Genomic DNA, 127,503 nt, shown 5'->3' with positions numbered 1-127,503 from the left:
GTTTTTCATTTTTCCCAGTAACGTAAAGGTCATGATTGAAACCACCGGTGGCTGGAAGGGCCTGCAATACTTGATCCATTATACTTTCTGAGACAGCGCTGGCGCTGAAGCAACACCAAATGTCAGCCGGGTATACTGGTAAAGTCCTCTTTGTGTATTGATAGTAACATACTTTCGGGATTCCTCATCTAACAGAACCTGATGATAAGCATGAAATACATCCAGGTTAGTGAATTGCTTCACCTCCATTCATGTTGTTCAGCAAATCTTCTGGTAGAGGGAGAGGATAGTTAGGAACTTCCAAACCTTGACAGACTGTCAGCTTATAGTCTCCACAGATTCGAACGGCTCTTGGAGGTTTCAGAACAGGTACAATTGGTGCAGCCTACTCAGAATAGTCTACCTTTTCAATGGAACCAAGTTTTTTTTCTAGTCGGCCTAACTCATCACCAACCTGTTCCTGTAATGAGTAGGGAACTGGTCTAGGTTTGTAGAACTTGGGTTTTGCGTCTGGCTTACCAGCAAGATGAAGTTGTACTCCCTTCTCAGTACCCAGACTTCCATCAAATAGTGAAGAATACTTTGTCATCAGCTCTTTATTTTTCTCACTAACAGGGTCCATTTCTGATGCATTGATCCTCTCGATTGAAAACCAGTCAATCTGTATTTTGGAAAACCAATTTCTACCCAACAAAGGTGGTCCGTTCCCCTCAACAACATGTAACGGAAGAGTAACAGTTTGAGAGTTGTAATCAACATCTACATTTATTGTTCCACGCACTGGTAGCTTCTCATTTGTGTATGTTTCCAGATGAGGGAGAGGTGAAGGTTTGATCGACACGTGTTTGTACAGATCTTCAGAAATGAGTGAAACTTCAGCACCGGTATCCAAGTCCATGGCAGTTTCGTTTCATTCTCCTGATATCGGAATGGCAATGGGTTTGTCACCTTTCATGGCTTTTACGAAGAGCACTGTGTCTGGGAAAATGTCACTATTACTGTCACTATCCGAACACAATCCGTTGTCAACCGTTTCAATGTGCTTCACCTAAGATGTTTTTTTCTTCAATGTCTCAGGTTTGTATGACTTCGAGACTGTGGATTTAGTCTTATCTGGACACTTCCGACTCAGATGCCCATACTTACCACATGAGTGACACTTCGACGACTTGTGAAAGAAGTCATCACTTTGATGGTTTGATCTACCACATCTCCAACATTCACGCACAGGATATGAATTATGATTACCCTGTTTTCTGTTGCCCTTTTGTGAGTACTTCTTATCTGTATGTCTGGTCAACGCATTAATTTTGTGACTAAATTCATTTGTTTCCTTATTAGCAGCGTCCATACTCAAAGCAATTTCAGTGGCTTTCTTTAAGATTCTTTTCAGCCAACCATTTTTCTTTGCATAGCCGATTGGGTGAGCCCAGATACAAACATGTCTCTCAATGCATCATCAAGAAAGTTTCCCAACTTACCGTACTCACTCAGTCGAGTGACAGGCTCTGACAGGAATGCATTCACACTTTCACCATGGCGTTGTTTCCGTTGGTAAAACTTAAATCTCTCAGCCATTACCACTGGTTTGGGATTTATGTGGTTCCTCACAATACCACACAGGTCAGTGTAGAACTTTTCAGAAGGTTTTGCAGGTGAAACTAAAGTTCTCATTAGAGACTATGTCTCCCGTCCTACCACAGTAAGCAGAATAGCCTTCTTTTTATCAGAATCTGTAAAGTCATTAGCCACGAAATATTGATTCGGTCTTTCAATATACTCAATCCAATCTCCACTTTTGGATAAGGTCTCAGTCTCACCTTAACACAGAAGAATGTTCGTTGTTATTATTACGTTCTGAGCGAATCTCATCCACGTCGCCAGTCTGTAGTGTTTTCATTCATCTAACTTTACCAACACGGGACACAACACCTTGAAGCTTTAGTCGTTTATTATCAGCCACAACACGTGGCTACCCGAATACACACGCGAGCGGTGGCCAGGCAAAACAAAACATGGTTGACAGCAGACAGATATAAAACAAACAAAAGGTGTTTTCTATACATGGCCCGTGATGTGTGAACATAGTCTGAGATATGCTATCATGGCCTTTGATGTGTGAATAAGCCCTTTGATATGTGAGCATCGCTTGTGATATGTGAACATGGCCTGTGATATGTGCACATGACCCGTGATGTGTGAACATGACCCGTCATGTGTGAACATGGCCTGTGAAGTTGTGAACATGACCCGTGATTTGTGAGCACATCATTAGAAGGGTTGCCATGACTTTAAGTAATGGCCACCAGATGAGACATGGCATGAGACAACTGTCTTGAATGTAGGCAAAGTGTCCTGGGTAGAACAGGAAGTGACGAGTCATCATGTAACGAAAATCAGTAATCGTTCTACTGGCACAAAACGTAATTAACCGCACAGAAAGGAAGATGAGATTCTGTCACTATATTACATCATTTTAAAAGTGATGGACATACATCAATGATGAAATATTGTCCGATATTATGAATGTAATGTCGCCTTGGGCCTATTCTATAAGATCCTGCAAAGTGGACACATGGAATGTTGAGCATTTAACATTGAACGCTTCAAGTACTTCCTCAACATTAAAAATACATGGCTTCAATTACTCATTCTCCCCAGGTATCACCAAATAAAGTCTAATGTGTATGACAACTGTTCCGCCATATCAATAAATCATAAATTAATTGTACATTTATATTACATGTTAATATCAAATCTAAAGCTTTTATAATTTCGTTATGTAACTCCAACAGAGTATGTTTGTCTTTAATTATTCTAGAGAAGCTGTTCTCTACAAGGCTTAATTGTAAAAATATATTGTCAGTGATGCAGGAAGTATGTTTCTTGATAGACTTGTAGAAGGTAACGTATCAGCTAAACTTTCAAAGCGACATAAACAGTCTGTATTTTGAAGAAAACACTCTTTTATTTTCCACGTTGTGTCAAGACATGTGCTCAGTTAACAAAGCGGAAAATGATTCTTCACTTACACAACAGTCATTCTTTTCAAACAAATATTCACTTTAGGATATATTTGCTTTAAAAAATCAGCTTCGAATATCTGTTAGTAGTTTCATGCTTTGATAGCAAGTCAACCAATTTAATATTAAATGGTGTTGTCAAATAACGGAACTAATAATACTTTTATTGTCATAAACAAAGTATGCTTCTTATGTAGCTTCGGCAAAATCAATACACATATATTATTTCTTTCCGAAACGTCATTTTTGTGTGAACAGCTTCAGCGCCAAAAGGCGGCAATTTTAACTTTCCCCCTTGTTTTAGAAGCGTTTAAAGAAATATTCACCAAAACGTCACCAAGAAGGCATGTAAAAGGAAACTGCTCGTACAAGCTAGCGGAAAAGCTTGTGGTATGGATCACTGTAAAAAGGCAAGCGTTGTGCTTAATTGTGTCATTTGGCTTTACCAGGAGTTTCGGAAATCATCATGCCATGACTGAATGCCACCAAAAGAAACATCTTCCAAACAAGTTGAAGCTGGTGAGTCGCATTCTGCAGTTGCCCGACATTTCTCCGTTCATTAGAGCACCATACCTCGCCTTTGGGGTCGTTCCTGAAGATCTAATTCCGCCCAAGATCACCCGGCGGCCGTCCAAGAGTTACCATCCAAGCCCAGGACCGCTACATAGGGGTTGTTCACTTGCGTCATCGTCTAGAATGATTTTTCATTGCACTGGATAGTATGATTGATGGCGAATATTGGACTTTGGCGTTGAACAATTTCTGTAAATGCATTGCACAATCGACATTTTACGTAAATATCTTCTTCAAGAACAGAAAGAGGGCATTAAAACGATGTCTTCTGCTTCATTTTAAAGACCATCACTGGAGTGGTTTGGGTTGATACTCTGTAAAAGATAGATATCCGTGAAACGAAATACAAGCCATGAGGTTTGCTGGTGATAAAGGTCAAATGATTGTATGGAGCTGTGCAGGTCTCGGATAGTGGCAATGACATGTGATTGTGTCGATGAGATGAGATGAGTGGCTGTGTGACAGTCGGTATGGCAAGAAAGTTGTCTCAGTGATCACAGGATAGGTTATGTGATCATGCGGTAAGGAAAGTAACCGGAAGGTAAAATGTGGAGAAATGTCTGGAGGTGTGGTGGGATAGTGGTCAACAGGTTTTAGGTAAGATAGTGGCCATGAGTGAGTGAGTTTAGTTTTATATTCCAACTATAAGGCGGCAGTATGTAATTAATGGAATGTGGACCACATAATCCAGTGATCAACAATATGACCATTGATCTGCGCAATTGGGAACCGATGACATGTACCAACCAAGTCAGCGAGCCTGACCACCCGATCCCCTTAGTCGCCTCTTTCAACAAGCAGAGTCACCTTGTATGGCAAGCGTGGCTTGCTGAAGGCATATTCTACCCCGGGACCTTCACGGGTCTAGTGGACATGAAGTGACCATGAGCGCAATGAGATGAAGTAGTGATCACATGGTTTGAACATTTGTCATTTCCTGGATAATGACAAAGACTGAATGATGAATTATGTCATCTATAGGTGGGTAAGTTTGTATGAAGTGAGATGTGTGGTGTATTTGGAGATAGTGGACATGAAATGAGTGAGATATGTGGTCAAAAGGTGGGTTAGTGGACATGAAGTGGGATATGTGATCAATACCGGGATAATGGACATGAAGTGAGATGTGTGATCAATAGGTGGGATAGTGGACATGAAGTGAGATATGTGATCAAAAGGTGGGTAAGTGGACATGAAGTGAGATGTAAGGTCAATAGGTGGGATAGTGGACAAGAAGTGAGATATGTGATCAAAAGGTGTGTGAGTGGGCATAACTTGAGATATGTGATCAAAAGGTGTGTGAGTGGACATGAAGATATATATATATGTGATCAAAAGCTGGGTTAGTGGACATGAAGTGAGATGTGTGATCAATAGGTGGGATGTTGGACATGAAGTGAGATATGTGATCAATACTGGGATAATGAACATGAAGTGAGATATGTGATCAAAATGTGGATAAGTGGGTATGAAGTAAGATATAAGGTCAATAGGCGGGATAGTGGACATGGAGTGAGACATGTGATCAATACTGGGATAGTGGACATAAAGTGAGATATGTGATCAAAAGGTGGGTAAGTGGCCTGAAGGTGGGAGAGTGGACATGAAGTGACATATATAATGAATGAATGGGATAGTTGGCGTGAAGTGAGATATGTGGTCAGTGGTTGGGATAGTGGCCCTTGGAAATGAGGTTTTGAATAGAATTGTGTCGAATTGCTATTGATTGAATTAATTTGAGGTTTCTTTTTTTTACACTGTTTTTTTTTTAATTTTAGCACAGATAATTTGAAAATATCGAGAAGCCCAAATATACGAAGAACATGCTACAAACACTATCAATGTTTATATTGTGGTTAACAGATTAAATATGGTCTGTAGCAAAGAAAGGGTCTCTGTCACAGGCAAGCTGGTAAGGCTCACCGTCATCTCAGGTACTACGTCGACACGCAATCGAGACCTCTCGGGAAGTGCTGTCCTTCCTGTGAAGAACCGGGACACTCTACTGATCTGCACCAAGAGATCAGGAGATACCAAACCAAGGGAAGAAGTAGTAAACTGGCGGATCTCTACATTAACCTATGTTCAACCATGCACTATGCACCTTTGTACAATTTATGTATCAGTCTCAGATATCTGTGGATTTTAACAAACCCATGCTGGGTGTAAATATTAACACATTAAACGTATTATCAACCAGAAGGCTCATCCAAGGAAATGGCAGGACAAGTGAGAACAAATGGAAGTGATTTGCGTAGATCCACTGCTCACAATGGGCTGGACTCCTCTGCGTATATCAGTGCTCTCATCAAAATTGCAACAAGGACTTTATATCTTCCAATTTCAATCATAGAGTTTAGTAGGTACAATAGTATGAGATACTTAATATGCAAACCGTCTCAAGCTTGAAAATCAACATGAAGATGTGATATTCACCATGTGCTTCATTCTTTAAAAATGGGCTGAGGTTTGCGAGTATTTTACTGAAATGTTTAAACTGATCAATAGAGAGCAGCCTGGCAAGTTTGTGATAGATTCGAAACATTTCAGTATCCCATTGCTCCACCAAACTTTCCACTGCCTATATTAAATCGTGAGGATGATTTAATAAGTAACTCGGAATCACCATGACGATGTTCCACAGAAGACTCTTCTTTGTTCTCCTGGTTGCTCTCGCTCCATGCCTGAGGTGTGCCCCCAACTCTACTGATCTTCCAGACAAGCTGAAAGCGTTCCTGCTACAACTGCAAGCAATTGATCCTGACATCGAATGTATCATTGACATCATCAGGGAGCAATGCCCATGTCGGAGTTTAAACACAATTGATGATGATCTTTCTTCAGTCCATATTCATAACATTTTTCGAATATCTGTGCAAAGATTTTTTTACGCTTCCGATCATTTGTAACTACTCGTGTCATTATGGCAAGCCGGATGGCGCGTCGTACCCCTGTCGTGGCCATGTTTACGACTGGGTCCTGTCTAAGTGCACACGGGCATAAAAACAATCTAGTACGATTATAAAGGAAAGATTACTCTGAATTTCCAAACATGGTTCTAAGAATATCCTACATCCCGTGGGTAAAACAGCAGTACGGCCATTCCCTTTGAAAATATGTTTCACTGTTGAATGCTGTTCATCCCTTAGCTCAAAGTGTATGTTTGAATTGTGCTTGGCATAGTTTAGCGAAGCTGCCAAGTTCAACGGTTCTGCCATTTTCATGTTTTGAAATGCGTTGTACTACGCGCGATATGATTGGTTTGCCACGAATCTTGGCAATAATGGCGTACGAGTCCTCTTGTAGGTCACTGAAAGAGACGAGTAGTTACGAATGACTTCCGATCTGTTGGACGAAAGCTTTAACTTAAAGGTCACATGCAACCAAAAAATCAAACATAATTAACACATACACCGTTATCACTTATTCAGGACATATAAAATGTATTGCTGACTAAAAAAAAAACAAAGAAAGAAAGTTATAAGCGTATAATCGTAAATCAAAAGTGAAATATTTTGTACTTGGGTTTACATTCCTCGAAACGAAGCAGCCGCGATACCGAACCCCAGTCAGAGCCAGTGGATGTGCACTCAAGTGTAACGAAGCTTTTTCAATGGCCACTGATTCATTTGCTGATACGCTGTTTGTTTATAGCTTATAAGCCCGATCGGTGACAATTGCATGTGGTCAGTGATTGAAGTTGTGCATTGCATATTGTCATTAGCAGTGAGTGAGTGAGTTTAGTTTTACGCCGCCCTCAGCAATATTCCAGCTATATGGTGGCGTTCTGTAAATAAACGAGTCTGGACCAGACAATCCAGTGATCAACAACATGAGCATCCATCTACGGAATTGGGAACCGATGGCATGTGCCAACCAAGTCAGCGAGCCTGACCACCCGATCCCGTTAGTCGCCTCTTACGACATGCATAGTCGTCTTTTAAGGCAAGCGTGGGTTGCTGAAGGCCTATTCTACTCCGGTACCTTCGCGGGTATTGTCATTAGTAGACAGGCAAGCAGACATATAAGTGTTGATAAACCAGTATGCGCACAAATCACGGTATCCAGCCTCTTTAAGCAGTAACATTAAAAGCTGGTAAATAGCCATGTATAGTAGCTTCAAAAACAATAGATAAACATCATACCAGCTCAGACGTAAAAGTCTTACCGCCATGTGTCCACACTAGAATTTATCTCATTTCTCTATTTAAGAATGACATAGAGTTTGACAACAGTAAGGAGTTAATAGTGAGCATGAATTTCGGTATGACACTTAATAAAGTCGGATTTATGGTTGGTTATAGTGGAATAGCGAGGTGTTAGAAATGAAAAATGATTGTAGGAACCCGTCGAAAACACGATGTTCTTTGCACGATCCGAGCTACATGCTTTATGATCAGGTGCCTTTGGAGAATTGAAGTTTATTCAGTATAAAGGCCACACCCAACATTACACAACAAATAATAGAGAAATACATAGTGATGATGGTTCGAAAGCTGTACAGATGAAGGGTGTAGTAATATAACAGTGAGGAACTTATAGATAATGGCATATTTGAAATACAATGGAAGCTGTAAAAACCGGCATCTGTCCAATCCGGCAAGTTGTCAAAACTGGCATAAAATCTCAGACCCAACAGTGGCTTGTACATTTATCATGAGCTCCACAATCCAGCACATTGTCTAAACCTGATTATTTCTTCAGTCCCAATGAGACAGATTCTACTGTACTTAATTAAGGGCAATGCATTTTCAGAAATGGTTCAGACATAAGCGTGTCTGTTGTTTTGTACTGTTTTTTAAATGTTCTCTGTAAATTCATAAGAAATAGGATATTTAAATTTTTGTTACCTCACACATAAAAGCACCAGTACAATGCCATTTTTTGTCAATTAAGGATTGACTGTGTATTTCTTTCGTTGCATTAAGTAGCGGATTCTAACAAAAGTTTGCACATTGGTTTTTAGTTACATACTTCAATGCAACGAAAGAAATACACAGTCAATCATTATAATTAAATTCAATAACAAATACTATAGGCTTTCAACAATATATTCTTGAAACATAATCAAATTCATCGAAACATGTCTTTGTTACCACCGATTAACATTTTCGGTGTAAGAATTCGGTAATGGAGTGACATGACTCAGGTGACTCATTTACATAAAACGACACGCCTACGAAACCATTAGCCAATCAGAATAGAGTACCCCCAAACAGATGTCAATCAACCAAGCTAACATCGGGTGGCGGAACAACACAACGTGACGCGTTCCGGTAATGGCAAAGTTTCAAGTTCAAACATTTGAATTATTACCAGCGAACTGAAAGACAGTTTGATAAGTACAAATTGGAAATGAAGCCCGATGACATGAAGACGTGGCTTATGTTTTGTAGATTCATTGGGAAATGAAACCATTGGGAATGTTCCCAGTTAACCAATCAGATTGCCAGAATTTTAATGAACACAATACAAATTTAATTATTCTGCCATAAATATAAAATCATTTAACATGAAAAGAACTATATGTGTGCTAAGTGCTAAGTGATGCCGTCGCCAAAGGAGCTAAGGCATGCTCTGGCATCCGTGCTGCCTGCATTGGTCAAAGGTATACTGAACCGAAACGCAATACCCCAAAAGCAGTATGAACCGAGAAAACTATGCAGTTAACCTGGAGACTACACATGTAACTGAGAAAACTACATGGATAAACAATACAGTTAACCGAGAATCAGCTCATACATGAATAAGGTGTGAAACCAACAAACAGTAGAGAAATGTGATGTATAGTATTCCCAGAAATTATTGAGAATCATGTTGCGTCATGTAACTCATTACGTTTATTAACTTCTGGCGTTTTACTTACATAAACATGTTAAAACATCATCCTTTTACAGTCTCAGTCTTGTTTTAGTACTTTGTTAGACCTCCTCGCTCAGCAATGCATGCCTGAATACGCTTGGGCACACTACCCATCAAAGTTTGTAGGTAATCGTGTGACAGGGTATCCCAATATTGGACCACCTCGGCCTTCATATCTTCAATATTTCTCGGTCCCTTTTGGTTTATTCCGTCCTTCATGACTCCCCACACATTCTCAATTGGGTTTAGGTCTGGGCTGTAACTGGGCCAGCCTAAAACTTGAACATTTTCGCCCGACAACCACTGTTTTGTGTAGCGCGCAGTGTGTTTTGGATCATTATCATGCTGGAAAATCCAATCATCTTCATACAATGTTTGTGCTGTCGGAAGAAGGTGACCATTTAGAATGTCAACGTATCTTTTTTTGGTCAAGTTTCCCGTGAAAACACACAATGGCGTCACTCCGCGAGCCGATATGCCACCCCACATGTGAAACTTCGGGCTATGTTTTGGTCGCTGGTAGATAGGTTTGACAGTATCTTTGGTCCAAATGTTCACACAATTAGGGAAAAGCCAAACAGAACTTTCATCCGAAAAGAAAACATTATCCCAATCTTGATTTTCATGAGCCCGACACCAGTTTAAACGTTTTTTCTTTTGTGCATCTTTCATCAACGGCGAGGGAATTCCACGTTTTTTCACCCAAATAAGTCTCTGTAATTCCTGCCTAACTGTTTCATTGCATACCTGAGGACTTCCTCTGCTAATCATTTCATTTCTGATGTTCTCAACACTTTTCAATTTGCCCCTACTCACAATCTGCCCAAGTCTTCGGCGATCCACAACACTGAATTTCCTAGGCCGACCTGCCCCTGCTTTGTGCTCTATCCCGGTTCCTGTTTGAATATTCTTCAAAGTTCTGTATACTGTAGACAGAGGAATACCATGTCTACAAGCTAACACTTTAGCATCAGCCTCATCCCTTTCAAAATCATCTAGAATGAGCTTTCTTTTCTCTTGCTATAAATTCTGCCATGTCAACACAGGAAGCCGTCTGCTCAGACAAGGGAGATAACTCTTGACGTAATGAGCTGCCTTCTAAGCCTTCAAGAGTTGTCTCCTTTATTTAGTATGCTTAGTGCATAGTGAAAGCCCTTTTTCCAATCTTAGCATCATTAGAAAAAAAACCAAAGATTTTCTCAACAATCTCTGGGAACACTGTAATTAACAGTTATCTTCTAAAACTGAGAAACGTCACGAAATCAGTACAAATCACCATGGCAAGACAAAGTGGCAGTACTTGTTCAAAGGTATTAAATAACAAAAAAGTGCTAAGTGATGCCGTCGCCAAAGGAGCTAAGGCATGCTCTGGCATCCGTGCTGCCTGCATTGGTCAAAGGTATACTGAACCGAAACGCAATACCCCAAAAGCAGTATGAACCGAGAAAACTATGCAGTTAACCTGGAGACTACACATGTAACTGAGAAAACTACATGGATAAACAATACAGTTAACCGAGAATCAGCTCATACATGAATAAGGTGTGAAACCAACAAACAGTAGAGAAATGTGATGTATAGTATTCCCAGAAATTATTGAGAATCATGTTGCGTCATGTAACTCATTACGTTTATTAACTTCTGGCGTTTTACTTACATAAACATGTTAAAACATCATCCTTTTACAGTCTCAGTCTTGTTTTAGTACTTTGTTAGACCTCCCCACTCAGCAATGCATGCCTGAATACGCTTGGGCACACTACCCATCAAAGTTTGTAGGTAATCGTGTGACAGGGTATCCCAATATTGGACCACCTCGGCCTTCATATCTTCAATATTTCTCGGTCCCTTTTGGTTTATTCCGTCCTTCATGACTTCCCACACATTCCCAGCCTCACCCCTTTCAAAATCATCTAGAATGAGCTTTCTTTTCTCTCTTGCTGTAAATTCTGCCATGTCAACACAAAAAGCCGTCTGCTCAGACAAGGGAGATAACTCTTGACGTAATGAGTTGCCTTGTAAACCTTCAAGAGTTGTCTCCTTTATTTAGTATGCTTAGTGCATAGTGAAAGCCCTTTTTCCAATCTTAGCATCAATTTCTGGGAACACTGTAATTAACAGTTATCTTCTAAAACTGAGAAACTTCACGAAATCAGTACAAATCACCATGGCAAGACAAAGTGGCAGTACTTGTTCAAAGGTATTAAATAACAAAAAAGTGCTAAGTGATGCCGTCGCCAAAGGAGCTAAGGCATGCTCTGGCATCCGTGCTGCCTGCATTGGTCAAAGGTATACTGAACCGAAACGCAATACCCCAAAAGCAGTATGGTTCAAAGGTATTAAATAACAAAAAAACTGAGATTGAAACTTTGAGTTTCGCTTTAACTAAACAAGTAGCTGATGTGCAGATGTAACAGACATGTACGTGCAACTGCTATACCAATATTCAAAGATTAATTATACACTTTCAGCCTCACTGACTGCACGGTGTTTACACTTGGTGTTCGTGTTTGAAAAGCATTTCATAGATACATGTTCTCTTTGAAGGTGAAGAGGCATGTGTGATGTTGAAGTTGTTGCAAAGGCTCCTGTGCAGATTCTAAAAGCTTTAGAATAAATAGAGTCAAACTTTTTGAGATGACATTTAAATGCAGGGATGAACTAGTCAGCCATAATAAAGTCTATAAACAATAGCATAGTTGACTCATCAGCACACCACTTCGTTTTTGAAATAGAGTTTTCAGAGACTGATGTGATAGATCTTGGTACAGTTAGATTATTATTATGATGGTGTTTTTGAGAGTGACCCGTGGGGCGCGTTGTGGGGTGCATGTTTTTGGAGGTATGGCGTGGCATGCGTGCCGCCGTCCCGTTTTTCAGTCTGTTGAGGTGGGCTTTTTCAGATTGTGTTTTTGAGAGTGACCCGTGGGGCGCGTTGTGGGATGCATGTTTTTGGAGGTATGGCGTGACGGGCGTGCCGCCGTCCCGTTTTTCAGTCCGTTGAGGTGCGCTTTTTTGGATTGTGTTTTTGAGAGTGACCTGTGGGGTGCATGTTTTTGGAGGTATGGTGTGGCATGCGTGCCGCCGTCCCGTTTTTCAGTCCGTTGAGGTGGGCTTTTTCAGATTGTGTTTTTGAGAGTAACCTGTGGGGCGCGTTGTGGGATGCATGTTTTTGGAGGTATGGCATGACGGGCGTGCCGCCGTCCCGTTTTTCAGTCCTTTGAGGTGGACTTTTTTAGATTGTGCTTTTGAGAGTGACCTGTGGGGCGCGTTGTGGGATGCATGTTTTTGGAGGTATGGCGTGACGGGCGTGCCGCCGTCCCGTTTTTCAGTCCGTTGAGGTGCGCTTTTTCAGATTGTGTTTTTGAGAGTGACCTGTGGGACGCGTTGTGGGATGCATGTTTTTTGGAGGTATGGCGTGACGGGCGTGCCGCCGTCCCCTGTTTTGCAGTCCTTTGGGGGTGCGCCTTTTTAGATTGTGTTTTGTGGGAGTGACCTGTGGGGCGCGTTGTGGGACGTGCTCCCGTGTTGGCTTTGTGTGTCGCCCCGTTGCCGCAAGCAACCCTTTTCGGCTTCGATTTGAGTTTGGACTTGCGGGGTGCGACGGGAGGCTTGGCACGGTGCTCCGTCCGTGCGATGATGTTGTCGGCGGTGCCCCGCCAGCTTACCGTTCGCGCTGCCGCACTTTCGTCGTTGGTGGGTTGCCCTGAGCGGCGTCGACGTTTGGTCTGCGTTGGCGTTGTTTGTCTGTGATGATTTTGGTGCGTGGTGGTGACGTGGGCGTTTGACTTTGTAGGGGAATCGCGGACATGGGTTGTTGTGGCGGGGAATTCGCGGAGTGTTGGAATGAAAGACAATGGTTCTGGGTCGGCAATTGTAAATGCGAATGCGCCTGACTGTGCCCTGTAGGTCTTACAAGGTCTGACAAGGTCTTACATCGCGGACATGTATTTTTTAACGATGGCGGACGGAGTGTTTTCTTGTGTGGGAATGAAAGACAATGTTTTCCTAGCCACCTGTAAGTGAAATGAAGCCTGCCGGAATGGCGGACGTGTACTTATGTGCCGGGGCACGGACGCACTTGCGGCATTGGGTGTTGTGTTTGAATTAAAGACAGTGGTTTCCCTAGCCACCTGTAAGTAAAATTAAACCTGCCGGAATGGCGGACGTGTATTTTTGTCACGGCGGACGGAGCGTTTTCTTGTGTAGGAAGTAAAGACAATGTTTTCCTAACCACCTGTAAGTGAAATGAAGCCTGCCGGAATGGCGGACGTGTAGTTTCGTGACGGCGGACGGAGTGTTTTCTTGCGTTGGAATGAAAGACGATTGTTTTCCTAGCCAGACATAAGTCAACTTGAACCTGCCCGTATCTCTTGGTCAAGGGACCGTGGTGTCTCACTACTTACTTTGTAGGGGAATCGAGGACATGTGTTTTTGTAAGGGGGGAATTCACTTAGTGTTGGAATGAAAGACAATGGTGTGGGGGTAGGCAGTTGTAAATACGAATAAGCCTGACTGTGCCCTGTAGGTCTTACAAGGTCTTGCAAGGTCTTTCATCGCGGACATGTATTTTTAATGATGGCGGACGGAGCGTTTTCTTGTGTAGGAATGAAAGACAGTGTTTTCCTAGCCACCTGTAAGTGAAATGAAGCCTGCCGGAATGGCGGACGTGTATTTTTGTGACGGCGGACGGAGTGTTTTCTTGTGTAGGAAGTAAAGACAATGTTTTCCTAGCCACCTGTAAGTGAAATTAAACCTGCCGGAATGGCGGACGTGTATTTTTGTGACGGCGGACGGAGTGTTTTCTGGCGTTGGAATTAAAGACAATGGTTTCCAGAACCATTTGGAAATAAAGTTCGACTTGTCTCAGCCTTTTGGTCAAGGGACTCTGTCTTACTTCTGCACGCACTCCCGACTTGGCTGCAGTTTCTCTGCGTTTCGCTTATTCTTCGCAACTCGGCGAAGCGTTCTAAAACGCCTCACTCACTCACTCGAAGGTGAGTGAAAGAAGCGCTCGTAAGTGACTCACTCACTCACTCTGCACTTGGAAACGACTGCCTGTCCGAATTGAAGACAAACATTGCGGTCTCGACTTGTAATTGTAGACAATAATAGTCCGGTACACCGAAAGAAATGAGCAATCCACCTCGTAAGAAGAGTTAGAGTTTCAGTCTAAGTCCGACGTGTAAAAGTCAGCAACTCTAACTTTGAAAATAATAAGATAGAAAAAATACACAAGTCGCGAACGTGTCCGTCTCTTAGGTCTTACCGGAACCAGCCAGGCGGCCGGACGGCCGGCGTCGACTGCGGACAAATCCACGGGTCTCGGGCTAAGTCTCAATAGATCGCAGTGTGGTGGCTGCTCTACTACTCACGACACCCGGACCGAAAAACGGGTCGTCTACCGGCGATTTCACGCCCAAGCCTTGCTTTTGAAGAGTCTTCGACCTCTTCGACCAGCCAGCCGGCGATAACGGCGTGGCAGTGCGGTCGTCTGCCGTGGCTTGACACTCGAGCTTGCGCGCTTGCGCGCTTATCGTCAGCCTCAACAACGCGCGGGCGCAAGATATCGTTGCGGCTCTGGACGGGATTCTGACTTAGAGGCGTTAAGTCATAAGCCCGCAAAGGGTAGCTTCGCACCACTGGCAGCTCCACCAAGCACGTGAACCAAATGTCTGAACCTGCGGTTCCTCTCGTACTGAGCAGGATTACCATTGCAACGACCGAAAAACGTCATCGATAGGGTAAAACTAACCTGTCCTAACATGGACTAACCTACGGTTAAGGTACATTTTGGAAGCTGGTGTAAGATTGGTGATCTTTAGATCTCCGATTTAATCTCAAGCCAACGAATAAATTACCAAATTCACCATTTTCGTTAGATCTGTGGTCATGCCTGTTAATATAACTACGTACAATTCAATGAATACATCCTCCCATTCGTCTCCTACCTGTAGTGTTCAGTCCCTGGATCGGTCTGAAAAGGTCGACGACAGACTGGTGAACATGACAACGGTCAGATATTTGATAACGCACGTTGCGCGAGAGCTGCGAGAGCTCACCGTTGATATCTCCTTGTTTATGTATGCGGGTCACCCGTGCTGCATGTCAGTGGGCGTTGTTGTCCTCATTTGCACCTGTGAATGTGGTATTCGCCCAACAATATGTAATACTTATAGTTAAATAGCTGTTTAGTTACTTTCGGTGTTTACAGAGACGTTTATGCAATATCTGTGATACGTGAGAGAGTGAGTTTAGTTTTAGGCTGCAGTCAGCAATATTACGGCAAACTGTAAATAAGTGAGTCTGGACCAGACAATCCAGTGATCACCAAGCGGAGCATTGGTCTGCGCAGTTGGGAACCGATAGCATGTATCAACCAGGTCATCGAGCCTGATCAGCCGATCCCGTAAGTCAGCTCTTACGGCAAACAGAGTCACCCTTTGTGACAAGCATGGGTTGCTGAACACGTTTTCACACCGGATCTTGACGTGTCATGTAATATCTGCAATAAAACTGAAATAAACTAGGATGTACACTCAGACCCAACTGTGCGTGTGTGTTGGTGTAAGTGTGAGTGACTGAATGATTGAATATTGTTTAACGCGGTTTTGTGCGTTATGTTGTTGTTATGTCCCGGCATATCAGCTTATGTGGGCGGAAAACCGGAGGTGATTTCTCACGAGGCTACCACTTTGGTGAATCCTTGGAGGACAGACATGCTGTCGATAAACCAAGAAATACAGGCAAACTCGATACTTTGTTTCGGAATTACCCAAAGGACGAAACTCTGAACAGCGAATTGCAGCACCTTAAACCTGGCATCCACGGCCACTTAATATTCTGTTACATTCTGTGGGAATATCATATTATAGGCCCAACAAATGAACAACGTTTTTTGTCACAAACACATACAGTCTAAGTACACTTAGCTTCAGCATTATTCGTTACACTCCTATACTGAGACTAACAAACGTAGGCCGAATCGGGCAACCTCTGACATTGTCCAATCAAAGCACAGCTTACCGAATGGCGAAAGCTGACATTCGCACATATCTTTTGAACTTTTTCTTCGAAAAGGTTGGTACCCGAACGATTCCGAATGCTATTTCCGTTCGATCGCTTACGGGTGATGCACATGGAGCACACCGCAACAGTGAGCAAACTGAAAATACCTGTTTGGCAATATTCAAGGATGTCAGCTTGCACAAATATTACCTAATGGTAATCATGTCAACAGAAACCCCAACGTGTATATACTGCAGGTCAAATACCGTACCGAAATACGAGTCTCATTAACATTTTCAGACATTGATCTATTTTTTGCCCGATCCGAATTTTTTCGTGTGAAAGTGAAAACAGACATCAACAACCCTGGTTACACGAAATTCCAATTTCTTGTTTCACAGGAAAATGGTTTATACAAACGAATTTTGATTTTAAACTTTAATAACACCGTACTGCTATATTTAATGACGAGGCGTAGGCAGCATGACCTTTGCTGAGACGTCACAGACTGTCCCTGTTTGATGAGGTCGTAACATGATTCACAATGCATCTGGCTTACTCGTTACACCTACTGTGTTCTTTTCACGTTCACTCAGTGTAGCTCTGTAACGCACAATGAGATTAATATAATATCAGTTCCGTACCAGACCGCCAAATGTTTCTAGACTCGTTTTGAGATTTCCACGATTTCCACGACAGACCTCGCTACGGGACGTGTTTGCAAGGATTAGAAGGAACGTAGTGTGTCACAGATTTATTAAATCATACTGATCAATATTAATGTATCCAGTTAAATGAATTAGTCTAAAACAATGAACTGGTTATTGCATTACGTTGCGCAATAGGACGGAACCCAGTCAACAGCAAACTGGGCAGTTGTGTAGCCAATGTTTTGACTAGTGTGTTTAATATGGATTTTGGTTTGTTGAGAGAACAATGTCAGTGACCAGGGAATTTCGTATGTCCCACCGAACCTTTAACAACAGCTGTTGTGTGATTGGTCCAATCCATTCGACCGTCTAGCATTTGCTTGGGCGGTCATAGGTCGCTCAAAGATTACCTGACGCGGCTTTCTACTAGGTTTTTTTTTGTTAGACTCAGTGTAGGACCGTAACAGGCTAAGTTTACTTAGGCTGAAACACAAACTAACATACTCGAGTGCCCCACGCTGGTCTCGAAATCCCACCAGTTCGACTAGTTTACTCACGTGGGCCTAGATTTTCGAAGCTCTCTTAGCGCTAAGATAGTCGTAGCATAATGCTAATGCATGGCACTTACGACTATCTTAGCGCTAAGAGAGTTTCGAAAATCTAGGCCCTGGCTATATATCCCACCAAATCACCAGTGACGGAGGAAATACGGCGTGTATCCCCTATTTATGTATGGTTAGCATTCTTCTGTTGCTTTTCACGCTCAAACACAAATCTATTGCTGACATTGAAGTGATCCTTCTCTTCTCATACACAACAGTTATTGAACTGTGATGAACTCACGCAAGTTTTGCTGCGGTTAATAAATAGCCATAAATTCACAGCCTATTATAATAGAGAAATAAAAAATAAAACGGACGACTGAAAATATGATAGAAATACGGTATAATAATGTTGACATGATTGAGGTTTCAGAAATCACTAAAACTGTCAATTCTGATAGAACAATTCACTCTCTCCCTCACATTTAACTTTCAGAATCATTAAATCATCGTGATCCCCATATTACTATTTTAACGTTGAACGGACTCTCGTTCCCTATGTATTTGTCTAAGGTTAAGAGAGACCTATGTTTCAGTGGGTATTTCCAACATGCATGAAATCAAAGGGTTTGATGCCGAAAAAACATGAAACTCAGATTCGACAGAAACACCCATTAACGCATACCCTACAACATAGTGGCAAAAGCACCAGAATCTGTACTTTACTGAGAAAGTGTAATCTCAAATATAACGTTTCACGACCCAGAATCCACAATCAGATTGACGGTTGTTACATTGATATCAACATCTAACCTCTGATCTTATTATAGTACCGCTTCTGCATTAACGGAAAACATCCTGCAGTAGCTTAACAGAACAAACTGCAGTCGAGGACGTCCCGAGAAGTCAGTCTGGTCGTAATGTAAGTGTGTGCTTATAAATATAATATTTTTTACACAGAATGGGGCACGACGGATCATACAATGTGCCATGGTATTGTCATTGTCTGGTACAACGAGCGAGTTCACACTTCATTTGTATGGATGACAATGCCCGTCCATGGATGACAATGCCCGTCCATGGCTGATAATGCCCGTCGATGGATGATACTGCCCGTCCATGGATGACAATGCCCGTCCATGGATGACAATGTCCGAGAAAGAGGACAGTCAGGTGCATGTGCACAAGTGCCGACAAAGTAACTGATTCAATAACCTGTGCTCTGCCATCAATATTCTCTCTCACACACCTGGCTGTTCCTTTCTTTGAATTCCTGCCTCGTAACAAATAGTGAACTGTGTCGATATTTTAATAGTAGTATTTTAGACAACTTTATAATCTTTATAAAAAAAGCCTCACAGACATGGTATGGTGTTTCGATTATGATCAGCGTTTCAGTGAGTATTTTCTGCTTATTAGTTTTCTAGTTGCAATTCATCGGTACGCTTTTGAGCCAAACGGGCTATAGCCTGTGCTAGAATATGAAGATGGCACCCCAAGAGAGCCAAACCCAAGAGAGCCAAATATCTTTTGTCAAGATCACATGCACCCTAGTTGTGCAAACGTACTGCTTGCAAAGTATTAGATGAGCCACGACCTGACAAATGACCCCAATTTGCATATATGGGAACGGCCTTCAGAACCTCCCAAAAAGTTCAATCTCCTTGTGCAGACTGCGTCGTGATGGTGTCTTGCTGAACTAAATCGCTCTACGAGCCACGTGTTAAACAGTAGCGGTATTGATTACTTGCCCCGCCTGCTTGTCACAAACGCGTTCACTGCGCTGGCTCATCTAAAACTTGTCAAACAGAAAGTCCGACGTATTCCCTGTAACGTACCCTCCGTGAACTGGATGCTTCAGTTTATGTAAAGGATATAACACGAGCCGGAGGTTTGGGTTGAAAATGTAAACATGGGGGCGAGGGAAAAACCGAGGGAGAATATTATATCTGTCAAATAAATCGAAGGAAAAGATGGCAAAATCGGTCAAATAAACCACCAATGATAGACAATTAGATGATCAAGCAAAGACGACACAGTAACCGAAGCGGTAGTAAAATCTATGTAATTACAGAATACTTCTTCTTTTCATGATCTGACAGATACGGCTAGTATCCAGAGGAAAACAGTTGTAGTGTCAATTTGATCTTTGACGACATTATTCAGTTGATTTCAAACACTTGAACACTTGTTGATGTTGGAAGAATTCATTCAGTGCAAATCTACTCTCAGGTCCAACTTTGGAGTATTGTATAGGATGTCCTAGGGATATTCTATATGACCCTGAAAGGAGGTTTACCCGCGAAAAAAAATCTCCCAAACGATGCAATGATGACATCTGAGGTTTATATGTACATACCGTTCCTTAAAATGTAGATGCACGTCTTGTGCTCTCCATCCTGGATTATGTGCTATCGACGCCATTTTGAAAAAAAACTATAAATGATGGCACACGGTCAACACTGCTATCCCAAATGAAAACAAATGGAATTGTCCTTGATAAAGGGAGATAGCACATGACAAGGGAGATAACGCCTGTAGATGACAATGTTAAATAGACAACGATTTTTATTTTTAAAAGCAGTATTCGACCCCAATATCATGTATGGGTCTTTGCAACGAGCAGTTTTAGATTTTGTCTTATTATCTGATCTGTGCGCGGGCGCGTGTGTGCGTGTGCGTGCGCGCGCGCGCGCCTGGATATGAGTGTTTGATGATGTTTTTCTATGGGGAAACAGGTACAATTTGAATGACCCCTAGACTGTTTTCACAACGTAAGTGCCCATCCTGCCCATAAAATATTTAACGGCCAGTCATGTTTGTGTTAGTCATGTTTGAAGATTCTAATAGTAATGTTTCAGTGTTGAAGGACTGTTACATTCTTTCTGAATACCCTCTCCCCAAATCCCCCAACACACACCCACACACACGCACACGCACACGCACACGCACACCCACACAGACACAAACACACACGTACACACGCACACACCAAAATCTAATGCTTCTGTTTCGACTCATCTGTAGTTAGTGTGTTTTAGTGTGCTGTTTGGGTTCCGGTATATTTTCAGTATCTACAATCCATAGGGCCTGTACGTGTCCACGTAAGTGGAGTAAGTGTCCAGAGCTTTTTCAGGCCGTAAGCTGGTTCCCGGCTTCCTTTGCACGTACCAGCTTGCGATGTACGAGACGAACCCCAGCTTACAGCCGATACGAGACAAGTGTACATTCAAAGAACAATTCTGGTGACAAATTGCGCTACCGCCAAGTATGACTTTATTGGACCGAATCAAGTATACAACCACACTTGGCTGTCACACCTGTAATAGTTGCATGATTTGTTAATGGTTAGATCGGAATTAGTTACTCCGGAAAGGATTATGGGTTCCCTGTCAAATGACATCCACGAGCCTGTTGGAAAAGGTATGAAATGGTGTTTGTCACCGGAAGTACTAAACAGCGAGTCTCCGGAAGTAGTGCCGTGACCTACATACGGCCGTTTTGGAGACCAGTTCATCAATTTCTTTATTGCTCTACAGGCACCACCCATCAATAAATTTAACATGGATTTCCTAAATTACTTTACTTTACTTTACTTTACTTTACTTTACTTTACTTTACTTTACTTTACTTTACTTTACTTTACTTTACTTTACTTTACTTTACTTTACTTTACTTTACTTTACTTTACCCATGCCTGGCGACACAATATCAAATATACCCATTGTTTACAAATATTCTCAATCTACCCTTCTGCCATTTAAGACATCTGTTATGGAACATTTACATTTTCATGAGTGAGTGAGTGAGTGAGTTAGAATTTAACGTCACGTCGGCAATATCTCAGCCATATCGTGACGAGAACACTTGAATGAACACTTAAATGAAATATATGCATATTGTAAAGATCTGTCAACGAAGGACAGTAAAACAATTGTAATTAAAACTAGTATGGAAAGTTAAAACTAATAGCACTATTTAGACAATACAATATAAAAACAGACTATAGATCGCCAACAACTGAAGGTAAATCACCACACTAGGGACCATGGGGACTTACAGTACCTTTGCTACCTACATGGACCCTAGTTGGATTTACATCATCCCCTCAGCTGCTGGCGATTGTACGAAAGGTTAGCCAAAATTAAAACAACAAGAATACTACAATTAAAAACCTGGTAGATTTAAATTTACTGTGAATGTTTTTGGACTTACGTACCCTCTCAGGAGGACAATAATTTTACAATACTTCAACCTCCCTTGAGGGTACAGCCACTAACAATTCAAGTTACTAATATAAACTACCAATCATTAAAATACATCTATTTACAGCACATACTAATCATAATTCAACCAAGAAATCAATTTCTTTTAAAAAACCAATGATTAAATGAGAATTAACAGTGTTAAAAAGATCCTTGACAGTTTTGACATTGAAATATTTATCCCTTGTGATGGAGAATTCAATGCAGTCAAGCAGGATATGCTTGACCGTGATTCTCTCATCACAAGGGATACAAAACGGAGGATCCTCACCTTTTAACAAGTATACATGAGTATATCGTGTATGGCCAATACGACATTGTCTTAAAATAACCTCTTCAAATCTGGATTGACAACCCAAGTAGGTGTAACCAATATATGGTTTGATTTCATGCAATTTATTTATACCTACTTGGGTGTCCCACTTCTTCTGCATCAGATCACGGATGTAAGTTCTAATGCTAGCTTTGTAATCACTGTAAGGAATAGGCAGTGGTGTCACAGATTTGTTGAGTGCTGCTTTAGCAGCAAGGTCAGCCAATGTGTTACCAGAGATCCCTACATGGCTGGGTAATCAACAGAAGACGATGTCGTATTGGCCAGTTGCAAGATCATTATACAATTCAATAATTTCAATTAAAAGTGGATGTTTACAAGACATATTTTTAATAGCCTGAAGGCACGAAAGAGAGTCGGAATATATTATATACTGTTTACGTTTCGGGTGTCTTTGAATATATTTGAGGGCTGTTAATATGGCATTAGCTTCAGCTGTAAAAATAGAACTATTGTCTGGTAATCTAGAAGATATTGTTCTGGATCCAACGACAGTGGCACAAGCCACTGCGCCACCGTCCTTGGACCCATCTGTAAATAAGGATTTATAATTGCTATATTTATGTTTTAATTGATTATATTCTTGTTTGAATTGTAATTCATTGGTTTCTGATTTCTTAAATGTGGTCAATGTTAGGTCCACTTGGGGCCTGACCAACTGCCAGGGAGGAGAAGAAAGAAGACGGGAGGGAGCTATGTTTTCCAGCTCAATGCCGGCAGCAGAAAGAAAGGTTTTAATTCTATGTCCTAGTGGCGGGACAAGAGAAGACTTTTTGTTGTATAATTCCTCATAAAGGGGATTGAAAACACAATTATATGCAGGGTTAGATTCATTAGAGTATAATTTAGTAGTGTACTGTAAAGCTAACTTTATACGGCGCTGCTCAAGAGATGGTTCATCAGCCTCAACATAGAGACTGTCAACAGGCGAAGCTCCACCATAGACGATGGAGCCATAATCAAGTTTAGAACGCACGAGAGATCGATATAGATGGAGAAGGGTAGCTTGATCCCCTCCCCATTTACAATTTGAAACCACTTTCAATAAGTCAAGTGCTTTCAGGCATTTAGTTTTAAGGGATTTAATATGGGGTAAAAAGGTTAACTGTGAATCAAAGATTAGACCCAAGAACTTAGCTTCCTTAACAACTTTAATTGGCGTGCCATCAAGAGATAGTTCAGGGTCTTTATGTGGTTTATATTTACGACAAAAATGTATGCAGTTAGTTTTCGATTTAGAAAATTTAAAGCCGTTTTCAAGACACCATTTATTAATCTTGTTTAAACACAACTGCAATTGCCGTTCAATGGTATGCATATTTTTACCACGACAAGAAATATTAAAATCATCCACAAATAACGATCCATCAATTGAATCGCTTAAAAGCTTCGATAAACTGTTTATCTTTATACTAAAAAGTGTGACAGACAAAATACTGCCTTGTGGAACACCCTGGTCCTGATTGTAATGGTCAGACAGGGTAGAACCCACACGGACTTGAAATTGTCTGTTATTTAAAAATTTGGCTATGAATTCAGGCAAACGACCTCGCAAACCAAAATCATGTAAATCTCTCAGAATGCCATACTTCCAGGTTGTGTCATATGCCTTCTCAAGATCAAAAAAGATAGACACAGCATGTTGTTTATTGATCAGCGCGTTTTTCACAAATGATTCTAAACGCACTAAGTGATCAATGGTACTTCTGTTTTTACGGAAACCACATTGTATATCTGTGATAAGGTTATTTGTTTCCAAGTACCAAACAAGTCGATTATTTATCATGCGTTCCATGGTCTTGCAAACACAGCTAGTTAATGAAATCGGACGATAACTGGATGGATCCGTATGATCACGTCCAGGTTTAGGTATTGGTACTACTATAGCATCACGCCATGAAGAAGGAATTTCCCGGAAGTCCAAATATCATCAAAAATTGATAAGAGCGTCTCTAAACAGGATTCTGGTAAATGCTTCAAGGGTTGATAGTGTATGTTATCAGCTCCTGTAGCAGTGTCATGAGCTTGATCAAGAGCAGTATGGAGCTCATGAATAGAAAATGTTTCATTATAATCTTCCCCATTATCAGAATTGAAATTAATAATTTTCTTTTCTTGCTGTTTTTGATATTGCTGAAATTTAGGTGTATAATTAGAAGAGGAAGAATGTTTAGCGAGAGTTTCGCCCAGTTTATTAGCAATATCTGATTTATCAGTAAGTAATTGATCTCCATGTTTAAGATGATGGACAGCAGATTTAGTACCTTTACCTTTAATTTTCTGCACCATGTTCCATACCTTGGACATGGGTGTCCGAGAATTTATTTTGGATACATAATTTTGCCAAGATTGGCGTTTACTCTGTTTAAATGTACGCCGTGCTTTAGCATTTAAAATTTTAAATTTATTTAAATTAAGCACCATAGGATGGCGACGGAAATAATGTTCTGCTTTTTTCCTTGCCTTCCTAGCTTGTTTGCATTCATGGTTAAACCATGGTTTCCGGATATGTGGAACTGCAGAGGACTTTGGCATACAGTCATCAGCTATGTAATTCAGTTCATCAGAAAAACATTTGATAGCATCAGGAACATCAATAAAAAGTTCAGGTTTAAGTTTGTCAAGACACAATTTCTCATATAAATGCCAGTTAGCCTTTTTAAAATTCCATCTTGAACATGGAGGAACATCAGATGGAGTTACAGATTTCAAAAAAGTAGGAAAATGGTCACTTCCACAAAAATCATCGTGGACTGACCATTCAAATTCATTTAGTACGTTGGAGTCAGTTATTGACAAATCAAGAGCTGAAGATGTTCCTGTACCAGGATGTAAATACGTGTCTGTACCATCATTGAATATACATAATTCATTACTTACAATAAAATCCTCTAGAATTTTACCTTTTGTGTTTGTGGTTGCACTCCCCCAGAGTGGGTTGTGGCCATTCAAATCACCCACGAGTGCACATGGTTTTGGTAGTTCATCATAGAGAGATTGAAGATCAGCCAAAAGGAGAGTCGATGATGGCGGAATGTACGATGAACACAGAGTAAGTGTAATGTTCAAAGTAAGGCGCACTGCAACTGCTTGGAGATTTGTTTTGAGCATCACAGGGCTGTGGATAACGCCATGTCTTACAAGAATGGAGGATCCACCAGTGGCTTTATCACCTGGGGGAGAATAACAATGATATGTGTTGAACTGACGTAAGTTTATAGAATCTGTTTGCCTCAGATACGTTTCTTGTAAACAGATCGCAGATGGTTGAATATCCTGGTCTAGTAGATGAAGTTCATGAATGTTATTTTTAAGGCCTCTGCAGTTCCACTGTAGAATGGTTGAAGAAACTATTTTTTCGGAAGATTTATTGGGGACCTACCCCTTGCCTTTCTAGAGGGCGACAAGCGATGTGCCCTGTGGGGGATGTTTTCGGACACATCCATGTCCTCCAACGATCCATATTTGTTGAACAGCTGGATTTTATTTGTTGAACCTTTCGAGGCTCTGCCACTCTGACATTTTTGTGAAGATACATTTCTTGATTTCACTGGCTGCTTTGCAATGTCTTTCACATTTGGTTCAGAATCAAATTTAGAATGTGACTGGGATTTAGATGCCTTAGATATAGATGCATCCTGAATACGGGATGGCTCTGGAAGTACTTCCGCAGTCTGAGTGGATATTTCGGGTGACAGAATCTGAGGGGAATCGGTATTTATCCATGTCTAGTGAGTATGACAGCTTATAGACATTTTGGTTATTTTGGCTGTATCAGATGGTGACCGAGATACGGAAGCATACGTTTCCTTGAGTTCAGATTTTTGGACTTGTTTTGTGGCTTCAGCAAAACTAATGTCTTGTGTAAATTTTATTTTGTTGATTTCCATTTGCTGTTTCCAAATGGGACACTCCTTTGAGAAAGATGAGTGATTTCCTTCACAATTGGTACATTTTTTTAAAGTGCTGGTGCAGTCATCCGTCGTGTGAGTTTTCTCACTACAGTGAGCACATGTAACCGATGATTTACATGTATTGACACCATGGCCGTATCTTTGGCATCTAAAGCATCTTAAAGGATTGGGAATGTAAGTATCCACATTGATTTTACAGTAGCCAGCCTTTATTGATTTTGGAGCAATCGGACACGAAAAGGAAAACAGGTATGTGTTTGTTTGTACGGTTTCATTATTTCTACGACTTTGGAATCGCTTAACATAAGTGACTCCTTGATCCTTCATTTCTGACACGATATCAAATTCTGTCATGTCAGCAAACAAGTGGTCACGGTCTCGCACTATTCCTTTACTGGTGTTCAAGGTTCTGTGTGCTGAGACCAACACGGGAATGTTCACAAACGATTCAATCGCCATCAGGTTCGTGGCTTGCTGCCGTTTACTGCATTCAACAAGTAAAGCACCTGAACGCAAGCGTCTGATGTTTTTTACTTCACCTGCAATTCCTTGTATTCCCTTAGATACCGCAAAAGGGTTCAGTTTCAATGGTGTCTTATCCAGAGTCTCAATTACGGCAAAGCGCGGCCAGTTGTCAATTGATTTAGTGGATCTGTGTGCAGTATTATCAGAATCAATGTCAAGTGGACGTTTTGTCTTTTTGGTAGGGGTTTGGTATTCCAAAGAAGTATTTACACAAGACATTAGTTTTGCTGAAGCCACAAAACAAGTCCAAAAATCTGAACTCAAGGAAACGTATGCTTCCGTATCTCGGTCACCATCTGATACAGCCAAAATAACCAAAATGTCTATAAGCTGTCAAACTCACTAGACATGGATAAATACCGATTCCCCTCAGATTCTGTCACCCGAAATATCCACTCAGACTGCGGAAGTACTTCCAGAGCCATCCCGTATTCAGGATGCATCTATATCTAAGGCATCTAAATCCCAGTCACATTCTAAATTTGATTCTGAACCAAATGTGAAAGACATTGCAAAGCAGCCAGTGAAATCAAGAAATGTATCTTCACAAAAATGTCAGAGTGGCAGAGCCTCGAAGGGTTCAACAAATAAAATCCAGCTGTTCAACAAATATGGATCGTTGGAGGACATGGATGTGTCCGAAAACATCCCCCACAGGGCACATCGCTTGTCGCCCTCTAGAAAGGCAAGGGGTAGGTCCCCAATAAATCTTCCGAAAAAATAGTTTCTTCAACCATTCTACAGTGGAACTGCAGAGGCCTTAAAAATAACATTCATGAACTTCATCTACTAGACCAGGATATTCAACCATCTGCGATCTGTTTACAAGAAACGTATCTGAGGCAAACAGATTCTATAAACTTACGTCAGTTCAACACATATCATTGTTATTCTCCCCCAGGTGATAAAGCCACTGGTGGATCCTCCATTCTTGTAAGACATGGCGTTATCCACAGCCCTGTGATGCTCAAAACAAATCTCCAAGCAGTTGCAGTGCGCCTTACTTTGAACATTACACTTACTCTGTGTTCATTGTACATTCCGCCATCATCGACTCTCCTTTTGGCTGATCTTCAATCTCTCTATGATGAACTACCAAAACCATGTGCACTCGTGGGTGATTTGAATGGCCACAACCCACTCTGGGGGAGTGCAACCACAAACACAAAAGGTAAAATTCTAGAGGATTTTATTGTAAGTAATGAATTATGTATATTCAATGATGGTACAGACACGTATTTACATCCTGGTACAGGAACATCTTCAGCTCTTGATTTGTCAATAACTGACTCCAACGTACTAAATGAATTTGAATGGTCAGTCCACGATGATTTTTGTGGAAGTGACCATTTTCCTACTTTTTTGAAATCTGTAACTCCATCTGATGTTCCTCCATGTTCAAGATGGAATTTTAAAAAGGCTAACTGGCATTTATATGAGAAATTGTGTCTTGACAAACTTAAACCTGAACTTTTTATTGATGTTCCTGATGCTATCAAATGTTTTTCTGATGAACTGAATTACATAGCTGATGACTGTATGCCAAAGTCCTCTGCAGTTCCACATATCCGGAAACCATGGTTTAACCATGAATGCAAACAAGCTAGGAAGGCAAGGAAAAAAGCAGAACATTATTTCCGTCGCCATCCTATGGTGCTCAATTTAAATAAATTTAAAATTTTAAATGCTAAAGCACGGCGTACATTTAAACAGAGTAAACGCCAATCTTGGCAAAATTATGTATCCAAAATAAATTCTCGGACACCCATGTCCAAGGTATGGAACATGGTGCAGAAAATTAAAGGTAAAGGTACTAAATCTGCTGTCCATCATCTTAAACATGGAGATCAATTACTTACTGATAAATCAGATATTGCTAATAAACTGGGCGAAACTCTCGCTAAACATTCTTCCTCTTCTAATTATACACCTAAATTTCAGCAATATCAAAAACAGCAAGAAAAGAAAATTATTAATTTCAATTCTGATAATGGGGAAGATTATAATGAAACATTTTCTATTCATGAGCTCCATACTGCTCTTGATCAAGCTCATGACACTGCTACAGGAGCTGATAACATACACTATCAACTCTTGAAGCATTTACCAGAATCCTGTTTAGAGACGCTCTTATCAATTTTTGATGATATTTGGACTTCCGGGAAATTCCTTCTTCATGGCGTGATGCTATAGTAGTACCAATACCTAAACCTGGACGTGATCATACGGATCCATCCAGTTATCGTCCGATTTCATTAACTAGCTGTGTTTGCAAGACCATGGAACGCATGATAAATAATCGACTTGTTTGGTACTTGGAAACAAATAACCTTATCACAGATATACAATGTGGTTTCCGTAAAAACAGAAGTACCATTGATCACTTAGTGCGTTTAGAATCATTTGTGAAAAACGCGCTGATCAATAAACAACATGCTGTGTCTATCTTTTTTGATCTTGAGAAGGCATATGACACAACCAGGAAGTATGGCATTCTGAGAGATTTACATGATTTTGGTTTGCGAGGTCGTTTGCCTGAATTCATAGCCAAATTTTTAAATAACAGACAATTTCAAGTCCGTGTGGGTTCTACCCTGTCTGACCATTACAATCAGGACCAGGGTGTTCCACAAGGCAGTATTTTGTCTGTCACACTTTTTAGTATAAAGATAAACAGTTTATCGAAGCTTTTAAGCGATTCAATTGATGGATCGTTATTTGTGGATGATTTTAATATTTCTTGTCGTGGTAAAAATATGCATACCATTGAACGGCAATTGCAGTTGTGTTTAAACAAGATTAATAAATGGTGTCTTGAAAACGGCTTTAAATTTTCTAAATCGAAAACTAACTGCATACATTTTTGTCGTAAATATAAACCACATAAAGACCCTGAACTATCTCTTGATGGCACGCCAATTAAAGTTGTTAAGGAAGCTAAGTTCTTGGGTCTAATCTTTGATTCACAGTTAACCTTTTTACCCCATATTAAATCCCTTAAAACTAAATGCCTGAAAGCACTTGACTTATTGAAAGTGGTTTCAAATTGTAAATGGGGAGGGGATCAAGCTACCCTTCTCCATCTATATCGATCTCTCGTGCGTTCTAAACTTGATTATGGCTCCATCGTCTATGGTGGAGCTTCGCCTGTTGACAGTCTCTATGTTGAGGCTGATGAACCATCTCTTGAGCAGCGCCGTATAAAGTTAGCTTTACAGTACACTACTAAATTATACTCTAATGAATCTAACCCTGCATATAATTGTGTTTTCAATCCCCTTTATGAGGAATTATACAACAAAAAGTCTTCTCTTGTCCCGCCACTAGGACATAGAATTAAAACCTTTCTTTCTGCTGCCGGCATTGAGCTGGAAAACATAGCTCCCTCCCGTCTTCTTTCTTCTCCTCCCTGGCAGTTGGTCAGGCCCCAAGTGGACCTAACATTGACCACATTTAAGAAATCAGAAACCAATGAATTACAATTCAAACAAGAATATAATCAATTAAAACATAAATATAGCAATTATAAATCCTTATTTACAGATGGGTCCAAGGACGGTGGCGCAGTGGCTTGTGCCACTGTCGTTGGATCCAGAACAATATCTTCTAGATTACCAGACAATAGTTCTATTTTTACAGCTGAAGCTAATGCCATATTAACAGCCCTCAAATATATTCAAAGACACCCGAAACGTAAACAGTATATAATATATTCCGACTCTCTTTCGTGCCTTCAGGCTATTAAAAATATGTCTTGTAAACATCCACTTTTAATTGAAATTATTGAATTGTATAATGATCTTGCAACTGGCCAATACGACATCGTCTTCTGTTGGTTACCCAGCCATGTAGGGATCTCTGGTAACACATTGGCTGACCTTGCTGCTAAAGCAGCACTCAACAAATCTGTGACACCACTGCCTATTCCTTACAGTGATTACAAAGCTAGCATTAGAACTTACATCCGTGATCTGATGCAGAAGAAGTGGGACACCCAAGTAGGTATAAATAAATTGCATGAAATCAAACCATATATTGGTTACACCTACTTGGGTTGTCAATCCAGATTTGAAGAGGTTATTTTAAGACAATGTCGTATTGGCCATACACGATATACTCATGTATACTTGTTAAAAGGTGAGGATCCTCCGTTTTGTATCCCTTGTGATGAGAGAATCACGGTCAAGCATATCCTGCTTGACTGCATTGAATTCTCCATCACAAGGGATAAATATTTCAATGTCAAAACTGTCAAGGATCTTTTTAACACTGTTAATTCTCATTTAATCATTGGTTTTTTAAAAGAAATTGATTTCTTGGTTGAATTATGATTAGTATGTGCTGTAAATAGATGTATTTTAATGATTGGTAGTTTATATTAGTAACTTGAATTGTTAGTGGCTGTACCCTCAAGGGAGGTTGAAGTATTGTAAAATTATTGTCCTCCTGAGAGGGTACGTAAGTCCAAAAACATTCACAGTAAATTTAAATCTACCAGGTTTTTAATTGTAGTATTCTTGTTGTTTTAATTTTGGCTAACCTTTCGTACAATCGCCAGCAGCTGAGGGGATGATGTAAATCCAACTAGGGTCCATGTAGGTAGCAAAGGTACTGTAAGTCCCCATGGTCCCTAGTGTGGTGATTTACCTTCAGTTGTTGGCGATCTATAGTCTGTTTTTATATTGTATTGTCTAAATAGTGCTATTAGTTTTAACTTTCCATACTAGTTTTAATTACAATTGTTTTACTGTCCTTCGTTGACAGATCTTTACAATATGCACATATTTCATTTAAGTGTTCATTCAAGTGTTCTCGTCACGATATGGCTGAGATATTGCCGACGTGACGTTAAATTCTAACTCACTCACTCACTCACTCATGAAAATGTAAATGTTCCATAACAGATGTCTTAAATGGCAGAAGGGTAGATTGAGAATATTTGTAAACAATGGGTATATTTGATATTGTGTCGCCAGGCATGGGTAAAGTAAAGTAAAGTAAAGTAAAGTAAAGTAAAGTAAAGTAAAGTAAAGTAAAGTAAAGTAAAGTAAAGTAAAGTAAAGTAAAGTAAAGTAAAGTAATTTAGGAAATCCATGTTAAATTTATTGATGGGTGGTGCCTGTAGAGCAATAAAGAAATTGATGAACTGGTCTCCAAAACGGCCGTATGTAGGTCACGGCACTACTTCCGGAGACTCGCTGTTTAGTACTTCCGGTGACAAACACCATTTCATACCTTTTCCAACAGGCTCGTGGATGTCATTTGACAGGGAACCCATAATCCTTTCCGGAGTAACTAATTCCGATCTAACCATTAACAAATCATGCAACTATTACAGGTGTGACAGCCAAGTGTGGTTGTATACTTGATTCGGTCCAATAAAGTCATACTTGGCGGTAGCGCAATTTGTCACCAGAATTGTTCTTTGAATGTACACTTGTCTCGTATCGGCTGTAAGCTGGGGTTCGTCTCGTACATCGCAAGCTGGTACGTGCAAAGGAAGCCGGGAACCAGCTTACGGCCTGAAAAAGCTCTGGACACTTACTCCACTTACGTGGACACGTACAGGCCCTATGGATTGTAGATACTGAAAATATACCGGAACCCAAACAGCACACTAAAACACACTAACTACAGATGAGTCGAAACAGAAGCATTAGATTTTGGTGTGTGCGTGTGTACGTGTGTGTTTGTGTCTGTGTGGGTGTGCGTGTGCGTGTGCGTGTGCGTGTGTGTGGGTGTGTGTTGGGGGATTTGGGGAGAGGGTATTCAGAAAGAATGTAACAGTCCTTCAACACTGAAACATTACTATTAGAATCTTCAAACATGACTAACACAAACATGACTGGCCGTTAAATATTTTATGGGCAGGATGGGCACTTACGTTGTGAAAACAGTCTAGGGGTCATTCAAATTGTACCTGTTTCCCCATAGAAAAACATCATCAAACACTCATATCCAGGCGCGCGCGCGCGCACGCACACGCACACACGCGCCCGCGCACAGTTCAGATGATAAGACAAAATCTAAAACTGCTCGTTGCAAAGACCCATACATGATATTGGGGTCGAATACTGCTTTTAAAAATAAAAATCGTTGTCTATTTAACATTGTCATCTACAGGCGTTATCTCCCTTGTCATGTGCTATCTCCCTTTATCAAGGACAATTCCATTTGTTTTCATTTGGGATAGCAGTGTTGACCGTGTGCCATCATTTATAGTTTTATTTCAAAATGGCGTCGATAGCACATAATCCAGGATGGAGAGCACAAGACGTGCATCTACATTTTAAGGAACGGTATGTACATATAAACCTCAGATGTCATCATTGCATCGTTTGGGAGATTTTTTTTCGCGGGTAAACCTCCTTTCAGGGTCATATAGAATATCCCTAGGACATCCTATACAATACTCCAAAGTTGGACCTGAGTGTAGATTTGCACTGAATGAATTCTTCCAACATCAACAAGTGTTCAAGTGTTTGAAATCAACTGAATAATGTCGTCAAAGATCAAATTGACACTACAACTGTTTTCCTCTGGATACTAGCCGTATCTGTCAGATCATGAAAAGAAGAAGTATTCTGTAATTACATAGATTTTACTACCGCTTCGGTTACTGTGTCGTCTTTGCTTGATCATCTAATTGTCTATCATTGGTGGTTTATTTGACCGATTTTGCCATCTTTTCCTTCGATTTATTTGACAGATATAATATTCTCCCTCGGTTTTCCCCTCGCCCCCATTTTTACATTTTCAACCCAAACCTCCGGCTCGTGTTATATCCTTTACATAAACTGAAGCATCCAGTTCACGGAGGGTACGTTACAGGGAATACGTCGGACTTTCTGTTTGACAAGTTTTAGATGAGCCAGCGCAGTGAACGCGTTTGTGACAAGCAGGCGGGGCAAGTAATCAATACCGCTACTGTTTAACACGTGGCTCGTAGAGCGATTTAGTTCAGCAAGACACCATCACGACGCAGTCTGCACAAGGAGATTGAACTTTTTGGAAGGTTCTGAAGGCCGTTCCCATATATGCAAATTGGGGTCATTTGTCAGGTCGTGGCTCATCTAATACTTTGCAAGCAGTACGTTTGCACAACTAGGGTCCATGTGATCTTGACAAAAGATATTTGGCTCTCTTGGGTTTGGCTCTCTTGGGGTGCCATCTTCATATTCTAGCACAGGCTATAGCCCGTTTGGCTCAAAAGCGTACCGATGAATTGCAACTAGAAAACTAATAAGCAGAAAATACTCACTGAAACGCTGATCATAATCGAAACACCATACCATGTCTGTATACCATGTCTGTGAGGCTTTTTTTTGTAAAGATTATAAAGTTGTCTAAAATACTACTATTAAAATATCGACACAGTTCACTATTTGTTACGAGGCAGGAATTCAAAGAAAGGAACAGCCAGGTGTGTGAGAGAGAATAGCGATGGCAGAGCACAGGTAATTGAATCAGTTACTTTGTCGGCACTTGTGCACATGCACCTGACTGTCCTCTTTCTCGGACATTGTCATCCATGGACGGGCATTGTCATCCATGGACGGGCAGTATCATCCATGGACGGGCATTGTCATCCATACAAATGAAGTGTGAACTCGCTCGTTGTACCAGACAATGACAATACCATGGCACATTGTATGATCCGTCGTGCCCCATTCTGTGTAAAAAATATTATATTTATTAGCACACACTTACATTACGACCGGACTGACTTCTCGGGACGTCCTCGACTGCAGTTTGTTCTGTTAAGCTACTGCAGGATGTTTTCCGTTAATGCAGAAGCGGTACTATAATAAGATCAGAGGTTAGATGTTGATATCAATGTAACAACCGTCAATCTGATTGTGGATTCTGGGTCGTGAAACGTTATATTTGAGATTACACTTTCTCAGTAAAGTACAGATTCTGGTGCTTTTGCCACTATGTTGTAGGGTATGCGTTAATGGGTGTTTCTGTCGAATCTGAGTTTCATGTTTTTTCGGCATCAAACCCTTTGATTTCATGCATGTTGTAAATACCCACTGAAACATAGGTCTCTCTTAACCTTAGACAAATACATAGGGAACGAGAGTCCGTTCAACGTTAAAGTAGTAATATGGGGATCACGATGATTTAATGATTCTGAAAGTTAAATGTGAGGGAGAGAGTAAATTGTTCTATCAGAATTGACAGTTTTAGTGATTTCTGAAACCTCAATCATGTCAACATTATTATACCGTATTTCTATCATATTTTCAGTCGTCCGTTTTATTTTTTATTTCTCTATTATAATAGGCTGTGAATTTATGGCTATTTATTAACAGCAGCAAAACTGAGTTCATCACAGTTCAATAACTGTTGTGTATGAGAAGAGAAGGATCACTTCAATGTCAGCATAGATTTGTGTTTGAGCGTGAAAAGCAACAGAAGAATGCTAACCATACATAAATAGGGGATACACGCCGTATTTCCTCCGTCACTGGTGATTTGGTGGGATATATAGCCAGGGCCTAGATTTTCGAAACTCTCTTCGCGCTAAGATAGTCGTAAGTGCCATGCATTAGCATTATGCTACGACTATCTTAGCGCTAAGAGAGCTTCGAAAATCTAGGCCCACGTGAGTAAACTAGTCGAACTGGTGGGATTTCGAGACCAGCGTGGGGCACTCGAGTATGTTAGTTTGTGTTTCAGCCTAAGTAAACTTAGCCTGTTACGGTCCTACACTGAGTCTAACAAAAAACCTAGTAGAAAGCCGCGTCAGGCAATCTTTGAGCGACCTATGACCGCCCAAGCAAATGCTAGACGGTCGAATGGATTGGACCAATCACACAACAGCTGTTGTTAAAGGTTCGGTGGGACTTACGAAATTCCCTGGTCACTGACATTGTTCTCTCAACAAACCAAAATCCATATTAAACACACTAGTCAAAACATTGGCTACACAACTGCCCAGTTTGCTGTTGACTGGGTTCCGTCCTATTGCGCAACGCAATGCAATAACCAGTTCATTGTTTTAGACTAATTCATTTAACTGGATACATTAATATTGATCAGTATGATTTAATAAATCTGTGACACACTACGTTCCTTCTAATCCTTGCAAACACGTCCCGTAGCGAGGTCTGTCGTGGAAATCGTGGAAATCTCAAAACGAGTCTAGAAACATTTGGCGGTCTGGTACGGAACTGATATTATATTAATCTCATTGTGCGTTACAGAGCTACACTGAGTAAACGTGAAAAGAACATAGTAGGTGTAACGAGTAAGCCAGATGCATTGTGAATCATGTTACAACCTCATCAAACAGGGACAGTCTGTGACGTCTCAGCAAAGGTCATGCTGCCTACGCCTCGTCATAAAATATGGCAGTACGGTGTTATTAAAGTTTAAAATCAAAATTCGTTTGTATAAACCATTTTCCTGTGAAACAAGAAATTGGAATTTCGTGTAACCAGGGTTGTTGATGTCTGTTTTCACTTTCACACGAAAATATTCGGATCGGGCAAAAAATAGATCAATGTCTGAAAATGTTCATGAGACTCATATTTCGGTACGGTATTTGACCTGCAGTATATACACGTTGGGGTTTCTGTTGACATGATTACCATTAGGTAATATTTGTGCAAGCTGACATCCTTGAATATTGCCAAACAGGTATTTTCAGTTTGCTCACTGTTGCGGTGTGCTCCATGTGCATCACCCGTAAGCGATCGAACGGAAATAGCATTCGGAATCGTTCGGGTACCAACCTTTTCGAAGAAAAAGTTCAAAAGATATGTGCGAATGTCAGCTTTCGCCATTCGGTAAGCTGTGCTTTGATTGGACAATGTCAGAGGTTGCCCGATTCGGCCTACGTTTGTTAGTCTCAGTATAGGAGTGTAACGAATAATGCTGAAACTAAGTGTACTTAGACTGTTTGTGTTTGTGACAAAAAACGTTGTTCATTTGTTGGGCCTATAATATGATATTCCCACAGAATGTAACAGAATATTAAGTGGCCGTGGATGCCAGGTTTAAGGTGCTGCAATTCGCTGTTCAGAGTTTCGTCCTTTGGGTAATTCCGAAACAAAGTATCGAGTTTGCCTGTATTTCTTTGTTTATTGACATCATGTCTGTGCTCCAAGGATTCACCAAAGTGGTAGCCTCGTGAGAAATCACCTCCGGCTTTCCGCCCACATAAGCTGACATGCCGGGACATAACAACAACATAACGCACAAAACCGCGTTAAACAATATTCAATCATTCAGTCACTCACACTTACACCAACACACACGCACAGTTGGGTCTGAGTGTACATCCTAGTTTATTTCTGTTTTATTGCAGATATTACATGACACGTCAAGATCCGGTGTGAAAACGTGTTCAGCAACCCATGCTTGCCACAAAGGGTGACTCTGCCGTAAGAGCTGACTTACGGGATCGGCTGATCAGGCTCGATGACCTGGTTGACACATGCCATCGGTTCCCAACTGCGCAGACCAATGCTCCGCCTGGTGATCACTGGGTTGTCTGGTCCAGACTCGATTATTTACAGATCGCCGTCATATTGTTGTAATATTGCTGACTGCGGCCTAAAACTAAACTCACTCTCTCACTTATCACAGATATTGCACAAACATGTCTGTAAACACCGAAATGAGGGTGCAAATGAGGACAACAACGCCCACTGACATGCAGCACAGGTGACCCGCATGCATAAACAAGGAGATATCAACGGTGAGCTCTCGCAGCTCTCGCGCAACGTGCGTTATCAAATATCTGACCGTTGTCATGTTCACCAGTCTGTCGTCGACCTTTTCAGACCGATCCAGGGACTGAACACTACAGGTAGGAGACGAATGGGAGGATGCATTCATTGAATTGTACTTAGTTATATTGACAGGCATGACCATAGATCTAACGAAAATGGTGAATTTGGGAATGTATTCGTTGGCTTGAGATTAAATCGGAGATCTAAAGATCACTAACCTTACACCAGCTTCCAAAATGTACCTTAACCTTATGTTAGTACATCGTGAGGTTCAATCCTACAGGGGCTGTTTAAGAAGGGGAAATTGAAAAGGGGTATTATTTTGAAAGCTGTATCTGTTGTGAATATTGACTGTTGTATGTTGCTTCTTGAGGCCATGACAAGGCAGTATTTCGTGGGTAGTGATGCAAGTATTCCACTGCGGTGATAATATGCATAGCTGGCGAGGGTAGCTGTAGCTGATTACGGGCTTGTGTTGTTTTTTTTCTGTTTTTTTTTATTTAGTGCCTGTTGTTTAAAGCTGTGTTCTGTTGTACCTTCGGTGGGGATTTTCAGATAGCTGTCAATGGAGATTTGATATAGATTGTTCTCTCACAGACTGCAATGAATGTTTTAAATAAATGCTTGCTGATTCACTGACCTTGATTCACTGACCTTGATCCGTTCATTCACTTATTCATCCTTCAATCGTCTGTCTCTGTTTGTTTGGGGTGTTTTTGCTATTGTGTGAGTGCGCGTGTGTGAGCGTGTGCGAGAAAGAGTGAGTGCCTTTTCGTTTGGTGTAACCCCACTCTCACCCAGCGTTCAAAATACTAGTAACCGCCGACCCGGTGGCCCAGCGGAGGTTGTCATTATGTCGGTCCGGCAGTTTCAGATAACTTCAGGCCCTTGTGGCCTTAAGCAAATTACTTGTCTTCCTTGCAGCGAGAATCTTTCAACTGTTTTTTCCCTTTATTAAAGTTCGCGAGTGATCCATGATTCATTATGTTGCGATAACTTAGTTTCACTTCATGCCATTTCAGCGCTTTGCGCAAAGGACTATCTTTAACCAGTTTTTAACAAATAATAACATCTCACGGCGCCATAGGGTTTGCTAACTGATTTTGTAGAAACAGTGTGAAACTGTGTACAGGGTCGTCTGTTTTGCTCTTATTGGTTTGACAAAATGTGCCTGCATATTTTATGCACAACTTGTAGATTTCAAAGCCTGCAGTCGCCAGCAATCCTCGATGGCCAACTGGCAAATTAAAGTATTGCAAACATTGCTTTCACCCCAAACCTCCACACATCCAAGAGAAAACAAGAGAAAGAGACAACAGACGATTGTTGTTTACTAGACTTTTCTGCCCTGACAATGGAAAGTGAAAGTAACCTAAGACGGGAAATATGGCTAATTGCCGGTTGAAACAATGTTCGACTTTATTTCAGTTCGACTGCTTGTTGTTTGCATTTCGTGTTCAGTGTTACAAAGGTTTTTTTGGTTATTCCTGCTCGTGTATTCTTAAAATTGACGATCTTTTATCAATGTTCCACCGAAGTATTACCAGTAAAACAGTTTCTCATGCCCCGGAGAACATCTGCCTAATCGCTATCACATTGTTATTAATCTTCTCTTAAAATATCATATCATTATATCATACCATTTCTTTACCTACGAGGTCGAAAATATCGGGGTTCATATTATTCTTACGAAGCACAAATGAAATATCACTATGTCATGGTGACGTGACGTCATGCAGCGGCTGCTGGGAGCCAGTCTTTTTGAAAGAAAGTTTTGGATTTCTTTTCCTCAGTTGGGCCACTTCGGCAATAAATAGAATATTATAATCACGCCCATATCAAACTATGTTTACGACACTTGTGCCTAAATATCGGCACATCCTTCGCTCTCGCTGGAGAAATGCCAACATTTAGGCACTCGTGTCGTAGACATGGTATGACATGGGCACTCGTAAAATATCCCGTATGTAGTTTGGCAGCACACATGAACACTGAGACACTTTATACATTCGCTATATATATATAGCTATATTTGACAACATTGCGTTGCAGGTTTTTTGGCAACTGCTTTTCCCTGACGTCATCATGCCGATGTGTGTGTTGTACACCAACCTGAAGGACTCCGACATCCCCCCACAACTGGAGACCAGACTCGCAGAGCTGATTGCTAAAGTCCTGGACAGGCCCATGGAGGTACGACATAGGTTCACGAACTAGAATCGATGGTCGTGTTCTGTTTTATAGCAGGACTGCAACCAATATGTGTAATATGGAAGCCATATCTTTTTGCAGTTTATGGTTGAAAGTCGAACGAAATAATGGAAATTTACTGCTTTGTTGAACTTTTGCACGTGCGATGAAGCCCTTTGTGTCAAAACTGTAGTAAGGAAGTACGTATGTCGTTACTTAAAACCAGAACTACCTCTAAATTTCAGAGAGGTCAAGTAGCATACTTTCTGTTATATTCCACAAAGGTTGACACAATATCCGTGCAAGGAACCGAACCCGATTTATTGGTATGTCAAGAGATCGCTTTACCATGGCTACCCAATATTCTGTACGGTCTGATCGGGCGGTTGCGAAATTACCTGCTGTAAATCTTCAAAGGATTCACCTTCAACACCATAACACATTATCTCATCTGGACAGTAGAGTAGCCTAGTGGTTAAAGTGTTCGTTCATCACGCTGAAGACCGTGGTTCGATTACCCACATGGGCACAATGTATGAAGCTCATTTCTGGCGCCGCCGTCCGTAGTATTGCTTGAATATTGCTAAAACTAAACTCACTCACTGATTATCTCCACAGAGGAAACGAAAGCATGAACGAATCGAGTTCCACATCTACTGTATTGTATATGTGGGCATATTTTACAACCTATCAATGTTTGGTATCGACGATAGTCATTCGAAAGCTCGCAAACAGCGAAGATCAATGCTAATTTGACCGGCACATAGTTCTGTCAGAGCATTATTGAACGAGTAATTGGACATCGTGCAATAGTGACAAATACATGTCGCAGAGTGAAAGCTAAGTAAACAACAACGCTGCTTGGTGTAGGATTCCTACTTTTTGTCAGCACTCTGTAAATGGTGTATATAGAGACACAGGAACATCGATCACATTCATCCCTATTTGGGTTAATGGTCATAAGCGACTGTCACCATGGTTACATCGTCCTGTCACAATTAGATAATTCCAGGACAAATATTTCCATGTGATTTTATAACAAGGAAAAGTGTTCATCCAGAGGAAACATTAACCGTTAACCTACTAACTCAGAATTACCCGTCCCTCGGTAATAAGAATGATGTGTCAAGGAACTTCATCTGGACGTTGAATGTTGGTGGTGTCCTTACGCGGGCTAAAGAGACTTGATCCAATATTTGGAACCATTACTGATCTTTGGACACCAACTATACTGTTAACAACAGCTCGACGGTTATATTTCATGCTTAAACTTAAAACAAATTCAACAACCTTTGGGGGTGGGGGTGGGGGTGGGGGGGAGGGGTGGTGGTGGTTTGCGTAGGACTAAACGCGTGGCGATCTGTTTTAGAATTGATCTTCAGCAACCACCACTTGACGTAAGAGGCGACTAACGGGATCGAGTGGTAGGTTCAATGGTTCGTTGACACGTCATCCAAATTCCGTAGATCGATGAAATGCGTAGGTGTTCTCCAAAACTAAACTCTAGCTGTCATCCCTCAGTATACTGCAGGTGTTCTCCCACAATAAACGGTATGTGTTCCTCCCACAATAAACTTAAGGTGTCATTCCGCAATAAACTGTAGGTGTCCTCCCACAATAAACTGAAGGTGTCCTCCCATAACATGCTGTAGGGGTGTCCTTGCTACAGCTTTACGTCATGTTGCCGTCACGGTAGACCCATAAGTCTCAGAGGCCGGAAGTCGATCTGCAGAATTGCGCCCCTTTGATGTGTCAGTATCCGTAGATATGGATTTCGGGCTGTCATTTTTGTCAGCATCATATGCATGTATTCGTTGTATGCGTGGTTGATGTGTTCCAGTATCTGAACGTGGTGGTCCTGCCAGGAATGCGGCAGTTCCGTCTGCATAACACCGACCCTGCCTGCTTCCTCCAGATCACCTGCATCGACGCCTTCGACAAGGACAGGAACCCGACCTACACACCCCCAATACTGGACTTCCTGAAGACCAACCTCAAGCTTCAGGCTGAAAGGTCAGTGGTTATTCATCACTATCTTTGATCTTGTCTGACCATAATATCACTTTGTTAAAGGAGGACTCGCATCCTCATAGGCCCATGTATTGCTTAGAAACAAACTTACTTAAGGCTTAGTTTATTTTCGGAAGCAACACCAGATTCAACTTAAATATCGCATTGTCATAGCGCCAAATGTAACGGTCTGACATTTGAATAAAAAAAGAAAACTCAATGAATTCGGTGATATGTAAAATATTTTACACGAAGTTTATAGAGTGTTTCGGTGTAATCAAAGGGTAAAATAAATGCCTTCTACAATCTACTTGTGTAATATTCTGACATAATTGTGTGCGTGTTATTTTTACGTATAATCTTATGTCATATTAGTTGACAGGTTATCAACAAGTGTTTGAATATCAGAAAGGAGAAATCTCTGTGTCCACTCACTCATAGTAACCGAACCGCTTTGAGCGGAATTCCTAACCTATAAAGGCAAGGGAAAACTTCACACACTAAATCCCAGGGCCTAGATTTTGGAAGCTATCTTATCTTTGAGATAATCGTAAGTACCAAACATTTACTTACGACTATCTTAGCGCTAAGAGAGCTTCGAAAATCTAGGTTCAGGTGGGGAATCGAACCTGGGCCTCAGGTAACCCTGTATAAACAATCCATAACAAGACCCTCAAAATCACCAGAGTCGGAAATACACACTTAAAGTCAGTGTATGAAATAAGCCCAAACCCTTATGACACCAGTGATGAATTGCGCAAGAGTACAAGGAACCTCAAAATGTTACCAAACCAAAACTGATTTAACCAAACCAGACACCAAGATATGGTGAATTTACTCAGATGTATGGAACACCAAAACTTTTTACCAAATCATCAATCTGGCTAGCTGTGAATTTTGACCGGCGCAGAAGTCTAGCACGTCTCGGGCGGTCGGACGGGTCTGATTTCATACACTGAACACAAAGACTTGCTACTCCTTAGAGTCAAGTCATTTGCGTTTTATATATTAAAGAGGTTGGATACCGTGGTTTGTGCGCATACCGTGTGCGACGGGATGTGGCACTATGAACGAGTATTTCTGTTAAACAGCTATTTCCCTTTATCTTGCTTCTAATCACACTTTACGATATTTTGGCCACACAAGCATTAATCCTTAGGTAAAATTGGGCAAGAGTTATCTCCCCTTCCTAAATTTAATTTGGGTGCTGTTTTTATTGGATATAATGTTGATACCGTCTGGTCATACATTTTTTATTATTCTTGAATATTAATCTTGTGATGAGTGATCAATTCATTTTATAAAATATTATTTTATTGAGTTATTATAAACATCTCTTTTTCACTGAAGAATTAATACGTTTATTAAAAATTCCTGAATTTTAGAAGTTAATTAATGTGTGAAATACTACGTACTGCCCTGAAATTATATTTTCCTGCATTATTTCATTTCAATACTGAAACATGTATGAAAAAATACATACTGAATAAAACAACAAAACAATTTACTTATAAGAGAACTTTTATTATTAACATGTATATATTGACATCTTACTTTTTACAGACGGTGTCACAAGGGGGTGTCACTTGTCTTACAAATACCGTGGTGACTTGCTATTGTTATTACATAATTAGATTTAGGAGACATTTTCTACAAAATGATACCAAATTTTACGGAATACTGTAAGGGACATTCTCGCGATCTCGCATTCTCGCCATATCGACCTTTGGAAACTAGCCAAAAATGCCAAAAAGTGCGAGATCGCGAGAATGTCCCTTACAGTATTCCGTACTATAGCAAGACACCATTTAAAAAACTATCAATACACAACCACACTCGGATGAACTGTTGTTTTGTGCCACACTCTGAACCCTAACAGTTGTCCTGACCCGGTAGATCATAACAAACTCGACATGAGTGAAGGCAAAATAAATGTTCGCGTCTTGTAAGCATGGGAACAATCGGGACTGAATGGTATTGTCAAACATATATTGTTCTGAAGCAAACACATGTGCTCTTTTTGCTGTCATTGACATCTCTTGAAGATGTTGCACGTCAGTATCAACATAAACAAATTGTTACGTTTTATGGAATACTGTAAGGGACATTCTCGCGATCTCGAACTTTTTGGCTTTTTTTTTGGCTAGTTTCCAAAGGTCGATATGGCGAGATCGCGAGAATGTCCCTTACAGTATTCCATACTATAGAGAAACAAGTGTGTTTCAACGTGACAAATTTCACAACACCTGGAAAGACTTCGTGATGCCAAAACTTCACAACTTTCGACCCGGTGCGTCCAGTATTAACACCATGAAGGTCATTTGGTAACAAAGACGTGTTTGTTTCAGAATCGTCATCCAGTACCTGCCCGCGGAACCGCATATGTTCGGCCTAGCGTCCTAGTACAGCACCGGATTAATAGTTGCCATGACAACGCTATTTAAAATAGCAATATCGAAGGTATAAATTGTTTTAGTAGTGGTACCAGTTGTGTCCTTGCAAGTCGCATCGAGTGAACAGTTGTAATGACAACGTTGTTGTAGAGCTGACCCTGAGACATTAGTCAACCATTTTTCTCTGAATAAATTCACTGACCTGTAACGAAACTGTGCAATAAAATGAATACGCTAATGATTCTGTGAATTATTGCAATATTCGACCAGCAAACGTCAGGAGAAACGGGGTTTGACGTCACACTTAAGATTATTTCGCTCATATGACGACGTGCATGCGTGTGCATGTCTGGCTACTTGTACTAGCCCAGACGTCAGCTGGTCTGGCGCCAGACAGTGACCAACACGTACCATATTTTGACGTGTTTTTCGTATGACGCGAACGGAAAACAAACGTCAGTGAAATATGCTCAGACTAAATGGGATTTTATGTTCAGTTCAACACTTTTCAACATTTTGCTTTGAAAATTGGCTTTTGGCATTCAAAACTACTGTACTTACACAGTCGTACGTGCAGATGTGTGTGTGTGCGTGCGTGCGTTCGTGTTTGTGTGCATGTGAACGTCTGCTTGTACAATGCTACAGACTTACGTGGCTGCCATGACAATCGAGCCAGAGACATTCCTCTCTCTGGTAGACGTTTTGTCCGCTTACCACCAAGTGGACAACCTTTCTCCTTGTGGGTCCTTGAAGGTCAGTAACCCATTCTTGTCTTAAGTGTCGACTAACCTGTAAATAGATTTTCGAAGCTCTCTTAGCGCTAAGATAGTCGTAAGTTAATGTTGATGTGAGGCACTTACGACTATCTTAGCATTAAGAGAGCTTCGAAAATCTAGGCCCAGGGCCGTAGGAAGCCATTTTGTCCATTGGACAGTTGTGAATCAGGACGGATAATCAACTGTAGATTATATTGGGTTAGCATCACACTGTTCACAAACATACTGCTTGACAAGTATTAGATGAGCCACGACTTGACAAATGGCCCCAATTTGCATATATGGGAACGCCCTCCATTACATTCCATTTGAAACAGGGAAACAGATTGTCGTCTAAATATTGGATTTCCTCGTGGGAATCGTGTCGTGATAGGGTTTTGCTGAAATAAATCGCTCTACGATACAAATGTTAAACAACAGCGGTATTGATTTCACGCCACGGTCAGCATATATTGCACGTGCTTAATCGCCAATCTACCTGTAGCATCCAGATTACTTGCCCCGCCTGCTTGTCACAAACGTGTTCACTGCCCTGGCTCATAAACGAGTAGACTAGATTGCCTATATCGAATAATATACAAATCAAAACCTAAATAATATCTGTACAGTTTTATTATGTCACATATACACTGTATACAATCACTGACACACGATGGAAAAAAAATATTTAAATAACATTCATCATTTTACCATTCCTTTCTACAGCAATTCCATGTTTCTTCGGAATAGGCAAACAACTTCATTCAGATCATGACAATTCACAACAGTGGGTTCTAATATATTACAAAAACGTTCAGGACAACCCTGTTCTTCCATACAATAGTAATATGACAGACCTGAGCGGTCCTACAGTTATTTATGCACTATGAATGATACACATACGCACATACTTGAGTTATGTCCACTTCAAGGACAGACATCAAGATGATGATAGTTGTTTGTCTCAAGTACCAAGCATAAACTGAAACATTAATTCTGAATAGCCATTTTGGAAACAGTTTGAACCTGCTATCCAACAATATACAAGAATGTATACTGAAAAGCAAAAAGAAAGATCTTAACATAGGAAATGACATTTAAGTATCAATAGAGTATTTTAACCTAAAAATATACACCCAGTTTGGCAAAAACAGGAATTGTGGTCCTATAGTCAATAAAGTATATTTTGAGATTGAGGTTAGAAAAGATTTTGTTTGTGGAAAGGGAAGTGTTTGCACAAACACCATTGAAATCAAGATGCATGTGCATCATGCATGCGTTCATACATGAACTGCTGGGTTGAATGGCAATCGTTCACTTGTTTTCTGAACACAGCAGCCATGGCTAGGGTATCAAGAGATCAATGACAATCCACTGGACATCTACACAATCTCCAGTGACATTTCTTTTGCCGTTTTGAAAATAAATGTCATGTGTACAGTACCATTTCTTTTAGGATGAGTGTGATGAACATTCAGAGATTAAAAAAACCCATAACATTTTTTTTTCTTTTTTTTTGTGCATTTGATTCAAACTACTACTCTTTTCAGAATCATCTTAAAAACACACAAAAATCCACCATTATATTTTGCAGCAAAATTGTTCACCGCATTAAATAAAAAACAGGTTTTCTTCAAATAAATTCTCAGCTGTCCACCTCATACTGGAGATCTTTGACAATGCATAAAGGAAATTAAATGTTTTTTGGGCACATTCTTTCGACGAGAGCAGTAGGGTTTTCTTAAAAAATTTCTTATAGAAAAAAGTGACGAGGGAGGAACACATTTTTTTTTCTCTCAGAAATACAGATAGGGAAGTTTAGCACGTGTTAATTAGTTGTAGATTCAGTCACACTCATTCTTACAGACACTCATTCTTATAGTGGACAAGTGGCTGGTCGGGACGCAGCAAAGTCGAATCATTTTTTTCAAATGGCAATAAATGATGATGCACAGATGTCTCAGAAATATTTCATTTTTTTATTTAATCTGAGGAAATATATTATCCACAATTTACATATGTACAAGAAAAGGATGTTTTGAGTAACATGTGTTTTGTGTACAGATAGAATAGATACAAGACAAAGCATAGCACTAGAAAGGGGGACAAAACAAACATATTTACACAGTCATTACTAAAGCACATTTTTTAACAATATTGGGGAAACATTTCATCAGGGGGGCACCAGAAATCCATCACAAGTCTTAAGTTTGGTGAGCAAATGCTTTAAGAACCAGACTAGCTCACCACCACTGATTGATTGATTGATTGATTGATTGACTGATTGATTGATTGATTGATTGATTGATTGATTGATTGATTGATTGATTGATTGATTGATTGAGTGAGTGAGTGAGGTTTTATGTTATTCTTAGCAATGTTCCAGCTATATCACGGCATCAGACACCAAACCATGGTCAAACCACTGGGCATAGTCACCACAAATAAATGATGAGAAACACATATTTCTAACAGTTGTTAAAAGAAGTTGTGAAGTCTTTATCAATAAATAAATGTGATGGAACTTTCAACATTATTCCATTTACACAGTTTTGTAGCTTTTGAGGACAGCTTGGACGATCTTCATTCAATTCACCCAGTCTTACTGTGAAAACCAGGATAGGTAGACAGATTGTTGTTTAATGCCTCTCTCAGCAATATTCCAGCTATATGACAGCATTCTATAAATAAGTCTGGACCACACAATCCAGTGATCAATAGCATACACATTGATCCACCCAATTAGGATACGATAACATGTGTCAACCAAGTAAGGCTGTCTGAGCACCTGATCCCGTTAAACACATCTTACGACAAGCATGGGTTACTGAAGATCTATTCTAACCCAGATTTCACAGGTCTGATTGGATGGAGCCCTTTCCAACAATCTCCAGTAAGGATCATGTGAATAATGCTAGGGTAACAATGCAAACAGGAATTACATAATTGGTATCTGGTGATATAGAATGGTTGAAGAAATAAATAGAAACAGTGCAACCACAGGACTCATGTCTGCAGAAGGTTGAGGAGGGCATCGAAAAACTTGCTCCTGTCTTCTGTCTTCATCTCCATCACTGAAACATAAACAGGAAATTATGCCAACAGATTACAGGGCATCAATTAATTTCAACAGTGGTCTGAGTTTTTGTACGACCAGACCAATGAGGGCTTACTAGGGCTTCAAAAATTTAATCAGCCAAATCCGAGCACAACAAAGGGACATAACTCCACACAGTGAATTCGAAAGAATTCAAAGTAGAAAACCATGCATTCTCATCCAAATATCCTTATAGCATTGCATCACGCCATTGGCGTTAGAGATGTCAACCCAAAATGAAGCTTTTTCTGAAGGGCAAGAAGTAAATTCATGTGAAAAATAGTTGACAAAACCAGTAATGTTCCAGCACAACAAAGATTGCCCAATATAAAAGACAAGATAACAGATATCTTTACACTGAACATAACAACCAATTACAGACCTTACAGCATGAGTAACAGATATATTTACACTATTTGAAATAAAAATTTGACAGTATAGTATCTCGGTTAACTTTATGCACATAAATAATTTCATGACAAATGACACAAAAACTATGCATACTGAAAATGAAAAGTCTAGGCTAAAAACCAGAATGGCAAATTTTTTACTGTTGTCCTCTCTGTATTGTGATTATAAATCTTTCAGTATTGATACAAGAGATACAGAATTCACCTAAACACCTAGATACTTATATGACCTTCCTACCATGTGAGTCAAAATAGTCATGGTGAGTCCGTGAGTTGGTGCTGCTTGCTGCTTGCTCAAAGGCCTTTCCAAAGAAGCTGGAATGAATATGCATTAAACCATTATAACTACTGCAACTAAATCATCTAGGAAGCCTTCACTGAATGTGGGCTGTTGGGAATAAACAGTGAAGAATGAACACACACACATATTATCTGTTGGGTTTGGTCTCAGCCTGCTCAAAACTGGATTAGACACATGTTATGTTGCATCACTTTGCACCTATGTTGTTCCACTGGGCATCACAACTCCTTTTCAACAGACAATTTACACAATTAGCACTATTTTATAGATAATATTTTTGCAATTGTGTGTATTAAAAACCAGCATAAACTAATATCGGATCACCATTACATGTTGAGGAGAACTGTGTATGAACATTGATGTTTGCCATTATGTCATAACTGAAGATATCAGTCTTTCTTCACTGCCTCATTGATTTCTTTTAATCAAAGTTGTCTAATAAATTGAGTAATTATTCACAAATTCACCAAATTGATTGATTTCAATCAAAGTATTTTTATAAACTGTGTAAATATTTATGTTCATGACACTCATGAAACACAGTTCACCAAACTGTTGTTTGAGTTCACGTAACCATGAGCTTTACCCTTACTGGTGAACACAGTTCAGCAGCAGCCTTAAACACCCTCAAAATATTTTGAGCTAACTGAAAACACCCCATCTGTACACCCTAACAACTTCCATATTAGCCAATCCATATATATATCTCCAAACTGATAAATGAACAGGTTCAAACGGCAGTCGTTAATTTCTAACTTCATAGTTGCCTCCTGCCGAATCAACCATCGACATATTGACATAGACTCACTTCTTCCTCTCATCATCCAGCTCGAGCGGAGGGATGCCGATCACCAGTGTCGTCCCCTGCTCTGTGTTGAGGGGGGCACCCAGCACTAGGGGCAGTGTCCTCGCCTTCTTACTGCGACTCTGTCAACAGTAACATCACTTGAGATACATGTCTGGGATTTTAAACAAATCAACAGGGGAAGGTGAATTTGGAAAAACAGTAAACTATTTTGTAACTTTTCTGATAATTATATCTTGTAATGTTAAAATGCTGAGATCAGAAATCTTTCATCTTACAAGTCATTAACATACAAGTCACATTTGCAAGATAAATTAATGGTTATAATAGTAATATCAGGTGTTGGGCCATTAGTAACTAACATTTACTGATATATGTTGGACTTTTAGAATGTCCCTTGTATTTTCACTCGCTCACTCACTCAGTTACAATGTAATGAACCCACAAAAAGCGGAAGCTAATTCTAAACTAAAAAGCTTCAAACCAGTTATTTTATGTCTTTATGAAAACAGTATTCTCACCACTGAGCAGTGGGCTTCAAGTGTGAACCGAGCCAGTCGGATCAGGCAGTTGACTTTGGAGAAAAACTTTACATCTGCAGTTCCCTGAAACACGATGATACAGATCAAAGTTAGTTATTTAACATGTACTTCAGTGTCAGCCTCCTTGGTAAAAAACTGTTTTAAGCAAATAAAAATGTTAAAAATCTACCAAGAGTGGGGAACACATCAGTTATATAATCAATAGTGATGACTAACCTCTTGTATAGGGGACTAGAGGAAGGGTCTGACTGTTCCCTCACCTCCAGTATAAGGGTGTACAGGAAGCGTCTGACTATCTACTCACCTGCAGTATAAGGGTGTACAGGAAGGTTATGACTCTACTCACCTCCTGAATAAGGGTGTACAGGAAAGGTCTGACTGTCTACTACCTCCTGTATAACGGTGTAGAGGAACGGTCTGACTGTCTACTCACCTCCTGTATAAGGGCGTAGAGGAAGGGTCCAGCAGAGATGACCTGATGCATGTCCAGGAATGTCTGGACCTGAGTGACCACAGCCTTCAGCTGGCGTTTAGCCAATTCAAGTCCCTTCTCTAAAGCAGCGACATTTGACCTGAAACATATGAAACCGTGATCAGAAGCAGGACAGCAGTGTTAATAACAGTAGGTTGTTGAGTTGTGGAAGGAAAATACAACATTTAAATAACTTGGCAAATATACCTCTTGGCCAGACAAACCAGGAGTTGATATAATGAACAATCAACACTCTTGGGGTTCTACAATATGTGCTTAAGTATGTCACAAAGTCTGACCACCTGGTTCACTATGTTGATTTGTTCATTAAGATGACTGTGGATACATTTTATCCCATAGCAGTAATCATTTAGAATGAATAGGGTTTGTGACGTAAGTCTAGAACATGAGCTATATGTAGAGGCTGTAACATAACATAAGGCTGTACCATAACATGGGGTGTAACACGAGGCTGTACCATAACCTGGGGTGTAACACAACTTTGGTTGTAACATAGCATGGGGTGTAACACGAGGCTGTAACATAACATGGGGTGTAACATGAGGTTGTAACATAACATGGGGTGTAACACAAGGCTGTACCATAACATGAGGTGTAACATAACTTTGTGTGTAACACAGGAGTGTAACATAACGTGGGATGTAACATAACAAGAGGTGTAGCACAAGGTTGTAATAAACCCTCAGAGGTCATTCTCTGATTAATATTCACACTAGCTACATGAAGATATACACATAGATGCGTACCTTGTTAGAATATCAACTGCATCAAGGAAACAATCGTTGGGAGTCTTGCCTTTCTCCTACAACAAAACAACATCTTCTGTAACAGTCTTTATCAGCTATGGATAAATTATAAAATGTCATCAGTAGGTGGCTTCATTATTAAGCCATCACTTTTACACATAATAATCTCTCAAACAAGAAGTAAAGAGGAACCTAAAACAAAATTTCAGGTGTCAAAAGTAGAAAATAATTCACATAATATAAAAAGGGGTTATCCTCATTTTGGAGTGAGTGAGTGAGTGAGTTAAGTTTTATGCAGCTTCTAACAACATTCCAGCAATATCACACAGATTCACAGAGGGGAACACCAGAAATGGGCTTCACACAATGCACCAATGTGGGAATCAGCATAATGAGTCAAAGCTGAGCCATTAGTCTACCCCATCACCACTTCCTCATGCTGGGAATATTTAGGCGAGCAATTACTCTACCCCATCACCACTTCCTCTTGTTCGGAATATTTAGGCGAGCCATTACTCTACCCCATCACCACTTCCTCATGTTCGGAATATTTAGGCGAGCCATTAGCCTTCCCCATCACCACTTCCTCATGTTCGGAATATTTAGGCGAGCCATTAGCCTACCCCATCACCACTTCCTCATGCTCGGAATATTTAGGCGAGCCACTACCCTAACTTCCTCATGTTGGGAATAGTTAGGTGAGCCTTTAGCCTACCCCATCACCCCTTCCTCATGCTGGGAATATTTAGGTAAAAGAGCTTGTTCAAATGTCTCCGTTCATCAAGCAGAGAATGGGTACCAATCGGGAAAATACATAGGACTAACTTCCCTACCTTCCTCATGTTGGGAATATTTAGGCGAGCCATTAGACTACCCCATCACCTCTTCCTCATGTTGGGAATATTTAGGCGAGCCATTAGCCTACCCCATCACCACTTCCTCATGCTGGGAATATTTAGGCGAGCCATTAGCCTAAACCATCACTCCTTCCTCATGTTCAGAATATTTAGGCGAGCCATTAGCCTTCCCCATCACCCACCACTTCCTCATGTTGGGAATATTTAGGCGAGCCATTAGCCTACCCCATCACCACTTCCTCATGCTGGGAATATTTAGGCGAGGCATTAGCCTTCCACATCACCACTTCCTCATGTTCGGAATATTTAGGCCAGCCATTAGCCTACCCCATCACCACTTCCTCATGTTGGGAATATTTAGGCCAGCCATTAGCCTACCCCATCACCGCTTCCTCATGTTCGGAATATTTAGGCGAGCCATTAGCCTACCTCATCACCACTTCCTCATGTTGGTAATATTTAGGCGAGCCATTACCTTACCCCATCACCACTTCCTCATGTTCGGAATATTTAGGCGAGCCATTACCTTACCCCATCACCACTTCCTCATGCTGGGAATAGTTAGGCGAGCCTTTAGCCTTCCCCATCACCCCTTCCTCATGCTGGGAATATTTAGGCAAAAGAGCTTGTTCAAATGTCTCCGTTCATCAAACAGAGAATGGGTACCAATCGGGAAAATACATAGGACTAATAACCTGCTAGTGCCACAGACAGTTTGGATTAACCGTGGGATAATGTCCAACATGTTACATACGCTTAATGCAGACATTCCTATGTAACATGAGCAGGAATGCCAACCCTAAACAGAAAGTAAGCGGAGTCATGTCCTGCTAAAAGCAATTCCTGAACCCTGAAGGTGCATGTTGGGGGTGAGTATGAGAGGGGGCTTGGCCCCTTTTGACAGTGGGGGTCTGGGCGGGTCTCCCTTATGAACATTGTTAACTTTAGCCTGAAATAGGCAATTTTGAGGCATACTTAACGATACAATACTTAACTCAAATAAACATATTTCCATGACTATTGAATATAATTCTTTCAAACATTCTAAATTTATAAACATACCTGCATTTTCTAAAAATCTGAATTTTTCATAGACAAATCAGAGAATGGATTTTGTGTGTGAAAATCGGGGTAACTCCTCCAAAATCGGAGTGGTTGGCATCTCTGCATGAGTTCAGCTCCACATAGTAGGCCTTATTGTTAATAGTGCTTAACAGTTCACTACAGAGGTATCAGAGATTTAGCACCAGCAGGAAGGGTATAGTGGTACTTACAGTTCCTTCTAATACCGCACAACATGCATACACAGCATCTGTGGCACACAGCTTGTTCCGGTAGCCATACTGGGCAGAGAATGATGGGATCACTATGTCCTGCATCACCAGCCTGGATGAAGCAAAGGAAGACACGGGTTACACACTGTAGAAAACATTATTTATGTTATGTCACAGCATACATGCTGGATGAGGGACGAATGTTCAAAGAGAGGAAAATATAAAACTTTCATATATTGGAGAAATGAAGTGTAAGTGTGGATACATTTTACAAATATATCACACGTTAAAGGCCTATGTCACATAACTAGAGACTGTAGATGGAGGATTTTATCAGCACAGGCTACCATTGACTCTTATGTTGATGACCAAGTTATCCCAACAAGGTGAAAGAGATTGTGAAGAAACTGACCCATATTTGTTCATCTGGTCCTGTATCATGCCCTTGATGTTGCCCTTCAGCTCGGTGTCCATGGCTGAGAACTTCTGCTTGCACTGGTTCAGTGGCATCCTGAAGGAAAGATGTGGATCGGTGAGGAGAAATGAATGAATGAGTGAGTGACACTAACATCTCAAGAACAGAGCATCATGGAATTGGCTTATTCCAGGCTCAGTGTGTGTGTGGTGGGGGGTGGTGGGGGTGGGTGTGTTTGTTTTTATTTTTTGGGTTCAAACACACCTTGAAAATGATTAGAGACCACATTAAACTTATTTATTGTCTTGCAGTGCCAGGACAGGAAGGTTGAACAGCCTGACACTGAAAACTTAATACTGTATCACTGAATGGGGGTTTCAATGATATAATTTATAGCCTATTTAGAAATGAAATCAGTGGAAATTCGCCTGGAAACTGATATGCCTGCATCAGATGTCAACACAGTGGCAAACCGAATGCAATGCAACTCTTTGATGCCATTCACTCTGCTGCCCTTAGCAGTATTCCTGCGGTGGTTTATAAATAATCGAGTCTGGACCAGACAATCCAGTGACCAACAGCATATTTCTACACAATTGTTATACAATGACATGTGAGAACCAAGACAACGAGCTTGACCTTGTGATCCCATTAGCCGCTTCCTACGACAAGCATGGGTTGCTAAAGACCAATTCTAACAGGGATCTTCACGGGTGTCAAGAAAAGGATTACAAGAAAAAACACATTTCCAAACGGATGGACATGTTGCTTGCAATAACCCATAACCCACCATAAAGTGGGCAACAAATGTGGAAATAAACATGAAGAATGCAGCTATCTGATTATATTCATCATTTTATCTGTTATTTCTCACAGAACATATGACATTACCCCATCTCTGCAAAGAACTCATTGAGTTTCTTCTGTCCCTTGAGCGTCCACACCTTGAACTTGCACGCCATACCAACAGAGTGACAGATGGACTCAAACAACGACCAGTGGCGGTACATCGTCAGTGTCAACTCCTCATCAAACACAATTTTCAAACAGTTGATGGAGATGAGGTTCTCCTCATCGTCTCCTCTGTAACCATAGTAACGCAACAACAACTATAATACATTTGGGAATGTGAATGCAATATGTTCCAGTGTGTCCAAAATATTTTTGAATGGACGTTTTTTTCTCACCAAACAAAATTAAGCTTACTCTAAACCCTGTGTAGAATGCAGGACAGCCTTGAAATGGCTAATCAAAGGTTAATATTTTGCAAATTTTGATGTAAACTTTAATCATATACAAGTGTTTGCCCCTTGGCAATGCCCCCTGCCACTAGAGAAGACTGAAATATTTATACCATATTTACTACTTGTTAAATTTTGGTCACACACAAGATGCCTGAAATAACTAGTGTCTGCATAATTGCTCAGTGTAGGCTGTTGAAATAATGGAGGACACTGGGTGCAATGTTTTATGAGATATCGTGTTTACATAGGTTTGAAAAGAGGCCAAAGTGTTGTGTTGACCTTGAAGATAAGGTCAAGGTCAGTAAATTGACTAGTGTCTGCATAATCCCCTAGTGAAGGCAGTCACCAAATTTGAAGACATTGGGTACAACAGTCCATGAAATATTGTGCTAACAAGATTTTGAAAAGTGGTCAAAGTTTCATGGTGACCTTGGAGATAAGGTCAAGGTCAGTCAAATCAACTGGTGTCTGCATAATCACCTAATGTAGGACGTCACCAAACTTGAAGACATTGGATACCACAGTTTCAGTGATTTTCATGGTGACATTGAAGATAAAGTCATGGTCAGCCAAATCAACTTCTGTCTGTATAATCACCACATTTGAAGACACTGGGACAGTTCATGAGACATTTCGTTAACAAGAGTTTGAAAAGTGGTCAACATGTCATGGTGACACTGAAAATAAAATCGAGGTCACAAAAATCAACTGGACATTGGCTACAACAGCTGATGAGACATCGTGTTAACAAGACTAGGGATATACGTATGTACATTGCTGAAATCACAGTCCCCTATTTGGCGTTGCGGCAAGCAACAATAAGAATAACCGGTTCCACAGATCAATCTAAGCTGTATGATTCTAAAAATCTAAAAGACGCATATAAAACACAAGATTTAATAGTGAGTGAGGGAGTTTAGCTTTTCTCCGAATTCAGCAATATTCCAGCTGTATGGCGGCAGTCTGTTAATAATCGAGTCTGGACCAGACAATCCAGTGAGCAATAGTATGAGCAGAACATCCATCTCCACAACTGGGAACCGATGACGTGCAGTGTTAGATTTGGGTGAAATTTTGAGTGGGTCCAAACTGATGAAAATAATGTTTCTGGACCCCCTTCAATGTTCAATAGATGGGCAGATGTAAAATAGAGGGGGTCCTCACTGAACTTGATGAGTCAAAACACTCCAAAACCCTCTCTTGAGCCAACACTGGACATGTCAACCAAGTCAGTGAGCCTGACCACCTGATCCCGATAGTCATCTCTTACAACAAGCATAGTCGCCTTTTATGGCAAGCATGGGTTGCTGAAGGCCTAGTCTACCGTGGAGCTGCACGAGTCACAAGATTTAATAAGTACATGTAATAATAACTGTCAGTAGGCCATTAGCATCAGTAGGTGAAAAAGGTCATCATCATACACAGTGATCAAAGGATTGGTGATTGTTACTAACATACCTAAAACACTAACAGTGATCATAAGACAAAGATTGTGACAACTCACCGATGGTTGTGCCGAGCTACATGAGACTGTAGCGCCATGACATCATCCATGTACTTGTCTCTTGGGGTCTTGAAATGTACATACTGGTCCGACACACCAATAATAGCCAGCCTAGAGAACAAGAAGAAAGCTAAACTGAAATATAGTCATTAAATACTTCTTGTCAACGAGGAATACACTTATTCTAATTTGTCCATTTTTACACGTCTTGGGCTACAAGACATGCACACATTTCTAATTATTTTATGAAGTTTTGATGGGTCATTCCTCATTATCTAAAGTTTGAATGAAATCTTCAGGACAAATTTGGAAAGACAGTCAATGTCTACGGGTATGACATCTTGATAACTCACCACAATAAATCATTGGTGTCTTTAGACATCTTCCACGCCATTTCAAACATTAATAAGGAGGACTGAAAACAAAGCATTACAGATACACAATAATTTGGCATGTTTAATTACAGAAGTTATAACCTTATGTTCTTCAATATCTTTCTATTGTTAATTCATGACTTAAGAATGCGACAAATATATTGGCAATTATCTACATAGGCAATCAACAGTTTTGATGGTAATGGAATCAAATATATGAGTCGTTCTCAAAATGTGCCAATATTTGGTTCTCATGAAATGACAAAATGAAATGATTGAAAAGTTATTTTTTCATTCTTCAAATAGCATCATACGCTATTGCTCCTTCTAAACATAACAGAACTCAGCCTTAATTGCAATTATTTTTTTTAAAAATATGTCATTTTCTCAAATCACCAAATTCACATTTCTTTCCCATAACAACACTTTAGATGATGAAACATGTTATAAAAATATTTTTTCTAGCAATATTGTGTGACAGACATGAAAATAAGCTTGGATTGTATGTAAATCCACATAAATGTTTGAATTTGCATGGATTTCTTTGCTAAAAAAAGTTACATCAAACTAAGTTTCCATTTTGGATCTTTCAGCAAAACCTCACCCAAGAAAACATGTTGTTACATTAATGGTAATGAAAACATTCATACTCCTTGATACAGTATTTTAAAATCAGGAAAGACAAAAAATGTCGCTTGACAATCTGTTTATCATATTATATAAACATCAATATATTGAACCAAAAAGTGTGAGTTTACACAGGTTCACACCTAAGAATATATTAAGACATGCATATTTTATACAAAAATCCTCTGTGAACTGCTGTTTTTTCTCTACCGTAACATACACGTTCCTTACTGTAACAGAATAAATTCTTTACTGTAACAGTTGCATTTCATTGTAGTTAAATCAGTATGTACATCCAGCAAATGCTGTTAATTGACAGATATATTCTTTCCCGTAACAATTACCATTATCTGCTGTAACCACCTGAGGACAAAAATATCACTTATCATCTGTTTTTCACATTGTATAAACATAATGATATATTGAACCAAAAGTGTGACAGGTTCACACCTAATAATATATTAAGGTACAAGTTTATATTATGAATAGTTCCTGTTTAAACGTCTGATTTTTCTTTCCTGTTACAATTTTTAGCGTTACAGGAAAGAATGTTATAGGAAAGAAGTACATCAACACAAATTATATTATGAGAAAATTAATGCCCCCTCATAAAAATTGGACTTTCCAAGTTTCAAATGTTTCACAGTTCAGATGCAATCATGGAAACAAAATTTTGCAATATTGTACATGTCAGTGCAACAGTATTGTTACAGGAAAGACTCTTAATAAATATATGCTCCAAGTCATTATATTTTAAGTCCTTTCCCCGCAACTCCCAGTCAATAGAACATCTGGAACTTTTGTCATCATGAGAACACAGGAAGTGCCAAAGAGCACGCAGAAGTTTGGGTATCTTGGCATCAGGGATCATACATTATTTCAAATTTGAGGCTGTCGTTACAGGAAAGAACAATATCTGAGGGACAGCTACAAAACATGTATTATTTTAAAAAATGTGAAGTCAAACATCTTTCAATCCTTATGTGTGTGAACTGAACAGTTAATACACAGGAAATCAACCCCCGAAAGTTAACTAATTTAGTGAATTTGCACGGAAACGAACAACACTCTGACTGAGGGACAATGAAAACAGCTCAATTTTCGCTCTTTTAAGGACTGTAATAAAAAATCTAAATGCATTTGTCCACAATTAAACATGGATATACAAATATAATGCCTTAATTTTCTTCTTGGGCTGAAAAATTGCAATAAATTTGAATTAATATTTATGTAATTGAGCAGGGACAAGAATTCCAGCATTTTTTGAAAACAACTCATATGAGTGAGTGAGTGAGTGAGTGAGTGAGTGAGTGAGTGAGTCTAATTTTATGTTGCACTCAGCACTTCAATATGTCTTCTTTTTTTCTATTGCATTTTTATTCCCACTCTACAATGTACATAGTACAAAGATATGCATATATCCACTTGCACATATATACATATACACATACATATCTATATAGATACTTATGTTTCCCCCTTCAACTGAAAAGGGATGGGTGGGTTTACAGACAGGAATTCTTAATAATCCCATAAGTCGCCCCTGACAAGCATTGGTTACTGAAGGCCAATTCAAACCCTGATCTTCACGGGTCTCAAATATATATGAAAAGCGTGTACATGGTGAAAAGTAACTTATGCCATCAGCCAAATAAACATTCTTTGATTTGTTGCTTGAAAACTAAGCTACATTTTAGCAATGTTCCAGCTATACATGGTGTACCAATGTGGGGAATAGAAACTGGGCTTTGGATGATGAGTGACCACCTTCACTACTCAGCTACCCCATTAAACGTTGTGTCCTAGATAATGGAGATCTGTACTTACTGAAGTTCCATATGATGTGAACTTTGTGTAGTCAAATATGACCTTGTTCCTGTAAGAGAAACACATGACAATGATTGTCAACACTGCTTCATGGGTCTGACTGGTATCCATGACATCAAGTAATGACTGTTTCCATGGTAACCTAGTAACCCAATGATTGACAGTATGAGCATCAACAAGGATATTTCGAATCTGTTCTACTGTGAAAGCCACCATACTGTTGGTGCTTCCAGTTCTGAAGGAATTCACAATCTGCAAATCTTTTGGTACAACTATGTACAATTTCATCTTGGTGAGCTTGAAATCTATCTCCAAATGGACATTTGCATCAAATTAAAAAATCTCAGCACTGTTAGAACAGGCTTCTAACTCATAAGGTCATTTCTGTCTTGGAGACCCCTGCAGTTGTTTGATTCTGTGTTCACCACTATAGAAGCTAACGATTAATTTATTTTTGTTTGTTTGTTATTTAATGCCGCACTCAGCAGTATTCCAGCTAGTTGGCATCAATCTCCAAGTTACAGAGCCAGGACAAGGCAATTCAGTTGTCAAAGGCATGAGCATCAATCTATGCAATATGTTGGGATACGCTGAACTGTGTCAATGAAGTTAGCAAGTCTGACCACACAATCCTGTTAGTCATATCATATGACAAGGCATGGGCAGCTACGACCAGTTCTAACCTGGATCTCCATGGATCACTAGCTAAACGATGGCAGCCTGGAAGTGATCAATGTTCACATCAAAAGCAGAAGTTATAGGCCAATTACAATGAGGAATCCTTTGAGGGTTAAAATAGGAAATAGAGATATCTGTGGGGTTGAAATATGGAACAGAGATCTCTGTAGGGTTGAAATATGGAACAGAGATCTCTGTAGGGTTGAAAATGGAATAGAGATCTCTGTAGCGTTGAAATATGGAATAGAGATCTCTGTAGGGTTGAAAGATAGAATAGAGATCTCTGTAGGGTTGAAATATAGAATAAAGATCTCTGCAGGGCTGAAATATAGAATACATTTGAAGTGGTAACATTATTGACCTCCAACTCACCTATTTTCATTCCACAATCTCTTTTCTCTCCGCCTATCTATAGCTGCTTCATCAAACCTGCGTTTTTTCCCCGATCTCTCAGAACTGTCACTCTCATTACCAGAGTCCTCATCTGACTGAAACATCAACCATCAATTGTCTACAACTTGCTTTTCCCAAACTCTCTATCCAAAATGAAAATTTTATGGAAGACTTGCCCTATTAAGAGAATACTTGCTTACCCTGCCACTTACAGTGAGGGAGTTTTCGTGAGGGAGTAACAGCTGTGTTAGAAGTGTACCATGTTGTTGGTACACCACATATAAAATATTAATGATTGCCCACATCAAAATATGTTTTGAAAACACAGATGCATAGAATTTTTCACAGTCAGGTATATTTTCTGACCTATATGGCTCATTGATGTCATAACTGTAAAACTTAGTGACACCTTACATAAAATGAACTCTGCATCAGTGAAACCTGCCAACACGGGCACCTGTCTAATCCATCACACTGTCAAAACTGACAAAACATTTTGGTCCTGCCGATATGAACCCATAAGGACCCATGATCCAATACACTGATTAATCCTCTTGGCACACTAGATAGGCACACTAGATCAGGAAGTAATGACTAGGTGAAGAATCAAACACTCCAAGCCAGCAAAGATGTGAGCACTCCATTGAAGGTCCCTTAATCCAATACACACCTTTCAGCATGCTAGACAATCAGGAAGTAGTGACTGCACAGTGAATCAAACAATCCTCTAATACCATGGTTATGCTTTATAAACACTGGGCGATTGCATGAACTATTCAAGTGAGTGACATGTGTGAGAGAGTAAATAAATAGGTACTGGTATTATTGACTCATTAGTTACAGTGTGTGTCATGATAGCTAGATCAGCTAAGTGGGCACTCATGGAGCGTGGGCACTCTTCAATGAGAGTAAATGGCAGCCATGTTGGAAAACAATTGTCACCATCTAATCCGACACTCTGTCTAATCCAGCATTTTATTTTCAGTCCCTTGGGATGATGGTTTAGACAGGTTTCTCTGTATAAACCTTTCATGACATTGTTTCCATAGAATAAGATGTGTGTATCATGTATGCAATGAAAACATGGCAAAAAAAAGTACCCTGCTATGTTTTTTTCTGATTTACAACAACTTGACTCTAACCAAAAGGGGATGTGCTACAAGATGAGTTTCCGACTTACGCTGTCATCTCTGAAGACTTCATCATACTCTGGCAGTTCCGTCAGCTCTTCCTCCTTCATCAACAACTTCACCTGCACAGCGTTGTACACGTTGTGGATGTCTACTGGACGGTGACTGCAAACACAAGACCTTATTACATTCAAGTCCTGAATCATACTGCTCGGTTAAAGTTAGGGTCCGTATGATTCCTTCCTATTTCTGTGTCATCACATCGCATTTCTGTCTCTGTAGTTAATCTGTCATGGAATGATAGATAATTGAAGTGAGTATGGTGTTACATTGTAGTTATGAATATTCCAGCAACATCACAGGAGACACCCGAAATGGGCCTCAGCATGATTGGTAATCTGTAGTAATATGAAAGAATTAATGGTCCATAACACTATATAGTGGAATACAGCATTCTCTTCCCACAGAGGATACTTGTCATATCTTCCTACGTAACCTCTCTTCTAATACGACCCTTTCATGGTGCGAGTGTTCAAGACTCGTGATTGAAGGCAATCAGATTTAGTAGTGCAATCAGCGACCTTGGTTCAAAAGTGATCGTTCGCAAGATCTAGGTAATTTCCGGATGCTTCGTGAAAAATAGAACCACTTCCCACGCGCGATACTCAAATGTTTCTTCTAGACAGAACTCAGTCATGTCACATTTGTTCCTCCACATTGCTTGCATTTGTCAAGTTGAATCTAGGTTGATGCAACACGTATTCTGATCGGACAGAAAAAAAGGGAGATAAATCTGCTGTCATTTTTGCCGCTAGGGGATTTTATGAGAACCGCAAAATATGGCCGTATTAGAACAGAGGTTCGTAGGAAGATATGACGAGTAACCTCTGTGGGAGGAGAATGGGAATACAGTGGAATCCCTCAAAACCTGCATCCCTCAAATCCGGCATGCTCCCAATATCGACGCTAGAATTTGGTCCTGGCAGAAGCTAGCAAATTTATGCCCTCTAATCTGGCATCAGCCTGCCCTGTACTTCAGCACAATAAAGACCGCCCAATTGACTGTTTGTACAATAGTTAATGCTCACAAAACTAGCCTTCGCTATCTTGGCTCTCCTGTTTATTGGTTGAACGTGTATTAACAACATATTGGATTACAGTTAAGTACGGTGGTTAACTGTAAGTAAGGTGAAGTAAGTTAGGTGAGTGTGTATTAAAAACACAGTGGATTACAAAATATCATTCTCAGGTTAAAAAGGGAAAAGTTCACTAAACCGGCATGCTCGCTATTCTTGCATATTTTGCAAGTCCTAAAGCATGCCAGTTCAGAGAGCTCACATTGTATTTCAGTTTCTGCACCATTGTATTTCAGTTTCTGTACCATCGTATTTCAGTTTCTGCACCATGCCAGCTTACCTTATATTACATGAAAGAATTAGGTGCCCCTTAACTAATTCTGACCAGTATATTTCTGTCATGTCAAAGCATGGGATATTAACACAGGGGTACAGAAAAGCATTTAGACAATAATTTTTAAAAATACAAATATAGACTTTTGCAATTATACATCGTTTTTATATGTTATGATTAACATATTTCAAATTTGAACAAAATCAGTGAAAAAATGAAGCTTTTGGAAAATTCTACCTCTAAACTATCAAATTTAAAAAATGTGCATTCTGTATAATAACTCAGGGGTGGAAATAACTCATTGCACGACGTCCCAGTCTAGTGTTTTTTTCTGTCGGGCAAGCTGATTTGTATATCAAGCTGTACCGGTGTCCAGTGGAGATTCCATTGTTAATTATGTTGTTTGTGTAAATAATCAACAAGAAAATCAGGTAGTATAGTGGAAAAATTATCAGGGCAAGTGATTTTACAAGTGCCACTGTACCGGGGTACATTAGCAATTCAAGAGTTATTTTCATCCCTGTAACTGCACCATTGTTTGAGTTATTAGGGTCTTGATTATTTGCAGACTGTTGGAATATGACTGAGCGTGATATACACCAACAAACAAACATGATGACACATAGCAGTCACGTGAGGGAAGAGACCTGCAAACATGCAAAGTGTCTGTGTGTGTTCCCGGGAAAGAACAATCTTACAGTATCTGGTGAACTCAAAAATGCTGGGGAGGAAGTGTACCTGTCACTGATGTAGAAGCGGACATGCTCTGGTGGCTGCAACATCTCAACAACGTCCACAGTGGCACCACAGTTGATCATCACGACATGCTTGATCTGAAAACACCGACAGTTGCATGAGAGATTGTACCAAGTGTTATTAGGGAAGTCAAGTTGTTTCCAGAGGATCTTGTACATGTTTGCAGACTTTGTGTGCCGGTGCCTGACTCTGAAGATGTGGGTTCGAATCCAGAACGGAACTCAACTCAAAAAAATTTGAACTTTACCAAAAAAAAGTAATCCCAAATAGAACATATGCTACGCTAGACTGTCAAGAAAGTTGGTTTATCGCTTTCAACACTACGAGGGGTTAGAGCCAGAACCACTTATAACCACTGAGGCACATGTCGGGGAAACAGCATTCAAATGTTTGGACAGCTATAAAAAAAGTAATCCCAAATAGAACATATGCTACGCTAGACTGTCAAGAAAGTTGGTTTATCGCTTTCAACACTACGAGGGGTTAGAGCCAGAACCACTTATAACCACTGAGGCACATGTCGGGGAAACAGCATTCAAATGTTTGGACAGCTATAAAAAAAGTAATCCCAAATAGAACATATGCTACGCTAGACTGTCAAGAAAGTTGGTTTATCGCTTTCAACACTACGAGGGGGTAGAGCCAGAACCACTTATAACCACTGAGGCACATGTCGGGGAAACAGCATTCAAATGTTTGGACAGCTATAAAAAAAGTAATCCCAAATAGAACATATGCTACGCTAGACTGTCAAGAAAGTTGGTTTATCGCTTTCAACACTACGAAGGGTTAGAGCCAGAACCACTTATAACCACTGAGGCACATGTCGGGGAAACAGCATTCAAATGTTTGGACAGCTATAAAAAAAGTAATCCCAAATAGAACATATGCTACGCTAGACTGTCAAGAAAGTTGGTTTATCGCTTTCAACACTACGAGGGGGTAGAGCCAGAACCACTTATAACCACTGAGGCACATGTCGGGGAAACAGCATTCAAATGTTTGGACAGCTATAAAAAAAGTAATCCCAAATAGAACATATGCTACGCTAGACTGTCAAGAAAGTTGGTTTATCGCTTTCAACACTACGAGGGGGTAGAGCCAGAACCACTTATAACCACTGAGGCACATGTCGGGGAAACAGCATTCAAATGTTTGGACAGCTATAAAAAAAGTAATCCCAAATAGAACATATGCTACGCTAGACTGTCAAGAAAGTTGGTTTATCGCTTTCAACACTACGAGGGGGTAGAGCCAGAACCACTTATAACCACTGAGGCACATGTCGGGGAAACAGCATTCAAATGTTTGGACAGCTATAAAAAAAGTAATCCCAAATAGAACATATGCTACGCTAGACTGTCAAGAAAGTTGGTTTATCGCTTTCAACACTACGAGGGGTTAGAGCCAGAACCACTTATAACCACTGAGGCACATGTCGGGGAAACAGCATTCAAATGTTTGGACAGCTATAAAAAAAGTAATCCCAAATAGAACATATGCTACGCTAGACTGTCAAGAAAGTTGGTTTATCGCTTTCAACACTACGAGGGGTTAGAGCCAGAACCACTTATAACCACTGAGGCACATGTCGGGGAAACAGCATTCAAATGTTTGGACAGCTATAAAAAAAGTAATCCCAAATAGAACATATGCTACGCTAGACTGTCAAGAAAGTTGGTTTATCGCTTTCAACACTACGAGGGGGTAGAGCCAGAACCACTTATAACCACTGAGGCACATGTCGGGGAAACAGCATTCAAATGTTTGGACAGCTATAAAAAAAGTAATCCCAAATAGAACATATGCTACGCTAGACTGTCAAGAAAGTTGGTTTATCGCTTTCAACACTACGAGGGGGTAGAGCCAGAACCACTTATAACCACTGAGGCACATGTCGGGGAAACAGCATTCAAATGTTTGGACAGCTATAAAAACAGTAATCCCAAATAGAACATATGCTACGCTAGACTGTCAAGAAAGTTGGTTTATCGCTTTCAACACTACGAGGGGGTAGAGCCAGAACCACTTATAACCACTGAGGCACATGTCGGGGAAACAGCATTCAAATGTTTGGACAGCTATAAAAAAAGTAATCCCAAATAGAACATATGCTACACTAGACTGTCAAGAAAGTTGGTTTATCGCTTTCAACACTACGAGGGGTTAGAGCCAGAACCACTTATAACCACTGAGGCACATGTCGGGGAAACAGCATTCAAATGTTTGGACAGCTATAAAAAAAGTAATCCCAAATAGAACATATGCTACGCTAGACTGTCAAGAAAGTTGGTTTATCGCTTTCAACACTACGAGGGGGTAGAGCCAGAACCACTTATAACCACTGAGGCACATGTCGGGGAAACAGCATTCAAATGTTTGGACAGCTATAAAAAAAGTAATCCCAAATAGAACATATGCTACGCTAGACTGTCAAGAAAGTTGGTTTATCGCTTTCAACACTACGAGGGGTTAGAGCCAGAACCACTTATAACCACTGAGGCACATGTCGGGGAAACAGCATTCAAATGTTTGGACAGCTATAAAAAAAGTAATCCCAAATAGAACATATGCTACGCTAGACTGTCAAGAAAGTTGGTTTATCGCTTTCAACACTACGAGGGGGTAGAGCCAGAACCACTTATAACCACTGAGGCACATGTTGGGGAAACAGCATTCAAATGTTTGGACAGCTATAAAAAAAGTAATCCCAAATAGAACATATGCTACGCTAGACTGTCAAGAAAGTTGGTTTATCGCTTTCAACACTACGAGGGGTTAGAGCCAGAACCACTTATAACCACTGAGGCACATGTCGGGGAAACAGCATTCAAATGTTTGGACAGCTATAAAAACAGTAATCCCAAATAGAACATATGCTACGCTAGACTGTCAAGAAAGTTGGTTTATCGCTTTCAACACTACGAGGGAGTAGAGCCAGAACCACTTATAACCACTGAGGCACATGTCGGGGAAACAGCATTCAAATGTTTGGACAGCTATAAAAAAAGTAATCCCAAATAGAACATATGCTACGCTAGACTGTCAAGAAAGTTGGTTTATCGCTTTCAACACTACGAGGGGTTAGAGCCAGAACCACTTATAACCACTGAGGCACATGTCGGGGAAACAGCATTCAAATGTTTGGACAGCTATAAAAAAAGTAATCCCAAATAGAACATATGCTACGCTAGACTGTCAAGAACGTTGGTTTATCGCTTTCAACACTACGAGGGGGTAGAGCCAGAACCACTTATAACCACTGAGGCACATGTCGGGGAAACAGCATTCAAATGTTTGGACAGCTATAAAAAAAGTAATCCCAAATAGAACATATGCTACGCTAGACTGTCAAGAAAGTTGGTTTATCGCTTTCAACACTACGAGGGGTTAGAGCCAGAACCACTTATAACCACTGAGGCACATGTCGGGGAAACAGCATTCAAATGTTTGGACAGCTATAAAAAAAGTAATCCCAAATAGAACATATGCTACGCTAGACTGTCAAGAAAGTTGGTTTATCGCTTTCAACACTACGAGGGGTTAGAGCCAGAACCACTTATAACCACTGAGGCACATGTCGGGGAAACAGCATTCAAATGTTTGGACAGCTATAAAAAAAGTAATCCCAAATAGAACATATGCTACGCTAGACTGTCAAGAAAGTTGGTTTATCGCTTTCAACACTACGAGGGGTTAGAGCCAGAACCACTTATAACCACTGAGGCACATGTCGGGGAAACAGCATTCAAATGTTTGGACAGCTATAAAAAAAGTAATCCCAAATAGAACATATGCTACGCTAGACTGTCAAGAAAGTTGGTTTATCGCTTTCAACACTACGAGGGGGTAGAGCCAGAACCACTTATAACCACTGAGGCACATGTCGGGGAAACAGCATTCAAATGTTTGGACAGCTATAAAAAAAGTAATCCCAAATAGAACATATGCTACGCTAGACTGTCAAGAAAGTTGGTTTATCGCTTTCAACACTACGAGGGGGTAGAGCCAGAACCACTTATAACCACTGAGGCACATGTCGGGGAAACAGCATTCAAATGTTTGGACAGCTATAAAAAAAGTAATCCCAAATAGAACATATGCTACGCTAGACTGTCAAGAAAGTTGGTTTATCGCTTTCAACACTACGAGGGGTTAGAGCCAGAACCACTTATAACCACTGAGGCACATGTCGGGGAAACAGCATTCAAATGTTTGGACAGCTATAAAAAAAGTAATCCCAAATAGAACATATGCTACGCTAGACTGTCAAGAAAGTTGGTTTATCGCTTTCAACACTACGAGGGGGTAGAGCCAGAACCACTTATAACCACTGAGGCACATGTCGGGGAAACAGCATTCAAATGTTTGGACAGCTATAAAAAAAGTAATCCCAAATAGAACATATGCTACGCTAGACTGTCAAGAAAGTTGGTTTATCGCTTTCAACACTACGAGGGGGTAGAGCCAGAACCACTTATAACCACTGAGGCACATGTCGGGGAAACAGCATTCAAATGTTTGGACAGCTATAAAAAAAGTAATCCCAAATAGAACATATGCTACGCTAGACTGTCAAGAAAGTTGGTTTATCGCTTTCAACACTACGAGGGGGTAGAGCCAGAACCACTTATAACCACTGAGGCACATGTCGGGGAAACAGCATTCAAATGTTTGGACAGCTATAAAAAAAGTAATCCCAAATAGAACATATGCTACGCTAGACTGTCAAGAAAGTTGGTTTATCGCTTTCAACACTACGAGGGGGTAGAGCCAGAACCACTTATAACCACTGAGGCACATGTCGGGGAAACAGCATTCAAATGTTTGGACAGCTATAAAAAAAGTAATCCCAAATAGAACATATGCTACGCTAGACTGTCAAGAAAGTTGGTTTATCGCTTTCAACACTACGAGGGGGTAGAGCCAGAACCACTTATAACCACTGAGGCACATGTCGGGGAAACAGCATTCAAATGTTTGGACAGCTATAAAAAAAGTAATCCCAAATAGAACATATGCTACGCTAGACTGTCAAGAAAGTTGGTTTATCGCTTTCAACACTACGAGGGGGTAGAGCCAGAACCACTTATAACCACTGAGGCACATGTCGGGGAAACAGCATTCAAATGTTTGGACAGCTATAAAAAAAGTAATCCCAAATAGAACATATGCTACGCTAGACTGTCAAGAAAGTTGGTTTATCGCTTTCAACACTACGAGGGGTTAGAGCCAGAACCACTTATAACCACTGAGGCACATGTCGGGGAAACAGCATTCAAATGTTTGGACAGCTATAAAAAAAGTAATCCCAAATAGAACATATGCTACGCTAGACTGTCAAGAAAGTTGGTTTATCGCTTTCAACACTACGAGGGGTTAGAGCCAGAACCACTTATAACCACTGAGGCACATGTCGGGGAAACAGCATTCAAATGTTTGGACAGCTATAAAAAAAGTAATCCCAAATAGAACATATGCTACGCTAGACTGTCAAGAAAGTTGGTTTATCGCTTTCAACACTACGAGGGGTTAGAGCCAGAACCACTTATAACCACTGAGGCACATGTCGGGGAAACAGCATTCAAATGTTTGGACAGCTATAAAAAAAGTAATCCCAAATAGAACATATGCTACGCTAGACTGTCAAGAAAGTTGGTTTATCGCTTTCAACACTACGAGGGGTTAGAGCCAGAACCACTTATAACCACTGAGGCACATGTCGGGGAAACAGCATTCAAATGTTTGGACAGCTATAAAAAAAGTAATCCCAAATAGAACATATGCTACGCTAGACTGTCAAGAAAGTTGGTTTATCGCTTTCAACACTACGAGGGGTTAGAGCCAGAACCACTTATAACCACTGAGGCACATGTCGGGGAAACAGCATTCAAATGTTTGGACAGCTATAAAAAAAGTAATCCCAAATAGAACATATGCTACGCTAGACTGTCAAGAAAGTTGGTTTATCGCTTTCAACACTACGAGGGGGTAGAGCCAGAACCACTTATAACCACTGAGGCACATGTCGGGGAAACAGCATTCAAATGTTTGGACAGCTATAAAAAAAGTAATCCCAAATAGAACATATGCTACGCTAGACTGTCAAGAAAGTTGGTTTATCGCTTTCAACACTACGAGGGGTTAGAGCCAGAACCACTTATAACCACTGAGGCACATGTCGGGGAAACAGCATTCAAATGTTTGGACAGCTATAAAAAAAGTAATCCCAAATAGAACATATGCTACGCTAGACTGTCAAGAAAGTTGGTTTATCGCTTTCAACACTACGAGGGGTTAGAGCCAGAACCACTTATAACCACTGAGGCACATGTCGGGGAAACAGCATTCAAATGTTTGGACAGCTATAAAAAAAGTAATCCCAAATAGAACATATGCTACGCTAGACTGTCAAGAAAGTTGGTTTATCGCTTTCAACACTACGAGGGGGTAGAGCCAGAACCACTTATAACCACTGAGGCACATGTCGGGGAAACAGCATTCAAATGTTTGGACAGCTATAAAAAAAGTAATAATCAATTCTTGTTTACTGTTTCGTGACTGGATGACAGAGTATGTTAGTACATTCATGTTGCCATAAAACCATACATATAATCTTTCTAATTAGAAAGATATGATGAAAATAAACTTTAGCTTGTTCTGGCATAAATGTAAAACTCTTTGGACTCAGTAAATATGAGAGCGCAAACCAGTTAAATTAGAAACATAATTTATGGCAGTTAAGAATATGTTGTGAATATGTTTCTCTCAGAGTCAAGAATCCTGTTATCTTTAAACAGGAGATTGTGGCATAGTTTGTGGATACAATTTCCCCGTGTCACCGTTTCCATTAACTTGGGGAGCATTCTCTTTGCTCCAAGAATTGTATCAATGCGGAAGCCTACTGAAAGCAATGACACCTAATCTCAAGATCACCGATATCATCACAGTCGCCAACCACTGTTTCCTCTAAGTCCTGTAACCATATCCCGCGGTAATGCTGCTTTAGGCAGTATCCCACACTCTCAGCTGGTGACTGGAAACATTAACCAGCAGTAACTGACTTTCTGTTATTGAATGAATTTACTTATAGCTCACGGAAAATAGCGCTTGTAAGATTTTATCTTCACATGTTATCACTGAAGACATAAGTAACTGCTTAACCACGTTCAAGCCTTTCTCACAGATATATTCATGAAAACAGAGTCAATAATTTCAACATAGTTCCACAGTGCAACATTACTGTGTACTGTTTTATTGATGAATATAACCATTTAAACTAAGACTTTCAGCATTTCAGTATTTCAGCATTTTAACTATTTCACTATCATGTTACTTGTAAACAGAAATTCATAAACAGTACAGCTTCAAGGAACTGAATAGAATATATATCAAACACAGACACATACATACACAAATACGCAACCACAGACACACCCATTACATATTAAGTCAAATTAGGGATATATGTAACAGTTCATAACAAAGGCCGCTTGGTGTAACGTAATCGAATTATGACACTAGACAATGACATAGATGAAGACTAAAAACTGTTGATGCTAAAAATTGCATCTGTTATACGTGAATCAAGATTACATCACACAGATTCCAGTAGGACACTGTAAAAACACATTAAGTGTTTGATGACATAAATAGTTCTCTTATTCCAGTAATGTTATCAATTGTTCTGGATGCCCATTTTCATTATTACAGTGTTGTGTATGAAATCCCTTAAAAACAGCAAGGACTTTATCATCACATCGGCAATATTACAGCCATATCGTGACGAGAGCAATTTAATTTAATTCATGTCAGTTTTAAAATCAATAAATTGAAAACGTAAAAACCTGTCATCGAAGGACAGTAAAAATACTAGGCTTTCACAGATATGAACATAAAAATAGCATTGTAAGCTAAAATATTGTAATTAAAGAGGACAATACGATATAAAACACAGGCTAGAGACCGCCAACAACCCACCGGTTTAATAACTGAAAAAATGTTGCTGGCCCTGTTAACATGTAACCAGCCCTGATATCAAAACAGGAAGCTGAAATAAGGTGTTAAAATAATGTATTTAATGAATTGATGTGAAATTGTTACACACTATCAGTCAGGAACAACACTGTTCATTGGAAGAAAGCATTTTCTAGACCAATCACGTTTAGTGTTAGATAAATAGGCAGGCTGATCTGTGGAGGCTATGGTTTGATTGACCATGAACTATACAGATATCGTCTAGCTACCACATTTGTAAATTATTATGTAAAAGATTTCCCGTAGTCAATGACATGGTCAAATGTATACCTGGTATGGCCCCATAGGGATGGCTATAAAATGAAGTTGTAAGCCCGCCATGTAACTAACAAGTAGCGGGCCGCCGGGTAGACACCATTTCATACACTGCTATTACAGTGACGTTAAAATATATGTTCATTGAATCTGACCAGGTCAATATGGATGATATCGTTGATATTTTTATCTACCTCTTAACACTATTTCATTCTCTTTAAACTTGTAAAATATCATATAGGAATAGGTTTGCATAACAATGTCCTCTGGAAAGGAGTGATTTTTTTCATAAATGATGACTCTAGAAATAGTACAACATAGCCTGTTCTTGGAAACATGGCGTACTGTCCGTCTGAATGAAAGTAACTAAGAAATATATTAATTCAAACTATGACACAATGACAATTACACTATACTCATCCATGTTCATAATCCAAATGATAATTTATGCCATATAATAGCACAAAGCAACGGTTGTTGTTTCAGTCAGTATCAGTGTCCGTATCCTGCTCCTGGGCGTCAGGAAGGGGGAGGCATTCTACTTTGTCAGCATCTGTCGGGAGTTCTTTGTAATAGTTGTGATACTCTCTCGGTATAATACCCGATCGACAGAGTGACATAAGGTCTTTTTTCTTGGCTGAAGAAATTGCTTGTTTTCCTGAGTACCTTTGGGTCAGAGTTTCACAGATACTCTGAGGTCTTCCTCGACGACTGCCTGTAGACACTTTCAGTTCTCTGAATGGCTCATTGCTGTGCTCAGTCTTGAAGAAGATGCTTTCTGGGTTGTCTTTAATGTAGCGCATCCAGCACATTGACATCCAGTTCACACGACCACCATCAGTATCAATTTTGGTGTTTCTCAATTTGCCATGGGCATATTTCTTAAAGTCCATGACATCGGTATACTGTATTGGGATGACAATATATGGATCTTTCCGTCGGGCCATCCTTATAACTGTGTCCCACTGGCTTGGCACATAGATACTAGTCTTCTTTTTGGCGAATTCAATGGTGGAATGAATTGCATCGCACTCCATCTGTCTGTGGCCTGGCTCAAGAAATTTGTGGTCAATTGTACTAATGTGTTCAATAGTGGTCACAGCATGTAGTAAGGAGGCTGCGACATATTGGTTTCTGTTCTGTCCTGAACAGGTGTCTGAATACAGAACTACATGCTTGACGGTAGGTGGTAAAGCCTTCAACTGAATTTGCAGACATGATGCAACCTCACAGGATCCTCTTTGGGCATCAACTTCCGACCACACAAAACATGAGCCTCCTTTTGTGGCAAGGTCATACACTGTAAAATTGTAACAGTTTAACTTCCTCATTTAGAAGAGTTCACTGACAAGTGAACATGGTGTATACAATACAGCCTCCAGATCAAATGTTGCCACAAAAATGGATTTGTTCTCCAGAGCAAGGGCTTTGTCCTTAATCTTTTCTTCACGGGCTCTCATTTTTCTCTCTTGGTGTTGAGTGTACTCCTGTTCAAGTTCTGGCTGAACTGACCCGTTCTCCTGTTCTCTGTAGTACCTCTGGCACAGAGAGCACTGGTCCTTCTTTGGCACGTGGAAAGAATAGTTATACTCCTCAGTGAACACTTTCCTGTACAGTGATGAAGACACTGCTTTGGTAGCATCTCTGGAGCACTTGTCTTTGTACAGTTCGTACATTTTTTTTATATTTAGTGTTGATCCCAAAAACTTTCTGTTTGTGTCTCGCCGGGTATAGTGAGCATCAACTGTCGGGAATGATTCTGTGTGATCTCGAACCAATTTTAGTGTACCGGCAGGAATCTTGTTATGTGGCTTGTGGTGTCCTCTGTTTTCAGTTCCAGCGAACGTCCCCTGGTTCTTATTTTGTAGAGCGTGGTTGATATAGGATTCACCAACATCCAAAGTTTTTCTGAAAAATGTTTTGCAGACATTGTGTCGCTCTCCATCCAGTTGAAAAGTGTATGTTCGGTGAACTTGACGTTTTTCCTGTACAACATTTTCTTCCTCATCCAAGTATGTTCGAGTCTTCTTTTCTGTTGTATTTGAGCATATGAAGTCTTTCTGCCTTGTGTATGAGGATAAGTTCCAAAAGTTTTTAAAAATACTTTAGCGGGTTTCTTCAGAGATGTTTGCAGAACATTTGTACCTACACTTTGAACAGTCAACTGCTTGTACAGATCTAGCCCTCATAGTCTTCCCTTCCTGATTCACATATTCTTGTCCAGAGAGTCTCAGGTGCTTCCTTTTATTTTTAATCCAGGTTTCAGGAGTTGATCGACGCTTCCTGAATAATTTCCTCTTTGGAGGAGTGTTGAAAGCTGCTGACTTTCTTGGCTTTGGTGATTTGAGGATATTAAGAGTGGGTGTTGGAATGTCAGCATCGTTTGTGTAAGTACATTGCGATGTAGCTAAACCATCGCTTTCAGAATTTAATGTACCTGGAATTGTATTGGAGTCGTCAGAATTGGTGAATGAAATGACCTGGGATGTTGCTGAAGGAGACGTCAATACACTGCTGTCGTGGCAAATGTGTGTTGATGACGTAGATGGTATTGCTGGAATCGTACAGGCATCATAGTGGCCGGGAAGTCCTGTGATTGATGTATATGCCAAGACAATTCGTTTTTCATTTTCAATTCCTTGTGATGTTGGCGTAATGTCTATGAGAGGGTTAGATGCTTTGCTACAAAATATTCGAACACAGTGCCCTGACCAGTTTGCCAGTGACAGAGGGAGGAAATCTGCAACTCTACTTGAGAAGTAACCAGCCTCACGCAGCTTTTCTACTTCCAGCAAATAATCCTGCCACTTTTCTAGATTACTGTCCTCCTTGATAGGAAAAAAGTCAATATATTCATTCATCTTTTCTTCTAAATGATCACACATTTGTTTTCTCAACTGAGTGGCAGTCATACTTCCTGAGAGATGGATCGCTGACGCAGTAAAGAAGCAGTCACCATCGCGAGGCACCTGTTGTATAGTGTATCCGTTAGACTGAACAAGCTGTAACAATCTTCTTTCATGAATCTGACGCATTTGGGATGAATAGTTTTGGACCTGTCGACCATTCTTTGATTCCGCTGACACAGCTGCGGGCGAATTTAGGCTTGCTTTGTCACATGGTTTCTTTTTCTTCAGTTTTAACAACTTTCGCTTTTGGATCAAAGGTTCATTTGAGGACTCTGAACTGGAGTAAAACTCAGAGTCTGATGAACTGAAAGTGGTTTTATCTGGATGATATTCTTCCCCTGACGATGATGTTGGGTCGTTGTTAGGAACCAGTCCTTTTCTACTCCTTAGTGTTGCCAATAGTTCATTATCTGAACTGTCAAAGTCACTGTCACTATCTCTCAGAGATGATGTTCCTCCGCGCCCATAACATGGCATTAACGAGTCTGTAGGCGTATCAGTCTGTACTAATATGTCTGTAGGTGTATCACTCTGATCTGGTATGTCGATAGGCGTATCAGTCCGTTCATGCATGTCTATAGGTGCATCAGCCTGTGTTGGTATGTCTGTAGACACATCAGTCCGTGCTGGTACATCTGTAGGCGCATCTGTCTGTTCTGGTATGTATACAGGTGTATCAGTCTGTTTTGGCAAGTCTACAGGCGCATCCGTGTGTTCGTGTATGTCCATGGGGGCATCAGTCTGTTCGGGTTTGTCAAAAGGCGCAACAGTGTGTTTGGGTATGTCTGTACGTGCATCAGTCTGTACTGGTATATCCAGAGGGGCATCAGTTTGTTCGGGTATATCCACAGGCGCATCTGTGTGTTCGTGTATGTCCATGGGAGCATCAGTCTGTTCGCGTATGTCCACAGGCACGTCTGTCTGTACTGGTTTATCCAGAGGGGCATCAGTCTGTTCGGGTATATCCACAGGCGCATCTGTGTGTTCGTGTATGTCCATGGGAGCATCAGTCTGTTCGCGTATGTCCACAGGCGCATCTGTGTGTTCGTGTATGTCCATGGGAGCATCAGTCTGTTCGCGTATGTCCACAGGCACATCTGTGTGTTCGTGTATGTCCATGGGAGCATCAGTCTGTTCGCGTATGTCCACAGGCACGTCTGTCTGTGCTGGTATATTCAGAGGGGCATCAGTCTGTCCGGGTATGTCTGTAGGTGCATCACTCAGTGCCAGGATGTCTAAAGGCAAATTACTTTGTACTGCTGTTTCAACCCGTTGTGGTAAATATCTGGGCATAGCATCCGTCTTTCTATGTAAATCGAGAGACACGTCACCCTGAATTGATACCAACTGGTCTTTAATATCATCAGTGGTATGACCTAGTGCTGACTCATTTTCCTCATCATGTGCGCCATGCTGTACTGTATCAGACTGTGTTCGAGTATCCAGCAACACCCCACATGGGGTTGGTTCATTTTGAATATATTCAGAATTGACTGATACATTAGTGGCAAGTGACCAACTTGTAGATGTGGCAATGTCAGATAGTAATAATTCATCTTCATCTGCTTCGGACCATAATTCAGTCATCTTGCATCCACCTAAAACCAGAGTACTAAGCTAAGGCATTGGCTACTATCACAAACTGAATGTGATGATAATATAATAATTATACTCAATAATTACAGTTTCAGTTGTAATTAGTGCTGGCAAATAACTTATGCTGACATCAAATCTCGTAGGTGAATTAAGGAATAAGTATATTACCACACTCATGTGTGTTATACTTGTTATATTTAGCAAGTGATTATTTACTATTTACAGATATGACTTACCTGTGATGTTTCAGTGGGATTTCCGTACTGTAAATCTTTCGAATACAAACACACACTTTGGAAAAGTAGCTCCTCTCCCAAGGGTCAAAATAAACTAACCCTGGCTAGTGTGAAACAAACCCTGTAAACAGCTGGGAGAGGCACGCTTATATAGCTCCACAACAGAATAACAGTAATTAAGGCCATCTGACCCGGGAGAGAGGTCCTTATCAGCTGTAAGTCTAAAGAGTCTGAACATTCCATCAGCATATCAGTTGTTTTAACCTGGAAGGGAAATTCTTGCCCGCCACCACACAGTGTGCCAGATGCGACTTCTGCCAGTTAACGGTTTCTGGCATGGGAATATCAAGCGTGGCTGGAGGAGTTGAGCAGGACTGAACGGTGTAATCTAACATAACATAATTTGGTCTAAACTGAAGGGAGAGATAACTGATAAGTTGTTTAAACTCTGATGCATAACTAGCCAATTAGGTCCCTGATTTATGCGGGCTTTTGTGTATGAGTAGTATACCTGTTTGTGAATGCATTAATACTATTAACTAAATTTGACACAATTTTTACTTAAGGTGTTCTGGCACTAACCCCTCGACTAGTCAGTATTGACCAATTTTCACCTACAGTTTTGACCATTTGCCAATTAGTCAAAACTGTAACATCAGTGGGTGGTCAGTGAGATGAGAGAGGAAAGACTGGGGGTCAAATCCAGACCAGTCTTTACAGGTGAGATGCTGACCCACTACAAGAGTGAGTTGGGTTTTACAGCACTTCCAGCAATATTCCAACACTATCACTGCAGGAGACATCAGAAATGGGCTTCACACATTGTAAACACATGGGAAATTGGTCCCAGAACTCTGGCGTGACAAGCAAATGATTTAACCACCAGGTTACACCCTGCTTCCTCACCCCACTACCATAGGTTTAAGCTCATCATCAGCTGATCCTCTCATGAAGAAGGGGTGAGCGAGTGAGTGAGTAAGTGAGTTTAGTTTTACGCCGCACTCAGTAATATTCCACCTATATGGTGGCGGTCTGTAAATAATCGAGTCTGGACCAGAGAATCCAGTGATCAACACATGAGCATCGATCTGCGCAATTGGGAACCAATGACATGTGTCAACCAAGTCAGCGAGCCTGACCACTCGATCCCGTTAGTCGCCTCTTACGACAAGCATAGTCGCCTTTTATGGCAAGCATGGGTTGCTGAAGGCCTATTCTACCCAGGGACCTTCACGGGTCTCATGAAGAAAGAGGACAAATCTGCTCCTAACAATCCTTATCAACTGCGCCACCTTCTCATCCACATCTAAGTAAGCTTGCTGAATCCTAATTGTGGCATCTACCCTCTGTTTTGTGCATGTATCCATCTAACATAAATGAGCACTCACGCCTTCTGAGTTCTCTACGAAGGCCCGCTCCAGGTCTTCCAGGCCACTGACCGGCACGATGGTGTACAGGACCTGGTCACACTGGAACAGGTACTGAAACAACACATGAAACCATAGCAACAAGCGTCCACTGACTATAACACCGAAACAGGTACTGAAACAATACAGGTAACCACAGCAACAAGCGTCCACTAACTATAACACAAAAACAGGCACTGAAACAATACAGGTAACCATAGCAACAAACGTCTGCTAGGGTTCAAATATTTTTTTCAAAAGCCACTTGCCATAGGGCAAGAGACTTCAAGAAAGGTATAAAATAAATCAACATGGTATTTGGTGTTTATGTTTACTGGAATATTTTTTCGAAAAGTGATAAATAGCAAAGAAAGATATCTCTACTTTATTATCATTGCGAAAGTTAAGGACTACATTTTGATCAGATATGAAATGAAATCCAAGTTGATTTGCAGTTTGAAACATTAAAGGTCACATGCAACGTAAAACACAACTTTGCAGATTCTGGTACCTTTCGGTATGCACTTACCAAAACAAATCATAAACAATGCCAATTCAACCTATAAAGTTGATAAAAACGCGATGAAAGAAAAGCCCGCGAAATCGGAGTTCAAACGTTTCACTAAATTCCCCCCAGCTCTGGGGGGAAAACTGGTTTCAACAGCTGTGCTGCGCTGCGTCCATAACGCATGCGCAGTGAATAGGTTCGAGGAGCTTGAAACACTATGCACGCCCAGCGTCTGAGGTCGTGAGCAGTAGTCTAATCTTGGTTGTGTACACAAACAAGTAAATAATCTACTCGTTACGTAAAACAACTTGTTGATTGTAGTAAACAGTCTCTGTCACAGAGAAAGCTCAGTGTCTGGTTTATTCACACCTAAATGTCTGTCTGCTAAAGACAACATGCAATACACAGCTTCAATCATTGACCACGTGCAATTTGAACTTAACACCTATCAGACTATACGACATAAAGAAAATAAGTTGATTTACGACTCCTGCACCTGAGTTCCGTGTCTGCCACATTATGTAATTAGGCACGTGTGATACACATGGCATGTTTTTATGTCTGTGGGTTGAAAACAAACTACATTCATTTTTTTCGGATGACTGGATCTGACGGAAACTGGTGCAAACTCTTGTCAGTTTCAAGTCCTGCTTTGTACTTGGACGAATGACAGATTCCAGCCACGCAGTAGTTTACCATCCCTACTGACATGATTTTTTATTTGATCGAGCGCAAATTCAGAGAACATGTATTTTCCAAACCCAACATCTCTATATACATTCTTCATGGATAACGACTTCTTTTCGTGTATATGATTTTGTTTGACAACAGTATATGAATCCATACTGAAACGACGCATCAAGTACACAAAAAGAAGTTGTTATCCATAAAGAATCTTACTTTCTTGTGACTGTCTATACTTCTAAAATGCCCATCAAACAGATCATCTTTCTGTACACACAACGAACCCTCAGTATATATATCAGCAAATGAAACAGCCAATCGGAAACCGTCGTTACACTTGAGTGCAGATCCACCCGCTATGACTGGGTTCGGTCTCCCGAGGGCTTCGTTTCGGGGGAAGTAAGCCCAAGTGCAAAATATCGCACTTCTGAATCGCGATTGTACGCTTATAATTGTGTTATTTGTTTTTTTCAAAACAGCAATGTATATTATATGTCATGAATAAGTGATAAATGTGTTTTAATTATGTTTGATTTTTTGGTTGCATGTGACCTTTAAATGGAAACTATCTAGTAGCCCACAGACAAGTAAGATAAACCTATTTTATTGCCCAAAATGAAAACTGACTCGTCCCGGGCATCAGGCAATGGGAATTTTTAACCCTAGGTCCTCTGACTATAATGACTGTGCATAATGATGCTGAAATACAACACGTAACCATAGTAACAAGCAAGACTAGGATAAAAGTGTACACTCAAACTGAGCCAAAGAACCATATATGTGGCGACTGCTATATATTTCACTTTGCTCATGCATCACAAAAGGTGGAATCATCGAACGTTTTTCCCCAATAGTCTACAAGACTTTGAGGGGCATCATATTGCTAGGTCATTTTGTTTAACAAGATGTGAGAGGCCATGTCAGAAGCAAATATAAAAAGAATTCAATAGAAAAGAAAGAAAGAAACAATCAAACAAAGGAAAAAAAACATTATTTTTCATTTGCTGGTACACTAACTATATTTCACTGATAACAGAAACATTAAAAAGGAGCAAGATATTTAATATAACATGAGTTAGAGAGGGAGAAATAAAATTTGCCAAACCTGCAAAATCCTGCATGCACATAATGCATCCACGTCGAAAGACACGAGTACCAGAACTCTCTGGAACAGAACAGAGTTTTACAGTTTTAACCATCATACAACATAACATGTTTGTCATAAGTTTTCCATGATGACTAGTACCAGTGTATTCGACACAGCAATTCTGTACAATACTCCCAAATTAATTTCACATGAGTCACTGAAGCAATATCTTTTCAAATAAGTGTTCTTTGAATCAAAGTCATTCCAATAAAAATGAGCATTTTAAGTTTTCTGACTATAAACTGCATAACAATAAGCTGCAACGATTCATCCAGACCTCAGTTTGATTTGATTTTCAATATTGAACTGTTGGTCCAATCATTTTCAATTTGATTCTTTATACAAGTGAAAACATCTGATTTTATTTAACTCTCAGAGGTGACTTTTTAAGTATGAAATATGCTGTCAACTAGGATAATTAGCCCAGTGTCAACCAATGACATTTCCCTGTATTTCAGCCCTCAAAAACTGCTCAAGATGGAGTAATGAATGTGTGAAAATAATTTAAATAGGTATTCAAATATTGATTCAAAATTGTGATAAAGGCTAACGAAATAAAAACTAAGGTCTCAGATTTGATTTTCGTTGAATTGAACAGATTAGTTGCATCCCTACAAAACAATATACTATATCTATCATTTTATAAAAGAAATTACTGGTAAAACTCAACAAAAATAGATCAATAGTGTGATGTGGAAAAGATACCAATGCTAACGGATCAGTTAACATAAATAAATAATCATGTGCTGGATCAGATTACAATGTACTTTCAACCAATGACAATGTCAAAAACTACACTTTCTGAGCCCTTGCCTTATTTAGAACAATAACGGGATTTTACTCACAAAACATTTTCATGACAGAAAAAAATAGAAAACAATTTCCAAAAATATTTTCTTTGTCACATGAATATTTCCCAAAGCCATTGTGAGCTGGATCCTACTATGGACCATCATCACCTGAGTACCTGAGTTACCTTGTCTCAGCTGTGACACAGTTATTGCTTCGTGTGTTTCTTTCTTATCAAATACTTGCTGGAAACGATAAAATAACCAATCTTCATTGAAAACATCTAAAACTAAGTGGTTCTCAAAACCTCACACCCAGTGTTTGCAATACTTTAATTTGCCAGTTGGCCATCTGCTGTCTGCAGTCTTTATAATGTTCAGGCCCTGAAAGACATCTGCAGGCTAATAAACACAATAATATCTATAGAGTCTGTGCATAAAATCCAGTTTGAATACTGCCTTGTCACTTGTGGAGGATCAAATTCAGCCTGCTAGTTCCAGGCTAAGCTGGACTGAGAAGTCAAGCAAACGTGTCAACACATTTTCTCCCTGACATAGGTACGATATACACACCTGATTGTTTATCTTGCATGTGTAGCAGCTAGTTTTCTACAATTTTCCTAAAAATGCTGGATCATTTATTCAATAAAAGATGACTAACCCATACGCAACCTAACCATGAGGATCCTAGGAGCGTGCAAGATGCGCAAAGCAACATCCTCATTCGGCAGTTGGACCAGTTTATGAAATAGCATCTAAGTCTGGTATAATATACTCGATTGCTGCATACAAAAACTGCTTCAGTACTGTAGCAAATAGGTTAATGTTTGGGGAGTAGTCTCATCAAACCCTGGGTAAACAGACATAGGTCAAGACATGAGACATTTCATTTCATCTTACAATTATCAAGTTCACTCTCAAATTTTATGCGACATGTGCTCCTGTTTTAAGAAAACATTGACATACCAGGTTATCAAAATAGATCTTCTTCATGAAATTGTAAACATGTTCGCACTTTGCATTTTTCTATGAATTTATACAGTGCTGCTTTTGAATTTCATTTGTGTAGTGTACCTGATTTTGTATTGCGTCATAGAAATTCTTCTTAAAATCCTTGACAAACATTATGATCTGAACAAAATCTTCGCAATGTTTTCGTCGGTGTTATTCGATTTTGGCGCGGTTCCGTGTGCTGACACCGACAGTGAGCAAATGACACAGAGTAAACGATTGGTTGAAGGTTAGTAGTACTAAAACAGAATACGTTATATTCTACAGAATATATACTTTTGTCGGCGCTTTCCCGCATCATAATTGTTTACAAAATGTAAACATGTCTGATATAAGTTGGGTATTTGACAGATTTATATGTGGATAAGTGTAAATTGAAGCAAAACATATAAAAAGGTAACAGAGAATGTGACCAATCAGAGGCTCGCTTCCAGATGATTGAATTGAACCGGAAGTAAACAAACATTTCGTCAGGATTGTGCGTGCGTACTGTTTACTTCCTGTTCAGCTGTTAAGCAGTGTCATTGCATATGTGATTCACATCCTAATAATAACAAGTAGTAGTTCCAAAACAGATTGAAAAATGGTACGTGTCGCTAACTGGTCAACATTTACTAATGTTCATAACGCAGATGATTGAGATCGGTTTCCAACTTACGTGATAGATCTTGGAATTGAAACCAACTAACTGACTTTCTCAGGCAATGATTTCAGGCCTTGCACACATGTAAACATGTTGTGAAATGTGTGAGTGTGACCACCAGTTTTGTTGGAGCCGACAGGCATAGATGATCTTCAGATTTCTTATGTCCTTTTTGTCTTCTTTCTGTTTATGACACGTGTAAACATACTCTAAAAACACGATGATTCAGCCATGTCAGGAGAATTGTTAAATGTTTAGTCATGATCTTTGTTTGTTCCTTCAAGAAGATATTGAACCCTGATCCCTGTTAACACTCGTATTTAACTATACAGGGACAAAGTTGACTGTTGACTTATTGAAGGCAGACCATGGACATGACAAATAAATTCAGCAGGCGGATAAGTCCGAATGTGCCTGAAAGGCAGAGATAGATTATGCACGTAACAGAAAATTTCTACAATGAAACTGACACTAGTAAGACTATGGAGTTTACATGTGTAGATTATGGTTTTGGTAAAGGTAGTTTGTGGACATGGCAGACAAATTGAGACTGTGGTCATGGCAGACAAAGTTAGACTGTAGACATTACAGACGAAGGCAGACTGTGATCATGACAAAGATAGACTGTGGACATGACAAAGGTAGATCAGCATGAAATAAGGGCTTGTATTCTAGCATCTTATTATCGAATACCCTCTTTCAAACCTGTTTTCTTTTAAAGCGTCTTAAAGGAGATTTTCATACCATGGAAACGGGCTGTGTAAATAGCTAATTGAATAATCATGTGAACAGCTGTGTTGATATATTGTAGTATTGATAATCATGATACTTTATTGGGTGGTAAATATATCAATACCTTTTTCGTATCATGATGTGTATAGTTACCTTAAAATTATTGATTTTCACTTGAAATTGATGGTTATGTCAAGATGTACACTGTTACTTAATACCAAATATACATTTATAAAGGAAATAACTTAAGATAGCATACCAATTCCCCCAAGCAGACCAGCACACCAGTTAGATAATGGATTTCACCAAAACCCTCACTTGGACCCAAGACCCAAATCATAACATCATGATGTGAATCACATTGTATCATATCATTCCAAGATATCGCAATTGATATCGTATCCTGAATTTTCTGTATTGTCACACCTCTAATCATATGTAACATGTACACTTTACCAATATACTGAACATCACTTTCAGTTATTCAATGTTCATTTCATCTTCAGTTTGGATTTGGACATATGTTTCCGGAGGTAGGTCGCCCATTTCAGACCACCTACAGATGCTACTCCGTCACGATGTTGGGGGACAGAGAGGACGTGGAAAGGGGAGGCAAAAGTGAGTTTCTGACATTTTGTTTACAAATAATTCTGTTTAAGAAGATAATTTACAAACAAACTATATTATTATTACACAGGTACGGATGACGTTTGGGGTAATTGGGTTATGTACTTGCTTGTGTTCATCTCAATTGGGTATCCTAACGTTCCTTTGAGTAACCAAATAAACTGTACCCAACACACACAAACTCATTTGGTTTGGGGGCCATTTTGCATTGATTGTGAAATTATAATGAAGTTTAAATGTTGGTTTACGTGTTGGTTATGAGTATTGATCTGTAATATCAGAAAGACTGCAAGTTGCCATGTTCATGTGCGGAAATGGATCATGTCAGTATACTTCAGTTACCTTATGTGTTTTATGTGTATGCATGTAAGATCAAATTTATTGAGTATTTTGAAAAGGATCGTGCATACTAGTATGCAATGGACTTAATAGGAATTGAGACTTCACATGAATATTTGTGTAATTTATGCTGATACACAGCTTAACTGTACATCTTTTTTTAACATTTATTACGGCATATGCCATTTTACTGTCTCTTATTTTCATTTTTTTATCACTGTCAAAACTAATAGTAAATATGAAAAAGGTAACACAAGGAAATCAAGGGATATTTCTGTTTTTACACCAAAAGTCACGTGTTTGTTGCAAAATGGTGACCCCCCAATAAGGAACAATTTATTTTGGTGCCAAACACTAGAGCAACAGCTCCATTATGGTAGAATTTAGGGCTGAGCCACTGTGTTGATATTGACTTGTTCCTTTCCTAATTTCTGTTTACATTTTTATTTTGCCGTGATTAAAAGCTTTTGTCAACATTTAATCAAGCAAATTTATTTTGTAGTGTTTTTGCTTTAAGAATCAAGCATTAATTAGATTACAATTGTTTTCTTATTATTTTGTTGAAAAAAACCTTCTTGCGGTATATTGCAATGCATATCGCAATGTATGTTTTCGCATTCCAGATTTTAATAAGAAAATTCTCTTCAGTGCCCTCCCCTGAAAATAAATAGGATTGTCTTGATTCATGTGACAAGGATTTGTCTGTTCTATTTTCAGTTATAATGCCACCTTCAGCTCTTGACCAGCTCAGTGAGTATACTCAGTCAACTGTTTTGTGTTGTGAGTTTGTTCTGTCGTGGTGACCATGCTGTCCATTGGATTGGTCAAACATTCTTTTCTAATGAATCAAATTCTACAAATTGTCAGGGAAAGGAAAAACAATTGTCAAGTGATGCTTTACAAATAGATTGCTGGAATATTATTATTCGTAAACAAACTTTCCCAGCTGTATAAGGGGCAGTAGGGTAGCTTAGTGGTTCACTAGTCACACCGAAGGCCTAGGTTCAATTCCCCACATGAGTACAATGTGTGAAGCCCATTCCTGCATTCGCAACTATTCGTCTCTTTCTGTGACCTACAAGAAGACTCGTACCCCTCTAGTATGCCATCATTGCCAAGAATCGTGGCAAACCAGGGAAATTGCACGTAGTAAAATGCATTTGAAAACACGAAAATGGAAGAACTGTTGAACTTCGAAACTTCACTAAACTATACAAAGCACAATTTAATTATAAACTTTGAGCTAAAGGATAAACAACATTCAACACTGAAACAAATTTGCAAACTGAATGACCATATTGTTGTTTTGCCCACGAGATATAGGATATTCTTAGAGTCATATTTGGAATTTCAGAGTTATCTTTCCTTGATAATAGTGAGAGTCTGTTTTCATCTACATACCCGTTTGTGCTTAGACAGGACCCAGTCATAAACATGGCCACGAGAGGGGTATGAGACGCCATCCGGCCTTGCCAGAACGACACAAGTAGTTACAAATGCCCATTTCTGGTGTCCCCTGCAATGATATTGCATTAATATTGCTAAAAGAGGCATTAATCCCACCTTACTCACTCACTCCATGGTGTGACCAGAAAAATCTTGATGGACAAGCAGTTATCTCTCTTTCACTTGGCCATCTTACATAACCATCTCTGTCATTTTGCTAGAACATTGCTGAGTCTGGCAGTAAACAACAAACAAAGTAAAGATAAGTCTAACATGATAAAACAGAAGCGTACCGAACCGAAGGCCTTGTACCGCAGTACATGCCATATCATGGTAAGACTAAGAGTGTACCTTTTCGATCCTAGTATTGATGACCAAATGCAACCATCAGGTAACCAGAATCAATACTAGACATGATCTTACGAGGGTTGGCTGAAAAGTTCTCAGCCTGAGTGGTTTTTCCCCACCAGGTAGAGACAGGTGTTTGCCACCAATGAGGACAATCATTTAGTGAATCATAGACACAAGAACTACAAACGTACTAATAGTTTTATCTCAACTACAGCTCTCTTCGTAAACCTACCCTCTGAAATCATCAGAAATGGACAAAACTGAATACAGGGCAGTCATCAAGTACTTGCAAAAAAAAGGGATGTCCCCAACACAGATACATGCTGACATGGTCTCCACTCTAGGGGATGATGCTCCTTCATTTTCCACAGTAAAGAAGTGGGCTGCAGAATTTAAGCATGGCAGACAAAGCCTTGATGATGACCCACGCTCAGGAAGGCCTTCAACAGCAACCACTCTGGAAAACATCACGCGAGTGCTCGATATGTTGATGGATGATCGACGATTGACTACTCGACATATTGCTAGTGTAGTGGGCATCTCTCATGAGAGGGTTGAGCATATTATCACCAACGAATTAGGAATGACTAAAGTTTCTGCAAGATGGGTGCCAAAGCTCTTGGTAGCAGAACAGAAACATGTCAGGTTCCAGACGTCCCTTGACAATTTGCATCGTTTTGAAGCAGATCCCGATGATTTTGTGGCACAATTTGTAACCATGGATGAGACCTGGATACATCACTTTCAACCAGAAACAAAACTACAGTCAAAACAGTGGAAGCATCCTGATTCACCAGCTCCGAAGAAAGCCAAGTCTGTTCCTTCAGCTGGAAAGGTGATGGCATCAGTCTTTTGGGATTCCAGGGGTATTCTGCTCATTGATTATCTTGAAAAGGGTCAAACTATCAATGGCAGATACTATGCTGATCTACTGAACCAGTTGCGAGAAGCAATCAAAGCCAAACGACGAGGGATGATCGCTAAAGGTGTCCTCTTCCACCAAGACAATGCGCCTGTTCACAAATCGGTGGTGGCCATGTCAACAATCCGTGATTGTGGCTTTGAACTCATTGACCATCCTCCTTATTCACCTGATTTGGCTCCTTCTGACTACCACCTGTTCCCCCAAATGAAAAAGGAACTCGCCGGTCGCCATTTTGCAGGTAATGATGACGTCATTTCCGCTGTGACTGATTTTTTTAGGGTAGCTGAAGAAGATTTCTTCCTGACCGGGATTCGGGCCTTGCAGCATCGCTGGCAAAAGTGTGTGAACTTGGAAGGGGACTACATAGAAAAATAAATTACAAACGTGGACTTTGTAACTTTTTTTCACAGTGAGGCTTAGAACTTTTCAGCCAACCCTTGTAGGTGAATAAATACTCAATTGCTTCAAGATTATCTACAATCCAGAATAATCTTGTGCTGCAGTGTCAGTGTTTATTGTTTGTTCACAGCTCGTCTCAACATCCAGTACCCTATGTTGTTTAAACTGACCAACAAGAAGCATGGTCGAGAAACGCACTGTGGCGTGCTGGAATTTGTAGCAGATGAGGGCCGGATATACATCCCATACTGGGTGGGTGACCATTAAAAATGGAGATTGGTCAGCTCAAGTATAACATCCTTCATTAAACATCTGTCTTGAATGCATACCATGTCAAACGTTTAACATAATGGATAGGTGATTAAATTTCATGAGTGTAGAAAACACTGATCTTTAAATGTTGAACTTATACCTTATGCCTTTGTAAACGTTGTGTTGACAACCTTAACAAACACCAGAGCGTTGTACAGAACAATCTTGGCCTTAATGTAATTCACAATTCATATAAGTTTATTAACTTAAAACAGACTTAAGGCTGTCGTAGTGCAAAGGCTGTGAGGTACAATGGCAGTTAAGTGTTTATTCACAGACTTTCAAGAATATGTCAGGCCACAAGCTCAGAATGAAAATATGCAGTCATGTTGACAGTAATGATTCTTTTCTCAAATATGTTTTGATGTTTTTGTTCAAAGTTTGGGTCTTGAATGCTGAGCTGTCGCTGAGTAGAGTTATGTCCCTTTAGCTATGCCTTGATTTGCTTAATTCCAGATGACCCCAGAGATATTTCCATGATCTGTAGGTGCAGAAGACAAATGTTTTTGCAGAGGGCAAATGTTTTTGTACCTGAGTTCTTTGTGTGTATAGTGATTCACTGAATATATTTTTGCCGTCAATTTAGTAGTATTTTCAGAATCTTACTGGAAACCTGTTGCCCTGTTTCAGATGATGAGAAACCTCCTGTTAGACGAGGGTGGGCTGATACAGATAGAGAACGTATCTCTCTCAGTCGCCACCTTTGCCAAATTCCAGCCTCAGTCTGTCGACTTCCTGGACATCACCAATCCAAAAGCTGTGTATCCTTTTCTGAGGTTTCAACCAGGTACATGTAATACACTCATAAGGGTGTTAAACGTGCCCATTGATGTGAAATTCTGGTATTGTGAGAGAATGAGACACAAGTGGAAGTGAGTGAGGATACATTTATTGCCTCTTTTACCAGTATTCAAGCCATATCATGGTGGGGGACACCAGAAGTGTGCTACACATATTAAACCCATGTGGGGACTACTAGGCTACCCTGTCACTCCAAACATATGTGGATAATATTGTATGTGGCTTGTATTTTTTCTTTTTTATTGTTCCTATACCACAATTGTAAATTTTCTTTGCGATATAATGATATATTTGTATGATGCGTCATATGTTATGCGTCTTACTTTTTAAAGATTGATATGAAACTATAGGCAGTTGTTTTTCTGTTATGTTTCACAGCTATTTTTGAGTAATTGATGCAACACAGGCAACAGACCGACCTCTGTATCACCTGTGAAATATATATTGGGCAATGATGCTACCTGATTTTGTATCTTGCATCTGTGTTCACATACCAGCTACAAGTTCAATTAAGTTCCTTGAGTTGAATCCTGTAAGATGTTAATTTATACAGTGGGAATTTATCAGTGTAGGTAATTGTTAATGAGAGTGAATCAGTTATCAGCATCAAATTACTAGTTTTGCCAATCCTGCCAACTTATGGTGATTATCAATCATGTGATAAAAAGATGCCAGTGTTGTCTCCTTAATCGTTGTATATAGACTTGAAAATGCACTGAGGAACTTTGCGTGTTTAACTAAAGGAGATGTGGTCGCCATCAAATACAACGACAAGGTAAGTGATGAGTGTTGCCATTAGCAACACAGTGTGTACTAAGTGATTTGTGGAGTTATGTGCTCCTTTCTGTCAGATCTGTTATTAGCTCCATTTAGAAAAATGTTTATACAGTGAAAGCTGTCATAACCGGCACTGATTGGGACTGAAGAAATATCCAGTTTAGACAATGTGCAAGATTGTAGAGCTAATGATGAATGTACAAGTCACAGATGGGACTGAGATGTTATGCCAGTGTTGACAACATGCTGGATTGGACAGATGCTGGTTTTGATAGCTTCCATTGTACATTTAATGACTTTGTTATTGATTTAGGGTCAATGGCTACAGGTACATGTTTTAATCAAAATGCATACAGTGAACTATGGTTGTAGCAAATGAAAGCTAGTGGTCCTTGTGAGTTTAGTATGACGATAGTTAACTGCATATGTCTCTCTCTCCTTCCTACCCCTACCCCTACCTCCTAAAGTTTATGCACCCACAAAAGGTCATGTATAAAATGACCCCAACCCAGTACATGTATACCACACTTACTAAGGTAGTATTGCCGACCGCGTCAGTGGTAATGCCTCAATGTGATATTTCAGATCTATGAGTTGTGCGTCCTGGAAACCAAGCCTGGTACAGCAGTGTCCATCATTGAATGTGACATGAATGTAAGTACACGCTCCTGTACACTCATAGGGAGTCAGGGTCACAATACAAGCGCTGTAACTATCAAACTGATAATGGGCTGCAATTGTTGAGTCTCTTATAGCAATTAATTGCCGGTAAAAACAAAAATCTATCTTTGCATCAATAGTATGTGTGACTATCAATACTTCAGTAATTGACTTCTGTTGATAAATGTGCTGTGCAAAATTTAAGTAAGTATCAGATTTGTTCACTTTGAGTTAGAGTTATACGCCTTTGCTTCTTGTGCAAAAAATTATCTGTTTCAGGTTTCTTGTCAGCTATTAAAGAGACAACTTCAGCTTGTATTTATTTCATATAAACTGTACATTCATTTTGGAAATATCCTCAAATGGGAAGAAAAAACTAGTTGGACACAATAGACTATCGTTATCACAATAGTATGTTGCAGTAGACTATCCCTATCACAGTAGTTGTCTCCCCTTCAATAGTCCCCCACTACATAATACTCTGTCAGCCCTAATAAGCTCTTAGTGGTTTGAATATTGACTAATGGGGTATTTATGAAAACCAAACACAGATTATATCTAATTCCACATTGACATGAGCAAGTTGAAACGAATGAACATTGTCCAAACATCATTGAACTGAACTGTTTTAAGATATTGCTTACAAATTGGTCTAAATGTAGATGATGATTTGGAGATTTTATGTGGACTTCTTTCGACATGATGCATATTTCACACTGTTTGAAAGTACGTCAGGACTATACGTCAACAAGTCATCTATTGTGGCAAGTACTGAAGGCCTGGACATGATGTTCAATAATGGTGTCCTCCTATTCATTCTGAAAATCTGTGTCCCTTTGTGATGATATTTCCTGAAGTTTCAGGATAAATGTGAACACTGAGATGCCAGCTCGCAGCATTTTATTGTATTCATTACCAATGAAACAACTAAAAAATGCATGACTACGATAGCAACAGAAATATGCAAATTTATATTAAAAAAATTCAGAAAATTAAGTTATGAAATACATAAATACCATAAATTTCAACCTCACTGTATTTGGTATGAAACAATATCTAAATACTTACTACTGAATTAGGTGAGTACAATGTTTCGAACAGGCTCTTAGAATATCTATTTATTTTTTATTAGATATGAAACTCCTAGAATATCTAATTTTTTTTTATTAAATATGAAAATTCTTTCGACAAATTAAAAGTAATCATGGCTAAACAATACTAATTTTTGCTTCATTTTTGGTGGCTAAATTTAGGGTTGAATCTCTGGTAGACCCAACATCAACGTATTTCATATTTTAAGAACATGAGTGACATCTTGTCACAATTGGGTATAGAATAGAACATGTTCATTGTGGTATATCTTTTAACAGTTTATCTCAATAGAATGTAATGACAAGCGGTAATAAAGCTGAGCTGTTAGGTTAGATTTTAGATTTTAATGTATCATATTAACTTTCTTACCAGATTACAAATTTTTAAAAAGATTTACATTTAGTTTCCCAATTTTGTTACTTAAATAAATGTGAATTTCTAAATGATGCACATTTAGAGTCTTTGAAGGGCATTTAGAAGTGATACACATAAAGACGAGCTTTTATGGATGACAACTTCTTTATTGTGAAGAGTCACAAAGTTTTGAAGTATGTTCTTACTTCGTCATCAGGTGAATGATGATTCACATGAAATTCACATGAAATTTGGAAACACTACAAGAAAGGAAAGGTATCTATTATACAGATTTGGTCATTGTAACCTTGTTGTGTTTGTGTGTTGTGTACAGGTAGACTTTGCCCCACCGGTTGGTTACCAGGAACCACGTTCTCAGAAGCTAGAGGAATCTCTCGCCACAGACGGAGAGGTGAGCTTGGTGTCCTTGGTTATGGGGATAGACTCTTTCATCTATCGGGGCAGTGGGGCCTTGTGGTTAAAGCTTTCCGTACCTGAACCTGAGTTAAGAACCTGTCACATCTTGGGTCCTAACCCTGGATGTTGCATTTGAAAGGGAATTTTTTAATTGACTTCCACCAAAGAATAGCGGCATTGGTGAGTGAATTGTCTGAAGATGCAGGGGCAGTACAGTAGCCTAGTGGTTGAAGCATCCACGCATCACACCGAAGACTCGGGTTCGATTCCATACATGGCTTCAAACCCTGAAAAGCTGCTGGTCCTTAAAACCCAGAACCATAGAAAGAAGTGGGTCCTTTTTCAGAATGACTAGACTCTATATTTCAATATGGAAATAATACTTGTAGTTGCTGGGGATCAGAAAGGACCAAAATTACGGGTCTGAGTGACTTTCAGTAAACTTCAGGTGCCAAAGGACAAACTTTAATTTCGATTGGTGCCCTGACATGATATTGGTGGAGTACTACTAAAAAGTGGAGTAAAAACCATACTCGCTCACTCACCTGATGACAGGCACTATTTTGATCAGGTGAAGTATGTTTTTTTGTGTGAAAGTACAGCCTGTAGAAGCGTGAAACTCCAGTGCTTCATGAAACAGAACAACAGAACTGGACTTGTAAGGAAAATGATACATGAATGTTTGACGTTGTGTTTCAGGAAATGGACACCAGTGCAGATGCTGTGGACAGTGCCTTCAGAGTAAGTGAACAGATGAACATTATTTTGGGACCGGTCATTGATGTAATAGAAATGTGCTGTTGTGAGATTCAGTATATCTGTACCTATGTGATGGTTTTGTTTGATTCTGTCAACATAGGCGTTCAGTGGTCAAGGTAACCGTCTTGATGGAAAGAAGAAGGGAACAGACAGTTCAGCTGTGGCATCAAACAGTATCCCAACCAGGTCAGGAGTTACCTCCCTTAGTTTAGATCAGTTTCTTATGAACTTTCATAGACATCATTTCCACTGACAACTGAACGATGTATCTGTTTGAATCATGCATTTGGAAAGAAAAAATAGTGCAAGCTTGTTATGCCAGAGACAGGGGTTTCACTTTGCACATATTTCCATGTCCCAAGGCCCCCATCAGAAACCTGGGGTAAGTCACTAAGGTAACCTATGTGCAATGTTAAACAATGGGACTTATGGTTAACCTTAGCAAAGGTTGCTTTGTGAAAGGAGCTCCTGGAATATGGGTAAATACCAAAAGCAAAGTGAATGAGAGGTATTCGGATTAATTAGTAAATTTCCATGGACAACAATGAATATTTTATGTTCCTTTAATCTGTGGTATATTTCAGAGGTATTCCGAACTACAACTACAAGCGAGGAACCTTGACATTCATCAGAACCTCCAGGCCAGTTGCCAATGGGAACGCAGACGTAGGTCCATCTTCCATGGGGCAGGGAAATACATTCCTGCAGTTATCAAAACATTTTGTTATATATTTGTCCATTGGCTTTTGAGACTCTCGTTGACGTAAAGACATTGACACGTGCAAAGAAGTGGCAATAAACACAGGACCAGTGAAGATATAGGTTACAATTGATCTTCAATAACCCAAGCTTGTCATGAGAGTTGATTATTGGGATCAGAGGATCAGACTGGCTGACTTGGTGAACAGTTATTCTATAACAGTTATGTAGATCAAGGGTTCAAAAATGTTTTTAAAAGTCACTTGCCACAGGGCAAGTGACTTTAAGAGAGTGGCTTGTCCTAACTAAGTTTCCACTTGCCCTGATTGTTATGACGTAATGATGATGTAATTATGAAAGATAAAAAGCAACATGATACTTGATCTCAATGTTTAATGGACTATCAGTTGAGAAGTCATAATAGCAAAGAAAGATAACCGTACTGTATTATCATTGTGAAATTTAATAGCTACATCTGTAGCAGATATAAAGTGATATCCAAGTTATTTGCAGTTTAAACCCAAAAGTCAAAATTATACAGTAGCCCATGGATGATTAAGTTACCATTATTTGATTGCCTGATATGAAAACTGAATTGTGCCAAACGTCAGACGATGGAAATTTTGAACCACTGGTGGATGGATGCTCATGCTGTTGATCATGGGATTGTCTGGTGCAGACTATTTTCAGACTGCCTTCATATAGTTGGAATACTGCTGAGTATGGCATAAAACTAAACTCACTTTACACAGCTGGACCTGAACATGTCAGTAAAGTGTCTCAGTGTAGAGTAGGTACTGCAGCTCACTTCAGCATCCCAGATGACTTTTGACTTTAATATTTTCAAAACTGATCTACCTGTCTCTTTTTTCTTCACAAACTTTTGTAATTAAATTGAACTCTTAAGAATTTAAGATAAAAAAAGACAAAGGTAGCTGTTTCATGCAGGTTGCCACCTTGTTATCCAAACACAGTGTAAGACTTTAGACTTTAGATGCACAAAGTGATCTTAGTTCTACAATGATTGTAACTCCCATTCTCCAACACAGACTTAAGATAGTCGTAGCGCTAAGATTGCTTTGTGCATACGGCCCTGTAATACTGACATAATTAATCCCAAAATGTTAATGTGATTATGCATTTCTTAACATAACACCAAGTGTCATCATTCGTCATCACTGAACCATTGACTTTCTCTGCTATTTTTTGTTTTGTGTATCTGTCTTAGATTTGTTCAGTTAGATATAGTATTTCTCTGGCACTGAGGTTTTTGAATTCCCAAATTCTCAATTCTTTCTTTGTCAGGACAAGGATGACAAGAACTTTGAAGCCTTCTCGGGAGAGGGACAGTCGTTACGAAGGAAAGGCAGGAAATGATGGCAGTGCGTGCTGGACAATTGTTGATATTTATTTCATTGTACAGATCACCCACACAATACTTCATACAATGACTAAACAGACAGCAGCACTGGATCATGTTATAGTGATCTAACCTGAGCTTCTGTTTGGATTTAGGTAAATAACACTGATGGGTAGAGGCATGGCCGTGAGATATTTTCATGATTTGATTATGTCTTGGTGGACGTCGCTTTTCATTTTTGCCAAAGACACAATTTTGAGCCTAAGATTTGTGGAATGGTAAAGTCCATTTCTGTGTGTTAGTGACTGTTTTGTGGCTAGAATATGAATAATTAAGTATTGTCATACTGAACACATTTTGTAAATCTAATATGAGGATTTTCATGAAATAAACAACCGACTAGCCAGTTTACCAAAACGAACATAAATTTTTACTGAAATTTCAAACTGTGTTTGACAGTTTGAAACAGCTGAATTTTTACGCAGCTCCAGGTTAAAAATAGGACAACAGCCCATACAAAGTTAATACTCCATACACCAAACCCAAATTGTCTACTATGTTTGAATTTTATGTTGATTTTGGTTCATTCTGGGAAATGCATTTTCTCAAATTTGAGTAAAATCTCTTTGTTCAATCTCAGACTGCAGTTTCTTTCAAGAAATTGGGGTGTGGACATTTTAAGGTCTGTCTTTAAAAGACTTTGACTTTTGAGGTCCACCTACAAAATGCATTATAGTCTTCAGGTCAAGTATCAATAGGCCTTGATGTTAGAGTCTGCCTTCAAAAGGCTTTGACCTTTGAGATAGGTCTTCAAAAGGAAATGGAATTTTTAGGTCAGCCTACGAAAGGCCAGGCCTCAGAAGGACTTGATATCTTCACAGGACCTTAGATCTTGAGCGCAGGATGTGGATGGTGCCTGCTTGGTCAGACTCAGAAGACTTGAGTTTGTTTTGAGAGGTTTGGACTGTTTGTCTGTCCAACAAAATATGCATGTTTGCAAGTATTGAGGGTCAATAAAGATTAGCCAGAATGAAGAGAAAAGTCACTAGAGTTGGAGATGTTCCATGTTTCAGAAGTTTCAGTTAAGTATGTGACACGTGAAGTACTGAAAGTGACCTGTGTTGGTGAAGCTAGCGCATGACAAGACTGTGCTATTGTTGGGTGTCTGTAACGTACAATGCCCTACTATCAAAGGATGATGATCATTTTCTAAATAAACATCTTTTGACCTCTATTATTGTTGAGTCAATAAACTGTGTGTGGATTCAGGAAAATGTGTGTCAACTTCACATGTTGGCTGTCTGAACTATTCTGCTGCATCAGCAGTATACGTATTTCATCCATATGACAGCAGACTGTAAAACATTTGACCTGACTTGCATCAATACAAGCCAATAAATCACTCGTCCAGGCAGTGGAATAGCCTACTGGTTCAAGTGTTCACTCATCGCCTCATCACACGAGGTTGATTCCCAACATGTGCAAAGTGCATGAAACACATTTCTGGTATTCCCGGCTTGATATGTGTCTTTAGTATCACTGACACACATGCACTCACTCACTAGCTCATTCACTTACAGTGGTCCCGACTATTTTTTTGAGAACAAGAGGCCACAAAACCAGGGCACTGCTTCCATCTGGTGTGGTATGGTCCCTTTACATCACATTCCAATACCTCTGTTCAGTGCTCCGATATGTTTACCTCTCGTATATATCTCTGTGGTTAGTTACTTGGGAAACCTTTTAGGATTTATAAATGTTTTCAGATCATTGGTTCCAGAACCTGAAATAATATGCTTTTCCTCATTACCTAAGTGCATTGTAACAGATGAACAAACTGAATTGGTTGACAGCGCTGGGTCATGTGGAATTGACGCTCATTTCATCAATCTTCGGCCGGACTAGTGTTGTGTAACCCTATCAACAGTGCTGCGTTCTATAAAAGAAAAACAAGCCATACATTCTCAGATACCTTATCAAATTTGATTGACGACTTGAATGAAATGCTGTCCATGTCGACAGTGAATTAGTGTTCTGTAACCCAGGCTTGTAAGAGGAGATCACGGGATCGGGTGGTCAGACTCGCTGACTTGCTTGAAATGTGACATATTTCAATATCGTCGATCGATACTCATGGTGTTGATCACTGGATTGTCTTGTCCAGACTTGATTGTTTACAAACCGCCGCCATTTATGTGGAACATTGCTGAGTGCAGCGGTAAACAACAGCAACCAAAACAAAACATTGAAACAGACTTACATAATATTTGCAATGGCTAAACATATATGTCATGTTAATAATACCCCCATAAATTCAGAAAAGCAAAGGCACTCATGAAGGTCCGGGGTAGTATAGGCCTTCAGCAACCCATCCTTGCCATAAGAGGTGTTCAGACTCGCTGGCTTGGTTCGCACGTCATCGGTTCCCAGCTGCGCAGATCGATGTTCATGCAGTTGATCACTGGATTGTCTGGTTCAGATTCGATTATTTACATACCGCCGCCATATAGCTGGACTATTGCTGAGTGCGGCATAAAATTAAACTCACTCACACACTTTAGAAAAGCAAAGACACGGGCTGAACAGTAACCCGCAAGTGCGTTCTTCCCAGCTTGGCTTGGTGATCTGGGTGTACACGAGGGGTGGTACCGACTGGAAGGGTGCCACATCCACTGAATGATTAGTACCATAACTGCCTGACATTCATCATTCACAAAAGTTTTCATATAACATACCAGACTTGTTTTATTGTTGAAATATTCCTCAACATGCATGGTAAATGTACGACATGAAAATGGATAAGTCAAACATTTTAGGTCGATGGACTCAAATGATACCATTTGCTTTTGTTTTCTTTTTGATATTATTTATATCTATATATAAATATAAGGATGGGAATCTGATGTTCTGCTTTGCGAGACATCATCCTTAAGACCTATATTCGATTCTTCAAATGATAATAGTTATTGCCCAAATATTGCTACAAGCGGCGTAAAACCACATTTACTCACCCACTCTCTCGTGAGAGAACGTCCTTTGTTTCCCAATTACGGTTCTTGGCTATGGTTTGCATTGTCCATCCGGACTTGAACAGGACACCGTGATGCACATCTGGATTGTTGCTGAGTGTGGTCTCAAATAACATTCACTCTCTTCTGCTGATTCGTTAACTGAAACAAACATGCCTGTCTTCTAACATAAAAACACTACGGTTATCTGTGGTTTTAACAAACAAATGGACCACAATTATAAGTTCGTCGAAAGCATTTCAAAAGCATACGATCAGTGTTCGCACATAGAATCAGTTAGTGATATCTGTCAGTTCGATATACACGCAGTTTCCTCTTCCTGTTCCACTGATTACCCCGTTCCTGCTGGCGAATCCTAACATGCACCCCTTTTACCCCTATTTTCATTTTTCCCTAGGAGTTATACTTACCCCCAGGGGCAAAGGATAAAAGTGTGTCGGTGTTTACATTACAGGTATGGGGTGGGGATAATGATACATACTGTCACTTCTCTCTAACTATGGATACGTATAGACGTTTGACCAAAACTAGATAACGGAAGAGATTCGTCCACAGTTTGATTTTGTGCGTGGGTTCATCGCTTCTTAGAGCACGCCTTGTTTGAGTAAAGGAAAGGAGTAGACAGTGGTTCAAACCTGTTTGGATGTGGATCAGGTTCATGATGGCGAACAATTCAAGGACAACAATGTCAAGATGACACCACTGGATCTGCTGTATGGAATGCACTCTCATCACAGTTTGTTGAGGAGCTGTAAACCAAGATATCTCTCTACACAGCTTTTTCTTCATAAAAATCTAGTCCTCTGAAATCAGCATTAATTGTTTACTGTCATCCTCTCTCGAGTGTGTATAGTGTTACCGGATCCTTTTGGTGAAACAAAGTCAAACAAAACAATGAATGCTTAATGACTTTATTTCCAGAAAGACAGAACAAATGACAAACAGTATTTATGTTTAAACAGAGTAGAATAATTCCTGAAATCATTTGCCATCATCCTTTGATGATTATTTAAAAAGTTAAAAAGGTATCAACACTCAAATCTCCACATCATCCCACAGCAAGTTACTTATTGTAGCAGCTGTTTCAATCCTCTTCTTGAGCGTCGCTGCCTCTGGTTCTTTTCTGACCATGGCGAAGGACATGGTTACTGGCGCAGTCAGAGGTGACTGGAGACAGGGCTGGCTCCAGCGAATGCTTCCTACAAAGAATCATACACCGGTCCAACAGGAGACTGCGGTATTGGAGGATGCGGGATGGATGGTGGCTTGGCATATGACAGACGGGTGTCCGTTAGAAGCTTTCTGTCTTTCTTCTTTATCTAGTTTTCTAAGTCTGTTTTCTGTCTGTTTCTTTCTCATGTCTAGATCAGTTTGTTTCTTTTCCAGTTCAGTCTGCCTTGCTCCAATATCTTAGCAAACTTGTCCATGGCAGTTTCTAAAATTGTTTGCAGTTTGGATTTTCAGTGTTTCTCCTGGTTTTTATCCTTTGTTCCGTCTGTTTTCATATGATCATCTTGTTGGTCATTTTTAACATTTTAAACATATACATCATCTCCTGGGTCAGCAAGTTCGACACCACCAGAAAAGGGTGTCGGTAACATGTTCATAAGTAAAGTTTGATAACATTAGGAAAGATCAGACATGTCTGTGAGTGACGAAACTGACTGCTTGACACTTTAAACATGATGTCGCAGGTCTTCTTCCAACTTTTATTTAGTTGTACATAAAATTTGAACTTACACTGTCTGAAGGTTTTCTAGTGTTTTCATTCCGTCTTTCTATCGTTTTCTTCTTTTTCCTTTTCTTTTCTTTTTTTCGTATTGTACGGCCACCTTCTCAAACCCCACTTCATGCATTTCCTTGTTCACCTTTGAATGCAAGTCTCACTGGATACTAAGTCGATACTTTGTCTATACATCTGTCCAAAAAAAGTTCGTAAACGCTTGTGTTCCGGAGGCATGTTGTCTCCAGTGTAGAGCTACAGACTTATGGCAAGGTGGATAGTACACACCAACAAGCTGCATGTTCAAATTTCCTGGAAAACTGTTCCATTATAAACAGGAGTGGAAGCATATACAAATGTACCCCTGGGTGGATTTAGCTTGATCATAGACCATTTCCATGACAAGTTTACCCCCGGTGGATCTGAATTTGCTCCACCTCTTGACCAGGGGCCCCCATTTACCTCCATCTTAGACCCGTTTGCACGACCAAATATGCCTCGCAGGGGTTGTTTACATAGTTTACCCACACAAAGGGGGTGCAGAAATGATAGGAATGTAATCCAAGGAACGTTTTTCATTCCAGTTTCCTACCTATGTGTAGTCAGCCCAACATACACCGAACAGATACATTGTCGGGAGCTTGTGATTTTTTAATACAGCCCTTGAATAATTCTAACACGTAATGCACCGCCACTCTGCATCAGCTAGCTTTGTTTCATAATACACCATTCATCACATGTAGATTTAACGCATGCTTTGAGGGGCGGTGGGATAACCTAAAGGATAAGGAGTCCACTCATCACGCCGAAGATCACGGTTCGATTCCCAAAATGGGTACAATGCGTAAAGCCCATTTCTGGCATCCCCCACTCGTGATATTGCTGGAACATTGCTAGAATGCGTTGTAATACCATAATCACTCAGTCAGCCAATCCTGCTTTGCCCCTTTGCAGCTACTGAGTCTTTGTTGTCTCCGTTAAGTGAGTGAGTGAGTTTAGTTTTATGCCGCACTCAGCAATATTCCAGCTACATGGCGCCGGTCTGTAAATAATCGAGTCTGGGCCAGGAAATCCAGTGATCAACAACATGAGCATCGATCTGCGCAAATGGGAACCAATGACATGTGTCAACCAAGTCAGCGAGCCTGACCACCTGATCCCGTTAGTCGCCTCTTACGACAAGCATAGTCGCCTTTTATGGCAAGCATGGGTTGCTGAAGGCCTGTTCTACCCCGGGACATTCACGGGTACATGCATGGGTGGCTGAAGGCCTATTCTACCCATCACGGGTCGTTGTCCCCGTTAAATCTATGGATATTATCATGAGCACTCGGCAATATCTTGAGGCATCGCGTGGTAAGACTAATTGAACATCTAAAATTAATCCGTTGCTATATACTTATGGTTTTGATTAAATCTGCGAAGCCCAAAGTAGAGATTTCCTTTTTCTTTTCCTGGCAGAATTTGAATGTAGATTAAAAGCCGCTTACGAACAGAATTTGCACTCTGATCTGGTGAATAGTTCTAAAATGTGTTTGCATTCTTAAGACTGTTTTCATGGTTTAACCATATCTATTATCACTAAATCTTGATAAATATGGAATAGTTTTGGCTCGTTTTCCGTGTAATTCTTCTTCTTAACATCGGTACGGGTATGTATCATAAAGTTGTCAGAGGTCACAGTGTTTGTAAACTCTGTAATAGCTGTAATGTCGAAAATGAATGTCATAACATAATTTTCTACTCGTATGTAACGCTTACCCTTAGAAAAAGCTTATACCAGTATTTGTAAACTCAACGGTTAGTAAGTTTTTTACTTTCTATTGCCCAGTGCTAATGTTGAAATTACTAGATGTGTTGCTCACTCGGTACTAAATGCATGTAAATATCGCAGTTCTGTGGACCAATGATATGTATGTACCATGGGCCGATGAGCCATCTGGAAATAAGCAATGCAATCCTTTATAACTACACGGCAATGGAGCATTCAGCAGCTGAACCTGCTTATGCTCAAAAGAACGTGTTAAAACATCCAGAGCCCCAAAACGTCGACAACGATCATTCCAGTTCCACACACCCACCAACGTTGACGTTGCACGTGCATCGTTGATGTTTCATTGTGTACCGCAACGTCAACGTGCAGCCTAAGTAAGCCAACCTGTACGTTAATATCTGCGCCTTAGGCGATAACAAATACCCACACCCCCACCACCCCACCCCCGCGTCAAGTAAGAGGTAGTTTAGTGTGGAAACAAATGTCCTCATCAATCATATAAAAGTTAAGTCTGTCGTGCACATCAACACGCGTTGTTTAATGGATTATTATGGACGTGAAATGACCGTGTCAGTGTGTTGTTTAACGCTGTAGGTGTTTCTGGCTAGCTTTGACGCTCATGTGTCAAGTGTAACAGCAGTGGCTTGTTTTTATCAGTCCTCTACCGATTAAGCATGAATCAGTCTGAATCCTTGCCCAGAGACTTGCATGACCTGGCTATGTCATTCCGGGACACGTCGAATGGGTTATTTCCCAACTGACAGACACCCGTTTGACAGACAGTCGATTGAAAGACACTGATCTTGATGGTTAATTACGGTAACACTTACGGGGTAAAATGAAAAGAAATGTCAGTAGAGTATGGTGGGTCTGAAACAGGTTCCCTATCAATTACTATCGAATATAGGTTTCTAGCTGAAGGGTTTGATTGCAGTTAATTGACTGAAACATTGTATTCATTCAAGAACAGGACTGGGCACAAGTTATCCGACTTAGAAAAGCCCTCTCCCAATAATAGGACACGCACAACAGAAGTTAACTCATAAAACCCTTTGAGGACGGTGGGGCAACCCTGTGGTTGAAGCGTTCGTTAGTCACGCCCAAGACCTGGGTTCGATTTTCCACATGGTTACAATCTGTCCATTTCTGGTGTTCGCAGCCATAATATTGCTGGAATACTACAAATAGTGGCGTAAAACCATACTCACTCACTTATAAACCGTTTGTTTGGGCGATATAAATATTTACATATTTGAAAACATATCTTCATGCACTTACGGAAAAAAGGTCGACTGGTAACGAAAAACAAATCCTTTGTACCCTACAGACAACGGAAATTCTCTGCGTGTGTTGGAGACAATAACAATGATTATTAGGAAGTGATAGCTTAGAATCAATGGTTTGTGGTGTATGACAGGTTTGCGTCAATAATGAGTGAAGAAGACTGGCTGACTGACTGGCGGTTTTAAAAAAACAAAATATAACGTTCAAATTTGTATTGCATCTAAATCCAAAATTTGCCCAAATGCGCGGGCCATAGAACTGTTTCAACAAAAGGATCTGTTACCCCAATCATAATACTGACGTCATCTACTAATAAACACCTGCCCCATTCATAACACACCAACATCTTGTGCTAACTAAAAACTACCCCATTAATAACGCTGACATCTTGTGCTACTTAACACCTGCCCTAAATCATGACACTGATATCATGTACTAACTGCCACCTGCCCCAATCATGACACGTCATACTTTACTAAATTTGCATCTAAACCAAGTCATAACACTCACAGCTTGTTTTCATAAGACGGGCATCTTCAGGGGTTAAAAAATCCCACCACCCGACACCCGGGATAAGTCAGTTTTCATTTCGGGCAATCAAATAATGGTATCTTACTTGTCTGTGGGCTACTAGATGATATCCACTTATGGTTCCAAACTGAAAATAAACTTGAATTTCATTTCTATCTGCTCAAAATGTACCTATAAAATTTCGCAATGATAATAAAGTAGATATATCTTTCTTTGCTATTTACCACTTTTCGATAAATAGTCCAGTAAACATAAACATCATATACCATGCTGATTTATTCTTTCATAATTACATCATCATGATTATGTCATAAAATCAGGGCAAATGGAAAGTTTAAAACAATGAACTCCTGTCATCATGTACTAATTAATACCTGCCCCAGTCATGACACAGGCATCTTGTACTAATCAGCACCTGTATCTAATCATAACACTGACATTTTGTACTAAATAACACCTGCCCCAATCATAACACTGCGATCTTGTACTAACTACCACCTGCTCCAGTCATAACGCCGACATCTTGTACTAATTACCACTTTCCCCAGTCATAACAAGGACCTCTAGTACTAATTACCACCTGTCCCAATCATAACACTTTCATCTTGTACTAATTACCACCTGCCCCAGTCATAACACTGTCATACCTCCCCCATTCGTAACACTGCCACCTTGTACTAATTAACCTCTGCCCAGTCATAACACTGTGTTCTTGCACTAATTACCACCTGCCCAATCAAAACAGTGACATCTTGTACTAATTATTACCTGCCTCAATCATAACACTAATTAACATCCCATCCACATGTTCCCCCCGTTGAAAATGTGTGGGTATTTCGTCATAAAACACTTTCAGTTAAGAAAGTACACGTTCTTTGACTGCATGACGGTAATATATACAAATGTGATGACCTACAGCGAGGTGATAAAACTGACGCGGAATTAATAGTAGAAAATTTACTTTCTTTTCTCTCAAGTCACTTTTGGAGAGCATCTCAAGAATGTTAAGCCACAATATTTCATGAACGTCTTTAAAATTTCATTTTTTATAATAGAATTTTAAACATCGTTGTAACTACAATGACCTGTAATCAAAAATAAATGCCATCAATATGCATCATAATAATAAGTATCACGAAGTTACACAGCGTTAGACCACTGGAAACAGTCCCCGAAACTCTGCAGACTTAAGTGAGCAAGTGAGTTAGTTTGGTTTAGTTTAGCTTGATGCCGCCCTCAGCAATATTCAGCTACGGCCTGTAAATAATCGAGTCTGGACCAGACAATCCAGTGATCACCAGCATGAGCATCGATCTACGCAACTGGGATGACATGTGACAACCGCACGAGAATGATGTTCATCGTATGTCTTAAATATTTGCCCAAGTTGTTCTATATCTTAGACTTACAGATACACACACTCTCGGTCATAAGTTCATGTGCCTATACATATATGTCTCTAATTGACGACAATGATTAAACACCCGCTCCAGAGTCTAATGGTCTGTTGAAGAGACTTTTATGATACACACCGCAATTTGTCTTTTCTTATCAGAAGTCTTATTTCCTTAAAAAGATATGATCAATCAAAGCACACCTGCGACCCAGGTTCTCATTGGTCTGAAATATATCATCAACTTTCAGATTTCCGCTTCTTTGTTTTCGCTCGACATACAGTTTCAGCATGAGCGGTTGTCACGTGACTGGTATAGGTGTGACGTAACGAAACAGTGACGTTGTTGACTGACAGGTGTACATGAAGAGGGATCTCGGGTCGCCTGTTTACGTTCGTGACTTGTGGAATGCGACAGCGAAGATTTACCAGGCTGGTAATTGTACCGTGTGATGAATTACAGACTTCTGTATTGGTCCAGCAACACATCCTCGCATTTAGTACTGGGAATGTTGATGCGGCGTATGGTATTAATCACTCACTGATACACGCGAGATCGACAATTACCATTTGCGGATTAAAAAACAGATAAAAAATGTCGATTTCACGTATATCGAAGGGTATACTAATGGACTGGCTTAAAGGATTAAATGTGGATTATCACCTGACTATACAAACAATGATGTCGACTCCAGGTGTGGTTGTTTCATGGTCGATTCACTAGGTGTGAATACAAAATAACAATTGGAAAATGTAATGCACGAATCTTGTTTAATGCAAATGGTTGCCATTCAAATGCATATTCATTATGAATCATAATTTGATGTACCTAAATACAAATCTACACAATACACGACTGTAAATTTACATTATTTCAAAAGTTCCACAAGAGTCCGTGAATTCCATCAACGTGATGGTGTTGTTCGCAAGTCTCATTTTCAAGAGCTGGTATCGGGCCTCGATGTTTCGGTACCTCTTCTTCGTCGGCGGCTTCTTCATTCCCCCCGCTTAAAGCGGCTTAAAAAGTACTCATTCACTCTTTGGATATAAACCTTTTAACGTCTATGGATGCACACATTTCTATTGTGACATTTATAAATATATTCAGAGGAAGTGCACATTTTGATGATTTTTGTTAAGCCGGTTATGTCGAGTTTTCAAGCATTTACTTTCTTTCGCTCTTTTTTTTTTTTTGCCTTTTGTTTAGTTTTGTTTTGTTTGTTTGGGTTTTGTTTGGGAGTTTTTTCTGTGCTTTTCTTGTGGGGTTTGTTTATTTATTTATTTATTTATTTATTTGTTTGTTTGTTTGTTTGTTTGTTTGTCTGTCTGTTTGTTTGTTTATTTAATTACACGACACTACAAACCGCTTGCACAGCCAGCAGAGGTTGTTTTATTAGGTGTTTTACGCCGCAATATTCCAGCTCTATGACAGTGACCTGTAAATAATCGAATCTGGACCACACAATCCTGTGACTGACAACAGGAGCATCAACTGGGACACGACGATATGTGTCAACCAAGTCAGCGAACCTGACCACCCGATCCCGTTGGTAGCCCCTTGCGACAAGCATGAGTTGCTGAAGACCAATTAATGGGTTTAATACCAATATAGATTACTAAGCACAAATTCTAATCCGGAATTCCTCTGGAATAATAACTATCCTGCAATGTTTGACCTTCCGAATCCAAGTTCCCATTGTCCATTATATGCTTTGTATGTCCATAATGTACTGTATTTAGCGTCTGACAAAACATGAAAAAGATTGGAAAATGACCTCAGCTTCTGTAGGTAACCAAATATCTATCATCTTTCATCTTTGATTACCATTTGTTATGAAAGAGCAAATATATCAACATATGTTCAACTTTCTGTTTTGACGTAAACCCGAACAAAATGTTTAACACAAACCAGAAACACAGAATGTTTCAATCATCTACTCGAAATATTTGTGTCATGAAAATCCCTGGAGCACTAAACACGACGAGACGAGATCCAGCCTGTTGTCTATGTCTCATTTCTATAGCATTTATTGTGGTGCAATAAATCTCAACCAAACACATCGGCAATAACATTGATCTTATTTAATGCCAAAGAACTACAACGTTTAATGGTGTAAGGCAAGCCAAGGTAATTGTGGACATCCTCAGACTGTTATGATCATGACGAATCATCACTCAGCTGAAACACTTCCCCTCATCTTCTCATTCGAGTGACAACCATCTCATAAAGTCTCCATTTATGACATACAACATTTGTCATGGATCACACGAACCTTCTACGGCATTTGCGCATGCGTGACGTCACGGACTAGACAATAGACGAATCAGCCAATCAATCTTCAAAGCCCATACGTCACCTTCGTGTATGCGAGACTATATATCTGCTGTGGTGTGTTCAGAAGCAGCGACATCTCGGACTGGTCTCGTTGAGGTGGTATCAGACAGACAATTCAAGGTGAGAACGGACAATGAGGTCCCAGCGTTAAAACACATTTACCTAATATTTACATGTTATACAATTTAATTTTTATGATAATTTATCAAATATTTTATATTTCAATGAAGGCTTGCTTAACACGTTGACTGTCTATCGCGAGTGTACTCGTAGTATAAGCTCTGGTCGAAAATGCCACTGCAAGATATCTCATAGCTACATCAGAGGTACGTTAAAGCAAATTTCACATGTTGGCAAAATAGGCACAAGAAATACACGGAATATGCTCCCACATCAAGCATGCACGCATGTAACTGAAATACTTCTAAATGTGAAATTGAACCCAGCTGACTCACTAACTCTCCATTAAATGTTTGACCAATTGTGTTTCAGAGAGCTGTGAGGAATATGAAAACCATTTTATTTTGCCTGTGTTTTGGCGCATTACTGGACATCTCGTCGACGAGATATATCGCTGTTTCTTTGAACAGTGAGTTCTTTCGTTTATTTTCGTAATATGTTTCACAAACGAAATTGTGCAAGGACTTTGTTGGAATGTTCATTCTTACAGTCACTAATTTGTCTGGTCCAGTTATTTAGCATGCCATTTCTGGTGTTCCCCCGATTGTTGGAATATTGCTAAAACGGCATAAAACTAAACTCACTCAGTCGATATGTAGAATGCACTCTGATATAGCTGTAAACGCTGCGGCAACAAACAATAATCACATATATAATTTCATCTGCAAATAAGATATCGTTAAAATAATAATTTCATTACCACTTTATTTTAATGTGTATTAACCCGAACGACTAAAGGTGGAGGTGCTTTGTCGTAACTAATATTAGTCAATTGAATTCTATAGGAAACAGGCGAGCTGCATCTGGTTATCCATGGCAACGTGAGACCCCTGTCTCAGGGCACACTACTAGTGACCATGGGCACATCCATGGGCAGACAGCTCATGTCATACACTCGTCAGAGCCGTTCCATACTGGTGGAATGTCATCAGGAAGCGGATACAACCAGCCCATAACAATCACACATGGTCAACCTTCTTCAGGAACGTATCAAGGCAGTGGACGGTCTGGCCAACACTTGGCCTCGTCTCACATATCTGGCCCACCTCAGACAACCCACGTGATACACACTTCGGAGCCACTGCACACTGGTGGACTGACGTCATCCCGTAGCCGTTACAACCAGCCAACAACAGGAACGTATCGAGGCGGTGTACGGTCTGGTCAACACTTGCCCTCGTCTCATCTATTGGGTCAACCCCAGCCGACCCACGTAATCCACACATCAGAGCCCCTGCATACTGGTGTAATGACGTCATCTGGAGTGCTAGGTCAACCAATCCACTCGCCCCAGCTGCCAAGCCGGCCATTTCTGAACCACAAAACATCTGATACTGCTTTCCGTTCACAACCTGTTGGAACCCGTGCTCCGTCTTCAGGACAGCTATCGTCATTTTCTTCAATTCAAGACCTGTATCGTACCAGTTTGTCTGGAGGTCAAGACAAACCCCTTAACAGCCCTGTTCAGGTGTCGTCTGCGAAATCCAAGACATTTGATGGAGGCATTGCAGCTCCACCTACCGGCGACTTGACATCCTTCTCCTCGTTACAGAAGCTCTACCGGTCCTCTTCAGGCGGAGATGCTGGTGCCCCCGTAATCCCCCAAAAGACATCCAGCCTCTTCAAGGGCAAGGACATCTACCAGCACGGCCTTGCAGCAGGTCAGGAACTCTACAGGAACAGGAACACTGGACCCTCCAACCAGGCAGGATACCCAGGGCAACCTTCATCTGTCCCAAAAGAAACACAGGTAAACTATTTAAACCACGCAGCGTTAATGTCGCAGAGTATTTTTAGTGACCAATGCTCAATAGTTTTCTGTTCTTTCTTATATCTATGAAACTAAAGACAGACATTATTCTTCTGGTTAGCCAGTCAAGACTCTGGGTATCTTGCAATGTGTAGCCATTTTATCATACTAACTCGTTATCATTACGTTAGCATTGAAGTATTGAAAATTAGGAATATTTATGGAAGTTTAATTTTCATTGCATTGTGTAAATAAACAATCATCATACATTTTGTTCGTGGTGATAACGTCTTAAAATGTGGTCATTATGAATTGTGTCGTTGTTTCAGGTTATCGCAGACTCTGTCTTTCCAAACGGAAAGCCCCCTGGTGACCCTGTGCTCCCTACTGGAGGGATGGGGCCAAATCCCTCCTACCCTGACGGAAAACCGATGGTTGTCCCCAATAGTCATCACGGAACGCCCTTGGTGGATCCCAAACATTCTCATGGTGTTCCCTTTCCCGACCCATCTCATACACAAGGAGCGCCCGTAGTTGACACAACCATACCACATGGGACATCTTTCGTTGATCCTTCCATATCTCATGGGACTCCTTTCGTTGATCCATCCATATCTCACGGGACGCCTTTCGTTGATCCAGCCGTATCACACGGTACACCCCTAGTTGACACAACCATATCTCATGGATCTCCTTTCCCTGACCCATCTCATACACACGGTACACCCGTAGTTGATACAACCATATCTCACGGGACACCTTTCGTTGATCCAACCATGAATGACGGTACGTCCATATTGGATCCAACCATATCTCACGGGACGCCTTTCGTTGATCCAGCCATCAATGAAGGTACGTCCATATTGGATCCAACCATATCTCACGGGACGCCTTTCGTTGATCCAACCATGAATGACGGTACGTCCATATTGGATCCAACCATATCTCACGGGACGCCTTTTGTTGATCCAACTATGAATGACGGTACGCCCGTATTGGATCCAACCATATCTCACGGGACACCTTTCGTTGATCCAACAATATCTGACGGGAATCCTTTCGTTGATCCAACCATATCTCACGAGAATTCGTTCGTTGACCCATCTAACGGACTCGGAGAACCTACTATAAATCTTGCAAATGGCCCCGGCTTTTCTGATCCTTTGGGAGATCCCCGTCTTGACCTACCCGGTCCTAGGCAGCCTGGACCGGTTTTCGAACGACCAGGACCCAGTTTCAGCCGATCTGATCCCCAACCAGGCGAATCCCCATCCAGCCAGGGCCAGCCTTGGCCTGGTCGTGCACCTACACGACGCAACCTCCCAAGACCAAGCCCTCAAGCATTCGTTGAAACAGGAGGACCTACTATTGAAAACTCTGTAGGGAGAGACCTGCTGGCCAGCACTCCTTTAGATCCAGCTGCTGGTGGTCCTGTAGGTTCACAGCTACCGGGAGAATCCGGAGGCCCAAACTCCGGAACGGCTCCTCTAATCAACCCAGTGATGCCAAGCTCATCGAAAGACCTTCTTGTGTTCACAAACCAGCCAGACAGATGGGTGTGGTCTGGAGGTGATGTCACCGGGCAGCTCCGAAACTTCAGACCCCACAGGACGCCTCAATAAACCACACGAAAGTCAGCACAGATGACTGGTGGCGCAGGATGCTCGCAGGGTCCTCGCAAGATGCTCAGGGTTTCTCGAACTGTTTTCAAGAGACGTTTACTATTATAAAATGTTAGGACAAGGCCTTGTGTGAGAGTTGTCGTCCTATGTGTGATAATGCAGGAACAGTGCTTTCATTCATGAACTCAGTGTGTAACCGTTTCTTAGATTACGCTTAGCGTAGAACGTATACCATAGAACCCTCCTGTCACTGAACATCACATCGAAATCCATTGATTCTGGTTTAGAACTGTAAATATGCCTTCATAAACATTGCTATTATTGTTTTTATCCTGATTATTATGATTTGATATTGGAATAAACACATGCAATTGTATTGATGTTATTGGAACTAGTACAGAATCTTGATGTTTTCAGTTTATACATACATAACGACGTTCACGCACATTTGTGAGTCTCTCTCTGTGTGTGTGTGTGTGTGTGCGTGTGTATTTCTGTGTGTGCAACAACCGTCTTTTAACGTCTTTGGTCGTAACGGGATCGAACCACTGACATTCAAGCAGACCCTGAATTCACTGAACTGGGGACGCGCTTCTGATACTTTCTGACACTACAGAGAGACACACATGCACGTTATTGTACGCACCGACACGGACCCGTAGAAATATCTAAGAGGTGGCTTGCCAAGGAATCCTTTCAAAATATATGTTGAAATCGGTTTTGTAATTACATCCATTGCGTGTTTCTGTTGAACCAGGAAATATAGTACCCCCATCAAGAGAGAAATAAACGTGGAAACATGATTGATAAAACTGACACGTATAGTAAAGGAAAGGTACATCAAAAGCAGACATGTTCTGTAATGCATGGGACTTGAAATGATTTATTACGAAAAGAAGGCGGATCAGGTGTAATGGCTGATCGGCGCTTACCGTCGAACAATGTGGAAAACAGATGTTTAGGTTTTCGGGAGTTTGCCTCAATCTCGCTATGGGTATGGTCTGATGTAGCCATTTTGACATACTTGGCGACACTGCTCCGTGTCCAATACAGTTGGGAGCGTGGCCTTAAACAGATATGCCCGCTCCTCTGTCTCATTAGGAGGATCAGAAACAAGAGGGCACTCTACAAGGTCCTTCATAAATCGCATTTTCATGTTCCTGATTTGTCCTTCTTGTTGTTTCGTACTGGGTCGCTCGAAGTTTAACGTGAGAGTCACCATGATCTGAGAACATGGGTTAATGGGTTACTTGACTTCCAAGTCTTGGATAACATACGGATCATGTGTAATCACCCAAACAATAATATGCCCTGACCGATCTGTTGGTTCATGCACATGCTGTTTTAAATCACAGTTTTCAAGAATCCTGCACACTTTAGTGGTCAGTCAGTCGTTCTAACTGTCCAGATGTACATTAAAATCTCCTAATATGAGTGAGTGAGTGAGTTTGGTTATACGCCGCTTTTAGCAATATTCCAGCGATATCACGGCGGGGGACACCAGAAAATGGGCCTCACACGTTGTACCCATGTGAGGAATCGAACCCGGGTCTTCGGCGTGACGAGCGAACGCTTTAACCACTAGGCTACCCCACCGCCCCCTCCTAATATGAAGAGAGACGTAATTTGTTTTCCCACTGATGTACACAGCGTAGGAATTTCGTCACAAAACTCTGAGTAAGTCAATCTGTTTGGTTTGGATAGTTGGAGGCCGTACACACAGAGTTATGTAGTGTTTTTTTCCACATGTGATATTGACCAGCAGATATTTAAAGGAGGAGAAATTACTTGCATTTGATGTGAAAGTAGTAAATCATCTCCGTGAATGACAGCTGCGCCGCCACCTCGTCTTTCAGTGAGAGGATTCCGCGTGAGTTTATACTCATAAGGTTTATACCCATCAGGTTTATACCCATCAGGTTTATACCCATCAGGTATATATACCCATCAGGTATATACCTATCAGGTTTATACCCATCAGGTTTATACCCATCAGGTTTATACCCATCGGGTTTATACCCATCAGGTATATACCCATCAGGTATATATACCCATCAGGTATATACCTATCAGGTTTATACCCATCAGGTTTATACCCATCAGGTTTATACCCATCGGGTTTATACCCATCAGGTTTATACCCATCAGGTATATACCCATCAGGTATATATACCCATCAGGTATATACCTATCAGGTTTATACCCATCGGGTTTATACCCATCAGGTTTATACCCATCAGGTATATGCCCATCAGGTTTATACCTATCAGGTTTATACCCATCAGGTTTATACCTATCAGGTTTATACCTATCAGGTTTAGACCCATCGGGTTTATACCCATCAGGTATATACCTATCAGGTTTATACCCATCAGGTTTATACCTATCAGGTTTATACCCATCAGGTTTATACCTATCAGGTTTATACCCATCAGGTTTATACCCATCAGGTTTATACCTATCAGGTTTATACCCATCAGGTTTATACCCATCAGGTATATACCCATCAGGTATATATACCCATCAGGTATATACCTATCAGGTTTATACCCATCAGGTATATACCCATCAGGTATATGCCCATCAGGTTTATACCCATCAGGTTTATACCCATCAGGTTTATAACCATCGGGTTTATACCCATCAGGTATATACCTATCAGGTTTATACCCATCAGGTTTATACCTATCAGGGTTATACCCATCAGGGTTATACCCATCAGGTTTATACCCATCAGGTTTATACCCATCAGGTTTATACCCATCAGGTATATACCCATCAGGTATATGCCCATCGGGTTTATACCCATCAGGTATATACCTATCAGGTTTATACCCATCAGGTTTATACCTATCAGGTTTATACCCATCGGGTTTATACCCATCAGGTATATACCTATCAGGTTTATACCCATCAGGTTTATACCTATCAGGTTTATACCCATCAGGTTTATACCCATCAGGTATATACCTATCAGGTTTATACCCATCAGGTTTATACCTATCAGGTTTATACCCATCGGGTATATACCCATCAGGTATATGCCCATCAGGTGAGAGGATTCCGCGTGAGTTTATACTCATAAGGTTTATACCCATCAGGTTTATACCCATCAGGTATATACCCATCAGGTTTATACCCATCAGGTTTATACCCATCAGGTATATGCCCATCAGGTTTATACCCATCAGGGTTATACCCATCAGGTTTATACCCATCAGGTTTATACCCATCAGGTATATGCCCATCAGGTTTATACCCATCAGGGTTATACCCATCAGGGTTATACCCATCAGGTTTATACCCATCAGGGTTATACCCATCAGGTATATACCCATCAGGTTTATACCCATCAGGTATATACCCATCAGGTTTATACCCATCAGGTTTATACCCATCAGGTTTATACCCATCAGGTATATACCCATCAGGTATATACCCATCAGGTTTATACTCATCAGGTATATGCCCATCAGGTTTATACCCATCAGGTATATACCCATCAGGTTTATACCCATCAGGTGTCGTTTCTGCATGTTTGGATTCATTCGCAGGTAACCGTGTCTGTGATAAACAGTATATCAACATGTGAATCCAAAATATAATGGAATATATCAAATGCTTTGTTCTTGGTACATTGTGCATTCAAAATGAAATCTTGCCTTTTAACTTTGGGATGGACAACGATCAAAATTTTAACACCGCAACAAGACCTCGCTTTGATTGTTTATGTGACCGTTTTGACACGATTACTATGTGTCTTTGTTCTCTGCACCCTGCTCGACGTCCATAACATGGTAATATTGTTATGTACACCAAATGTCGGTTGTTATAATACGGTAATGTTGTAATGTATGCCATGTGTCAGCCCTTATTATACGTTTATGATGGGATTATCTTATGCATGTACAATGAAACAGGACAATTTTAAACGAAACTAGATACTGCGCATGACTATCTACACACGTTTGCGTCAATATCATTACTGGTAACGGCACAATTGAGGTATCAACCGGTAATCAACAAAAGTGTTAAACCTACATCAGTTTCCACAAATCATTGTCAGGTAAGTAATTTAAAAAACCTTCAATATCGAATACTCATGTACACATTGTGCACTACTGGTAGAGGATGTGTGGCTGTCCTAACAACTTATGAAACTAATGGACAAGTAGTTACCCGTCAATAGTTACAATGAGCTGTGGGCGTTTCATCAGCCAAGTCGTCCGACACTGTATATTGGGATTATTTAATGTGATTGTGTGCATATTTATGCTCGATAATTTATACAACGGTCTATTTAATTGTCCAACACACGGAACAAAGCTGAACTGCTTATTTGCTATAAAGTTGCACAGGTTATTTGTAGTCTTTGTTGCGCTTTTTGTTGTCTCTTGCCCAACCGTTTACAATCAATTTACTGTCATCCCGTGGTATTTACACCACCATGAACTGCGACGTGAGTATATCTTTTCCCTTCTCAATATTCTATGTGCCGCAATCAAGGGGCAGTCGGGTAGTCTAGAGGCTAAAGTGTTCGCTCTTCACACCAAGCACTAGGTTCGATTCTCAACATGGGTACAATGTGTGCGCTGGCTTACATATTCAAGGGCAGACCTGGACCCTTTGCCACACAGTTTACCATTCATCAAAACGTTTGGGCTTCCATTATATAACTTACCAAAATAACATAACAAAAGAATACGATGGGTGTAAAAATCATTGACACCAACACAGGCAATAAAAGAGAAAGGTGAGACATCCTTCTCACATTTAAAACATGAATGCTCATATTTTTAGACGAAATCAAACTTATAAATCTGCATATGGCGACAGTTTCCTCTGCAGACGTGGCTACATGACGGAGGGCACACGAGATCTTCATTTTACACCGGTTCCAAGTTATAAATAAGCGGTCATACACGCCATGTTCCTGTGTCTAGCGCCATACCGGTAACAGGTATCTTGTATCTTTGAGCCCAAACAGATTAACTGTGTATTGTGCAATATCCCCTTATGACAAAGTTGAAGGAACCTATGATTTGTGTGTTTTCGCGTGGTCGAAACATGACTTTACAGGGAAAATGATGCAGATTTACTGACGTAAATGCAAAAACCTAAAAACCTATGTTGAAAATCTAAGAGTTTCGTGTTTTTAATGGCTTGATTAAATTGTGAAAATATGTTTTTTCCAGTTTATCAGATCGTTTCGTTCATCGTTCTATTTAACACGCATAATCGGAATGTTATAGTGGGTGAGTGAGTGAGTTTAGTTATATTCCAGCTATATGGCGGCGGTCGTAAATAATCGAGCCTGGACCAGACAATCCAGTGACCAACAACATGAGCATCGATTTGAAAGTAGAGCAAAGTTTTCATATCTTCGTTAAAAGAAGTATCGGAACCGTCCAAAAACAACTCATTGTCGTCTGCATATCGACCAGTAACATTCTCGATGTCGTTTAACACAATTTCTTTTATTCTGTTGTTGTCTCTGATCATTATTTCTACTTTTTCTGCTAGCATTAAGAATAAATATGGAGATGTGTGATCACCCTGTCTACATCCCCTTTCGCTGTGACCATTCCGTATGATACACGAGGAAGCATTAGAATTTAGTGTGTTTACTTCTAAAGCCAAACGTATCTAGGACCATCTTCATGAACGTTTCTGACACGGTTTTGAAAACTTTTTCAATGTCAATTACGATAACTGAACCTTTTACTGTTTTGCCTCTTAGTTTCACTCTGTATTATCCAGTTATTTTTAATCCTGCCTGTTTTACAAGTACTTATAACTTTATATAATGCGTTTAGATGGGATATAAGTCGCCAATTCCTCAGGAAGCAAGGCGACACAACGTTGTTTGGAAGAACACTGGTATTTTTTTTTCACAAAGCCCTCTACTTGTCCAGAAAAAATACTCATGGTAACCACGAAAGTTACTTTGTTCTTATTTTATCTATCTTTTGTCATTATAAAATCAAAAATAATTTCTCCTGAAGCTCTGAAGCCAATACTCAAATATTTGTCCACTGAATACCCTCTAAAATGTGTTCATTTTCACAACCCATGGGTGGTGTGGTTAGGAGTGGGTGGTGATATATTTTTCCAGGTTTCTTGTCTTTTTCCATTAGTTTATAAAAAAACTGTTCATTTTGTGCCTACACCAAAACAAACTATTTATCAAGCCTTAAACACACACACACACACACACACACACACACACACACACACACACACACACACACACACACACACACACACACACACACACACACACACACACATCCCCCGAAATTGAGTTTTACAATTTGACGTTTTATATTTACTTGAACTGGGTCTGTTTCTGTCGATAGGATAAAATCTGGGGCGTCTTCACGTCTGTTAACAGGCGACCATGTGTCTTTATCAACGTGTGAAGTAGTCATCGACTTATGACAAGAAGCATATGAACTATAAAATCTTTAACTGGTCACTTCATTTGATCCCACTTGGAATATTCATTGTACTCCATCGAATACTTTCAAAACGCGCATTGATGCATTCCACCTTGGAATCACTTGTACCCACTTTGGCTTTTGCACACAATATAATTGGGTATGAATTTTCAGCGTGGTATGGTTATATTAACAGCTTTGGGTGAGTAGATATCAACAATTGATCGTTGGAGCGGGATATCAAACCAAATTGGACAGCATGAAATGACACTCATAACGTATAGAAGGCCTCTTCTAAGTCCATTTGCAAGGTTATTCGACAGCATCACAAAGAAAATATTGTTATTGCTATGTTATGGCTGGCTATAACAGTACTCTCGGCAATACATACCGCCCATGGTGCCGTTTCATCATAATGGATTTGTTTTCTGCATATTCATGTAAATCGTTCTCTGTCCTCTTTTGGCAATAAAAACCGATAACCTGAATGCGTATCAAGTTGCAGTCGTTTAAATGTGGTTTATATCGAATAACAGAGATAGGCTAATCTGATCGTTTCATTCTGTTTAGAGTAGTGGATGTATCATACAAGCTTCGGTGTTTCTGATATATCATCATGCATATTTTCCCAAAATAAACGTGTAAATTCGAAAATATCCCCAACTTCACATTTTTATCTACAGATAACGACTGACTATGTCTGATTATGTATCACGGTCGACCATCAAGGACCTTCTCACAGAGTGCCCAATATGTACGGAACACTTCGATGAGGCCACACGTACACCTCGTCGTATGCCATGTTGTGTCCAGTCCATATTTGAGACATGTCTGGAGACCCACAGTAGAGGGGGCCAAGTCATATCATGTCCAATGTGCCGACACCGACATAACCTGCCGAACGGTGTGAAGTCTCTGCCTAAGGAGCCCCTCATCCTAAGAATCCTGGATCACCTGAAGATTGTGAAGGGTCTCAGTCTGCAGTGTACAGATTGTCCTGATGGTAACCCCGCCATGTCTAGATGTGACGACTGTGCCGTCTTCCTCTGTCAAGAATGTCTGAATGCTCATAAAAGGATTAAGACTCTACAAAATCACCATACTGTCAGTTTTCAGGAATTGAAAGGACGACCAAGTGAAAACTTCAACCGTGTTCATAAGTGTATGCAGCATACCCAACCTCTACAGTTCTACTGCAACACTTGTGAGACGATAGTCTGTGTGTCTTGCACTGTAGTAGAACACAAGGAAGGGAAGGGACACAATGTTGTTGGCGTTGATGACGCACACCAAGAAAGGTCAAAGTCTATTGAAGACACCTTAGCCAAGCTGGGGCAGAAGGCAGAAAAACTTATAAAAGTAGAAAAACATCTCAAGAAAAGGTATTCAGGCATAGAGGAGTCAACAAAGACTGCCGTGGTTGACATCAACGCAGCCTTTGACAAACTGATGGATGAAATACAACAGAGAAGGGCCATCATGTTGTCAGATGTTGAAGAGAAGTCCAGAAACCTTCTGAAGCTGACACAAGAGGAACTGGACTCCACCAGAACCATTCTGACAAAGGTGACATCATCGACCGAGTACATAAGAAAGATGCGGGATAATGCTGACAAAATAGAAGATCTACAAGTGATGGTGTCTTCAGCAGCGACTTTCAGCGCCATGCTGGAGTTGTCGCAAAAGGCATCACTTGGTAGAGCTGGTGTCAGCTTTGCTTCAACTTGCTTCAGCAAAATTAGTACCTTCTTGAACATGGCTGGTCTTGTCAAATCAGTTGTATTTATACCGATTGAGAATTCAGATCCAGATAACGCCCAAAACAATGCAATCACCTATGAACACGAAGAAATTCCTCAAGGTAAGCATGCAGCTGTTACTTACCTGGAAACCAGAGATTTTGTATGCTGGATTTGATCCATTTTAATACTTTCTGTGTCTTGATTTGAAAATGTGCAAAGATCGTGTTGCTAATAAATATCCCAAATTTGTTGTGAAAAACGTCAGCACGGTAACGTCAATTCTGTTGTTGATATTAATGTCACGTGCTTCCATCCTGAAGTCGTATTAATGTTCTTTTACACAGCTGCATATACGACTGGGCTACCGCTGGGAGTGAAAGGAACGATTTCATGTAAGTTAGTGCTGCTTAATTCATGTCATAAGCAACATAATAATGTAATATTAACGCAAAGTGCAACAATTCAGAAAATCCAATCCTCTCAGGTTATGTTCTTTGTTTTAAAAGCAATCATCGTAATTGGACAAGTGTGAATAGTGTCTATAAAACACTGCAGCACTGTTTTTTCCCATTATGCAGTAACACAGTAACGTATCTTATTCCGTTCATTCCATTGACTGAAGCGGTAAACGTTTGCAGAAAACGAGAACCATATCTCATCAGTTGTGATACTGTGATGTTTGTTGGCTCATCACGCCTTGATTAAAAGTTCATATACCATCATCACAGGGGCTTTTCCTTTTCCTTATATGATTCCATGTTGCAAACCAAAATCATTACGATGTAGTTGTAGGCTACCATGTCGTTTCTAAACGTTTCACAACGAGAACGCGTCATAAATCTGAGAATTTATGGACTTCAGCTTCTATGTTTTGAGGAAATCTTCATACACCTTTTTCCGTAAAGAAGTTAATGCGGATTTACGAAGCATGAACATTTGGGCATTATCTAACGTCTTACCTAAATAAACGCAAAAATAACTTCAACGTCAAACTTAAAACTACAACTGAAAATTTTTATTTAACCAGCAATATGATGAGTGAGTCTGTCAAATCTGTCTGTCTCAGACAAATGCGTAGATTGATGTTCATGCTATTAATCACCGGATTGGATTGTCTGGTCCAAAGGTGATTTCTTACAGGCAGTTCGATCTGTTACAGTTTTGCAAAGATAGTTTCATGACTGAAAGTTGCAAGTATGTAGTACTGTGTAGTGGCCAAAGTATAATTTTCTTACCTAACATTCACTGAAACCTTGGCAGAATATGGTGTATACATCTTACTCTACATGCTGCCACTCTCTTGCATGGTAAAGCATTGTCCACTGTGTAGTGGCCAAACTATAATTTTACGTAACATTCACTGGAACTTTGGCAGTGATGACATGACATTAGATCTGCTTCACTTCGGACTAGCCTCTCACATTAAACAGACACGTATAACTGGAATATTGTTAAAAAGCTTTATGTCATTATATGAAATGCCCTTAAAGCGTGTACTGATATAGATATATGTGTATGAATGTATCAAATTCCCTTTAAAGGGACTGTATGTCTTCTCCCCAGGTGTGGAGCTGGAATGGGACTCCGGTACAGCAAGTGACAATTTGACGGTTTGGGGTCCAGCTGTCTCTAATGACAAACAGAAACATCCTCCACCAAACACAGGATGCCGAATGCTTTCACGGCGAAGTGTCCTGACATCAACACCTCTCCTCATCAGGTCAGGTCAGACCATTATGTTTGGCATGGAGGTCACATACTCTGTCAAAACACCACAGGTTTGGAACAGAATTCTGTTTGAAACAGTTTTGAATGACAGCCTTGTTGAAACTACCGAGCAGCAGACACGTGGACTGAATATATACCTTGTAACATGTGCAGATCATAACGGAATATGTCTATGGGTGTACCACAATCAACAACGTCTGATGGACGACAACATCACAGTGAACGAGCAAGGTACAGCTTACAATCTGGATTTGGGGTTCGTTCTTGAAGAAGAAACAGCTACAGCCCATGTCCTGGACCTCGGTCACCAGAAACTTGTCACCTCTGTATCTCCGTTCCCGTGTGAAAAACCACTCTGGCTGATGGCGAATTGTGGAGTTTATGCTAACACCCACATAACCTGTGATTTACAGAAAGGATCGCAGAAAGGAAGAAGTATGCTCAACGAAATCCACCGTTTGACCCACGAGTAACCGAATGGTGCGCATGTGACGGGTTAGTGAGTTTAGCTTCACGCAGATTTTAGCAATATTCCATAAGTATTACGGCAGGGAAGATCAGAAATGGGGGAAATCAAATGTAGTTGTGATAGGAATTGAACCCGGGTTTCGGCATTACGAGCGACCGCTTTAACCGCTAGGCTACCGACCGTCCCGTCCCCACAGTTGACGACTTCAACAAGAGGTGCACCCAGATATCAAGGTTTCAGTTGTCAGCAAATAACAGAGCATTATTGTATGCTATGCTTGATATATGCACCCACACTAGCTGTTTCATGCGACATCGTATTTTGTTGGTTACAAATCTGACAGCACTTTTTCTTCCACACATTCAAAGCTAGCACTAGAAACTACATCCGTGATCAGATGGAGAAGTGGGACACCCAAGTAGGTGTCAATACATTACATGAAATAAAACCCTACATCGGTTACATGTACTTGGGTTGTCAGTCAAGCTCTGCAGAGGTCATCATGCGATGATGTCGTATTGGCCACACAAAATATACTCACGAATATTTACTGAAAGGCGAAGATCCTCCGTTTTGTATTCCTTGTGATGAAAGAATCACTGTCAAACATGGCCTGCTCGACTGTATTGATGTTTTCATCACAAGGAATAAATATTTCAGCGTGAAAACTGTAAATGACATTTTTCATAGTATCAATTATCATTTAATAACTAAATTTGTAAAGGAAATAGAATTGTAAAATAAATTTCCAATATGTTTTTACATTATTACTTGTTATTATTTGTATTTTAAACATGGCAAGAGGGTAGAAATAGTGTAAAATTAGTGTCCTCCTGAGAGGGTACGCAAGCCCCGAAAACTTTCAAAGTGAGTTTTGCATAACCAACTTTTGTAGTATTTCTGTTATTTAAATTCTGGCTAAATCGCCAGCCACTGATGGGGTGGGGCAAATACAGCTAGGGTCTAAGCAGGTAGCAAAAGTACTGTCCCCATGGTCCCTAGTATAGTATGATACCCTCAGTTATTGGCGATGCATAGCCCGTGTTCTATGTTGTTTTAGTGTTACTGATTTAACTTTCCACACTAGTTTTTAATTGTACTTGTGTAATATTTTACTGTCCTTTGACGACTGGTTTTTATAAAACACACTTGTTCCATTTCAGTATCAAACATGTTCCCGTCACGATGTGGCTGAAATATTGCCGATGTAGCGTTAAATATTAACTCACTCACTTATTGTGTCATTGTGTATGCACATCAAGTAGTTGATCCACTGGTGCTTACAATTTTTGTTTAAATAGGGTTCGTTTTCAAAGATAGTAGCTCTAGAATAGTATGTTTGAAGATTTGGGTTTGTGGTTTTTGGGTTTGTTTTTGTTTTTTGTATTTTGTTTGTTTGGGTTTTTTTTTGTTTGTTTGGTTTCTTTTGTTTTTTGTTTGTTTGTTTTTTGTTTTGTTTTTTTTGGGGGGTGGGGTGGGGGGTGGATTAGGGGCCGGGTTGTTTTGGGTTTTTTTGTTTTGTTTGTGTTTTTTTTTTTTTTTTTTTGGTTTTAAACACACAGCTAGCTTACATTGGTTTTTCAAAGATTTTGGGCAAACTGAAAACAGTGCTCTTAAATATTATATGGATGAAACTATATACGATACAAAATATAATTGACACAAACTGCCGGTGTACATATATATCATCACCTAGCATATAACCAAGATTTCTATGTTTTCTATTATAGTGAAATAAAACATAAAATGTTGGGGGTTTCTTTTCGTTATTTTGACCTGTTTTAAACAGATTGTAAGACGCCCATGATTTCATAACACTCTCACTCACTCACTCACTCACTCGGACATCAACAAACCCAATATGAGCTACCAAACTCTGGAGTACGTACAAACGTACAGTAAAAATAACCCAAAACTCTCAACAAAAACACAATCCCTACAGCTGTGTTGTCAGTGGAACCAAACGAACACATCATCCTGGAACCAACCCAATATATCATTCCTGACCCAGACAAGTACGTCATCAATACATCTTTCAAAAACCAAACCCATGCATCATTCTAGAACCAAACCAATACATCATCCCAGAACCAAACCGATATATCATCCCGGAACCAAATCAATACATCATTCAAGAATGAAACCAATACACCATCCCCGAACCAAACCACTGTATCTTCATAGAACCAAACATGTACATTATACCGGAAAGAACCAATACATCATCCCGGAACCAAAAAGGTCCCTAATCCCAGATCCAAACAAGTATAACATTCCGGAACCAAACATCATCCCGATGAACACATTGTACCGATGACTGTGTCTTGTTTGTAATGTGTAAAGCTGTCCTAAATGTGTACATAGTATACAGTTTGCTTGCTCTGAGTTGGTTTTCTTTGGTGGGCCCGAGACTCACTCTCCTTCTTCTACATAGCATTACCTGTGAAGATCCGGGTTAGAATTGATCCTTAGTACTGCCTCGTGCTTTGAAAAATGTGTAGATGCCAAGCGCGCTGTTCTTATTGACTTTTGGTCATTACTAATGCTTTGAACATGTGTTTTATTCAGAACTGTTGACCTTTGCGTCTACTCAGACAAACATGTTTCTTCGGGGGAAAGGCTCCTGGCCCATGATAAAGTCAAATGCATGATCACACATCACATGAATGGTGCACAATGAGTTATAAAATGTTTCGTTCCTAATTCTAATTTGTCCATGATATAAAAACAAAGCCACATTCCTAATCACATTGACATCGGCAGAAGACTGCACAGTGTGTATAAAATTGTTTATTGTCGGAGGCTGACATAAATTTCACAATATATTTATCTCGAAGATCAGAGAAACATTCATAAATATAGAAAAAAATATGCCACTCATCGTCACCAACATTAATCCTTTTTGATTTTCAAAATATACATCTTTCGGTAGAAGCAATACTTTCATATCTCCCAACCTCTGTTACTGAATTAAAGTTACCACATCAGAATTTTGAAAGGCCATATCTCAAATTTAAACAAATACCAATAATTCAAGTATTTTTTCCACATCTAACAGGGTTTTGTACTGACAATAATAGACAGTTTTATGTGAATAGTCGATTGAAGTTTATTGCTTTATTGATTTAACAGAAAATTCTTAACATTACCAATATCCAGACTGGCTCAAGCATAACAAAGACCATAAGTAAATAACCTATGTTTATAAAGTTACACGTCCAACGTCATCTAATATTTTCAGCATTTCGTGACAGTTTGGGGGGGAGTCTGTTTGGGGGACAAGTACAATAAATGACACCAATATTTGGTAACCTTGGTCATATATACAATCTGTAAAGGAAGTCTACCACATTCTCTAAGTACGACATTATTACAACTAGATTTACCAACTTCTAAAAATTACTTACAAAGTTTAATTTGTACAAACTCAATGACTTTGTAATAACGGGTGCACCAAACTACATCTCCATAACATTATATAGGTGAGATCATACAATCAAATAATTTTTTTAAAATCTTTACAACTGACACCACTCATTTTTCTCTGAAACGTATTAACAGAAAATAATGGCATTGCCTTATTGGGGTGAGAAACAAGACATGTTTGGGCTTTACTCCATTCAAGTTTAGGTGTAAATACAAGTCCTAAATATTTATGAAAAAATACAGATTCAATTTGTTTACCTGGAGACACACCATTCCTGAAAAGAAGACTCTTAATCATTTTAAGATTTACTAACATACCAATGAGTTTACAAAATTTCTCAGAACATGAGTATTGTTCTGTAATTGGTAACATGTATAAGAGAGTGCCGATATATCATCAGCAAACAGAAGTGAACATACAACATTAAAATCTGATGAAACTATTACACATGAACCACCTTCCTGTTCCATCAAAGTAGACAACTACACGGCTACTAATGTTGCAGGAAAACATTTCGACAAACCTTTTGATCTTTTAACACTAGCTGATGAATTCTCATACATTGTTTCTACATTTACAAAAATACCACATATACCAACATCAGAAATAATGAAGCAAAACATCATGCTCAATAATGTCAAGGAAAAATCAGTTAAAAGACATTAAAACCTGCCCTTCATTTTACAAGAATATTTCTGAATTAAAGACTGGAGGGAAAATAGATGATCAGTTGTAGAATCATTAGCTCTAAAGCCTGCATGGGGCTCACTAATAATTTCATTAACATCACACAATCACGTTATCAAGTTCATGACATATTAGGATTGTCAGGGCATTGGACAAAATCTGCTGTCAAAACGGTATCTCCTAGGAGTGATAAGAATGCATTACACTGGACACGTCCGTCATTGTCGTGTCGGTTCGGTCAAAGTATCATTTATATTTCTCAGGATTATTTCAAGGGGATGGGGTTAGGGTAAGGGATCTCACACAAGCACCTTATCCTATGGAACAGAGTTTTGGACAATAAATCAAGTTATATCACACTACTGAATGCAATATCTTACTATATCATTATATCGTGTTATATGGCGCACTGAGTGGCCGCACTATGTTTTACAACACACGGTGTACCACACATTGCATGACGTGCTGGGGAACATATGATAAACTACACGGTGAGACACAACGTATGCCATACCACACACGGGGGAGACATAACGTAACCATTTCACACAAAGGGGAGACATAACGTGTGTCATTCCACTCGGGTGAGACATGACGTATGCCAGACCACTCGGGTGAGACATAATTAAAGCAAGCTATACCACATATGGGTGAGACGTACGTATGCCACACAACACACGGGTGAAAAATAAAGTATGACATATCACACACGGGGGAGACAGAAAGTATGCCATGTCACTCGGGAGAGAGATGACTATCCCCCACCACACATGGGTGAAATATTAAGTGTCCCATGCCACACACGGGTGAGGTACAACGTATGCCATACTACACATGGGTGAGACATAACGTTTGTCAAACCACACATGGGTGAGACATAACGTATGCCATACCAAACAGGATGAGACATAACTTATGCCATACCAAACAAGGGTGGGGTATAATGTATTGCATACCGTATGCCATACCACTCGGGTGAGACATAACATATGTCATACCACACACTTGGGAGACAGAAAGTAAGCTATACCACTCGGGTGAGAGATGACTATCCCACACCACACATGGGTGAAACATAAGGTATACCACACCAAACACGAGTGAAACATTAAGTGTGCCATGCCACACATAACAGGGTGAGACATAACAGCCATTTCACACACGCGTGAGACATAACGTATGCCAAAACCATAGACAGGGGAGACATGAAGTAACTATTCCACACAAGGGGTAGACATAATGTATCTTATTCCACATACCGGGGAGACATAAAATATGCCATACTAGTTGGGTGAGACACAACGTATGCCATACTAGTTGGGTGAGACATAACGTATGCCATACCACATATGGGTGGGACACAACGTATGCCATACCACAAAAGGGTGAGATATAACGTATGCCATATCACAGATAGGTGAGACATAACGTTTGCCATACCAAACACAGGAAGACATAGCTTATGGCATACCATACATGGGTGAGAAATAACGTATGCCATACCACACACGGAGGAGACAAAACGTATGCCCTACAACACAAAGGGGAGACATAGCGTATAGCGTATCACACACGGGTGAGACCTAACGTATGCCCTACCACACACGGGTGAGACATAACGTATGCCATACCACACACAGGTGAGACATAACGTATGCCATACCATTATGTGGCATATCGTCACAGAAGATTAATGTCTCAAGAGGGCGCAATTAAAGAAACAGTCGAAATTGAATAAAATCACGGGCCTATCAGTACAAAAACACATCATCGGTGCAGACATGACTTACGTCTGCGGTAGTATCTTTATCTGCAGTACTGTGAGGCCACTGGTTTATCATACCACATAACAAAATTTAATAATAATCACAACACGTACAGCATAAAAAATCTTAACATGACAAGACTGATTTCCTTTTCTGAAATGCATAGAACATATGTTACGCAGTCTTCAAGATAATGTCTACATTTTTGGATGATTTACATCTTAATTCAATGTAAGCTGGATAAGTAAGAAGTGGTATTCATTTTCGATAACTTTTAAGTTACACATTCAGCACTTTCTTTGTTCCCAGGGAATATTATAGCAGCCACCTCTATCAATTTCTAAACTACGTGAACTTAACCTAAATCGTGCTAAACAGGATCTGTATTTGGATACACTGATATGATTTAAATATGTTTCACCAGAAATTGTTAATTTGAAATGACAACACCCAAACATTTTAGGGCTCTCAGATAATCACTGTGCCAAATTTACAGAAAATTATCTTTCAGTTGCTGAAAAAAGACTTCAATAAAAACGTTTCTAGCTCCGAAAGTTAGTGATAGCCAAACATCACCAAAACCAAATTTAAATATGATATTTGGTAATCCAGATCTCATAGCCTTGCTCGTCATACATACGCATCATATTGTAACATTGTCTAGGCAAACGGTATTCAGGC

At 40.0% G+C, this 127,503-nt stretch overlaps 5 protein-coding genes across 5 annotated transcripts; 4 read left to right on the top strand and 1 right to left on the bottom strand.

Moving 5' to 3' along the window:
• The first annotated feature begins 37,443 nt into the window (after window positions 1-37,443).
• LOC137284376 (D-dopachrome decarboxylase-like) lies at window positions 37,444-44,275 on the top strand. Its single transcript, XM_067816160.1, has 4 exons — window positions 37,444-37,518; window positions 39,494-39,634; window positions 41,472-41,644; window positions 43,990-44,275. The coding sequence occupies exons 2-4, from the start codon at window positions 39,527-39,529 to the stop codon at window positions 44,042-44,044; spliced, it is 336 nt and encodes a 111-aa protein (XP_067672261.1). The 5' UTR covers window positions 37,444-37,518; window positions 39,494-39,526; the 3' UTR covers window positions 44,045-44,275.
• A 1,131-nt stretch (window positions 44,276-45,406) lies between these two features.
• Window positions 45,407-82,463, bottom strand: LOC137255463 (cell division control protein 45 homolog). The gene is made up of 18 exons (XM_067792902.1): window positions 82,313-82,463; window positions 80,409-80,468; window positions 78,094-78,186; window positions 63,655-63,749; window positions 61,557-61,671; window positions 60,356-60,471; window positions 59,306-59,354; window positions 56,831-56,892; window positions 56,478-56,588; window positions 54,621-54,812; window positions 53,727-53,825; window positions 53,315-53,426; window positions 51,184-51,239; window positions 50,378-50,516; window positions 49,924-50,007; window positions 49,406-49,524; window positions 48,535-48,611; window positions 45,407-47,863 (listed from the first exon to the last, which is right to left on the bottom strand). The coding sequence occupies exons 1-18, from the start codon at window positions 82,361-82,363 to the stop codon at window positions 47,796-47,798; spliced, it is 1,698 nt and encodes a 565-aa protein (XP_067649003.1). The 5' UTR covers window positions 82,364-82,463; the 3' UTR covers window positions 45,407-47,795.
• Window positions 82,464-82,686: 223 nt separating this feature from the next.
• LOC137255453 (ubiquitin recognition factor in ER-associated degradation protein 1-like) lies at window positions 82,687-96,216 on the top strand. Its single transcript, XM_067792893.1, has 12 exons — window positions 82,687-82,835; window positions 84,131-84,242; window positions 85,308-85,340; window positions 87,842-87,963; window positions 88,654-88,784; window positions 89,527-89,599; window positions 90,187-90,255; window positions 92,042-92,119; window positions 92,824-92,865; window positions 92,984-93,069; window positions 93,468-93,549; window positions 94,888-96,216. The coding sequence occupies exons 1-12, from the start codon at window positions 82,833-82,835 to the stop codon at window positions 94,957-94,959; spliced, it is 903 nt and encodes a 300-aa protein (XP_067648994.1). The 5' UTR covers window positions 82,687-82,832; the 3' UTR covers window positions 94,960-96,216.
• A 10,857-nt stretch (window positions 96,217-107,073) lies between these two features.
• LOC137284365 (mucin-17-like) lies at window positions 107,074-110,939 on the top strand. Its single transcript, XM_067816151.1, has 4 exons — window positions 107,074-107,131; window positions 107,504-107,600; window positions 107,977-108,941; window positions 109,271-110,939. The coding sequence occupies exons 2-4, from the start codon at window positions 107,519-107,521 to the stop codon at window positions 110,561-110,563; spliced, it is 2,340 nt and encodes a 779-aa protein (XP_067672252.1). The 5' UTR covers window positions 107,074-107,131; window positions 107,504-107,518; the 3' UTR covers window positions 110,564-110,939.
• A 6,760-nt stretch (window positions 110,940-117,699) lies between these two features.
• LOC137284357 (E3 ubiquitin-protein ligase TRIM45-like) lies at window positions 117,700-120,946 on the top strand. The gene is made up of 3 exons (XM_067816139.1): window positions 117,700-118,864; window positions 119,090-119,137; window positions 120,309-120,946. The coding sequence occupies exons 1-3, from the start codon at window positions 117,700-117,702 to the stop codon at window positions 120,944-120,946; spliced, it is 1,851 nt and encodes a 616-aa protein (XP_067672240.1).
• Window positions 120,947-127,503: the final 6,557 nt, after the last annotated feature.

Source organism: Haliotis asinina, chromosome 1 (assembly GCF_037392515.1).
Source record: "Haliotis asinina isolate JCU_RB_2024 chromosome 1, JCU_Hal_asi_v2, whole genome shotgun sequence".
In the NCBI taxonomy this organism is placed as follows: Eukaryota; Metazoa; Mollusca; class Gastropoda; order Lepetellida; family Haliotidae; genus Haliotis; species Haliotis asinina.
The sequence above is the reverse complement of the archived record's forward strand: the minus strand, read 5'-3'. Positions and strand labels throughout refer to the sequence as shown.

Excerpts from the sequence above, each read along its gene's own strand:
- LOC137255463 (XM_067792902.1), bottom strand. The coding sequence starts at position 82,363 with ATGTTTGTCAAGGATTTTAAGAAGAATTTCTATGACGCAATACAAAAT. Across the intron at positions 49,525-49,923 it reads TTGAAGCCCACTGCTCAGTG|AGTCGCAGTAAGAAGGCGAG; the intron begins GTGAGAATACTG and ends TACTGTTGACAG. Across the intron at positions 47,864-48,534 it reads TGACTATTTTGACTCACATG|TGATGGAGATGAAGACAGAA; the intron begins GTAGGAAGGTCA and ends TTTATGTTTCAG.
- LOC137255453 (XM_067792893.1), top strand. Across the intron at positions 85,341-87,841 it reads TTCAGCTCTTGACCAGCTCA|CTCGTCTCAACATCCAGTAC; the intron begins GTGAGTATACTC and ends GTTTGTTCACAG. Across the intron at positions 93,550-94,887 it reads TTGCCAATGGGAACGCAGAC|GACAAGGATGACAAGAACTT; the intron begins GTAGGTCCATCT and ends TTTCTTTGTCAG.
- LOC137284357 (XM_067816139.1), top strand. The coding sequence starts at position 117,700 with ATGTCTGATTATGTATCACGGTCGACCATCAAGGACCTTCTCACAGAG. Across the intron at positions 118,865-119,089 it reads ACACGAAGAAATTCCTCAAG|CTGCATATACGACTGGGCTA; the intron begins GTAAGCATGCAG and ends TCTTTTACACAG. Across the intron at positions 119,138-120,308 it reads AGTGAAAGGAACGATTTCAT|GTGTGGAGCTGGAATGGGAC; the intron begins GTAAGTTAGTGC and ends TCTTCTCCCCAG.
- LOC137284365 (XM_067816151.1), top strand. The coding sequence starts at position 107,519 with ATGAAAACCATTTTATTTTGCCTGTGTTTTGGCGCATTACTGGACATC. Across the intron at positions 107,601-107,976 it reads TATCGCTGTTTCTTTGAACA|GAAACAGGCGAGCTGCATCT; the intron begins GTGAGTTCTTTC and ends TGAATTCTATAG. Across the intron at positions 108,942-109,270 it reads CTGTCCCAAAAGAAACACAG|GTTATCGCAGACTCTGTCTT; the intron begins GTAAACTATTTA and ends TCGTTGTTTCAG.
- LOC137284376 (XM_067816160.1), top strand. The coding sequence starts at position 39,527 with ATGCCGATGTGTGTGTTGTACACCAACCTGAAGGACTCCGACATCCCC. Across the intron at positions 39,635-41,471 it reads TCCTGGACAGGCCCATGGAG|TATCTGAACGTGGTGGTCCT; the intron begins GTACGACATAGG and ends GATGTGTTCCAG. Across the intron at positions 41,645-43,989 it reads CTCAAGCTTCAGGCTGAAAG|AATCGTCATCCAGTACCTGC; the intron begins GTCAGTGGTTAT and ends TGTTTGTTTCAG.